This window comes from Balaenoptera musculus, chromosome 1 (assembly GCF_009873245.2).
Source record: "Balaenoptera musculus isolate JJ_BM4_2016_0621 chromosome 1, mBalMus1.pri.v3, whole genome shotgun sequence".
Taxonomy (NCBI): Eukaryota; Metazoa; Chordata; class Mammalia; order Artiodactyla; family Balaenopteridae; genus Balaenoptera; species Balaenoptera musculus.
In genome coordinates this window covers 7521220-7658813 of record NC_045785.1, presented here as the reverse complement: position 1 = coordinate 7658813, position 137594 = coordinate 7521220, and the positions used below count along the sequence as shown (strand labels likewise).

The following is a 137594-nucleotide window of genomic DNA, read 5'->3' as shown; positions in this document are numbered from 1 at the left end:
ATGGGTGAGAATGATAATCACCAAATTCAGAATATAGGTTATCCCAAGAGAGAGAAAAGAAAGGAAGCAGGACACGAGAAGCATCAACTCCATCTGTAATATTTTATTTCTTGGGAAAAAAAAATGATCCGAGGATGGGAATGTTGACAGAGTTGGGTGTGGATACGTGGGTGGGTATCGTTATGTTAGTCTCTATCCTGTACTGCCTGTTACAAAATGCTTCATCATTTAAAAATGATATTTGGGAACTTCCCTGGTGGTCCGGTGGTAAAGAATCTGCCTTCCAATGCAGGGGACGTGGGTTCGATCCCTGACCAGGGAACTAGGATTCCACATGCTGCAGGGCAACTAAGCCCATGCACCACAACTACTGAGCTCGCGCGCCTCAACTAGAGAGTCCGTGTGCTGCAACTAAGACCTGACGCAGCCAAAAATAAATTAAATAAATAAATAATAAATTTTTTTTAAAATAAATAAATAAAAAATAAAAACGATATTTGTCCTAAGGCATCCCAGCTCTGATCCCACCAGTAATCCTCTGCAGTCTGGGTCAGCAGCTGGATCAGAGGGACTGACCAGTGGCAGCTGGACGAAGCATGAAGGGCTGAGTGCGCAGGAGACCATGAGCCATAATCCTCTCTCTGACCTGGTTTTAAGATGCGCTGGTCTCACAGCCTGCTATGTAAAAGGCCACCACGTCTTGGCCAAACAGCTGGGCTTCCTGACTCAGAGTCTGTATTCATTCAAGGCTGCCGCATGGGGAATTCCCTGGGAGGGGGTCCAGTGGTTAGGTCCCCACGTTTCCACTGCAGGGGGCACGGGTTCGATCCCTGGTTGGGGAACTAAGATCCCGCAGGCCACACGGTGTGGCAAAAAACAACAACAGCGGCAACAAAACTGCCACATGCCACCACTTGCACTGACAAAAATGTAGGAAGAGCTCATTTTCATTTCTGGGAGAATTAAGACTGCAGTCCTCTGCAGAATTATCCATGTCCATAAGGCGAATTATTTTCTGGTTATTTTAACCAAGATCAGGTAACACATGTACTTAAGTCTTGGATCATATTGCACATTTAGAAATAGAAACTGCTTATATTTTTGGACATAGGAGGTCGCCATGTTGAAGTAGAAAAGATCTGGGGTGTTTTTGTGTGTGTGTGTGTGTGTGTGTGTGTGTGTGTGTGTGTGTGTGTTTTATTTATTTATTTTTAATATTTATTTATTTACTTGGCTGTGCTGAGTCTTAGTTGCGGTGTGTGGGACCTTTGCTGCAGCAGGTGGGATCTTTAGTTGCAGCATGCATGCAGGATCTAGTTCCCCAATGGGGAATCGAACCGGGACCCCCTGTACTGGGAGCGTGGAGTCCCAGCCGTTGGATCACCAGGGAAGTCCCCAGATCTGTTTTTTTATACAAAGTCCTTGTAAATATTAATTAGTTAACATCTATTTGATATAAGTACGTGTGTACAGATTGTATTAAACACTGTATTAAATAACAACAATTTAGAGCTCAAGATAAATCCATAAGTGCTCTCTTTTTTTCAGTGAATACTTCGATAGAATTCAGTTTGGTTTAACTCATTAATATTAATATACAGTGACACCACTTATGCTGAGGTTATTTGGAATCAGAGAATCAAAACAGGAAAATAGTTTAGAACTGGTTAGTCTACTCCATCAGGAAACCGATGAGCAAAGAAAGCCTTCTAGTTTGCAGAGGACTAATTTTTTTTGATGGTTTCAACTACCCAGAATCCAGAAGGAAGGAAAAGAAAACCAACCAAAATAGATGTTTTAAAACTCAAACATCTTATTCACTGGAAATTTCCTCAGGCCCACGTTCAATACCTCTTTACTTATGTTGCACCACTAATTCTTTTTTTTTTTTAAGGTTTTTTTTCTTGTGGACCATTTTTAAAGTCTTCATTGAATTTGTGACAATACTGTTTCTGTTGTTTATGTTTTGGTTTTTTGGCCACGAGGCATGTGGGATCCTAGCTCCCCAACAAGGGATTGAACCCACACCCCCCTGCATTGGAAGGTGAAGTCTTAACCACTGGACCGCCAGGGAAGTCCCCTGCACCACTAATTCTAACAAGCTCCACTGCCAGAATTTTTAGCTAATGAGATCAGTGGAACAAATTGGAAAGGGGGGATTGCAACACTAGAAGTGAGGCTTGCTACAACAAGGGTTAAAATTTTAAAAGCATGTGTAAGATCTCAAAAAACCTGGCTGTCTCATAACACTTGGATCCAAACGACTTTTAGCTATCTCCAAAAACCAAACTAATACAAAAACTGAATTCTGGTATTGTCTAGAATAGTCAAAATCATACTGCAGGATATAAACACAATTCTGGAAAAGTAATTTCAAAAACATGTCAAGTAGGGCAAAAGTGACACCTTTGAAAATAAGTTTGTAGTCTTCTAGACAGCCCTGAAAAGAAAAAAGTCTCCACCTGGACCACAGTCTCTAAAGTTGTTAAAGGCGGTAGCAAAATCAATTGGTGTCATTTCCCCCCCTTTTTCTCCAATGCTCAATTCATTTAAATATAAAATGAATATCAGTTTAACAAGTAATATATACAACACAGTGCAGGTTAGCACAATTGCTATGATCACCCTGGCCCTGAGGATGACACAGTAAATGCCAAAAAAATCCATGCAGAAGTAATGAATCAAGAACCAGGCACCAATATTTTTGTAGACTAAAAGAAATGGGAAATTTTAATGTGGTGTGTTCTCTTAGTTCCCAATGATTAGTGCAAGATTTTGTTTTAATCACCTGTTGGCTCTTTGCAAAAACAGGCAGCTGTAATCAATATGTCTGGCTTTTCCCCTGGTCCTAACTGGGGATCCATCATTTCAGCCAAATAAGAATCTTCTGCATAGATTCTCCTCTTCTGAATTGCAGTTTACATATAATTTTTCTGTAACAAGCATTTTTACTAACTAGGCACAACCTTGTATCAATTAACTTTGGTCTTAAAGCCATGATTAAAGAAACCAAATTGTTGTTTCTGGCAATTGCTGTGCCAGTGACAGATGGCCCTAGAACACATGGGAAGAAGACGGTGCCTGAAATGGGCTCCCTACAGCTCCAGAGAGACGCCAGCTGCCAGGAGGGACACTCTAGGCAAAACGGAGAGCTGGGAGCATGATGTCCAGGTGAACGGGGCTCAGCAGAGTCATGATGTGTCAGATGACCCCTTCATCGCCATCATTCCCAAATCCCCATTCCAAGGAGACTATCCTGAAGACATAGCTTGGCCCAAAGCTCCAGCTTTCAGACAGTGCCTCACGGGAACTGCACTTTTTTACCCTTGCTTAGAGCACAACCACTTGAGATGAATATATAATTCCTGCTGAGAGAAAGCATCTACTGCAAAGAGGAAGTAGAGAGGGGCTGAGAGCACCTGGCCTTTACAATCCAACTGTTTGGATTCTAATTCTGTCACTTGCTATGTGCCCTTGAGCACATAACCCTTGGTTTCCTCATCTCTAAAATAGGAGTGAAGATAATACCTAATTCACTCTTTACATTGTATGAATCAAATCAGAGTGTGAGTGTAGGGAACTCCCTGGCGGTCCAGTGGTTAGGACTCAGCACCTTCACTGCTGAGGGTCAGGGTTCAATCCCTGGTCAGGGAACTAAATTCCTGCAAGCCGCGCAGCGTGGCCCAAAAAAAAAAAAAGAAAAAGTGTGAGTGTAAAGCATAATGTCCAGTGCACTGTCATATTAATAATTATAAAACCATAGTCACATTGAGTCAAAAACAAGCTCATTGACTCCTTCTCTCTTCCTTTAAGTGAGCTTATTTCTCCTTTCCCTTGTTTCCGTATCTACTGATTACAGTCACAGTATCTAAAATGTTATGATGAAATACACCTGCTTCATCCAAGCTATGGGATCGTGAGCAAGTCAATATCTCTAGACTTCAGTTTTTGATCATTAAGTAAGGCGGTTAGAGTAGATGAGTTCTAAAGAACTTTCAGGTTCTAATACCTTGGCCTTCTGTACTTACTGGATTTTTTCCTTCCTCTCCAGAGAGACCAAGAGTTTAAACAGATGGTAATGATGATGGTGCCAGTGATGATAGCAGTTGGTATTTATTGAGCATTTACTATAAACCAAGAACTGTATTAAGCACTCCACATTATTTCATTTGATCTTCACAACAGTCTATAAAACAGGTACTCTTCTTGTTGCAAATTCACATATAAGGAAACTCAGAGAAGTTGTGGAGACTGGTAAATGGCCTCCCAGTGGTACCAGGTCCCAATCCCTAGAAACTGTAAGTATTACCTTATATGGAAACAGGGTCTTTGTAGATATAAATTTAGTGTTTTGAGGCCAGGAGATTATCCTAGATTATCAAAAATGGGCCCTAAATGCAAGCATGTGTATCCTTATGAGAGGAAGGCAGAGGGAGATTTGATTACACATACAGAAGTGAGGAAAAAAAAAAAAGGGACTTCCCTAGCGGTCCAGTGGTAAAGACTCTGAGCTTCCAACGCAGGGGATGTGGGTTCGATCCCTGGTCAGGGAACTAACTAAGATCCCACATGCCTCGTACGCGGTGCAGCAAAAAAAAAAAAAAAAGTGAGGAAGGCAGTGTGACCACAGAGGTAGAGACTGGAGTGATGCAGTCACAAGCCAAGGAAGCAGTCTCCCCAAGCCGGAAGGGGCAAGAGCCTCCAGAAGCAGCATGGCCTGGCCAGTGCTTTGATTTTTCAGCCCAGTGATACAGATTTCGGAATTCTGGCCTCCAGAAATGTGAGATCATAAAATTCTCTTACTCTAAGCCAACTAGTTTGTGGTAATTTGTTATGGCGGCCACAGAAAACTCATACTGAGATTAAGTAATTTATTCATGGTCATGGTTAATAAGTGGTGATAGAGTCAGGATTCAAACCCATGAACATCTGGCTCCAAACGCTACGCTCTTCAGCACAGCACGGAACACCCCTTATAATATATAAAACAGACAGACAGTGACGAAGTACTAACTATCAAAAAAGGAAGGAGAAGAAAAATTGGAATTCCATCAAAAGCAGGGTAGCATTCTGGTTGATTCAACCAAATCCATTCTCTCTACCGCAAACATCTCAGCTTTAGAAGTGTGACTTTAAAAGTTCATTCTCCCACACACTTTACATCGAAATTAGGTCATTCCTGCATCACAGCCAAGAATGTGTGCACTTCAAGGAGAAGAAACAATTTGTAAAAAGAGAAAAGATGATACATTTAGTTTATAGCTAAAGAGGTTACTTGGCAGCAATTTCAGCCTCTTAGTCCACAGTTGGCAATCAGAGAAGCAGAAGCTGCTTATCTTTTGAAAAGGTTTGTTTCCTTTTTTCTCCTTCAGCTGGGACTCTGTCTTCAATTTTCTCAAGGAAAATGAGTAAGGGCTAAGAACTGGATTTTCTATTCCCCTCTCTTGCTACCTTCCTGACTGTTGGAGTTCCCAGGCAAATCAGCTAATGGGAAAGTTAGGATTGGGGGTTTGAATTTAACCCTAATCTGCAAATGAGCCCACATTTTTCTCTGTAGGAACAAGACCTTCATCTCTTTAACACTCATTAAACTTCTAGTTTATACTCTGAGCCTCTTATAGTCATCAGTGTGTGTCTCCAAATCCACCAACTTGATTCATCTTACCTCCTTTCCCCCCTTTTTTTGGCCATTTAAATGAATATGCACAAAGTTTTGAGATAAGTGGTCAGAATAGCAGGGTGGTCTGCAATGCTCTAAATTAAATGTTGTTCTTGACCCAGATTTATGGGCACAAAGCAGCAAGCGTGCAGAGAACTGATGAGGTCCCCTTGGCTGCCACAGTATTTCTCAATCATCCTAAAGAAGTCAACTGGAAAAGAAAAATGTTTTCGCATTACTAACAGCCTCAGTACATTGTGGTTTGAAAGCATGATAAAGCACAGCCTTTAAGACAAGGCGTCTCTAAGGAAGAAGGTAAGCATTTAGATCTACGCAATTTATATAAACAGCTGACTCTGTACTTAGAGCTCAAAATTAACCCTATTTCTTCATAATGTGCTTTTCTTTATAAGAGCTCAGTCTTTTTTTTTTTTTAAAAGCCATTACATCAGCCATTTCTTTCCATCCATGTAATGTTGAAAGGTAACACACTCATTTCACAAGGACACTGAAAGCTACAGAAATCATCTCCAAAGGCTATCAATCCACCAGTGAAGTGAGCAGAGAGGCCTGCAGACGAGACAAGCTCTGACAACAGCGCATTCTGTGTGTCTGTCTGTCTCTGTCTCTTTCACACACACGCACACACACACCTTGCACTGAAAGAACTTCAACATGTCACGGGGTTGGAGATACCATGTTTTCGTTTTTGTTTTTTAATCACAATCCAGCCTGCCTGTCCGCTTTCTACCTTTCAATTAGTGGCAATTTATCCAACGTGCTTAGATTTCCACAAAACAGCCTAAATAATTTAAACCACCATAAAAAGTGATACATGACACAAGAGGACAGAAGATTTAAAGGAGACAGTCTCCTGGAAAAGAGCTGCACCAACCTTCCTCTTTTCATCCCAGGATCCCCAGGGTTTCAAAACAACTGAAGCAAAGCTCTTGCCCATGTTTCTTTATTTTTTGATACAAAGTACTCCAAAGAGTACCTTACAGGGAGAAATAGGTAAGCCTCAGTGTTTTCAGTTAGCACCTGTGTAGTGGCAGGCAAGTAACATAACCCCTCTGAATCTCAGTTCCTTCATCTGTAGGATGAGATGGATAATCCAGTCGGCCCTCTGTACATGCAGATGTGGAACCCGTGGACAAGGATGGCCGGCTGCACTGCACCATTTTATATAAGGGACTTGAGCATCTGTGGATTTTGGTATCCGTGGGAGTTCTGGAGCCAATCCCCTGCAGATACCGAGGGACAACTGTAGTATCTACCGCAAGGGTTCTTGGGCGAATTAGATGAGGCTGTAATCAACACCACTGAACCCAGCCATGGAGGGGCCTGAATAGAGAGTGAGGAAGAGACTGAGAAACTATATAAAAACTGAGAAATCCGTAAGGAGACACAAGGTAGTTACGCTCTGGGATAGGAGGTGACGGCAGCCTGACCCCCTTCTCCTGTTCCCTTCTCCTCCTCCATGCCCAAAGGACCAGGTGATTATAACCACAGTAAGAGCAGTGCTGGGGAAGAGGTACAAGAAGTTTTCTTTTTTTTTTTTGGCCGCACCATGCGGCTTGCAGGCTCTTGGTTCCCTGACCAGGGACTGAACCCTCGCCCTGGCAGTGAAAGCACTGAGTCCTAACCACTGGACAACCAGGGAATTCCAACAAGAAGCTTTCTTGAAGGGCAGTGTGACCTGTTGGGATGACAAATGGGGACTCATGAGACCTATAATGTAATGCCACCAACTTTACCATCTGAGATGCACCCCCCAACACACACACACACACACACACACACGTACACTCACTCACCAGGAGGGCACAGACTAGGGCCTGAGCTTTAGCCCTGCTCACTACACATTACCATTACCATCCAGGTAACTTATAGTACCCAAAGGAATATGAGCTCATGAGAAAATAACTATACATTTAAGAAGCAAAACAGCTATAACATAAATCAGAGACCATAAACTGAACAACTTATATCAGAGGAAGCAGAATTAATGGACTAAGACACAATAAAAATTTCCAATAAGCATAATAAATATCTTCAAAGAGATAGGCTATTGGTAATAAGTAATGAAATAAGCAGTTATTTAAAAAAACTAATTGGAGATACAGGGTCCAACAGGAAAATGCATACGAAGAAGGAATTAGTGAGTCAGAAGATAAGACTGAGAAACTCCACTAGAAGACTCCAAGAAGGGACTAAGAGGGGAAACATTTAGAAAAATATGTGTATATGTATATACATAGAGAGAGAGAGAAAGAGAAATGGCATCATAAGTTATAATGCTAAATCACTGATTTATACGATATAGTGACTTTGAAAATTGGCATCTCAAATACAGAGAAAAAGTCAGTGAGGAAGTTACTAAAACCAGAAAAAGGTATTATAAGAAAAGAAAAACTATAAACCAATATAAATATTGATTATATTAGATATAGATATAGAATAGATATAGATAGATGTAAAAACTCAACAAAATTTTAGCAAATTGAGTCAAACAATATATGAAAAAAATAATACATGACGTCCTAGTGAGATTTCTCCCAGGATGGCAAGGTTTAACATTCAAAAATTAATCAGTGTAATTCATCACATTAACAGCCTAAAAAAACCCCAAACTATATTAACATCTCAATAGACGCAGAAAATGCATTTGACAAAAATCCAAGATCCAAAAATCAACATCAAATGGACCCTGAAACATATTCAAGAATGTTCATAGCTACATTATTAATAGTAGTTCCAAACTGGAGCTACAAGTGTCCATCAACAGTAAAATGGATAAAAAATATTTTGGTATATTTAAACAATGAAATATATATAGCAATGAAAATGAATGAATCATAGGTAATGCAGCAATACTGACTACACTCATTCTTATGATGTAATATTGATCAAGAAAAGTCAGATTTAAATATATTAAATTAAATATATTAATATAGGGACTTCCCTGGTGGCGCAGTGGTTAAGAATCCACCTGCCAATGCAGGGGACACCGGTTCGATTCCTGGTCCGGGAAGATCCCACATGCCACGGAGCAACTAAGCCCGTGCGCCACAACTACTGAGCGCGCATGCCACAACTACTGAAGTCCACACGCCTAGAGCCCGTACTCCACAACAAGAGAAGCCACAGCAATGAGAAGCCTGTGCACCACAACGAAGAGTAGCCCCTGCTCACCGCAACTACAGAAAGCCCGTGCACAGCAACGAGGACCCAACGCAGCCAAAAATAAATTAATTTTAAAAAATAAAATAAAATGAACAAAACGAAGCAACTGAGTTTCCGTACCTCAGTTTACTCTTGTTTCAGTCTTCCCCTTGTAAGTAAATGGCAACTTCATCTCTCAAGCTGTTCAAGCTAAAATTTTAGGGCCATATTTAATCCCCTTTTTTCTCTCATTCTCACATCCAGGCAATCGACAAATCTTTTGACTGTACCTTCAAAATATGTCCAGAGTCTCCACACTTCACACCTCTGCTGCCACTGCCCTGGTCTAAGCTTCCCATCATTCTTTCCTGAATTGCTGCAATAGCCTTCCACTGGGTGCCCTCATGTCTTTGATTTTACACCTGCCATCCCCTTTTCCATCTGTTTTCCACAGTAGCCAGAGTTGATAACACGAATGAGTGTTGGGTAGTGTCACTCTTCTGCTCACACCTTTCAATACCAATTGCTCTCACTCAAGGTAAAAGCATAGTCTTTGCAATGGCCTATCATGTGTAGCCACCATCTCTCCAGCCCTCTCAATTTCTCTAACCTCATCTCCTACTACTCACAGCCTTGCTCACTTCCCTCCAGTACACTTGCCTCCTTGCCGTTCCTTAAACATACCAAGAGAACTCCAGCCGCAGCTTCTGCATTTGTATGTTTCCATAGTCTGGACCACTCTTCCCACAGATCTTTGCAGGCCTCTCTCCATTACTTTCAAGATTTTTTTCTTTTTGGCTGCGTGGCTCATGGAATCCTAGTTCCCTGACCAGGGATTGGACTTGGTCCCCCTGCAGAGGAAGCGCCGAGTCCTAACCATTGGACTGCCAGGTAATTCCCTGCTTTCAAGATTTTTAAATGATGCTTTTTCAGAGAGACCTTCCCTAACCACCTCCCAAAAGGGTGTCTCATATACTGCTGGTGAGACGGTAAATGGTACATCCCCATATATAGCAAAATTGGAATTTTATATACTCTTTGATCATCTAATTCCATTGCTAGGAATATATCTTAACATATGTTTGCATGCATACAATGATGTATTTACAAGGTAGTTCACTGCTGCACTGCTTGAGGTAACCCAGATTGCAATCAGCCCAAGTGCTATCAATAGATGACTTAGTAATAATAGAATATTTGTGCTGCTGGAAGAAAAAAAAAGGATTCCAAGGTATATTTTACATGGAAAAAAGCAAGAAGCAGACAGTGTATTACTACCATTTCTGTTGAAAAAGAAAACTGGTAACAGCAGTGGGAGGGATATTGGAAGGCTGGACGACTGGGGTGGAAATGAGGAGGCAGGTATTTCTTGTATTTTGAACCATTTGTACATATTTCTTTTTCTTTTTCTTTTTTTTTTTCTGGTTGCTCCACCTGGCTTGCAGGATCTTAGTTTCCAAACCAGGGATTGAACCCGTGCCCTTAGCAGCGAAAGCATGGAGTCCTAACCACTGGACCACCAGGGAATTCCCTGTATGTATTTCTTATTCAGAAGATTAAATTAGGGACTTCCCTGGCGGTCCAGTGTTTAAGACTTTGCCTTCCAATGCAGGGGGTGCAAGTTCGATCCCTAGTTGGGGAGCTGAGATCCCATAAGCCTCTCGGCCAGAAAACCAAACATAAAACAGAAGCAATATTGTAACAAATTCAATAAAGACTTTAAAAATGGTCCACATAAAAAAAAAAACTTAAACAAAAGATTAAATTAAAAAAATGTAAAGTCCTGAAACCACATTCATGGTTTTGAAACTTGAAAAAGCTGGTCATTGCTCAACACTGTGAATACACCAAACACCACTCAATTTTTAAAAAAATTAAATTAATTAATTAATTTATTTGGCTGCATTGGGTCTTCATTGCTGTGCACGGGCTTTCTCTAGTTGTGGCGAGCGGGGGCTACTCTTCCTTGCAGTGCGTGGCTTCTCACTTGTGGTGGCTTCTCTTGTTGCGGAGCACGGGCTCTAGGCACGCAGGCTTCAGTAGTTGTGGCACGCGGGCTCAGTAGTTGTGGCTTGTGGGCTCTAGAGCGCAGGCTCAGTAGTTGTGGCGCACGGGCTTAGTTGCTCCGCGGCATGTGGGATCTTCCCGGAGCAGGGCTCGAACCGGTGTCCCCTGCATTGGCAGGCGGATTCTTCACTGCGCCACCAGGGAAGTCCAACACCACTGAATTTTAAACATTAAGATGGTTAATTGTATCGTATACTAACGCATGTATGTGGAATCTAGAAAAATCGTACAGATGAACCATTTTGTAAGGCAGAAATAGAGACACAGATGTAGAGAACAAACGTATGGACACCAAGGGGGGAAAGCGGGGGGTGGGGGGTGATGAATTGGGAGACTGGGATTGACATATACACACTAATATGTATAAAATAGATAACTAATAAGAACTTGCTGTATAGCACAGGGAACTCCACTGTACAGTAGAAACTAACACAACATTGTAAAACAACTGTACCCCAATTAAAAAAAAAGAAAGATGGTTAATTGTATGTTATGTGAATTTTACCTCCAAAATCCATAAATAAAAATATAGGTAGATACAACAGTACTAAAATTCAGAACTTCCACTCAAAAAAAGAAGATTACAACAAATCTATCAGAGTGATAATAGATTGGCGGAAGATATTCCCAACATCTAAAACTGACTAGGGAGTAAATTCTAGAAAATACAAAAGAATGCCTACAAAACAGCAAGAAAAGGGGCAGGAAAACACAGAATTGTCATTTTACAGAAGGGGGAAAACTGTGTGGTTGATTGCATTTTCTAAGATGGCTCAATGAGATCTCCCATGCACATGCTGTTTTGTTTTGGTTTTTTAAAATATTTATTTATTTTATTTATTTATTTAGCTGCGCCGTATCTTCATTGCGGCATGCAGGCTCTTTTAGTTGTGGCATGCGGGATCTAGTTCCCTGACAAGGGATCAAACCCGGGCCCCCTGCATTGGCAGCGCGGAGTCTTAACCACTGGACCACCAGGGAAGTCCCCCACATGCTGTTTTTAAAATGTGACACTGGAATTCCTCCCATTGAGAGGTGGGGTCTGTGTTCCTTCCCCTTGAACCTGGCCAGGCCTGCGACTGTATATGACTTCCGAGGCTGCTAGGTCATAAAAAACCAACTTCTGCTGGGTCCTCTTGGGGTGCTAGCTCTTAGAACTTGGTATGTGAAGCCAAAAGCCCCAGGGAGGCCATGTGTAGGTGTTCCAGCCAACAGTCCCAGTTGCGTCCCAGCCAACAGCCAGATGTGAATGAGGAAGCCTTTACAATGACTCCAGCCTCAGCCACTATGACTGTAATGGCCTAAGAGTCCCTGAGTGAGAACTGCCTTGTTGAGTTCAGGCCAACCCAGAACCATGATAGATAATCATTAAATAAGAACTAATGTTTTAAGCCATTAAATCTGTTTAGCAGCAAGATTTAGGTCCTGGAAGAGGGTGCGATTGTAACGAAGCCTAAATTACAGGGCATTGGCTTTGGGACTGAATGGCAGGCAGAGGACGTTGAGGAGACTATTAGTGAGGCCTACAGGGCATCTAAGAGGCTTTAAAGCGAAGTGAGTAAATGTTACTGGAAGCTGGAGGAAAGGGAACGCTTTCTATGGAGTGGTGGAAGTTTTGGCAACTCTGTCATCTGTGGTAATGTGAAGAGAAGAAATGTACCTAGTGAACTCAATGACCAAGGTAAGGAAATTTCAAGGCAGGAATAATGAATGTGTCACTTGGCTTCTCATTGCCTACAGAAGAATGGCTTCTGGGCAGAAATAGAGATCACTGTCAGGTAAACATCTAAAGATGAGGTCAAGAACATGACTGTAAAATCCTCTGTTAAGATCTCAGAAAGATTTAAGGGTTTCACAAGAAATTCAAAATAGAGAAGAGTTTCTCATGAAGACATTTGTGGTTGTGGCTTTTGTCTGGAAGAGTAAACCCCAAGAAGATTCATAGAAAACCCCCACAATTTTAAGAGAACTGTTTTGAGGAAAGTACCTCCAGCTTAAATGAAAAGGGACAGAAAAAGTACAACATGAAAAGAGACTCTGGAACCCAATCTCTTCACAAGCAGGAAAGAAACGAGGAAGGGTACTTAGTTGCAATTCAGTTTTCTTGTGGAAAAGAAAGAAAAGATTCGGAGGCAGAAACCAAGAGTCCAGAAGGTGGAAGTGAGAGCCTTGGTGAACAATTCACAGGCTGTAGGATTGATCCCTGAACAAGGAAGTGGCAACACACGCCTAACTGGATTTCCAAATTACTATGGACCAGTGACTCATGCATGTTCCCGGTTGCCAACTTTTTGAACAGGAGCATCTATAATGGTTTTTCTACGGCTGGCCCATCATTATATGTTCTCCATGTGTGGAGATAACTTGTATCTTTAGTTCACATATCTTTGGGTCCAGAGGAATAGCACTTGATGGTACCCAAATAATCAGATCTGAGGAGGCTCATCTATACCTAGGCTTGCTTTGAAGGACAAGACAATGGACTTCAAGCTGATATCATAATGGGATGAAATTTGGGAGTCTTAGAGGAAGGGATGAATTAGGAAGAGTGTAAATTGTTACTAGAGAGGGAATATGGCAGATCTTATTTTGCAAGATGGCCAGAACAACATCTCCCATCCCAGATGCTTTTCTTACAGTGTGATGTTAATGTCTTCCCATCATGAGGTTGGGCTGTATGTTCTTTCCCCTTAAATCCGGGTGGGCTCGTGATTAAGGCAGAAGGGCCCCTATGTTACTTCCAAACCTGAGTTGTAAAAGGCAGCACAACTTCTATTTGGTCTTTGCGGGTGCTTGCTCTTGGGACTTCCAGAATCGTGGGAGATAAAAATCACTGTTATTGTATCAAGCCACTAAATTTGGGGGTATTTGGTTATGCAGCGATAGATAACTGACACAACTGGAATGACAAACAAATATATGAAGAGATCATTCATTCAACAAACATATTGAGAATTTACTCTGTGCTAGGCACTCTTCTAGGTGCTGGGGATACATAACAGACTAAAATCTCTGCCCTCATGGGGCATACATTCTAGTGGGGAGAAACAGAGTGTAATCAAGAAAACAGTAGATATAGACTGTTAGATAATGATGAATGCTAAGGAGAAAATGCAAAGAAAGGTACTAGCAAAGCACAGCAAAAAGTGGGTGAATGAATTGCAATTTTAAAAAAGAGTGAACAGGGACTTCCCTGGTGGTGCAGTGGTTAAGAATCTGCCTGCCAATGCAGGGGACACAGGCTCAAGCCCTGGTCCGGGAAGATCACACATGCTGTGGAGCAACTAAGCCCGTGTGCCACAACTACTGAGCCTGTGCTCTGGAGCCCGCGAGCCACAACTAATGAGCCCGCATGCCACAGCTGCTGAGGCCCATGCACCTGGAGCCCGTGCTCTGCAACGAGAGGCCACCGCAATGAGAAGCCTGCACACCTCAATGAAGAGTAGCCCCCGCTTGCCGCAACTAGAGAAAGCCCACGTGCAGCAACAAAGACCCAACACAGCCAAAAATAAATAAATTCATAAAAAATAAATAAATAAAAAGAGTGAACAAGGAAGGGCTTGAAAAGGTGATTTTTTTTTTTTTTTGGCCACACCGTGCGGCATGTGGGATCTTAGTTCCCCGACAAAGGATCGAACCCTTGCCCGCTGCAGGGGAAGCTTGGAGTCTTAACCACTAGACTGCCAGGGAAGTCCCTGACTTTTGAGTAAAGACCTCAAGCAAATAAGCGAGTGAGTGATCCATGCATTTCTCTGTGGGAAGAAGATTCCTTGTAGAGGGAGCCAAGAGTACCAGGGCCCTAGGAGGGGTGGAGAGCGTGTCTACAGTTTAAGGAGGACAATGAGGCCAGGGTGGCTTAGTGGTTGGCCTTAGGGGAGGTTACAGGATATGAGGTCAAAGGGATAATGTGGTGGGTGGGTACTGCCTTCTAGGCCAGTGTAAGGGCTTCTTTTATTCTGAGGGGATTAGGAAGCCACTGGAGGGTTTTGAGCACAGAAGTGACATAACCTTAGTTAAGTTTTAACAAGACTGTTTCAGCTGCTGTTTTGAGAAAGGACAAGGGACGAACAGGGAGACCAGTTATGACGCTGTTGCAATAATCTAGAACACCGCGAATGATGACTCAGACCAATAACGGCAGTGGACCTGGTGAGAAGCAGTTGAATTCTGGGTATATTTTATAAGCAGAGCTGAGAAATTTGTGGGCAGACTGAATAGGAAAAGAGTAAAACAGAGGAGTAAAGGATGATCCCAAAGTTTTGAACTGACAAAACTGGAAGGATAGAGTTGACATTTACTGTGATGGGGAGACTAAGAGGATCAGGTTTGGGGTGAAATATAAGGAACTTGATTTAGATATGTGAATTCCAAGGGTCTTTTAGACATCTGAGGCGTCCAGTGTCTGCAGTACAGGAGGGAGGTCTGGGCTGGAGATACAAATTTGGGGGTCAACAGTGAGTGTCTGATATTGAAAGCTGTGAGACTGAAGTTATTTAACCATTTAAAATGAGGGTTGAATGGAGAACAGTATGGGGGTTCCTTAAAAAACTAAAAATAGAATTACCATATGACACAGCAATCCCACTACTGGGCATATACACAGAGAAAACCATAATTCAAAAAGACACGTGCACCCCAATGTTCATTGCAGCACTATTTACAATAGCCAGGTCATGCAACCTAAATGCCCATTGACAGAAGAATGGATAAAGATGTGGTACATATATACAATGGAATATTACTCAGCCATAAAAAGGAACGAAATTGGGTCATTTGTGGAGACGTGGATGGACCTAGAGACTGTCATACAGAGTGAAGTAAGTCAGAAAGAGAAAAACAAGTATCATATATTAATGCATATATGTGGAATCTAGAAAAATGGTACAGATGAACCAGTTTGTAGGGCAGAAACAGAGACAAAGATATAGAGAACAAATGTATGGACACCAAGGGGGAAAAGTGGGGGGGAGTGGTGATGGTGGTGGGATGAACTGGGAGATTGGGATTGACATATATACACTAATATGTATATAACAGATAACTAATAAGAACCTGCTGTATAAAAAATTTTTATAAATAAAAAATAAAATAAAATGAGGGTTGAGTCTAGAGTTGACCCCAAGGCCAAAGTGCCTTCTGGAATGCTATGCTGCTTCTCCATATCTCCTTTGCCATTATGAACTTGGACCATTCTGGAATACAGTTGGCCCTCTGTACACGCGGGTTCCACAACCAGATTAAACCAGCCACGGTTTGAAGACTCCAGAAAGTTCCAGAAAGGCAAAACTTGAATTTGTCGCCCGCCATCAACTGTTTACATTGTATTTACAACTATTTACACTGCATTAGATATTATAAGTAATCTAGAGATGATTTAAAGTACATGGGAAGGTTATAAGCAAACATTACACCATTTTATATAAGGAACTTGAGCATCTGCAGATTTTGGTATCTCTTGGGGTCCTGGAACCAACCTCCTGCAGATACTGAGGGACCACTGAACTGCCACACAGCAGGAGTGGTGAAGGGATCAGAGCCTGAAGCCCAGATGGCCTAGATTCATATGCCACTTCCCTATTCCCTTTACACAACTGTTGAGGAGTTAACGAATTAATATATGAGAGTGGCTTGTACAATAGAAAATGCTCATAAAATGCACATTATTTATCAACCAAGGGTGACTTCCTCAGCCCAATGCCAGCTGATCCAAACGTCAAGCTCATACTATGGATGTTTCCTTCAATCAAAAAGTTACCTAGGACTTCCCTGGTGGCGCAGTGGTTAGGAATCTGCCTGCCAGTACAGGGGACACGGGTTCGAGCCCTGGGCTGGGAAGATCCCACATGCTGCGGAGCAGCTAAGCCCGTGCGCCACAACTACTGAGCCTGTGTGCTGCAACTACTGAAGCCTGTGCACCTAGAGCCCGTGCTCTGCAACAAGAGAATCCACCGCAATGAGAAGCCTGCACACCGCAACAAAGAGTAGCCTCCGCTCGCCCCAACTAGAGAAAGCCTGCGCGCATCAATGAAGACCCAAAGCAGCCAAAAATTAAAAAAAAAAAAAAAAAAAAAAAGTTACCTAGTCAGATAGGGCCTATTTATCTCCCCTTAGCACCTCAACACAAACACTGAAATTCACTATTTTATGTACCAAACCCAAAGGTTACAAAATGTGAACAAAATAACGTGCTCGGCTATTTTTTCAAAAGATATTCTTATCAACTCCGTTTAAAAACCCACACAATAGTGAGTCACAAAACGACTAAGAAGCTATTTTAATCATCTTTCTCTTCAGGATCATTTCTCTTCTCCTCTGATTCTCAGATCCTCCTTCCTGTTTGGCCATCTTCCTTGTAGCCAAGACCTACTTTTAAAATATTTTGGAACTTATTTTAATATCCATAATTCACAGAATGAAGGCAGTCACAAGTTTCTATACAATAGCAAGCCTTAGACTCTAAAAATAGAAATAGCAAACATCTTCCCCCTAGAGACAGTACAAGTAGGAGACATGCCCTAGCCGGCAGAAGGTCCTTCAAACCTCCGAATTCTGAATTTTCAAAACGATGAGTACATCTGAAGGGGTAAAGCAGCATCTTATTACATTCATGGGGAAAGAGTGGGGCATGCAAATAACACGACAGAACCTGTGCCTCTGCAGAGTTTGTCTTCTGGATAGAGAGGAAAGAAACAATACACATTCATGAGATGGAGAAACAAAACTGGCAATAGAAGCCAATAAATATCATTAACTGTATAGGCATAAATGTATATAAACTTGGTAAAAAATAAATTAACAATTATCTGCACTGTGGGATTACAGGTGATTTTGGCTTTCTTTCACCTATATTGTCTAAAATTGTTAACAGGAATACATTATATTTTTTGGAAAAAGGAAAAAGTTGATTTAGTCCAAATGTGCTCAAGAGTAGTGGCTAAGGGCGTGGACTCTGGAGCCTGGACACCTGCTCTTCCACTAACTGGCCAGGTGACCTTGGGCAAGTGACCTAACCTCTCCACATCCCACAGCCTGACCTGCTGGAAAAAAACAAAGATGATCGTACCATCTTAGAGAACAAAATCGTAAATGTAAAGGCCTTGGCATAGGTTGGCACACAGTAAATGCTGCAGAAACGCTTGGTCTTATTACATGAGCTGGTAGGTAAGGTTTCATCAACTGCAGTACCTAAGATAATGTTCATGAGATGGGTTGAACTTGAGCAAAAATTTTCAAGGTCAGGGAAAAGATATTTGCGATAGGGTAACCACCTGAGAACCGAAGAGACTGAACATGACAAAGCTCAACCCCTTGAACAAGCAAACAGTGACAGAAGAACCAACTGGAGCATCAAGACTGACACAATAGGAAAGGTTTATTTTAAAAACAGCAACTCCTAATTGGCTGCAGGAAAGATCACGTATCACATGCGAACACATCTGGCTCTTGGTCTTCACCCACCCCTTTGTTTTCCACAAAAAGAAGAGACTCAAAGAAGATTCCTTCTGAATGTGTATCACCATTTATTGTAGTTTGCGTTAGGAACTGAACAGAGGACATTGTCTGTGGAGCGGGGAAGAAAGGAAAAGAAAAAGAAAGTATGTTTTTGTAGACTTAATTTCTTCAAAACACTTTATGGTTTCAAATCCTTTTTTACCCCAAAGGAGATTCAAGAATCCGAGTATGGTAAGTGGGGAGCAGTAATACAAAAAATCTTATGTTTATGTGCGTGTGTGTGGGTGTGTTTTTCTTCGTGTGTGTTTTTACAAGCAGACGTACTTCCACATTTCTTGCACCCCTTTTTTGCTTTGGTAAGGCCAAGCCCCACAGGACACATCATACAAACGACCCCTGCCTTGAACTCACAGACTCAAGGGTTGAGGAATTTATTTACCCTCGCAGATAACTATAAAGGTTTCCAACTGTCACATAGCATTAAAAAAACCCCAACCCCCTCCCAAACCGTAAGATGCGAAATCCTGATACACTTAAACGCGTCCTTTGCTGCAGCTGTTCCTCAGATTCCTAATCGTGGACTTACTACCAGGACCAGAGCAACAGGATTCTCTTCATTTTGTTTAGAATAAAAAAAAATTTTAAGGGACATTTCAAAATAATAAAAAAAAAAAAACTGAAATTCAAATTCTGAAAATATCTTGCCTTTTTTATTAATCATGTCATCTAACACCAATTAAAAAAACAAATATGTGAATATGATATAAAAATACGATCCCAGGATTAACACTTTGTTGCAGGCACAGTTATCTCACAGAATATATGTTTGGAGGGCCAGGGAAAAGAGTTTATTTTTGTTTTTGCTTCTCTTAAAAAAAATCCACAGCAGTGCAAGTAGGATCAGGATGGGGCCGGCGGGGGGCGGGGGGAAGATTCTTAGCAGCAAAATGTCCAAGGTTCTCTAATCACAATCAAAATCAATGGATACTGGATTTAGGAAAAACAAAACAAAACAAAAAAAAAACATTAAGGGGATGCTGCCCAGACCCATTCATCATCGATCACTAAAAGACTTCCGCAGCAAAAGCCCCAAATTGTGACACATGAAGGACGTGCTCTATTACACAAGCAATCATAAAACGTATCCCTCAAGCTTTTGACCACGTCTGTCACTTAAATATATGTACAGGAATTGGGCTCCTCTTCTTATTCATGTCCTTTCGGGTCTCCACTGTTTGGTCACTCTGGGTGGGCTCTTGGTGTATTTTGCCACTTCTGGCCTCCAACACGTGAACAGCATTTGCACCGCCGACGCTGCTCCGGCCTGCCTCGCCGGCCTTGGCTGTTTCTCGCAGAGGGTGGGCAAGGGGGATGGTTTAATGATCATTGTTCTGTTTCTCTCTCATCCAGGCATGAATCTGTTCTTTCAGTTCTGGCACTGAGAAAAGAAAGGAAAGAATTAATACCCCAGATGGGAGGGCTCTTCCTGAGACATGATGCTTGTAGTTCTGTATAAAAGGAAAGAAAAGGCCATTCATTCCCTCACTGAACTGAATTCAGGCTGAAGAAGAAATAGGACATGAAAAGTAAGAACTGGAATTCTGTAGTGAAAAAGAGCAAAGAATGTTTTGTGTCTTGCCCATTAAGTGTCAGAAACCATGCAGTGTCTGGATTTGTTAAATTTCCCCCTTTTGACGACTCTCTGATACACGATTTTGGCCTCACTGCTCAGTACAGGTGTAGGCACTGCAGTTCGAGCCATGCCCTCCTCTACCTGGTTCCAGCATGCTCTCTGTCAGCGTCTGTCGGTTGAAGGGGTCCGTGGGGGAGTTTAGCAAGTGCCGCAGGATGATGGAGCGGTCCATGATGGTGCCAGAGGGCAGCCGCACGGGGTCAGTCATCAGGGTGTCCATCAGAGGGTCTACAGAGACAAAGCAAAGCAAACTCTGATCTAACAATAGAGCCTAAAACTGAAAAAGAAAACAAAGTCCCTCCTATCAGTGAAAAATATAACCATAGAAACAGCAACCAAATGGCCCCTACCAGGCCCCCAAGTTTAGAAGGAAATCAGCATTAGATAAAGGCATATACTTCGCCTTCCGTAGAGGGGAAGCACCATTTTGTCAGCTATTGCTGGGAGGAAAGAATAGACAAAAAAGACAGCAGGACAGACACAGTGGCAGGCCCTCCCGGGCTGTATGGCGAAGATGGCAGGCTAGAATCAACCCTTCCTCTTAGGACTTCTCAGAATTCTTTGAAAACATGAGTTCCCACTTGCAAAGGCAAGGTTGACCATAGAATCTTCAGGGTTGTTATCTGGTTTGAAATCAGGCTAAGGACTTTTTTCTCTTGTAATTTATAATATGAACTAAAGGTAGATAAATAGAATTTCAATTTCTGACCAAGTGTCTCAAAAAGCAATGAGAGGGGCTTCCCTGGTGGCACAGTGGTTAGGAATCTGCCTGCCAATGCAGGGGACACGGGTTCGAGCCCTGGTCTGGGAAGATCCCACATGCCGCGGAGCAACTAAGCCCGTGCACCACAACTACTGAGCCTGTGCTCTACAGCCCGCGAGCCACAACTACTGAGCCCATGTGCCACAACTACTGAAGCCTGCATGCCTAGAGCCTGTGCTCCACAACAAGAGAAGCCACCGCAATGAGAAGCCCATGCACCACAACAAAGAGTAGCCCCCGCTCGCCGTAACTAGAGAAAGCCCACACACAGCAATGAAGACCCAAGGCAGCCAAAAATAAAATAAATAAAATAAATTGAAAAAAAAAAAAAAAAAAAAAAAGCAATGAGAGCACAGAACGTCCTCTTCTAATATTACATGTTTCAAGTTAACTCAAACCAAAGAATTCCACATGAAAAAAGCTGGCCCACTCGCCTCTGAACTCGTCTGGGGCGTCACTGTAGTCGATTTCTGCACGTGCGTTCTTGGCCACGATCTCCTCCACCTTCTCAGCCAGAAGTTTAAACTTCTCTATCGCTATTGTGGATTTGATCCCTGCCTTCCGCATCTTCGAAATAACTTCTTCAAACAATTCTTTGCTGTAGGATCTCTGAAAATGAGGAAAGACACTGTGAGACGTAAATATATTTTAAGTGGAAAAAAGCAAGCTGCAGAAAATACCCAAAGCATCATATGTTTTCTAAAACAGCCCTAAAATTACAATGTACATATATAAATACTTTGACATGGCTATAAATACACAAAGATTGGGCTAATACACGCCAAACTATACAAGGCCTCTGGAAAGGGCTTCAGAATTGAGGCAAATGAGGGGAATTTTAAAAATATTTAATTACTTTTATAGCAAACATGCATTTCTCTTAAAATTTAAATATTAAAAAGAGAAGGAAATATTAAAAAGAGAAGGACTGAACGTCTACTTCTGTCCTTGCCAGGCACTGAGCCCTAGCAGCCTATGAGAGGAGGTGGAAATTTCAGTTCTTTTCCCTAAAGGTAAACATGGTGAAAACAACCCAATATAGTTCATAATCAACAAGCGCGTTCTCCCATTCCCTGTCAATCCTTATTTAAGATCTCTTAGTTCAATGCTGTTAAATGTCAGGGGCTCTACCGATGGGAGCGACAGGGTTTATGCCTGTGAGAGTGGGAGGGCTGGTCTACAGGGCAAGCGCCCACCACAGACCCAGGCAAACCTGGGCTTCAATCCTGGCTTTATCATCTACCTGCTGTGTGGTCTTAGGCAAAGCTCTAACTTTCCTGAGTCCCAGTTTCCTCAGGTGTAAAATGGGGGTAGTAACACCTACCCCACAGGTGCCTAATTCATATAAATCACTGCCATTTCAAAATATCAAAGTATATCGTATTTTGCATTTAGGGCAAAAACAGTGGCCGCTTGTCACTTTAGTGACAGTGATGCAAATGGAGGAGGGGAATGACTAAATCTGAAACTCTGAATGATGGGACCATAATCTGTGACCCGTGATTTCTAAACGAGGATTCACATGAACATCATGGGATGAACTCATCTCAGTACTTGTGTTCCCTTAGAAGGCCGGATTGAAAGTCCTCAATCTTTCTTCTTTTTTTTTTTTTTAATTTAATTAATTAATTTATTTATGGCTGTGTTGGGTCTTCGTTTCTGTGCGAGGGCTTTCTCTAACTGCGGCAAGTGGGGGCCACTCTTCATCGCGGTGCGCGGGCCTCTCACTATCGCGGCCTCTCTTGTTGCAGAGCACAGGCTCCAGACGCGCAGGCTCAGTAGTTGTGGCTCACGGGCCTAGTTGCTCCGCGGCATGTGGGATCTTCCCAGACCAGGGCTCGAACCCGTGTCCCCTGCATTAGCAGGCAGATTCTCAACCACTGCGCCACCAGGGAAGCCCCCTTCTGTCCTTTTTTAACTTCAGTTTGTAAATAAGTGCACATGCTCACTTTCTCTCTCCACACACAGCCACACCCCTATTTAATCCATGCAACTCCGGGGAAAAGAGAGGCGAGGACAAAAAGCCAGCAGGGCGCTTGGGCCTGGCAATAGTCCTTTAAAATAATTTGAAAAGTTCAGAGAGCCTCGGTTATAGTTTTCTGAAACTAAATTACTACATTAGGTCAACAGATACTTTATTTGGTGTCTACTTATTATGAGCCAGGTAAGCTGCAGTCCCCGTCCCTTTGGGAAGAGGCACAGGGCATAAATGGCCAAAGGGTTACGGTGAGATGTTGGAAGGGCAAAAACGCACAGGGTGGGTGCTGCTATCCACACTACTGAGACGATGCACCTTGAACTTCTCTGTGTAAATAAGTAGTCGTTCTTAGCCCATTTACTATTCTCGAAAATATCACCCACTCTATTTCTCAAAAGATGATTGAGTTTTTAACCAACTGACTTCTGCCTGCTGTTAAGTCAACTTCTAAGATAGAACAGTGGAGTGAGCATTATCGGAAGTCAAAGGGTAGGGACTTCCCTGGTGGCGCAGTGGTTAAGAATCCGCCTGCCAATGCAGGGGACACGGGTTTGATCCCTGGTCCGGGAAGATCCCACATGCCGCGGAGCAACTAAGCCCATGTGCCACAACTACTGAGCCTGCGCTCTAGAGCCCGCCAGCCGCAACTACTGAAGCCTGCATGCCTAGAGCCCATGCTCTGCAACAAGAGAAGCCACCGCAATGAGAAACCCGCGCACCACAACAAAGAGTAGCCCCCGCTCGCCACAACTAGAGAAAGCCTGTGAGTAGCAACCAAGACCCAGCACAGCCAAAAAAAAAAAAAAAAAGAAATCAAAGGGTACTCATGATAAGGGGACATGGCACTCGGTTTCAAAGGGCAGCGGTGTCAATGAATCGACCAAATACAGATTACTGAGTTGCTGCTTCAAGTTCAGTGTGGATGGGGTCAGAGAGGAAGCAAAGACGTTGGTTTTTTTTTTGGCTGTGCTGGGTCTTTGTTGCTGTGCGCGGGCTTTCTCTAGTTGTGGCGAGTGGGGGCTATTCTTTTTTGCAGCCAGTGGACTTATTGCGGTGGCTTCCCTCTTGTTGTGGAGCATGGGCTCCAGGTGCGCGGGCTTCAGTAGTTGTGGCGCGTGGGCTCAGCAGTTGCAGCGTGCGAGCTCTAGAGCACACGGGCTCAGTAGTTGCGGCTCGTGGGCTCTAGAATGCGGGCTCAGTAGTTGTGGCGCCTGGGCTTAGTTGCTCCGCGGCATGTGGGATCTTCCCGGACCAGGGCTCGAACCCATGTCCCCTGCATTGGCAGGCAGATTCTTAACCACTGCCCCACCAGGGAAGCCCAGGCTGATTCTTAACTACTGGACCACCAGGGAAGTCCCAAGGTGTTGTTCTTGACCTCAAGGATCTTACAGAATGGCTACAGAAATTAAACATAAAAATATCTGCAAATCATATATCTGATAAAGGTCTAGTATCCAGAATATATAAAGAACTCACACAGAATATATAAATAACAAAACAGAAAGAATCCAATTTAAAAAATGGATAGGTGCTTCCCTGGTGGCGCAGTGGTTAAGAATCAACCTGCCAATGCAGAGGACACGGGTTTGAGCCCTGGTCCAGGAAGATTCGCACATGCTGTGGAGCATCTAATAAGCCCATGCACCACAACTACTGCAGCCCGTGAGCCTAGAGCCCGTGCTCCGCAGCAAGAGAAGCCACCGCAATGAGAAGCCCACACACCGCAACAAAAAGTAGCCCCCGCTCGACGCAACTAAAGAAAGCCCGCGTGCAGCAATGAAGACCTAATGCAGCCAAAAATAAATAAATAAAAAATAAAATAAAATAAAATAAAAAATGGATGAAGGGTATTTCTGTGGTGGTCCAGTGGTTAGGACTCACGCTTTCACTACCGAGGGCCTGGGTTGAATCCCTGGTCAGGGAACTAAAATCCCACAAAGCTGCTTGGTGCAGCCAAAAAAAAAAAAAGGATGAAGGGTCGAACAGACATTTCTTCAAAAAAGATATACAAATGGCCAGCAAGTACATGAAAAGATGTTCAACAGCATTTGTCGTTAGGGAAATGCAAATCAAAACCACAGTGAAATACCACTTTACTCCCACTAGGGTGGCTATTTAAAAATAAAAATACAAAACAGAAAATAGCAAGTGTTGGCGAGGATGTGGAGAAATCAGAACCCTCGTACACTGCTGGTGGGAATGTTAAACATAGAATTACCATATGACTCAGAAATTCTACTCCTAAGTATATCCCAAAGAATTGAAAATAGGTATTCAAACACTTTTACATGAACGTTCACAGGATACTATTTATAACAGCCAAAAGGTGGAAACAATTCAAACGTCCATCAATGGATGAATGAATAAAGAAACCATGGTACAGCCATATAATGAAATGTTAAGCCATAAAAAGGAATCAGGTACTGACACACGCTATAACCTGGGTGAACCTCGGAAGCGTGCTACGTGAAAGAAGCCAGACACAAAAGGTTATACACCGTATGATTCCATTTACATGAAATATTCAGACTAGGCTAATAGATAAATGTAAAAATAGGTAAAATAAAGACAGAAAGCAGTTTAGTGGTTGCCAGGAGCTGGGGGGAGGAGGAAGGGACAGTGACTGCTTAATGGGTATGGGACTTCCTTGTGGGGGTGATAAGAGGTGATGGTTGTACAAGACTGTGAATGTACTAAATGCCACCGAATCACACACTTCAACATGGTTAATTTTATGTTATGTGAATTTCACCTCAAAAAAAAAAAAAAGGAAGGCTGTGGGACTTCCCTGGTGGCGCAGTGGTTAAGAATCCACCTGCCAATGCAGGGGACATGGGTTCGAGCCCTGGTCTGGGAAGATCCCAAATGCTGTGGAGCAACTAAGCCCATGTGCCACAGCTACTGAGTCTGCGCTCTAGAGCCCACGAGCCACAACTACTGAGCCCGTGCCACAACTACTGAAGCCCGCGCGCCTAGAGCCCGTGCTCGGCAACAAGAGAAGCCACCGCAATGAGAAGCCCGCGCACCGCAATGAAGAGTAGCCCCCGCTTGCCGCAACTAGAGAAAGCCCATGTGCAGCAACGAAGACCCAACGCAGCCAAAAAAAAAAAAAAAAAAAAAAAAAAGAACGCTGCATAGGAGAAGTGAGATGTCACATGGGCTCTTTTTTTTTTTTTTTTTTTAATTTTTATGGCTGCGTTGGGTCTTAGTTGCAGCATGAGGGATCTTCGTTGAGGAATGCGGGATCTTTCACTGCAGTGTATGGGCTTCTCTCTAGTTGTGGTGCGCGGGTTCCAGAGCGCAAGGACTCTGTAGTTTGTGGCACGCAGGCTCTCTCATTGAGGCGCGCGAGTTCAGTAGTTGCGGCGCACGAGCTTAGCTGCCCCGTGGCATGTGGGATCTTGGATCCCCAACCAGGGATTGAACCTGCGGCCCCTGCATTGGAAGGCGGATTCTTTACCGCTGGACCGCCAGGGAAATCCCAAGATTATTTTTTTCTTTTTGATGTGGACCATTTTTTAAAAGTCTTTATTGAATTTGTTACAATATTGCTTCTGTTTTATGTTTTGGTTTTTTGGCCAGGAGCCATGTGGGATCTTACTTCCCTTACCAGGGATCGAACCCACAACCCCTGCACTGGAAGGCAAAGTCTTAATCACTGGACCGCCAGGAAGTCCCCATTACATGGGCTCTTTACTACTATTGTTGTTTAATGGAACGTGGTGTTAACAGACAGCGCTCCATGAACAACAGATCTGCCGTCCATCTGCCCGGAAACCACAGGTAGACTTGGCCCTCAGTGCAGCTCACTGTGTCAGGCTAAGACCTCTCTCTCTCCTGGGCTCTCTGGGCTCCAGGGACAACCGTCCCGTCGCACTCCCTCTCTGACGAGGGGCTCTCTCCTCAGGCCTGTGAGTGTAAGGCTCAGGGCTCCTCGCGCTGGGGCCTTCTGTCACCTCTCCCGGGCACCTGTCTTCCGCCCGCTCTCGGTGCACAGGAGAGAAGGCTCTCAGCTTCTTCCCTTGCTCGGCTGCTGTTTTTTTCCTCCTCTGTCTTCCCAGGAAAACAAGACATACCAGACGGAACCAGAGTGAACCAAGAGCACTGCTCCCAAGGGAGAAAACGAAATTCTACCACCTCCCTGGAGCTTTCTAGTCTTCCATCCTTCCGCCCCCAGCCCCACCAGACGCTCTTCTGAAACAATCCAGTGGGCAGGCCCCTCATCAGCTTACAGCCCATATAAATGGAAAGTGTCCAACAATCAAGACAAATGCCACACTGTACAAGGAAGCAAAAAATCCACTTAAAAAGTGTTTTTCTCTCCACTGTGCCACTGGCACTTGTGTGCCTGCTTCACGGGTCTGGAAGAACAGGGCTATTTAGACATTCGAGAAGACCCATGTGCCACTGTGCAGAAACCGCTGTCTGTGACTCAAGCCATGTGCCACCACAGGCCACCACCTGTGCCACCACCACAATCCATAGGCATTACCAGGCAGTGTGGACGTTTTGTTGGTCACCAAGGAAAGGCAGCTGGAAGCACTCGGAAACATTCCTTTGTCACCCACTTGGTTTCCACCGTCTCACTGGGTGTGCTGGGCTCATCCACACCTTTATGTTTATGCAAACTTTATGTTACGTGTTATAACCGCTTGCGACGTGGCAGCCACAGCAAGACCTACCAGGAGAAGAGGGAGCAGGCTAAACGACCCTTCCGAGCCCCTGCAGGGAAAGCGGAAGAGTCCCCGGGGACCCTTCACACCCGACCTCTGGCTGGGCTGCAGAGGCCCAGCTCCAGCCGGCCTGCTGCCCAAGGCAGACGACCTGACCTTGCCTGGGGAGCGTTTCCATTTCCTGTCCCTCTTAAGGCTACCGCTTATCTTCCGTTTCTCAACATGTGCAGCATTATACAGTCATAGGCTAGAGAATCATTTTAGCATCTACCCAAAGTAACTGCAAACACCTAACCTGCTCTTTTACCATGACTTTTTATGGAAAAACTGCTTTAGACATATGTGGTTTTTTCCATTGCAGGTGCTTTGTCAAGACCACCTCTCTTGCTTTATCCAAAAGTACCTAGGTATGAGAATTATGTCTCAATAAAGCTGTTATTGAAAAAAAAAAGTACCTACAATTCCCCTATTTTGACCTTTGGATATGAGATATAAGTAAAGAACCTTCGGGAATGCCCAGTGATGGTTACCCTGAGATGTGAGTTAATACTTGGATAAATAATGTGAACAAAGATGCAGAGACTGAAACAGACATGGCACTTTGGGGGCATTTTAAGTGGAGAGCAGAGAAGCTGAGAACACGGGCTCAGGGCCAGACTGCCAGGTGGGAATCATCAACTGCGCAGCTCTTTAACCTCTGTGTGCCTCCTTGTAAAGCAAGGAATCCAACTAAGCCTAAATCGTAGGATTTCGTGAGGAGTACAAGTGAAAACATGAAAAGTGGCTAAAACTTGACGTGTGGTTAATAAACATCAGTTATTATGACGCTGAAGATGCTGCAGGACAGAGGAACGTGGAGGGAGGGGAAGCCCTTTATGAGATACTGAAAAATTAAAAATCGAGGCTGGGCAGGGGTCGCTTGGACTAAATTGGTAGCTGTGGAAATGAAAACCACAAAATGGATACGATCAGAGGGACACAAGGAATAAAGGAGGGAAGAATGTAAAGATAACATACACGGTTTGAAACCTGGAACCACAGAAATAACGGCAGCACTGAAGCTGTTATTAAATCTCCTTCTTGGGAAGAAGATTTGGATTCCCTGAGAAAACCAGGCTCTTTCTGGGAATGTAACTGATTTGTCGAGTGAGGCCCTTAGCAAGATGGGTACAAACTCAACTGGAGACGGATCTGAGAGCCAAATCTGCTCTTTACGCCCAAAGGAAAACAACTGAGTCACATCCATGTACACCAGACAAGTTCCCCTTGTCACTGTGGCCATTATTTCTATTTACATACTAAAAACTTCTCAAACTACATTTTGAAAAGTATCACCTTCCTTGATTTCAAGTGGGGAAAATCCAAGAGCAGATGGATATGTAATCGCGCAGGGTCTGCCGGGAAATCCACAGGGAAGCAAACTCAAGTCACCCACTTCAGGAGCCTGAACTCCAGGCTCCCTCTGAAACTGTTCCCTTGGGCACTGACCTGGTCGTCAGCAATGGCTTTAGCGAACCGGGCACAGTCCAGCTGCAAGTAAATATCCGTCAGTTGGTCCAACAGCTTCTTTGGTTCAAAGCCATATTTCTCAGGGTTTTCAACTTTCAGGTCACGGCACTTAGGACCACAGAGTTGCTGAAGATTAAAGTTCAGCATTGCAGCCAATCGGGGTCCGAGTTCCTAGGAAATCACAGGATAATAGGACAATTCATGCTGTTGAGACAAGCAAGAAGGATCCAAAACTCCCATTTCAGTGGAGGAACAGGAATTGGCAGGCTCAGTCTTCAAAGAAGCCCTTATATGTGCTATATCATACGCTGAAGAAGGACATTCCATTCAAACTTTTCTTTACTCTCCATTTCTAATCCAGTAATTCTAATACTTCATAGAATGTTGCATGCTGATGGAATATTTATAAATACCAAAAAGGCAACATTTTCGTTAAATTCATGCTTTAATTATAAAAACAAGAATCACTTCGAATTTGTTGAGAAATAGGTAAAAGAGGGAAACTATTCATAATTCCATCATCATCACACGTGTCACTAAAGTTTCTGGAGTATGCTCTTTCAGCCATCATTTTATGCATTATTTTTCTATAAATTTCAAGTCCCTGACAGTTCAGGCAATATGCACCATTCTTATTTATCAGATGCAAAGAGTGAAGAAATATAAAAGAGGTAGAAGATAAAATTTATGTCTTGAATAGTTTTAAATCTAGCCAGTAAGACAAAACAAACTCAAATGAAACAACTAAAAACTAATTATGAAATAATATGCTATAACCCCACAAGATGACACAGTACCTACTACAGGTGGGCACACATTGCTTTAAGCAAACCTGAAATAGGAAAACCTGGCTTATAGAGTATTAAACACCGGCCATATAAAATGAGCTGTGAAAGCTTCTCTTTTTTTTTTTTTTTTTTTTAAATATTTTTAGATTTATTTATTGATCTATTGATTGATTGCTATGTTGGGTCTTCGTTTTCTGTGCGAGGGCTTCCTCTACTTGTGGCAAGCGGGGGCCACTCTTCATCGCGGTGCGCGGGCCTCTCACTATCGCGGCCTCTCTTGTTGCAGAGCACAGGCTCCAGACGCGCAGGCTCAGTAATTGTGGCTCACGGGCCTAGTTGCTCCGCGGCATGTGGGATCCTCCCAGGCCAGGGCTCGAACCCGTGTCCCCTGCATTAGCAGGCAGATTCTCAACCACTGCGCCACCAGGGAAGCCCCAGCTTCTCTTTAAGTAACAAGGTTTTCATTAAATTTCATGACTGGATTTATACAAATTCAACTTAAATTTGGCTTCTAAAGGACCTGCTTTTGCACAAAGTAAAGTACTCCTGTATTTAATTGTTAAGAAACTGTGAGGTAAAGGAGGGATATGAATAGGATATAACTGGTAATTTTTTTTTCCTGAAGTGGGAGAGTTTTGTGTTAACCAGCCAAGAAGGTGAAAACAGTGCAGCAAAGGAAAAGGAAAGATCAAAGCAGGCACAGGCAAAGACTGGGGGCAGAAGACTATGACCCATGTGTATGGAGAGCTCAGATCAAAGAGTAGGTCTTGAAAAACATTAATTTTAATTGACATGAAAATAATAGACTTAGTTTTCAATAATTTCCTTTAAAAAAAATGAAGAATTTAGAACTAAAAATAGGCTTTATGATAATTTAGTCTCAAGTAATTTTTATAGTTTCTGACCTTCTGAACAATCAAAGAGCACTGCCATCGGAGTAGTTGAACATCAAATAAAACATGACTTCGAGCAGGGATTGGCAAACTGCTAGCTGCAAGACATATCTGGCTTGATGCCTCACTTCATGGAGTTTTACTGGAACACAGCAACAGCAAAGCTAGCAGCTGCAATAGAGGCCATGTGGCCTACAACGCCTAAACTATTTACTGTCTGGCCTTTATAGAAAAAGTTTAAAGAAGTCCATTTGCAAACCTTTAAGGGAAGCAAGTATCTGAAGGAGCTTATCTAAATGAGCTGCAGTGTTCTTACGCTTTCAGTGATGCACTGTTTTGCTTCATGCTCTGCTGCTCTTGCACTGAAATCTATTTATGAAGAGACATGAAATGTAAAGGGGACAGAGGAGGGGGCTCATCTCTTGAGTTGCACGTAGGACAGGGTGTGGTGATAATGGTGGAGGTGAGAGTAAACAGGGAAACTGGAGGAAACGTGTAGTAAAATTATATCCCACTGTAAACTTGTCTCCATATGGGCAAGTAACTACCAAATCTCAGGCCCCTTTCTTGCCTTCCTCACTATCCTTGCCCCGGCCCCACCATAAGACTGCTAAACTCTGTGTGTGTGTTTGCGTGCACGTGTGTGTGTGTGCGTGTGTGTGTTGCGGGGGGTTGTTGAAGCGAAGCAGAGATCTTCATTCATGCCCCTCAGTTTCGATTTCAGAAACAGGATCCCGGTCTCATCAATCAAGTCAAGGCCAAACAATCTGGCTACCTTTGACCTATCATAAACCCTAATTATGGCTCTCATTAACCTTTGGCTTCCTGAGTGTAACAAACCTACACCGAAGAGAACCAAAGATCTTATACACTATCAATTATTTCTACTTGATATAGTCTCATTTGCAATTGATGTCACCTTATACTTTTCCTATAAATAAAATACTGGAGTCGACGATGATAAAAATATGTCACACCTTCAACATTAATAATCCAATGTGCTGTCTCAGCAGAAAATGATATAAGTTATCTTGGAAGTGACCTTTTGCAGACTTCAGACTATGGACAGAATGTTGTGTGTATCAATTAGCATAACTGGGAACAAAATCAGTAACAGAATTTCACCGATCGGTGACTGTGGTGCTGAAACACCCAGGATTTCAACAACTACTCTATTTAGTTATAAGTGATAGACTCTGAAAGTGGAATCCAACAGACAAAACAAATACCCCCAAGGTTCTACTCACAGGTCTGAGGAACGGCTTCTGGACCTGCTTGGTGAGGATATGGAACATGTCCACGGTTTCTGTCGCCAGGGCAAGATACGAGCGTGAAACGCGTTCATCCTGAGCGAGCTGGGACTGGCGGGCCTGCTGCTGGTCCTGGGCAACAGTGAACAGATGCCAGACACGTCTCAGTACAGCCAGCAGCTCAGCACGCGCCAAGTGAGAAGGAAAAGCACAGCCAGCTCATGACTGGGGAAGTGCGTGACACAGCCAACAGACTTAGGCAACGATACCACAACCTGTACAGCAAACCTTCCAGATGACTGAGGTTTATTCCTTTCGCCATCAGATGTCTTTAGGGCTTTGAATAAGGGGACCTTGGCACATGACTTAACTTACATGAGACTCAGTTTCCTCAATGATAAAAGAACTCACCATCAACTTCTACGCAGGACGCAGTAAGTGATTCTTATGTCCTGCCTGATACACGTGCTAATAAAGGATATTCACCGTCCTTACTAACAACGTCTGCGTAGTCATCGTTATTTTGAAAACCACAGGCGTGCTGCGCTATCACACTGAGGCCTACAGGTTTCGCCACAACACCAAGGGCCTGTAGATTGCTCAGCTTTTGAATTCTGTCTCTCCACACCCGTTAGGCTGTCAACCTCTACAACTGTCAGCATGCTTGCCTCTGGCGCCATCCTCCTCCCTCTACTCTGCCACAGGCTGGGAAACAAGGTAATAAGGTGTGTTTGACTCATGGGTAAAATAAGGTGGAATCTACTGAAGGCTCTGTGACAGACCAAATGCAGAAACATCAGTACGGGCTTAAATTCCTACATCTGCTCAGAGGCCTGTTTACTTTACCTCGGGGGAGGGGAAACAGCTAGAATAGCTGATGTAGCCGCACGAGGGCCCCCTGGGTAAGTGCCCGGTGGAGATCCTGCACCGGTGCTGGGTGACCTGCCCACCGCCCTTTGGTCAGGAACGAAAGGCTGAAGCAGGGAGGATGGAGGAAGAGCAAGGTGAGAACCACCTCAGTGTGTGTCTGGGTGTCACGTTCATTCATCAATCAGTGTGATCCAGCCCCTTGCACAGGCCAGGCCAACTTTAGGTCCTGGAGATGAAGCACAGAACGTGACCAAGAAGGCTCCCTACCTCATGGAATTTAGACGCCGGTTAGGGAGGTGAGCAGTAAACAGACACCCACCCAAACAGATACAGCATAAATCTGACAATGATGAAGAAAAAATAAAGCAGGGCGGGGAAGGGGGTAGGAAGAGTGTGCGGGGGCTGGGGTGCCAGTCTGGAAAGGGTGGTCAGGGAAGGCCTCTCTGAGGAGGTAACATTTAAGCAGGTATCTGAAGGAAGTGAGTCAGCAAGACCCAGGGGAAAAGCACTCCAGGCACAGGGAACAGCCAAGTGCAAAGGCCCTGCTGTTCGGCGGAAGATCAAGGAGGCGAGTGGGGGCAGGGTAGCGGGTAGCGTGAGCGAAGGGGAAGGGCGGGGCCGAGACTGCAGTGCCCTCCAGGCGAGTGTGAGAATTCCGGAAGCCTGGAAGGGCTCTGAGCAGAGCAGTGATGAGAGGCTGACTGAGATTTTAACACCATCCTGCTGGAATGCACATGAGCAAGGGCGGAGGCTGAAACCAAATGGGGGGCTACTCCAGTAATGCAGGTTAAGAGACGGTAGTGAGCTGGAGGTGGGGGAAGAGAGGTCAGATAACAAACATACTTTAGGACAGAGCCTAGGGGCCTTTGCTGGGAGAGAGAGGAATCAAGGAAGACTCCAGAAGGTGCTGAGCCAGAGCAAGCAGCAGAATGCGGTCGGCACTCTCTGAGACAGGGCAGACTGGAGAGGAGATCTGGGGGACGACATCGAGGGCTCAGTTTTGGACAAGTCAGGTTTGAGATCCTATTAGACCACTGGGCAAGGGCAGGTCAACAGCTGGTTATGTAAGCCTGAATCAGGAGTGAGCCAAGCTGGGGAGGCACATTTTGGAATCGTCAGAATACAGACAGCTAAAGCCTTGGAATAGATGAGATCAGCTAGCAGTGATTTTCAACTGGGGGCATCAGGCCACGTGTGGGAATGTTTCCGGTTGCATGGTGACTCAGGGTAGGAGGGAAACATCACTGGCATTAAATGGGCACGAGCGAGAGATGCTAAAGGTCCTGCAGTGTCCAGGACCGTCTCTCATAACAAAGAATTACTCTTATAGCAAAACTCCAACCAGCGTCCTCACCGAGAAACACACGACCTAGGGAGCAAGTGTGGAGAGAGAAGAGAAGCCTGAGAGCTGCACACCGGGGAGGCAGGAGGCAGGAAGTGACTCCAAAGTCAAGCAGACCTGATTCTGAAGGAGCATTTTTTTAGGGATTATTTATGCCCTTTTCCATCCATTGACCCAGAAGAATCAATAGTATCTGCTCAGTCGCCTCATAAACAAATGCTATTATTATAAGCACCGACTCTGGACGAGGTAATGTGTCACAGACAAGTATCCCAACATCGACAACGTAAGCTGGTCCAACATCAGCATCATGAGTGACATAAAGAGGGCGTTACAGGAGTGGGGAGAAAGGTGAGACTGTGCAGCTCCACTGATGGGGAAGGCCAGCCGTGAGGGAGTATTTGGACAAGACCTCCCTCAAAGAATGAGTAAGATTTTAATACATAAGAGTAGAATGTACAGCATTTTGGACAGAAGTGTCTCAAGGCAAATAAAGCAATAGGAGCTACACATCCTGAACACTTTCTCTGGGCTGGTCATGAACTATGTCCTCACCATCCGTCTCTCCTCACAACTTTCCCACAAGGCAAGAACTATCTCTGATTTACGGGCTAGGAAACAGCGAGGAAGAACTTTTAATGTGTGGCAGTGCCAGTTCTCAAACCCAGGTCCCCTGGACCCCGAAGCTGGGGCTCTTGCAACTAGAGCTGACCTGTTTCCCCGGCACGTTCTGCAAAGGCCGGGGGACTGGACCAGATTCGAGCTGACAGACTGTGACAAGGGGTAAGCATGGGAGGATGTCTTAGAGCCACCCTGGGGAGCCTCAGGCCTGGGGGTGACGCCGCCCCGTGGGAAACGGAGAGCGGCAGGAGGAGGGTTTTGGAGGCACAGGAGCAAAACAGTTTAAGGTGTGTTTAGAAATGCGTATGAGGCTGGTGGGTAGGATGAACGCCATCTAGAGGGTGCCAGTACAGTGCCGAGGGAAAAGATGACGACCACTGCGTTACCTCATGAATGCAATCAGAGGGGCTCAAGGAGCGTGGTGGCATGGACACCGGAGAAATCCAGCATCCACGGACTCTGCGCAAAGCCCCCCAGAAGGTTTAAGTTTGTAGTTGAAGCATGTTGGCTACAGTAAGACGTAAAATTCTCATCAAAGCTGCAGGAATACTTGGAATGAAAACCTTCCCTAAGTGTGCTTCGACATTCTACGTTTAAGAGAGTTTTGACTCCACAGCTTTAGAACAACCTCAGTCCTATCTTCATCTCGAGAATGCTGCTGCGAGTAAAGAAAAAGTGGTCCTCCCTACTTTCTGGAAAGCAGTTCTGATTTTGAACCTAACAAAACCAGGAGCAGAACTAACCAATATATGAAGTCACCAATAGCTGCGAAGGGCCTAATAACTGACCGGGGAATCATCTAAATGGTGGCAATCAATATCAGGAGAGGGCAGTGTGCTGTCACTGGCACAGCAGGAATTTCTCATGGAACCTGGCAAAACAGACCTCTTTTCTGTTTATAACTGGACATAAAAACCAAGATGTACTGAGAGGAAAAACACCCCATCAGAGCCCTCCTGAGTTAGTCACACACACAGAGGTCCAAAGAAGATCATATGAACAAACCAAATTCTTGACTAGCAGAGAGTTCTAGAGATTTATTTCCTAGTTACTTTCCTAAACCTTAACATATTCGAACAATAAAAGCTCTTCTCCAAAACAGCCCTTTAAAGTTAAAAAGGCAGAGAGAGTTTTCAGGACAAAGACTTCTCACCTCATTTCTTAGCTTTAGGTCAAGTGTTTAAGGGTTCTCCTACCCCAAACCTGGGCTCTAACTTCACAGAAGCCCACAGGTGGGATGGTAACAAGTACCGACAAGTCTGTCGGACCTAAGCCTTCAGACCCAGATGCAGCCCCCAAAGCAGGGCTCTGCCCGGGGCCAAGCCTGCTTCCCTGCGACGCTGTCCCAGCACCTGGACCGTGTCCTCACCCGGGGCAGCTGGTCCCACTGTTCTTTGTTCTTCATCTCTTCTTGCACTTCGTGGATCCGCTTCAGAGACTCCAGGCTTTCATCGAGCAAAAATGTCGTGTCGTTTATCAGCATGTTTATATAGCGGACAAACTGCTTCCCGGAACTAAAAAGGCAATTACACGGTACATGGTCACACATTTCCCTGGAGCGGAGGCGCAGCTCCGGTGCTGCAGCCCCACATCTCCTGAGACCTTGTTATTCTTCTACATTAATTGATAAGCTCATTCCACCGATGTGCTACAGCCACCCTGCACGGTTCCCGAGAGCCGAGTCCTGACATTCTAGAGTTCTGCGAGCAAATTCCCTTGGTAGCTCAAATTTGGCAACAGTGGCGGTATTTCCACCCTGGACGATCAGCAAATGCTGATTTTTTTTTTTCCCCCTCCAGAGAGTGGATTTACCAGCACTCCCCGGCTCATTCCCTCAATAATTTTAAGTAGAGAAAACACTCTTCCAGACTAGAAAAGAAAACATGCTTCAACTCCCCAACATACAAGGAAAGCACAAATACCCACATATAAGAGGTAAGAGAACTCCCGATACAGTTCTTCTTTATTACAAAGAAAGACACATTGAGGAAAAATTGGAAGCTGTAATACTGATAAAGTAGGATATTAACATACTTTACAGAAACAGAAGCTTCCAATCTCTGGAACTGTCCTGCATATCCTATTATAATGGAGGGACTTGCTGGTGAGCTGAGATGGCTTGGCCCACCTGTTAAGACTCTGTACCTGCCAGATTAGTAGAGACAAGAGGAGCTACACTTCAGGATCTACTGCTGGGTGACCAGAGGGCAGTGAGCCCATGCCGGGGGTGGGGGGAAGAGAAGTTCCTGTGAACAAGGGCAGAGGCCTGGATTTCAGGAACATGCGAAGTTCAGGATGAACACTCCTAATTAGCACCGTGCAGATCAAGCCGTGGGCCTGCCTGGTCTCCTAAGCTCATGCCAAGCTTCTTTTGTTGGAATGTAATTCTGATGACAAGAGCAGTTCATGGCGATAACTAACTTAAAGAGATTACTCTGCAGAAAGGTGTCTAGCAAATGGCTACTCCACTGGTCATACTTATACTGTTGACTAGTAACTCAGTAAACAAGTGACAGCTAGGCTTGATCAAAGACTGAACATGGGTTGCAAAAGATCCAAGGAGATGGGATAAAATTTCTTCAATAATTCAAGAGTTCAATATTTTCACCTACCTTTCTTTTTTGAAGCACCTTTCTTTTGAAAGTAACTTAGATGGAATTACTAATGTCCAGGTTTAAGTAGTCACCGAAATTTCAGGTTGGTAATGAAAAGCCCTTAATCAAGGTCTAGGGCCTCACTACAAAGAACGTCACTTCAAGTGACAGCCTTACCCTATCTGCTTCTGAATCTGAAGTTCTCCTTACATTTCTAACTCTAAACCTTGATATCATCTTCAAGAGCACCATAAGATCCCACTTCAGGCATTCTGCAAATTCATTTAATACTGTAATCAGGAAACACCAAAAAACACAACACATCATTTCAGAATAGTTATAGATTCTTTCTCTATGTATACCATGACCACAGTATCTTGAAAAATCTAAACTTCAGCAATGTCTGGCAAGCACAGAGATTTAGATAACCCTACTTACATTTAGCAGTACCATCTGGAAAACTTAAGGGAGGCTGAGACCAAGCAAACAGTCAACAAGAACCCAGCTGTGAAAGTTTTTAAGTGGCCACTCTACCTGTGATTTGCAAGACAGCAAGCTGTGACATTAGGGGCCCAATACTCACTTGAACTCCTCCATAAAGGTGCCATGGTGAGCTATATTTTGCCAAAGGCTTTTAAAAATGGTGCTAATATGATAGCGAATGGTGAACTTGTCATAGAACTCGCTGGTGGCTCCGGTATGCTCAACATCTAAAGAAGAAAGACAAGGGACTGAAGCATATGTACTTTCTTTCCTTTCTAAAAGCAGTTATTGCTGCTACAATGTCATTGAGTGAACAATACAAATCTGCAAAATCAGAGATGTGACAAAATTTTGTCTATATCTCACATGGAAGGCAGAAGAGAAATTATGAGGTGGTTTTGAAGACTAAAGTTTCATAACGAAGGTCTGGCAATGACACAATAACAAAAGGAACTGGGCTGGGAAAATAGCTTGTCAACGCCCATGACCAGAATCTGAATTCTCATAACTCCCCCAATTTTCTTACTAATTTATAGAAATTCCATAGAACTTTAAATGAGTATCCCTGAGCAGGAAAAAAATTGGGTTAAGTTTTATTAAGGGCCACATACCTACTAAATGTGACTATTATTTTAAGTACTTTTGTATAATTGATGTTTTAAAAGTAGAGAAAAGCATAGTAAATATCTATGTACTCATCATTCATTTACCAATTACCATCATCCATGTATCTTTTTACATGGAACAAAGATCAAACTTAGTTATCCAAAAGACAAACAGCTTTAAGCACGAGAAATTCCTGAATTCATGACAAATCTTAAAAAGAGGGAAAACTGTCAGGTAAAGACAGTAAGACTCAAGGAAAAGATAAAAGGCACCCTATAAATGCTGGTGGGGATGAACAGACAATTTGACAAAATGTATCACAAGCCATCAGTATGCCCATCTTTCTGACCCACCAATTCTATTCAAGAAAACACATGTTCAAAGACTGATCTCCAAGGATACTCATTAAAGTACTATTTATATGAAAAAAATATAAATAATCCAAGTGCCCAACAGAGAACACAAAAAGGTATTTGTGATATATTAAGTGAAAACCACAGGCTACCAAACAAAATATACAGTTTGGGTCCAATCATATTAAAAAATACACACACACTCACACACATGATATACAAATTGACTGGAAAGATACCGAGCAAAATGTTAACAGATTCTCTCTGAGTGCAGAGATTGTCAATGATTTTTATTTCCTTTTTGCTATTTTCTATATTTGCCAATGAACACTTTCTTGGGATTAAAAAGGAAAATAGTTATTTCAAGATAAAAGGAATAAGCTAAGACCTATGGTACAAAGATCTAAAAGCACTTATGTATATTCATTAGGTCAATCAACCTTTCTTTAAGCTGAACTAAGTGTCATTTTATTAACTGTATAAAAGTGTGAACTAAAGCGTGGAGGGCTGATTTAGCAGAGTCCACAGGAGAAGAACACCGGGGGCTGACAAAGAGCCTCGTCAATGCTCTAAATGGCTCATAACACCTGCACTGTATCCTGAACATAGCAGAGGCTAAGTAATGACCGTTAACTTACTACCCATCAATATACATCTCTCCCAACATTAAAAAAAAATTCATTCCTAATGTTCCCTCAAAACTGCATCAGCCCAAGTTCTAATTCTCAAGTCCTAGTTCTAAGAGGCCTGCAATGAACTCTCCCTGGTAGTTGCTCCCCCGTCATGAGTCTTCTTGCTTGATTCACTAGGCTGCCCGGGCCTCAGGGCCTTTACACTTGCTGTCCTCACTGCCTGCACGCTGTGGCTGAGATCTGCTTATGGTTCCCTCTCGGGTCTCATTTTCAACATTACTCCAAAGTCATCTCCTCAGAGACCTCCCCTGACTATGCTTCTTAAAGCAGCACCAGGCCTTCGTCTCACACTCACTCTCTGGAATTACCTCATTTATGGGTTCAGTGTCTGTCTCCCAGCTAGGGTGCCTGACTGGTGAGGGCGGGGATTTGGGGTCCTCACCGCTAGGCCCTGGCAGCAACACCAAAGCTGACCCGCAGTAGGAGCTCCGTACGTATTTGTTGAATTAGTGATCGAATCTACTTGGGCTAACGCTGGCTTTGCTGATTCAGATCAGCGTGGGGAAGAGAACAGTCTTGAAGGTAAGTCTTGGTTATCAGTGTTCTTCCTGGTTCTGAGTAGCCAAGTTTTGAGAGCTGGTCCTTAAGGCTCTGACTGCTGTGGTACAAATAAAATACTCTTATTTTTGAAACTCAGTTTTATTTTTGGAACAAACATTTGATCTTAAGTATCGTCTAAGCTAGAACACCCTCTCTGGGGTGTAAAAGAGAGCCTGTTCCAGAGATCAATCTCTAATTCATGCCTGAGAGTCAGCCGTGCTCAGGAGCCGGGACCTCAGTCAGCAGGACTTAACATGGATTTGATGGACACGTGGGGAGTGTCCACCACGCCCGCGGCAGGGCTCCCTTGGCGCAGGGCCCGCGGTAGCTGGAGGAGCACCTGTGCTAGTGCCCAGCTGCTGAGGCTGCCGCCGCTCACTGGCTGTTTCCCTTCAGCAAGCTTCTTGACCTTTCTAAGCTGCAGTTTCCTCATTCGTACAATGGAGATATTTATAGCACCCATCTTGAGGACTGCTGTGCGGATTAAGTGAAAGGATTAGCAAATGTTCAATAAGCAGGGGCTATTATTAGCATGGGTATCATCTAATACCCATGGACCACCACAGAGGTGGTCCAGGGCCAGAGGGCACACTGCTTGGTGGCAAGGGGGAAAGGAGAAACAACACCCGCCCACCAGCTCCTGGAATTTTGCCGGTGGGGGGCCCCCCAGGCCCAGCACTGGTCTCACAGGCAAGAGGCCCAGCCCTGTTCTTTATCCCAAAGCCACAGTGACAGGCCCAGGGCACTATCTGAGTACAAAACGCACTTAGCTAAATTTTTTGTTTTTTAATACCAACAATGCATGTTTACTGTAGAATAATTAAGATGTTCAGATAATTAAAAAAAAAAAACCAAAAAACTACCCACAATTCTACCATTCATAAATAACCAATTCACTGTTAATATTTTGGCGTATATTCTCCCATACTTTTTTCTGTAATATATGTATGTGTACCAAAACGTGGTCATACTTGACATATTTTTCCACTACATGGCATTTTCTTTACTTTTTATTACTTAACCACGTACTGTAAATAACACACTATTTTTCATGGTTCACATAGACCCACCGTATGGATAAACTATAATTTACTTAACTGATCCACAACTGGCAGGAATTTAGGTTGTTTTTAATACTCTCACTGTACTGCATTATAAATACTAACACAGTGAATGTTGTTATAAACATTTATAGACATTTATATTTATTCCCACAGAATCGATTACTAGGAATGAAGTTTACATGTAAGAGGGTGTACTCATTATTTAGCTGCTGTCTCTCAGCCCCAAATCCACCCTTTTTTTTTTTTTTTAAAAAAGACATTTATTTATTTATTTCTTTGGTCACGCCGGGCTTAGTTGCAGCACTGGGCTCCTTAGTTGCGGCATGTGAACTCTTAGGTGCGGCATGCACGTGGGATCTAGTTCCCTGACCAGGGATCGAACCCAGGCTCCTGCATTGGGAGGACGGAGCCTTAACCACTGGGCCACCAGGGAGGTCCCCCCAAATCCACCCTTTACACTTGGCTTTGTGATACTGACGCTGGGACTCCAAGTTTCCCTTTGCCAGCTGGCCTCCTGTTAGGCGCCAACAGGGGGCGCTGCAGGGGAGCTGGAAAACTGAAGAAGGGACTTGGACCTCTGCTGGCTTGCTGCTCCCATCATGGACTCTCCAGCCCAGCAGCAGCAGCTGGCTCGTTTCCAGCTTTGTTCCACACTCGCAGGACCAGGAATCCCACATGCCCTCAGAGACACCAGCACCAGCTGGCCAGCATGCTTCCTCAGGCCTGGGTCCCAGTTCTGTCCAAGCACTCATTTGAGGCACTAGAATCCCATAACCCCAGCCTTTTCCCTTGGTTCCCCAGCCCTAGGGACAGATGATGGCCTCTCCCTGCACCGACAATCTGTACTACCCCAGTGTTCCTTATTTGCCTTTTCTGTCTTCCACTACCTATTTCACCAGTTCCTTATGTTAAATTCTATTAAACTAACTGGCAGGTTATCCTAACTGGGCCTTGACTGATATGGAAGATAGAAGGCTTTGGTGTGGACTGCCAATTTGCCTTCCAGAAAGGCTTTACCAACTTACATTCTCAGAGAGTTTCATAGCACTAATTCTACACACGAGCTACAGAGGAGATGAAATAGACTTTTGCAGGTTCGTTTATTTCCCTACAACCATATTAGCACTAGGTATTCCCATTTTAAAAATAAATTTAATAGGTGAAAAGATGTACCTCATCATTATTTTAAGAAATGCAGAATTACCTTCAATTCAGCTAAGCCTGACAGATGCAAGGGACCATACAAGGTCCCGTCCTGTACACGGGTGATGCACCACTTGTACCTGAATGGCCCATGGTCCTCTCCTACCAGGGCTAAGAGGTAAGAGGAGGACAGGAGAGCCAAGTGGGGGCCTTTTACCCAGGAGTGTTCTCTGCTGCTGCCAAGGTGAGCATGTTAACAAAACTTCAAGAGGCCCGCATACTTGTTTAGGTTTAAAAGGATACAGGCAGGCTTGGGGAAGGAGAGAAACTCCCAGTAGGTGACATAAGATAATAGTGACAAAGGGGAAAGGAGGTAGACAGGTTCTTGAGCCTGAGAAGCACACAGAGAGAGATGCCAGCACCAGCCCAAAATGAGCAGGAACAGGTCTTGGTCTACAGGGAAGGGATGGTTGTCACTGAACACAGAGGAATCCCCAAACCGCTGCTGCCGCCGTGAACAGCAATGGACTGTGCTCTGGGAGGCTGGTGTTTCTTCCAAGAGCATGGTGAGTACATTCTGCTAAATGGGCGCCCAGAACGTGCTAGGTTCCATAGAGGATAAGAAGACAGACAGGGGCTTCCCTGATGGCGCAGTGGTTAAGAATCCACCTGCCAATGCAGGGGACACAGGTTCGAGCCCTGGTCCGGGAAGATCCCACATGCCACGGAGCAACTAAGCCCATGTGCCACAACTACTGAGCCTGCGTTCTAGAGCCCGTGAGCCACAACTACTGAGCCCACAAGCCACAACTACTGAGCCCGCATGCCACAACTACTGAAGGCCGTGCACCTAGAGCCTGTGCTCCGCAACAAGAGAAGCCACCACCATGAGAAGCCCACGCACTGCAATGAAGAGTAGCCCCCGCTCGCCGCAACTAGAGAAAGCCCGTGTGCAGCAACGAGCACCCAACACAGCCAATAAATAAATAAATAAATAAATAAATAAATAAATAAATAAAAAGAAGACAGACAACACACTTCCTTTCCTGAGAAATATACAAACTGGAGGGGAAATGTTCCATTTGTACAATCCTGTGCCTTTGGTAGAGAACAGGTGAATGGTCCCCTAAGTAACAGGCTTTATGAATACACATTTGCAGTTCAAAAGCCAAATTAAAAATGAAAATTTGGAATACAATTCAACCAGAAGAGGAAGACCTCCTTGCAGAGTGTCTGATACATTCTCAGTCTTGCTCACCAGTGTCACCCAGCACCTAGAACAGTGCCTGGCAAATAGTAGGCACTGGATGAATGTACAGAATTAGTCAATGAGTGAAGACTCTCAGAGATCCTGATTCTGTTGGTTTTTGAGTGGGGTCTTCAAGAATAAGCATTTTTAACAAGCTCCCAGTTTTACCCAGTTTTGAAACTCTGGGTTACAGGACAGTGTTGCAAAACTAATGTTGTAAGTTAAAAGCTAAAATGACCCAGGTAGTTTCAGATAAAAACACCAACTTGATCTCAGTGTTACCCATCTGACTTTCAATGGATCCCACTGAATCATCAGGGACTAGTATGTAGAGTGGTCAGTGTAATATTTCCACAACTCAGGGGAAAAATAACCAACAGTTTATGCTCTGCTGGCAGTGTATAAGTGGGTCATACTTAGAAGCCGATGTCAGAATATTAGGTAACAGGTTTGGAACAACTTCATCCACTGGCTTTAGATGACCTTGCCCACCTGTACACAACAGGAACCTACCTGTATAAAACTTCATCAGGGAAGGGACCAACAGCTTGGTGGAGAGAGGATGGTTCTCAATCATTTCAAAAAACTTCTGGGTCCGTGGCTGAACAGCAGGGTTAGTCATAAACATGACTTCTACGAGTTTGGCCACCAGATACGGATTTCGGATGTAGTTCTGGTTACACAACATCACAACGAGGAACATCACAATATCCTGAGTACAGGGCTCATAAAGCACCTGAGGAGAGTATCTGAAGAGAGGTGAGAGGAACAGCTAGTAAAGCTCTGAGAAAACACGGGTGGATGCTGGTGTCATTAGGCAAGGAAGGGGACGAATAGGTCTAGCAGCCAGGACACGGAGTTCCCCTTAACTTGCTGAGTTTAAGGTGACTATTCCCATTACAAATAGGTAGATTTAAAACCCATTGCGTCTATTGGCCATAGCATGTTATATTATCTTATGTTTTAGAAAATAAACCAAAGGTATGATTAAATCGTAGGTGAATTTTACAAAAGATCTTCATGACCAAAAAGACTTTAAAAAATATTTTGATGGAGTTGTTTTCATTTTTTCAAAGTTCAAACATTGGTTATAAACTCAACCTATTTCTTTGTAAACATTCTCTAATTTTACAATTGAGAAAAATTTTGCTACAAAATATAGAGGTGGGTATTTCTGGCTTTTGAATGTTCACTCAGATATTTATAAACGGTTTCCTCCTTGTTTCTCAGACACACAATTCGACTCACTTTTCACAGAGCACATTATTACCAGCACTGTTAATCCTCCTCTGTCTTGAGTTATTATTGGAATTGGCTGGATGCCACAGCCGGATTTATTTTTCCAGTCTCCAGGCAGCATTCGGTTAAAGCAATGGCATAAGATGGAGGTTCATAATATAATGTACATATTAAATATAAACACATATTAGAACTATGTAATACGTGAATGGGACTTACTGTACAATAAAAAATAAAAATTCAGCAACATCTTCTACATAAAACTCAGGCAATGCTGCAAATACCTTGGGGACATCTGAACTTAAAGGCAGTGTGACACTGTCAAAGAGAAAAAGTACAGGTTACAAAATGAAATCATGACACATCAAACTACAAGGAATATTACACTACCATTACAAGTAAGTGTTTCATCTGGAAAAAGCTCTCATTCTATAATACAACTATGTAAAAAGTGCACAGGCAAAGAAACTACAACCAGAAATGAACAGGGAATAATGAAGACAGGGATAGGCTAGGGTGGACGTGAAACGTTTTTGTTTTTCCTTTTCTTGATTTCTTGATTTTTATTTATTGCATTAAGCTTAATGCAATAAATGTGAAGGAAATAAAAGGGTCATGTTTGGTCATCTTATGGAACTCAAACTGTTTGAGACAACAGAGCTACACATGTACTTTAAATACTATTGGGTCGGCCAAAAAGTGCCTCTGGTTTTAAAGTAAAAATAAAAGACACATTTTTCATTTTCACCAAGAACTTTATTGAACAACGTCTTCACCCTTTTGATCCACTACCTTCTGCCATTTTTCAGGCAACTTCATAATTCCATCTTCCCAAAACTTTTTATCTCTTTGAGCAAAGAACTGTTCCAGGTGCCTTTTACAGTCTTCCAGGGAATTGAAGTTTTTTCCATTAAGAGAATTTTGTAAAGACCGAAATAAATTCAAATCCAAAGGTGCAATGTCTGATGAATATGGTGGATGAATCAGAACTTCCCAGCCAAGCTGTAACAGTTTTTGCCTGGTCATCAAAGAAACATGCAGGGCTTCCCTGGTGGCGCAGTGGTTGAGAATCCGACTGCCAATGCAGGGAACACGGGTTCGAGCCCTGGTCTGGGAAGATCCCACATGCCGCGGAGAAACTAGGCCCGTGAGCCACAATTACTGAGCCTGCGCGTCTGGAGCCTGTGCTCCGCAGCGGGAGAGGCCGCGATAACGAGAGGCCCGCGCACCGCGATGAAGAGTGGCCCCACTTGCTGCAACTAAAGAGAAAGCCCTCGCACAGAGACGAAGACCCAACACAGCCATAAATTAATTAATTAATTAAATAAAATAAGTATAAAAAAAAAAAAGAAACATGTGGCCTTGTGTTATCCTGATGGAAGATGATGTGTTTTCTGTTGACTAATTCTGGACACTTTTTATCGAGTGCTGCTTTCAGTTGGTCTAATTGGGAGCAGTACTTGTTGGAATTAATCGTTTGGTTTTCCAGAAGGAGCTCATGACAGAGGACTCCCTTCCAATCCCATCACGTACACAACATCACCTTCTTTGAATGAAGACTGGCCTTCGGTGTGGCTGTTGGTGGTTCATTTTGCTTGTCCCACGATCTCTTCCGTTCCACATTATTGCACAGTATCCACTTTTCATCACCCATCACAATTTGTTTTAAAAACAGAACATTTTCATTACATTTAAGTAGAGAATGGCATTCGGAAGTACGGTCAAGAAGGTTTTTTTCGCTTAACTTATGTGGAATCCAAACATCAAAGCAATTAACATAACCCAGTTGGTGCAAATGATTTCCAACACTTGATTTGGATATTTTGAGTATGTCGGCTATCTCCCACGTGGTATAACATTGATTGTTCTCAGTTAATCGTTCTCAGTTAATGTCTTGATTTGATCTCCATCAACTTCAACTGGTCTACCCGACTGTGGCGTGTCATCCAGTGAGAAATCTCCAGCACGAAACTTCGCAAACCACTTCTGACAACATTTGATCAGTCGCAGCACCTTCTCCATACACTGCACAAATCTTTTTTTGCGTTTCAGCTGCGTTTTTACCTTTCTTGAAATAGTAAAGCATAATATGCTGAAAATGTGACTTTTTTCCTTCCATCTTCAATATTAAAATGGCTACACAAAAATTCACCAATTTTGATGTTTTTAAATGCACGCTGATATGACAGCTGTCACATACAACCTAACAAAATTGTTTCGAATGAAGTTAAGGAAAACTAAGTGCTACTAGAGCCATCTTATGGAAAAAACTGAACGAACCTTTTGGCCAACCCAAGATTTTCCACTCCTGCAGGGGGCTTGGGCCAACCTCACCAACATCGGTGATCCTGAGATTTCATAATAACCATAAAATAATAACAAATAAAACAATAATGGCTGCCTGGAGGAGCTGTCCAGGTGATGATAAAGAGATCAAGAATGTTCTCAGCTCATTCTCTGAATTGGCTAGGGATCTGCCTGGACCCAGTGTCTAGGGGGACCTAATATCCTGTTAACTCCAGCGTTTAGCTTCCAATTTCCTTTTCTATCAATCAAAGATTTTATAGCCAATGTTCCAAGAATATAAAATGGGAAACAGTCTCTTCAGCAAGTGGTGCTGGGAAAGTTGGAGAGCTGCATGTAAATCAATGAAATTAGAACACACCCTCACTCCATGCACAAAAATAAACACAAAATGTCTTAAAGACCTAAACATAAGACATGACACCATAAAATCCTAGAAGAGAGCATAGGCAAAGCATTCTCTGATATAAATCATACCAATGTTTTCTTAGGTCAGTCTCCCAAGGCAATAGAAATAAAAACAAAAATAAACAAATGGGACCTAATCAAATTTACAAGCTTTTGCACAGCAAAGGAAACCATAAAAAAAGACAAATGAAAAGACAACCTATGGAATGGGAGAAAAGTATCTGCAAATGATGCGACAGACAAGGGCTTAATCTCCAAAATATACAAACTCATACAACTCAACAACAAAAAAAATCAAACAACACAATTGACCAATGGGCAGAAGACCTTAATAGACACTTCTCCAAAGAAGACATACAGATGGCCAGTAGGCACATGAAAAGATGTTCATCACTGCTAATTATTAGAGAAATGCAAATCAAAACTACAATGAGGTATCACCTCACACAGGTCAGAATGGCCATCATTAAAAAGTCTACAAATAACAAATGCTGGAGAGGGTGTAAAAAAAGGGGAACTCCCCTATGCTGTTTGTGGGAATGTAAGTTGGTGCAGCCACTGTGGAGAACAGTATGAAGATTCCTCAAAAAACTAAAAATAGAATCACCATATGATCCAGCAATCCCACTCCTGGGCATATACCTGGACAAAACTATAACTCAAAAAGATACATGCACCCCTATGTTCACAGCAGCACTATTCACAATAGCCAAGTCATGGAAACAACCTAAATGTTCATTGACAGATGAATGGATAAAGAAGATGTGGTACATATATACACAATGGAATACTACTTAGCCATAAAAAAGAACGAAATAATGCCATTTGCAGCAACATGGATGCAACTAGAGATTATCATGCTAAGTGAAGGAAGTCAGAAAGAGAAAGACAAATACCATATGGTATCACTCATATGTGGAATCTAAAATATGGCACAAATGAATCTATCTACAAAACAGAAACAGACTCACAGGCATAGACAACAGACTAGCGGTTGCCAAGGGGTAGGGGGGTGGGGGAAGGAAGGATTGGGAGTGTGGGATTAGCAGATGTAAACTATTATATATAGGATGGATAAACAACAAGGTCCTACTGTATAAACACAGGGAACTATATTCACTATCCTGTGATAAACCATAATGGAAAAGAATATTATAAAAAAAAAGAATGTCTATATATGAGTAACTGAGTCACTTTGCTGTACAGCAGAGACTGGCACAACACTGTAAATCAACTCTACTTCAATTTAAAAAAATAAATAAAAGCGAGGCTTCCCTGGTGGTGCAGTGGATAAGAATTCAACTGCCAATGCAGGGGACACGGGTTCAAGCTCTGGTCCAGGACGATCCCACATGCCACGGAGCAATTAAGCCCGTGAGCCACAACTACTGAAGCCCGCGCGCCTAGAGCCCGTGCTCCGCAACAAGAGAAGCCACTGCAATGAGAAGCCCGCGCACCACAACAAAGAGTAGCCCCCGCTCGCCGCAACTAGAGAAAGCCCGGGTGCAGCAACGCAGACCCAATGCAGCCATATATAAATAAATAAGTAAATAAAAATAAATAAATAAATAAAAGCAAAAACAAAAAAACCCCAGAACAAAAAAAAACCCCGAAGATTTTTTTTTTAAAGAGATTGGAGTTTGTTTATTTATTTATTTATTTATTTATTCATTTATTTTTGGCTGTGTTGGGTCTTTGTTTCTGTGCGAGGGCTTTCTCTAGTTGCGGCAAGTGGGGGCCACTCTTCATCGCGGTGCACGGGCCTCTCACTATTGTGGCCTCTCTTGTTGCGGAGCACAGGCTCCAGACGTGCAGGCTCAGTAGTCGTGGCGCACGGGCCTAGTTGCTCCGCGGCATGTGGGATCCTCCCAGACCAGGGCTTAAACCCGTGTCCCCTGCATTGGCAGGCAGATTCTCAACCACTGCGCCACCAGGGAAGCCCCACCCCCGAAGATTTTATAGCCAGTTTTTAAAAAGCACTATGTCAAAATTAATTTAATAGGTGTTGACAGTCCCTTATTACTGTAACTAATTCTAAGGAAAATACTTACTTACTTATTTACTTTTTTCCCCAGGCTGCGCCATGCGGCATGTGGGGATCTTAGTTTCCCAACCAGGCGTCGAACCCACGCCCCCTGCATTGGGAGTGTGGAGCCTTAACCACTGGACTGCTAGGCGAGTCCCCGAAAATATTTATTAATATTACTACTTTCTATGTAAGTACAACGTGGAAATGAATTCTTAATAACGTAAGGGTCTTGGTTTCAGGTATCGGCTTTGAGGAACAATAAAGACAGCACAGCCTGGTGCGTGGAGCCGGGGTGAAGAGGGCGGAGCACACTCACGCGGGATACGCAGGGTCCAGGATGCGGAGCAGCAGCTGAATGAGAAGGCCGTAGAAATGCAGACATCTTCTCAGGAAGCCCTCGTCAAGCAGACCAGCGTCAGCACAGGCCTTGCATCGTACCAGTTTCTGCGGAAGCAGGTATGTCCCCGCCCATAGATTAGTTGGCGGCTAAGTACCTGCAGTGTGATTGGGCAGGGAATGGGCAAGGAGATGGGAAACCTAGCCTCTAGGGCTTCAAGAGCTTCATTGCTAACTGCCTATAAGATGCTGGTCATGTCTCAAGAGCTTTCTCTGTTCTAAGAGAAAGAAAAGGCATGCCATGCGAAATCACTGGGCACAGAACCTAGCACACAGCTAGTGCTGAAAAAGGTTAGGTTGTCACTGTCATATTCAAATAACCTGATGGGGGAGGCCCTTTGGAAGTCAGGGATGGTTACTGAGAAGAGCCAGACAAATCCGCATCTCAATTCCAGGTCAGCACTGAAAAGCTGCTCTTGGGCAAAATGCTTGCCCACCAAGGATATAATACTCCCCTCAGAGTATCGCTGTGAGTTTAAACACACACGTGAGCACACATTGCATATAAACAGTTTATAGGCTTCTTGAAACCTATCTCTGGAGTGCTTAGGGGGTCTATAGACCCCAGAAAAGAGCCCCCAGCTTTTTCTGCATCTCAAAGAGGTCTACTGTATAGGTAAGTAAAACTGAAATCTTAACTTGTACCAGAAATCTAAGTCAGGTAAAAGGTCTACACATCATCCTACTAATCAACAAAAAACACGACCAGCTAACATTCAGCTTTGTAATTTGAACATAAAAATGCATAAATGAAAAATGCATAAATTTGCTGTCTGTGCTTCCCTTGCACAACCTTAGCTAGCACTTGTTTTCAGCTATGTCTCATAAGCAGAAATCTTCTCGTCTGCAGTTAGGTTCTATACGATGGATCATTTTCAATTAAACAAAGAATGAGGGGCAAAGGAAAGAGATCTTTCCACTAAAACAAATCCACTTTGTCAAACATCATGAAAATGCGTGGCTGGACAAACTGGAGTTGTGTGTGTTTTGAGGTGCGGGGGTGAGGGTCAGCAGATGGGGAGGATCTTGCACAAGGCAAGGAAAGGGAGGTGATGTTCAACTGAGGATGATAAAATCCATTAAGAATTCATATTGTCATTGGCATAGGCGTAGGCATTTTCTGTCCTGATATTTAAATATACACAGAAACTATCCACAAGTTTTTAAATGTACCATTTTTATCTTGGGGGGAAGAGAATAATGAGAAAAACTGAGGACATTAAACTGCTCATTCAAGGCGCATATTCTGGTGGGAAAATTACTATTATGAGGCTGGTCTATCATTATCCCAATTAATGATACAAACCTTAAGCTGAGTTTTGCAGCGCTTCAGCATTTCACGGTGTCTAGCTGCCAGTGGGGAGTCTTTCCATTGGCTTTCATTGTTTTTCAAATCTTCCACAGTTCTGAAAGTAAAGACTAACAGTCAAATGAAAGAAGACACACAGATCCATCACCCACCTTATCTATTCATTTTCCCCATGTCACTGACTCTCAGACACATGTCCCCTCTCTCCCCCCATGTCAGCATCACCAAACTCAGTGGCAAGTTATGGCTAAACTGGCAGCCTTTTTCTTTCTTACTGGTTCCCAACATAACGATGTCTTAAAGTGGATGGCATTTTAGATTTGACGAAATACAGTAATCATTACTTTTGGAAGGAAATACATTGTTCCCAGTTTTTCTGTGAGTGAGAAAATGCAAGGTTACTATGCCTACTCAATTACCCAAAACAAAAGGCTACTTTACTAAGGGCACTTTTCCTTCTGCTTGGAATGCTCTTCTCTGAGGTTACCTTTGCGACTTGCTCCTTCACTCCCTTCAGGTATCTCCTCAAATATCACCTGTCAGACAGGTAAAGCCTTCCCTGATCATGTAATATGCTGCATATTTTAAAGACTGGTTCACTTAACACTATGTCAACCCTTTCTATCTATCAAAACATTGTGTAGGAAACTAGGGGGCAATAAATTCTTTAAAAGTACACTTCCTAGCGACTTCCCTGGTGGTGCAGCGGTTAAGAATCCGCCTACCAATGCAGGGGACATGGGTTCGAGCCCTGGTCCAGGAAGATCCCACATGCCGTGGAGCAGCTAAGCCCGTGTGCCACAACTACTGAGTCTGCTCTCTAGAGCCCGCGAGCCACAACTACTGAGCCTGCGTGCCACAGCTACTGAAGCCCACGCACCTAGAGCCCCTGCTCCGCAACAAGAGAAGCCACCGCAGTGAGAAGCCCGCGCACCACAACGAAGAGTAGCCCCCGCTCGCCGCAACTAGAGAAAGCCCGTGCGCAGCAACGAAGACCCAACACAGCCAATAAATAAATAAATTAAATAATTAAACAAAAACAAAAACTACATTTCCTAGATTCCCTTGCTGCCAGCATTTCTGCACATGACCTAGCTTCCACCAAGAGGTGAGCCCTCACTGAAGGCAGAAGTGAATATAGTGAAGTGACAGCCACATGGTTCTTCTGGAAGCACAGCGTGGAGGGGTTTTGCTTGAGGCACTAGCAGAGGCTGAACCCTGAAGCAGCTCCTTCCTGCCAGGCCAGGTTCGAAGAAGAGCTCTGGGAGTCCTCTTTTCCAGGCGTGCCAATGATTCAATAAACCAAATAGTAGCCTTTAATTATCCTCTTTCTGCTTACCTCAGATAAAGTGGATTCCTCTGTCTACAATTGGAACGTGAATAATGGTAGACAGAATAATGCTCCGCCCCACCCCCATACAGGAAGATGTCACAGCTTAATCCCCAGAACCTGTGAATATGTTACCTTACATGGCAAAAGGAAAATTGCAGATGTGATTAAGAGCATGGAGCCCAAGACGGGCCCATATGTCTGGGTGGGCCCAGTGTCATCTCAGGGTCCTTCTAAGAGAAAGAGGGAGTCAGAGTAAGAGAAAGAGTTGTGACAAGTGAAGCAGAGGTCAGAGAGAGGGAGAGCTGAAGATGAGATGCTGCTGATTTTGAAAAGAGAGGAAGGGGGCCGTGAACCAAGGAATGCAGGGGGTCTCCAGCAGCTGGAACAGGCAAAGAAAGAGATTCTTCCCTAGAGCCTCAGAAGGAATGCAGCCTTGATTTTAGGACTTCTGACCACCAGAACCCTAAGGTAATAATTTTTGCTATTTTAACTCACCAAGGTCGTGGTAATCTGTTGCAGCAGCAAAAGGAAACTAACATAATGACTATATGCTTATTGGCAAGAAGAGGTTACAGGTAACAGGCCCTCCAGAAAAATGGGCCTTTGGGATTAGTTCTTCAACTGGGCTGGTGTGAAAGTGGTGAAGGGGACTTCCAGTGGTCCAGTGGGTAAGACTCCACGTTCCCAGTGCATGGGGCCTGGGTTCGATCCCTGGTTGGGGAACTAGATCCCGCATGCCGCAACTAAGATCCCGTGTGCCGCAACTAAGACCCGGTGCAGCCAAAATAAATAAATAAATAAATAAATAAATAAATAAATAAATAAATAAATAAAATATTAAAAAAAAAAAAGAAAGCGGTGAAGATTCAGTTAGCATGTGAGGGCATAAAACTGGTAGCCCAGGTTCTCAGTGGAAAAACAGCTGCATAAACGATCACCAGTGACCTCCTGGAGTGAAGAGATGGTGTGGCTACTTGTAACTATGCTGGAGAGCTCACAGAAGAAAATGACAGGTTCCAGATTTTAAAATCTCGCTTCAAGAACAAGCCAATGAGTCAGGGAGTTTCTAAGACGACCATAAAGAAGCAGAGTCTGGTCCTATAAAGCACCAAATTATAACATAGACTGAATCCATAACCTCACTGGATCTCTTATCTGAATGTCAGAGCAAAGACTGGGACTCCAAGAATTCAAATGGAGGAGTTCGGGAGAACCTAAGTACCCAAATCCCTAAATGCCCTGAGCCTCGTCTGACAGCAGAAGTAGCTCCTGCAGTGATTGTAGCTGAGGTGGTCAGATTGCAGGATGATGCCAATTTCCCTTAGGTCCCAACCCATCATATGTCATTGCTTCCAGAACCGTAACTGGAGTGAGATCAATCACTGCCCTTATGGACCAATTACAAAGCCTCATGCAGGAAAAGCACACATTTGAAGAAAAAAGAAAGACCAAGATTTGCTAATATGTTATATTAGCTTCCTACTGCTGCTGTAACAAATCATCACAAACTTACTGGCTTGCAGCAACACAATTATAGTCTTAGAGTTCCGGAGGTCAGAAATCTAAAACGGGTCAGCAGGGGGTGCATTCCTTCTGGAGGCTCTAGGGAGAGTGTTTCCTTGCCCTTTCCACTTTCTAAAGGGAGCCCGCATTCCTTGGCTTGTGGACCCACATCACTCTGATGTCTGCTTCTGTCATCACATTTCCTTTCTCACTCTGACCTTCTTGCCTCCCTCTTTTTTTTTTTTTTTAATTAATTTGTTTCTTTATTTATTTATGGCTGTGTTGGGTCTTCGTTTCTGTGCGAGGGCTTTCTCTAGTTGTGGCAAGCAGGAGCCACTCTTTATCACGGTGCGCGGGCCTCTCACCATCGCAGCCTCTCTTGTCGCGGAGCACAGGCTCCAGACGCGCAGGCTCAGTAATTGTGACTCATGGGCTTAGTTGCTCCGCGGCATGTGGGATCTTCCCAGACCAGGGCTCGAACCCGTGTCCCCTGCATTAGCAGGCAGACTCTCAACCACTGCGCCACCAGGGAAACCCTTGCCTCCCTCTTAAAAGGACCCTTGTGATACATTGGGTCCACCCAGATAATCTAGGAAAACCTCTCCATCTCAAGGTCCTACAATTAATCACATCTGCGAAGTCTCTTTTACCATGTAAGGTAACACATTCACAAGCTCTGGGGACTAGGACATGAACATCTTTGCCACACCATTGTTCTACCTACTACATCTGTAGTGAAGAAATGTGGCAGTATGTGTGGAACAGACTCTGAAGATGCTTGATCACCAAGAGAGGAACATGCTAACATACTCCTAAGTGGGGATAAGTTCACTGACATGAATACAACGACCAGAGCCTCTGGATTCAACCTTATGCTGAGTATCTGGGAGGGGCTCTAACTGTGTGCCCACCTGGTTGACTAAAACCTAGAATTGAAGTTGTTAGGAATTCCTTGATATAAATTCACAGGAAGGAATCCAAAATATAAGAAGCTGGGAATATTAATATAGATTTACCATATATGACTAGCTCAGAAAACCACCCTCTCAAAACACACACATACCCCAACTGTGTCCTGGAAGATACTTTTTTTTTTTTTTTAAATCTGACTTCAGCCAGATGTACTTTTATTTATTTAATTAGTTTTTTTATTTTTAAATTTTATTTATTTTATTTATTTATTTTTGGCTGAGTTGGGTCTTCATTGCTGCGCGCGGGCTTTCTCTAGTTGCGGCGAGCGGGGGCTACTCTTTGTTGTGGTGTGTGGGCTTCTCATTGCGGTGGCTTCTCTTGTTGTGGAGCACGGGCTCTAGGCGCCCGGGCTCAGTAGTTGTGGCTCGCAGGCTGTAGAGCGCAGGCGCGGTAGTTGTGGCACACGGGCTTAGTTGCCACGGACTACGGGCTTAGTTGCTCCGCAGCATGTGGGATCTTCCTGGACCAGGGCTTGAACCCGTGTCCCCTGCATTGGCGGGCAGATTCTTAACCACTGCGCCACCAGGGAAGCCCTGGAAGATATTTCTTGTATCACAGCACTGAAAAATACACAGGTGATGGGAACACCAACATCTCTGAAAGGCACCAACCCTCACTGCAGGCTGGGAGTGAAGATGGCAGATGGTGCCATTGAAATGCACCCTCTGAAGTCAGTGGAAATGATGGGACCACAGGACGGCATCCATTCCAGGATGAAGGAACAGACAAATCAGAGTCGGAAATTTTTATAAGCCTCTCAATAACTGATATTATAAGCTGATAAAATCAGCAGACATAAGGAAAATTTGAACAAAAGATAAACAAACTTAATCGATATATGTGAAATACTGCAATAAGCAACAAAGAAAGCAGATTCTTTTCTTTTCTTCTTCTTTTTTTTTTTGGCTGCGTGGCTCGTGGGATTTTAGTTCCCTGACTAGGGATTGAACGGAGGTCCTCGGCAGTGAGAGTGCAGAGTCCTAAACACTGGACTGCCAGGGAATTCCTGTGCATTCATTTCTGCTATGGAACATTTACTAATTTAAATGTTAGCTACAAGGCAAATCACAATAAAGTTCAAAGAACATAAATCGGAATATGTCGTCTGACAATGGAATTTAGCTAGAAATCAGTAACAAAAGATAAATGAACAAATCCCTCCAAGAATCTGGAATTTAAGCACCCCATCTTTATATAATCCACAAGTCAAGTAAGAAATAATAAAAATTAGGGCTTCCCTGGTGGCGCAGTGGTTGAGAATCTGCCTGCCAATGTAGGGGACACGGGTTCGAGCCCTGGTCTGGGAAGATCCCACATGCCGCGGAGCAACTAGGCCCGTGAGCCACAACTACTGAGCCTGCGTGTCTGGAGCCTGTGCTCCACAACAAGAGAGGCCGCGATAGTGAGAGGCCCGCGCACCGCGATGAAGAGTGGCCCCCGCTTGCCGCAACTAGAGAAAGCCCTCGCACAGAAACAAAGACCCAACACAGCCATAAACAAACAAACAAATAAATAAATAATTTTTAAAAAAAAGAAATAATAAAAATTAGAATATATTTTGAACTGAACAATAAAATATGACATACCAAAAGGTGCTCAAGATCACTATCAAGGAAATGCACATCAAAACCACAATGAGATATCACCTCATACCTGTTAGAATGGCCACTATCAAAAAGATAAGAAATAAGTGTTGGTAAGAACGTAGAGAAAAGGGAACCCCTGTGCACTGTTGGTGGGAATGTAACCTGGTACAACCACTATGGAAAACAGTATGGATGTTCCTCAAAAAATTAAAATTAGAACTACCGTATGATCCAGCAATTCCACTTCTGGGTATTTAGCTCACGAAAACAAAAATGAAAAGATATATGCACCCCCATGTTCATTGCAACATTATTTACAATAGCCAAGATAGAGAAACAATCTAAGTGTCCACCAACAGATGAATGGAAAAAGAAATGTCACACACACACAGACACACACACACACAGAGGAATATTATTTGGCCATAAAAAAGAATGAAATTTTGCCACTGGTAACAACATGGATGGACCTTGAGGGCATTATGCTAAGTGAAATAAGTCGGACAGAGAAAAATACCATATAATCTCACTTATGTATGGAATCCTAAAAAAACAAACAAAAACCCAAAATACCAAGTTCAAAGACACAGAGAACAAGACTGGTGGCTGCCAGAGGTGGGGGAGTGGGGTGGACAAAATAGGTCAAGGGAGTCAAAAGGTACACAAACTACCAGTTATAAAATAAATAAATAAGTCATGGGGATGTAATATACAACATGGTGACTATAGTTAATAATACTGTACTGTGTATTTGAAAGTTGCTGAGAGAGATCTTAAAAGTTCTCATCACAAGAAAAAAATGTTACTATGTATGGTGACAGATGTTAATTAGACTTACTGTGGTGATCATTTTGCAATATATGCAAACATCAAATCATTATGTTGTACACCTGAAACCAACATAATGTTATATGTCTATTATACCTCAGTAAAAAAGATGACCTACTAAAAATGCAGCTAAAGCCATACTTAGAGGGAAACTAAACAGCCTTAAATGCATATATAAGAAAGGGCTGAAAATGAATGATTTAAATATCAACCTCAAAAAGCAATAGAAACATCAACAAAAAGCAAATTAAACTAAAAGGAAATAATAAAGGCCCTACAGACACAAAAGTGATAAAAAGAGGATACTATGAACAACTTTATACCGAAAAGTTTTGAAACTTTACATACCATGGGAAAACTGGCACAAGATGAAATGAAAATCTAAACAGGCCTATATCTGTTAACAATAAAATACATAATTTAAAAAACTTCCCACATAGAAAACTCTAAGCCCAGACAACTTCATCAATGTTTCCAAACATTTAAGGAAGAAATAAAATAATTCTTACACAATAAACTCCTCAAAAAATATAAAAAGAGGGAACACTCCACAACTCATTCTATGTGGCAAGAATAATGTTGATAACAAAATCTGAGAAGGCCTTAACAAGAAATGAAAATCATAGGTCAATCTTTCTTTTGAATATAGACTCAAAACTCCTAAACAGAATATTAGCAAACTGAATATCCAATGAGATTTAAAAGCAATAATATAGAGTTGAGTTTATTTCAAGAATATAAGGGAACTTCCCTGGTGGTCCAGTGGTAAAGAATCCACCTTCCAATGCAGGGGACGCGGGTTCGATCCCTGGTCAGGGAACTATGATCCCACGTGCCACGGGGCAACTAAGCCTGTGTGACACAACTACTGAGCCTGCATGCCTGAACTAGAGAGCCCACACACTCTGGAGCCTGCGCGCCACAACTACAGAGAGAAAACCTGCACACCACAACTAGAGGGAAGCCCAGGAACTGCAACAAAATATCCTGCATGCCTCAACAAAGATCCCGCGTGCCGCAACTAAGACCCAACGCAGCCAAGAATAAAATAAATACAAAAATAGTATTAAAAAAAAAGAATGTAAGATTGGTTTGATATCAGAAAGCCAATGGATGTAATTCAACTATATTAATAGAATAAAGGGGAAAAAAAAATCTGATCTCCTCAACAAAGATGGAAAAAGATTTTAATAAAATTCAACTCCTGTTGAGAACAAAAAACTTGTAGAAAATAATCACCTAAAAGGGAATTTCCTGGGCTTCCCTGGTGGCGCAGTGGTTGAGAGTCTGCCTGCCAATGCAGGGGACACGGGTTCGAGCCCTGGTCTGGGAAGATCCCACATGCCGCGGAGCAGCTGGGCCCGTGAGCCACAACTACTGAGCCTGCGCGTCTGGAGCCTGTGCTCCGCAACAAGAGAGGCCGCGATAGTGAGAGGCCTGCGCACTGCGATGAAGAGTGGCCCCCGCTTGCCGCAACTAGAGAAAGCCCTCGCACAGAAACGAAGACCCAACACAGCCAAAAATAAATTACAAAAAAAAAAAAAAAAAAAAAAAGGGAATTTCCTTAATCTGATAATAGAGGATGTCTAAAAAACTACCCCCCATTAACTGGAATAAGAAAGAAATTTTAATAAAGTTATCAATACTTCTACTCAAGACTGCAGTAGAAATTGTAGCCAGGGCAGTAAGGCATGAAAAAGAAAATTATGAGAAAGAAAGAAAACTGTCATCATTTACAGACAACATGATTACATGTAGAAAAAACAATATTAAGAAATCTACCAGGCAATTATTAGAATTATATTATTAAGTGATTGATTCTATTTTAATTCAAGGCAGATATAGATATGACACACTTTCTATCATACCCAGACTACACCACTCCTGGACCAAATGGTGTAAATGGCTACTCCATTATTATTCCAGATGACTTGTTCAAAAAAATGTTTGCCTCCTATTCCTGTGACCTTTGTTTGCAGGTGCTGGTACATGGGGAGAAATGCTTAGATTAAGAAAAACAACAATGGTGCTAATGAATAGGAAACTGAGGCTACTATCTGGCCCTTTTAGACTTCTTATGCCACAGGACAATGTGCAAAAAAAGTGAATTACATGTTGGTGGGAGTAAATGATCTTGTTTATTAAGGGAAACCAGAGTTACTGTTTCACAGTCCAGGGAAAGAGGGGTATGTCTGGAACCCAAGAAATCCTTTAAAGTGCCTCCTGATAATATGGTGCCCAGTGGAAAAAGTTAATGTAAGTCTCAACCACATACCAAGGGTTGAGAACTCTAGAAATCAAAGTTTGGGTCACTTCACCATGCAAAGAACTCTGGCCAATCAAGGAACATGGATGTAGTAGCAGAGGCAGATGGTATACTGTACCACATGTACCTCTCACATTCAAATCTACTGGTCACAAGGGAAATGCCTGCTTGTGAGAACAAGTGGTGACTCAGGCAACCTCAGGACATGGCATCATGCACATACCTGTTGAGCTCCCGGATGGCCCGGAGCCTGCGGATGTAGCGTCGGCAACCCGGCAGAATTGAGAGATGGTGGGCGTGCAGGGTAAGAAAGAAGCATTCCGTAGGGAATTTCGGCTCAGAAAATGGAGGTTGATCTCCATCTAGGAAAAAGAACAAAATCCCTGAAATAAAATCTATCACATGACTATATCAGAGGAAAAGCACAATTAAGAAGACAAAATTACACTTGAATTTTCAAGAAGTTTAAGGACACTTTTAAAAAATTAGACTTAATGGGACTTCCCTGGTGGTGCAGTGGTTAAGAATCCGCCTGCCAAGGCAGGGGACACGGGTTCGATCCCTGGTCCAGGAAGATCCCACGTGCCGCGGAGCAACTAAGCTCGTGTGCCACAACTACTGAGCCTGTGCTCCAGAGACCGCAAGCCACAACTACTGAGCCCATGTGCCACAACTACTGAAGCCTGCGCGCCTAGAGCCCGTGCTCCGCAACAAGAGAAGCCACTGCACTGAGAAGCCCGCGCACTGCAACGAAGAGTAGCCCCCGCTCGTCGCAACTAAAGAAAGCCCGTGCGCGGCAGTGAAGACCCAAAGCAGCCAAAATAAATAAATAAACAAACAAACAAACAAACAAACTTATAAAAAAAAAATTAGGCTTAGGTAATGTTATAAGAAAAACAGAATTCCTCTGAGCTCCATTTATGATCAGGTACTCTGCCCCATCTAATTAAATGTTTATACAGATGTACACCAACAATCTTCAGTGATGTGTCTTCCTGGTGTATTTTATAGAATCATTTCTATTATTCAAACATCATTGTTAAACCTCAAAATGGTATTAGATTATGTAAATAAGCTACAGATTCCATAGCCATTTCCCTACTGTTGGACATAATTGTTGTTTCTAATTTTTCTCTATTAGAAACAGTGCTGGGAGGATCTATGTACAACAAGTTACTCCCTCACCCCCTCTCCCTTGCCAGCTTTGGGAGCATATTCTGGGAAGTGGAATTATTGAGAAAGACAGTATTACAGTTTTTTGTTATGAATCACCAGAATTCACTTTAATTGATAAAATGCCATCTATTTATTTACAAACTTATATTTTATCTTATCACTCTGTTTTTGAATAACTTATAGTTACAGAATATTAACTTGAATTTCTTTCAATTTGTATCTAATTCCTATAAATACGTATATTTTTCCCTATAAGTATATTTTATTTGACATATACTGCTTATATTTTTTTCCCCCTAACAAAAGATAACTGTTTCTTGGTAGAATTTACTTTTGGTCTTACACATTTATAACAGTTCTGCATTTTGAATATGATTTTATCAATTATGTGACACATATTTTCTCCCATTCTTTTATTTTACATATTCATTTTGTCTCCCTCTATAAAAAGTATGTTTATATATTAAGATATATATATATTGTCTCTGATGATATTCTCCATTTCTTAAATCATTAAAAATTTCTCTTTTATGGCTGGGTCAAATCCTCTGTTCAGCTTTTTCGTGCCAGGGAAGGATGGAATCTCTACATTACTCCATGAATAATTTTATAATGTTTAAAACTAAATGTCATATGGTTTTTATGTTTGTCATTAAGTAACATGTTTTTAAAAATTTTTTAAATTGAAGTATAGTTGCTTTAATAACATGCTTTATAATATAGAGAAAAAGATCCATAATCTTAACACCTTCAAAATATTCGTATTTTTATTCCATCAATTCATCAAGATCTATGAGAGATTTCATGAGAATTTTAATTGGCATATATAAAATTTACATAATAACTAAGTCATTGCTATCATTTCTATCGTATACACATATATATTTAAACCCAGAACAGTACATTTCCTCCCATTTGTTCTACGTATCTATTTGATGTTGGCTAATCAACTTTTTTACTGTATTAATTTTTATTGCATATCTCTAGCTCATAAATGTACTTTCTAGAGAGGTAATAACAATTTGTGAGGAGTCATTAGCATCCAAACAAAATAATTTTTTTTTTTTTTCCTAGACTCTGTAAACTCTAACTTCTCACCTGGGGCAGCTGAGAACCACCCCTCCACATAAGCTGGATGTGGCTCACTTGGGTGAATGAATAGCATTCCCAGTACTGACAGATTCTTAGGGATTATACCAAAACAAAGAAATGGAAAAGCAGAAAGTCATTTTTTTTCCTTCACTCAGTAATCACTTTCAAACCGAGTATTTTGCAACATAAAATATGTACCCATTTCTCTTGCATTTCTACTTTTCTGTTTTCCTGATCACCGGTCTCTCAGATACATTTTATTCATCACAAGCTTCCCTTTGCCTGTGTCTTTCCTTCTCTTCTGTCTTCTCCATCTATACTCCTTTGCATTCTCTCCCTCTGCCCCTCTGGACCTCTCTGTCACGACTGTGTTTAGCCAGGAAAGCAGCTGTGGTCAAGCAGGGTAGGCTCTCTTCTTCCTCTCTCCTACAGGCCCTCCCTCTGGAAGGGGCCTTCTTCAGAAAGCATCTTCCCTAGCTCCAGCCGTCCTCTGGGCAGCCTGTTCTTTAGGGGACCCCCTTGACCTTCTCCACAAACCCTCTAAGTACCCCCAACCCTGGCTGGCCTGACCCCAGGAGCCCAAATCCTAATTCTGGAGTTTGCTGGCTTATCAGAAATCAGGTCACCTGAGAGAAACAGAAATTCCCTAAAGAATTAGATTGCTTCCCTCACTACTGACAAGAAAGAAAAAGTGGAACCGAACTAAACACCTGGAAGGATGGACACAGATCAGGGAGCGTGGTGGAGCAGAGAGAGCCCTGGGCTCGGCTCAGCACGCCTGAGCAGCAGTTGCAACTTGCTGATTGACAGGCTAGGTGAGCTGGGCACCTTCTGGAGCCTCAGTCTCCTTATATTTAACGAGTAAGACAGCAGAGTTGCTATTAAGATGTTTATTAAAGTTCTCTTCCTGATAATCCCATAACAGTCTGATGTAGCAGCTTTAGGGGGAGAGGAGTCAATGAAAACTGGCACTGATGATGGAGAACAGGAACAAGGGCAAGAGGGAGCCCCAGGGATGGGGGTGGGACGCTGGGAGGTGACAGACAGGGACGCTGTAGCTGGTGTCAGATTCCAACTGTGGGATGATGCTGAGTCCAGATGGATCCTTCTGTTAGAATGCGTATCTATTCTACTTCTTGTAATTAAAAGAAAATAGAAGAACCGCTTCCCCGGTGGTCCAGTGGTTACAACTCCACGCTTCCAATGCAGGGGGCATGGGTTCGATCCCTGGTCTGGGAATTAAGATCCCAGGTGCCACGCGGCGCAGCCAAAAAAAAATAATAAAAGAAGGGCAGCTTTTAACGACCTAACAATGAACATGTCACTCACAAAGTTCAGTCAGCCAGTCATTCACGTCCTCCATCGTTGCATTCACTCTCGTCTCATCGCTGGGAAGAGTAATCCGACACCTCGGGTGGAATATGTACGTGGGGTCGACCGTCTCTAACTTGATCTTTGTGCTTAGCTGCTGCAGCACCCAAAGGAAATTCAGCATCAATCCGTCTGTAGATACCAACCTATCATCCGTCTGTGAAAGAGAAAAGTATTTAAAATCATAATCTGAACAGAAATTTTGGCACAAGTGTACAAGAAAGGAGAGCAAACTTTCATCCTGAAGTCAGCGAGGGGACACCTAGAGCATCACCATCGTCACTCTACTGGCAGGTGCAATTCGTTGAGTGTTAACCGTACGTGAAGGGTTTTCTCTCACTGCATCTCCACAATAGCCCTTAGAATTGAATGATAATGTTATTCACATTTTACAGACGAGGAAACTAAGGCTCAGAGAATTTAAGTGATTTGCCTAAGATCCTCAAAATCAGTAAGCAGAAACGCAATAAATACTATTTCCTTTCCCTTCTTTATTTCCCCTCAAAAGCATCGGAACAACTCGTTTCACTGTTACCACTTGACTAACAGCTTCTCTGGCTGACAGCGATAGCATAATCCTGCTTTAAGAATTCCCTGGGGAGGGAGGGAGGAGATATGGGAACGTGTGTATATGTGTAGCTGATTCACTTTGTTATAAAGCAGAAACTAACACACCACTGTGAAGCAATTATACTTCAATAAAGATGTTTAAAAAAAAAAAAAAAAAAAAAGAATTCCCTGGAGGTCCAGTGGTTGGGACGCCGTGCTTTCACTGCCCAGGGCCTGGGTTCGATCCCTGGTTGGGGATCCTGTAAGCCGTGTGGCACAGCCAAAAAAAAAAAAAGACCACAGTTCTAATAAAGATAGTTAACATCGGTGGGGTGCTCACCACGTACTGGGCATGATTCTCACAGCTTTACAAACACTAAGTCCACGAGTCAGGTACTATTATTATCCCCACTTGGCAACGAGGAAATGGAGGCATAAAGAAGCAACTGTCTAGGTCCCACTGCTGGCAAACAGTGGAACCCCAGTTGGAAATCCAGGCAGTCTAATACCAGATCCATGCTCTTCTCTGCTTTTTCTTCTGAGTTGAAATGTCACATCGTTCATTAATAATATAGCAAGGGAGCTTCCCTGCTGGCGCAGTGGTTGAGAATCCGCCTGCCAATGCAGGGGACACGGGTTTGAGTCCTGGTCCAGGAAGATCCCACATGCCGCGGAGCAACTAAGCCCGTGTGCCACGACTACTGAGCCTGCGCTCTGGAGCCCGTGCTCCGCAACAAGAGAGGCCACCGCAATGAGAAGCCCACGAACCGCAACGAAGAGCAGCCCCCGCTCGCTGCAACTAGAGAAAAGCCTGCGCACAGTGACGAAGACCCAACGCAGCCAAAAATAAATAAATAAATAAATTTATTATTAATAATAATAATACAGTAAGGATGCCCTTTTAACTTCTCCATGCCGGTAAAGTGGTCCCAGCCACCAGCCTCCCTCATCAGGAACACTGCACCTTGTACCTGGTCTCCTCGGGTTGGCCCCTGTACCCCCTCCTCCCATTAGCCCATCCTCAACACAGCAGACTTGGTGATTTCCTTCCCGAAAACCCTCCAGTGGCTCCTCATGACACTTCTTACAACATCAGCTCAGCCTGAAGGAGCCTCTGCCCACCCCTCCAGCCCATGACCCCCTGGTTTCCTCCCTGTTCACTATCCTCCAGCCACGAAAGCCTGCACGTGGGGCTCATTCCAAAGCTGGTTCATTCCCACCTTCGTGCTTCACACGTATCTAGAAAGCTCTTTTCTCAGCCTTGTGATGGCTGGCTCTTTCTTATCAGCCAGGTCTCTGATCAAACGTCTCCTCCTTGGACACTCCCATGCTTTCCTTCTGGTGCCTCCACGGTTACTTTCAAGTCCTCTACCTTGCTTCACTGGCTTCATCGATTCTAGAATTATACATTTACATGTCTACTCATCTACCCTATGGAACATAAGCTCCACAAAGGCAGGAAGCTTGTCTATCTTGTTCAACACTGTATCTCCATTTCCTAGGACAATGTCTGGTAGGTTCTGAATAAATATGAGTTAGATGAATGAATTTAATGAATAAGTAAAAGCAGTCTTCAGGAATCCTACCTGCATCTGTGCTTTCTTCATATTGGCATTGACGACAGCTGCCATGTAACCAAGAGCAGCCTCACGGGTTTCTCCGTTTAACAAAATACTATGCAGAATCTTGAAAAGCTCTTGCTGAAATTTATTTTATAAGGGAAGAAAAAAATTAAAGCTTTAAAAAATTATTCCTTTTTGACTTTACAAAAAGCTAAACTCCTTCCCACTTTTTCTCCTCTCCCACGTCCACTCATTTTAGAAGAACCTGACTACAAGGATAGAAGAAAAGTCCGTATTCAACTGTATCAAGATGATCAGCATGAAAGCAGAATGTGGAGTGGAAGAGGGGAGTAGTTATGGTTTTAATAAAATAGCCTTTGCTATTTCCTTTCCAGGATAGGGGCCAAATTACCTTAATCACACTACAATGAGCCTCTAATTGTGCTGCTTTTAACTTTCAGAACTGAAAACACATTCATCCTCTGGATTCATTTTCTCAACACCTACCCTTCCCAGCTCCAAGTAATGCTGCAGTGATTGGCTCACCACACGAGTGTTTTCCAGGGTAATGGCAGGCCCTGAGAAATATTTTTCAACCACTTTTGCCTGGAAAGAGAAAGCAAAAATTCAATCAACGTATAATGTACATTTGGGGAAGAATCTGAACATAAGAGCGGCGAAGTGCAAAGGGCCGCTGTACTTACATCATCTTCTGCAAAGACTGAGAAGCTAAAGAAAGCCCCCAAATACGAGAGTCTCTGCAGCTCCCGCCCGGAGCCAGGGCTTAAGGATTTAGGCAACCACAAAGGCAAAGAAGCAACCTAGGCAAAAAACAGAAGAGGCGAGTCAAGCTGCTAAATCAGCAAGGGAGGTAAAAACGAGACAAGAAGAATTCTCAGCAGCCGACCTGTGCAGCTGGCTCTTAACCAGCAGCAAAGTGCCTGACACTTAACATCCAAAAGCACAAGGTCACAAATACGCTAGGATCCCTGTCCGCTTTTTCTCATTTCAGATGGAGGAAAGCCCTCCAGCTCCTCTACATTTTTACAAGATATACTTTTAATTTCTATGTTTCATGATAGTATTTGATATCATGCAAATGAACTATTCCTATACTACCAAAGGACTCAAGGAAACGTTTCCAACAGGACCTGTTATGCTAGCTGTACAATACTTATCCCCCGAAAATCACAAAAGAAAGTGAATTAATGTCATCCCGGAAATAATGTAGGTGACGACAATGTAACAGTTGAGAGCCACCCAACATGTATTACTCACATCTGCATCTCAACGTCCTCCAAGAGACATTTTTCAGATACTGTTACTTAAGGAATATCTTCTGTGTTACATGTTCACTGAAAATGTGCAAGTCCATTAGGGTGGCACTTACCAAATTGCACACAGGGTGTGTCTTTCCAAACTTGGTTTCACAGAGCTCACCTAAAGCCTAGAAACGAGATCAGAAAGGGTCATTTAAATGTATTTCATCCTAAACTGACCACCATGTGTAACAGCAAGACATAGCTTTAATGCTGCTATAAATACGTATGCATTCCCAACAAAGCACTAATAGCTTCACTGCTTTTCTGATGAATAAACTAGTACATGTGCATTGTAAAAAAACTTCAGATAAAACAGAAATATAAAATGAAACTAAAAGTCACTCATAAACTTTCCCCTCAGAGATAACCTCTATTGATATTTTGGCTAAGAGCTTTCTAGACATATTTTTGTACATATACACAACAGAGGTAAATGAGTGTATTCTTACAATAAATGATTTTTTCATTTAACATCTTTCTGTACCAAAAAGATATGGTTCATAAACTTTAGATGGCTAGTCTTGCCAGTATTAAACAGGACTATAAATAATTAAAATTTAATAAGCGACCAAATTCAAAATATATTTTAAAGTATCCCTTGGTTTCAAGATCCCTGGTTTTTTGAGAACCTCAATGTTTTCCTTTGGAGCTCCAATCGTTCTCAAGTTAAGACAATCAGGAAATATAGTTCTTAGGCACATAAACAGAGTTTACCATGGCCATGGTAATACAGTCAAACACTACTTTAACAGTGAATTGAATTTCCTCTGTGATTTGGATGTTGCTATGGGAGTTGCTAAAACAGCTGCTGGAAGCTTTTGAGTCCATGCATTTAGGCACTGACACATCTGAGAAGCCGCTGAGGCTCAGAGAGCCACTGAGAAGGAAACATTCTCCCTGCTCAGCACCAGGGCTCCCAAACTCAGCTGCACCTTACGATCACCTGGGCAGCCTCTGAAAGCCCAATGCCAGGCCACGCCCTCACCACACCCTCAACGAATTAAGTCACAGCGTTGGAGAGCCAGGCAGAGGTACTTTCTAAAGATCCCCAGGTGATTCCAAGGTATGGCAAAGTTGGGATCCACTGACCTAGAGGATAATCATGCTTCTTTCTGATTTTAGCTCCAACGGTCTTCCTCTTCCTGCCTTAAATTATTGCCCTTTCTCTCACTGCACTCCCTTTGCTGCACAAGCATCAATAATGGTACAAAATAAAACTATTGTCTATCATAATGGAGGCCTTTGTCTTTTGACCCAGAAGAACACTTTGTTGATATCTGACACTAAAAGCTCCTTACTGAATCATCAAGCTAATTCAAACCACAAGAGAAAAGCCAACAATTCCAGGAGGGAATATTTATATAATACAGTGATAATTAAGGTACACTAAGAGATTTCATCACTGAACTCAAATAATCAGATTTTTCCACATCCTTTTATGTGCCAAAGACAGAACAATGCACAGGATTAATAGAATTTCATTAGGAACCGGATAACATGTGCCCTAGGAAGAACCCTCACATAAATTCATTCAAAATTATTTTTAAAACTAAGCCTTCCTGCTTCACCTTCTATTTACCTGGCTTTAATGTTTTAATGTTTAAAAAATTAATTAATGTTTTAATGTTTAACTTTAATATTTAGCCTTTTAGCTCAGTTTTGATTTTCTGAAACAGATAAATACACCTCTGTGTTTGCACTGATTGTAATTATCTGACTGTATCGTTGTGGTCTTGATTTTTGCCTTGAGGAGAGGCACCTTATCTCATGAGCTCCTGGGTCCTCTGTGTATGTCACACTCGAGGCGCTCAGGAAGCAATGAATTAATGGTAAGATGGAATCAAGTTAGCAGAATGAGTAAAAGGAACATGGGCAGCAAAACATATCAATTTAACCAAGGCTTCAATTTACACAAGGTCGTATTTATACACAGTCAACTAATTTCATGTTTTGATATTTTTCCTTCATACTTTCAGAATGAAAAATATTCAGTAATACTTCAAAGTATTTTTCTCCCAAAATTTTAAAGAAGCAAGGTCAGAGAAGAAAACAGCCTCTTATTTTCTTTCTGGTTCCAATATTTTCACAACTCTGAAGACCCTTGGTGAGAATCTAGCCAAAAGTTCTGTCCACAATTTATGCTTCCTCTAAGTGCCTGGAGGAGCTGAGCAAATTTGTGTTTTCCAAGTAAAGCCTGAAGTGAAGTTTACAGCCTCAGGAAATGGGGAAGATGAACAAGAGAAGCACTGTGCAATTTTCTGTGCAAAGTCACTACATAAAGACAAGATTGTATTCCTTTTCTTAATCTAACTCTGCCTTCTTTATTTGCATTTGTCACAGTTCTTTTTTTTTGTTTTTTTTAATTAACAAGATTTCACCCCAAATATGGTATGCTCATTGCTAGGACAATCAAGAAGGAGACCACCAATGATTATTGTTTTCATAAGCTACAGAGTAAGGCAAAGTACATTTTAATGACTGCATCACTGACTCCTGTCTAGGGCTCGGATGGTGAAATATGTACCGCGCTGCTAACTGTCTTCACTGATGCATCTCACTGCACACCAAACACTCTGCATGGCCAACACAATGATTTCATGTTTTAAGTTTGAAAACAAGGTTGATCATGGACCTGAAAGAAAAGTGTATGTTAAAATCATCTGGAAGAAAAACATCTACTGAATGTGTTACAAGGAAAAGAACAAAGTTTTACCATGAGGGGGTATTTAAAGTAGTCACTATCGAGGGAGCACTCTTTGGCAGCAAGAGCCAGGCCTTGTAAAATGGGGATAAAGATCTACAAGAAAAAAAAAAAATCAGAAATATAAGTTAAAGAAAATTTAAGAACAGGAAGCATGTCAAATAAGGTGCCAAATCTCCAAGTCCAGGCATTTGCACTGCTTGCCCAAGGAAAAGCTGTTTTGCACACACAGGAGCCTAGAATCCAGCCACAGGGTGTTGCTTTGTCCTTTCACAAGGCTGACCGTAAAGTAAGGCAGCTGAATTCTCCAGAAGTAATAGGTTTTGGTGAAGCCTAAAACTCTGACAAGACTCCACGTGATTCAACAGAAACTCACAAATGTGGAGCCTGCTGTAGGACTGTCCAGGGCTCCTTGCTCTAATCAAATAAATTAATCTAACCTGCACATCACAGCAACGAATATGTTTCTGGTTACCAAGCACCTATAATCTGTAAAGAAACTGGACTAAATGTTCCAATATCTGCTCAATTCTATCAGCATTTTAAGAAATTTTTTGTTTCCACCCCTACACCTACATTTAATTCTTTCCATCTTTCCTTGTTTACTTCGAAGAGAACAAAAAAAAACAGACCAATAATGGATATTATTTTTATCTTAACTTAATGATGTAGCACAAAGAGATGGCTGGTAAATGTTGAAACTGAAAAAGAAAACTTCATCAGGATGCCTTACCTCCATATATGGTGTGATTAATACAACAACCTGATGTCACAGCCTAAGGGCACTCAAATTTACGCTTACCAGCTCACCATTAATATCAGGGCACAGGAACACTGCCGAATCTGCTCAGCACAGCTCATGTTTAAATTTCACAGTGCACTCACCGAGCAGCACATTTAGGGAGTGGGTTGGGATTCAAGACTAATAACATTAAGCTGAAAATGTTGTAAACAACAGCTGACAGTCTGAACGCCAACAAGTTGCAAAAGCACGTTCTAAAAAGCTACTAGAAAACCTGAAAAATTCTCTTTCCTACTAATTTCATCCCATTGTATGCAGCGCCTTTGTCATTTAAGGAGCACAGTATTAAAAAGGTGCCCTGCATGACAAAGTGTATTGGAGTGTCTTGAGATATCAACACAGCTCTTGAAGAGATCCTTCTAGTTCTCGCGACTCAAGCAATCAGGGTAGAAGTAATGTGCTTTCGTAAGCTAGCTAAAAATGGAGAGGAAATGCTTAGGTGTAGGGGTGGGAAATGCCCAAACTGCAATTGAGGGAAAAACAGTAGTTCCAGAATCACCAAAAAATAAATTTCACAATTGATCATCTAGAAAAATCTCTTAGGCATTTTTTTCAGGAACGCTATAAAGTAAAACTTCTTTAGAGTTATCCTCTTTTGCAAGTAGGGTTTAAATTATAATAAGCAGACAAAATATTACTAAACATAATACTTTTCAAATATCAAACATTATACTGTTTGTGTGACTTACGTTTTTAAAATAATTTTATTTTCAAATACCTCCCAGCACTGATAAAATTGCTCCAAGTGTTCATCTCCAATTCTAAATTCTAGCTACTATTTATTGCTGTTTATTTTCTATGAACATCTCAAACTTTAATTGAAGGAAGACTGAAATTTCAGTCGAAAGATTTAATAATTCAAATCTGCCACATTCTTAAGACAAAAGGTAAAATGCTGTTTTTCAGTTCAGCAACTCCACTGTACTCATCATTTCTCTTGAGGAAACATGGTGACACGTAAGAAAAGACAGGGGATCAGAATTCTGTGATTAAAAATAAACAGATCTGTTGTGGTTGCACAACACTGTGAATGTACTAATGCCACTGAATTATAAAATGGTTAATTTTATATTATGTTAATTTCATCTCAATTTTAAAAACACATAGAGGTCATTTCATAGCCTCTATGTAAGTTTCTTTATGAATAAAATAGGCATAACATACTTCTTTAGCTGATCACCAGGCTTTTATACAGGTAAAGCTACTCTGGTTCTTCAAGTGATATCTTTTTGAGTAGAAGTATTCTACTTTATGTATACTACATATATAATATAGTGTATCACTTAAACCTTCCAAGACAGTTGTATATTTTCATCAGAGTTCACTTAATTTTCTGGAGAAGAAAAGCTCACTATAATGCCTAAAATATTCCTATAAGTCAGTAAGACCATCATCTAAGATGAGCAGTTGATAAATTCCAAATACAGAATACATAGCACTGACTGGGATTTTCACTCCTGGATGCTTCTTTTACTAGTATTTTGAAAACTGCTGAAAACACACTTCCTGAGAATTCAAAGGCCTCAATATGAATAGTTAAAAATAATATTAGGTATAAAAACAGATTAGGGATTTCCCTGGTGGCGCAGTGGTTAAGAATCCGCCTGCCAATGCAGGGGACTCGGGTTCGAGCCCTGGTCCAGGAAGATCCCACATGCCGCGCAGCAACTAAGCCCATGCGCCACAACTACTGAGCCTGCGCTCTAGAGCCCGTGAGCCACAACTACTGAGCCTGCGTGCTGCAACTATTGAAGCCCGTGTGCTGCAACTACTGAAGCCCGCATGCCTGGAGCCTGTGCTCCGCAACAAGAGAAGCCACTGCAATGAGAAGCCTGCGCACCGCAATGAAGAGTAGCCCGTTCGCCAAAACTAGATAAAGTCCGTGCGTAGCAACGAAGACACAAAGCAGCCAGAAATAAACAAACAAACAAACAGAGTTTTTAAAAAAACAGATTAAAAGGAATCATCATTTGTAGCTAGTGCCTCTATTATTCTTTCTAGAAACAAAAAAAGAGATTATCATTCAACAAATTGTAAGAAAATGTCATAAGCATCCTTTCATCATGGGAAACAGCTGTGTTAAAGTTGCTGTGGCAAAGTGCTTACTTTACAACACAGGCAGTAAAGTAAGCAGTAATCAAAATTCATGCCAAGGTTTTACCTTGGAAGAAATCTTCAAGATTAACTTTTTTAGTTGTTATTATTATTATTAAGCTTTATTATTAAATATTACATATCTGCATTTTCACTTGCCTTTACACAATGGGATATCAAAAATGTATGGATACTTAACGAATGAAGTAATCAGTAAGATTTGAGACTTCATTCCCGGTCTAGTGGCGAGAAGACAATGGTTTTATGTGACGTGCAAACTGCCGCTGAGCTAAGTTGGTCTTTGATTTATTAATCTCCTTTTTGTAAACTCAGAACTAATTTTCAACACTACTTATCTGGCAGATGTATATCACGTCTTATGCTATCTCTTGGTAGTGTGTTAAAAGCTTCTTAAAATCAAAGACAGGGCCTTATATTTCTTCTACTCTCCCAAAGCACTTAGCACAGACCATGTTTAAAATACCTGATGCTTGACTGATTAGTGGAAATGTACACATGATTTGAACGATGCAGCTGTCAATCTGATTTCCTCAAGAAAGGAACCTCGGGTGGCTCTCTCCGAGCAAATTACATGTGCACGTTCAAATTCAGGAACCAAAGTTTTCAATATATCGTGTCTTTAGAAATCTACCTCGGCAGAGAAGCTCCTAATCCAGAAGTTTCAGTAGCAAACGCACAAAACCTTACCTGCTTGAACACTTCTTCATCCTGGTGAGTGGTTCTCACCAGTTCTTGAATGAAGCCGTATGGAAGATTCCTACACAGCATGTACGGCACCAGGAAGGATGGCTGCTGCAGGGACCTGCGGACCCACGAAAGTCAAGGGCTCTGATGAATCGACTTGTCACCGTGTAACAGCAGAACATACAGAATGTCATGAGGCTGACAATCACAGGTCAAGCTTCCAATTTCCCAAATAATCCACACAACAGTCAATCATTTTAGGCAAAAGATCACCCTTCTCATCGTTAAGATAATCACTTTTGGGGCTTTTCAGTGAGAAACTATAGAAAGTTTTAAAGAATCCATCTTTTCCTCCATACAGCCCTTGAAAAATAAAGCATTAGAAAAACCAAAGTATTATATATGTCTCTTTTACTTATTTATTTATGCCTCATCCAATGGGGGAAAAAAAGATTAGCAGTGGCTGAAGACTTTTTTAAGCTCTTATTAATTTTAACCATGGAACAGTGTTTAAGTTTTAGTACATGTGCATCATTTTCCTTTTTTTTTTTCCTGACAAATTTAAAAATGGTTATGGTAAGATCATCCAGAATGAATAAATCTTGAACTTTGTCATTTTTCCTTTAGATTTTTTTTCATAAGAGAAATGAAATACAGAAATACTCTTTTATTAAACTTGAAACCTTTATGGGACCCTCTGAACAAAAATTAATAATGTAGTACACTTTGGGTGATTCCCATATTACCTATTCCACCACTATTCTTTATTATTGAATAACAGAAATTGATTATATGATACATGGAAAGTGATGATCTGCACATTTTTTTCAAGTATCTATACTGCTTTCAAGCAGCTGCTTTTAAACTGCATTACTAATTTCTTGCCCTGATGTCAACATATTTCAACCACAGTCTATCTCAATAAAGCACACAGAGTGTTTTATTTTCATAGTATTTTAGAGAAAGAAAGGGACCTCAGAAACCATCTAGTCAACCACTCATTTCATGGGTGAGGAAGTGAGTTATCCAACGCGATGCAGAATGGCTGGGCAGCCTGATGGAGAGGGCTTTCTCCCTGCTAACAGCAAGCACATATTGGTTTTTCATACCTTGGTTGTGTGAGGGACCCTTGTAGTACTAACGCAGTATGGGATATGCACTGTGAGCGGATGTTGCTCAGAAGCTGGCTGACTGCTGGCTGGCTGCACATCTGCAAAGAAAGGTAGAGGTTAGGTCTACAAAGACAAACAAAATAATCCCATACAGTTGAAAACTGACACGAGTCAGAAGAGATCAATCTGCAGGAAATGGCATCCTTTTCTCTTCCTTTACTGATGATGAACAAACTAGAGTAACTGTATCATCCAAGTATACTGCCTCCGTTAAAATCTACAATTAGAGAAGAGAGAAGCTGAAGCTTCAGGTGACCACGTGGGGATTTCAGAGATATGCCCACGCTCTTTGCTTTTGCTAAGGTTAAACGCAGCAAACCCCAAGAGGCCCTTCACAAATATGAAACTAACAGATTGACAACTGGATTAGTTTCCAATGGAAAACCAGAACTAGAAAATGAAATTGGGGTGGGGGGGGATAAATTGGGAGATGGGGATTGACATATACACACTACTATATATAAAATAGATAACTAATAAGGACCTACTGTATAGCACAGGGAACTCTACTTAGTACTCTGCAACGGCCTATATGGGAAAAGAATCTTAAAAAAAAAAGAGTGGGTATTTGTATATGTATAACTGATTCACTTTGCTGTGTACCTGAAACTAACACAACATTGTAAATCAACTATACTCCAATAAAAATTAAAAAAAAAAAAAAAAAGAAAATGAAATAGGAATGAAATGAGATAATAATAAAGTAAAGTAACTCAGCATGAAATAGAAGAAAAAGTGTAGCTTGCTGAGTTCAAATCCAGTTTTGCAATTTATTATTTATGTGATGCTGGACAATTACAGGTATCCCCCGCTTTTTGAAAGTTCACTTCACGCCACTTGGCTTTTAGGAAAGACCAAGGTTAGTATGTACTTGATCTCTCTGAGGTTCATTTGCTTATTAACACAATGGAAAAAAATAATACTTATACCACACAGGACTACACTGGACTAATGAACAACTGTGAGAAGGAGACCTAGCCAAGTGTCTGGCAGTCTAGGCGCTCCATAAACGTTGGTTATTATGATTACGACAGACTAGGAGAGAAATCCTCAGGGCCGTGTAAGTCGCTGGTGGCAGTGGCACTTGGCCCTGTCACTTCTTCCCTCCACTAGGATGTGAGTTCCATGAGGACTGGGATCCTCGTCTGTCCGGTTCACTGATCCACCCCCAGCTTCTAACACAGCACCTGACCCATAGTAGATGCTCAATAACCACTTTACTGATTGAATAAGTGAATGAATGCTCATTAGGGGGTCAAAAACCAATTATTTATCCACCACATAACCAGATTTTTGTGGGGGTTTTAAAATGAGTCCATTTCATGTTACCTTCGGTGCTTTTTTTTCCTCTATTCCAACTCGGTCAAAACACTCGATGAGGTAGTTCAGCATATCTGTCTCTTTGCACGTCTCAATGGTGAAATGGTCGCTGTAGGAATCCCAAGTACTTGCCCCACCAGAGGCTCCCAAGCTTTGGAGAAAAGAAGAATGGATGATTTTTATCTGTTCTCAATAAATCACGTTTGATAGAGTTCGCACTTCTGCAGAAAGCCCGTTAGGGTCCCCGCGCCCAGAACAAAGCACAGACACCCATGCAGCCGAGGCTGGAGCGGACTGCTTGTTTCACCTGCTCCAAGTCCAACAATAGCAATTTTTAGTAAACGTTTTATTGACCTAAGAAGAAAGTCTGTCCAGAAACTCAACATCTTATCTTCTTGGGAACAGCACCTTACAAAACCAGGAGGACTAAGAATTGCTACTGAGCGCTGGGCATTTGAAGGGATACCACACGTACGTAAATCCAACTGGCCAGCTGCAATTAGGCAGGCTTGGAGGTTAAAGCCGGCCTATGCTATTACATAATCGAAGTCTTTAGGAGTGAAGTTACAAGGGACTAACAAAATACCCCTCTTCCTAACTTCTAGCACAGATCTTAAAAGCCTTCATCCAGCATTAGGCAACAGGACCAGGGCTTAGGAAAACCGTCCAGTTAGAAGAAGACATGAAAAATACGTTACAAACACAAATTTTCCAAAATGTTTGGCAAAAGGGACAAAGTAGTATAGTGAAAACAAAACAAAAACCTTGCACTAGGAGTATCCAAACTTGCATTCTATTCCCATCCCTACTGCTTACTTGTTACCTGAACCCAGAACTTCATCTCATCTGCAGTGAGGGTTCAATAAAATCATGTGGAGGTGCTTTGTAAAATATAAGCAGGATACAACATGAGGCACTGTTATTATTAGTAACAACTATTCCCTGAGACCATTATCACAAGGGTTAGGTGTTAGGAAATCAAAGTTTAGAATAACAACCATCAATAGGTCAAATACCAAATCTGATGTTTAACTCACAAATGTGATAGACATAAAAGATACAAAAAGATTAATCATGGCATAGGAAGAGGTCAGGAATTTTGAAATGAAGACAAATGAAAAAATATAAACTTAGCAAAAAAAAAAAAAATTTACATGTGAAAGATGATAAAGGTGGGGAAGAATATCAGGAACTTGAGATACCCATCCCTACTTCAGCCTGGGGCAGATAGGAGCTAGAAACTAAAAGAAGAATTAAGATATTAATGATATGTTATGCAGATAGATGCATGGATACACATAAGTAATTTTGGAATATATACATAACTGACCTTAGAATTTTAGAAGAATATATATAATTGACCTTGGAATCAAAGTATGATATTAGAGTATTTCAATTTAAAAAGATGAAAACAATGCCAAGGCTTTAAATCCAAGGCTCTCAGGCCAGAGTCTCGTAAATCTGAATTCTTACAACTTACTTACTACCTAGGTCTGAGAGAAGGGAGGGGAGGAGGGGAGGCCGAGAAGCAGTCAAGAGCACAAGGCAGCCAACGCCCTCCTGACTGGGCAGGTAACGGAGCCACCCACAAAGTGCCTCACCAGAGACAAAGATGGGCAGCCCAGGGTGGGAAACCTCAAAAAACCAAAAACAATCCTTGTGTCTTCACACCACTTAAATTTTGGGCTACATTTCATGGTACGGTAAGATCTGTTATCTGTTAATTGGCCTGACAACAGAAAGATGAGGACTGTAATAAAGCAAAGGAAAAAAAAAAAACAACGTAAGAACAAAACAGAAAAACCCACCCATAAATATAAGAAGTGTGGTGAATCCCCAGAAGGAGAAAGGGGAAAAAGATATTTGGCTTTACCTGCCACGATCTCGCTCTCAAGCTATCTGCTATCCCTCCCTCTTCCATCTGAGTTTAGTGACTCAGGGACTATATTCACTGCACTTCCCAAAGATGAAATTTGCTAACACAGGCTTATAACCATACACGGTTAAGGTTAAATTCCCTTTGAGAAGCTCTCACAGATGACAATGAAAATAGATCGTCCTCATGTTTAAGATGAAGCATTTAAGCTATACATTTCCTTGATAATAAGCCCCATCTTTCTCACACTGTTACACCTCTGAAATGGAAAGCATCTGATATCTGACGCCAATAGGTCCTTGCCAGTTGCAAGGAGGCAGTCTGATGCTGTACCTGTGGACGACTGTGGGAAGTCCACGCGCCTAGCTGGTGGTTGCTGATGCACTGACGCTGGGCTCCGTTCTCAGCCAAAACGCCCCCTTTCATCTTAACTCAGATCTGAACACCTCAAAGTCAGCCGAAATGCCCTCACGAACATTTCGCAAAGGCATGAAAAGTGACAGGGTGTGTACGAGACTGCCAGGCCAGGCAATGAGAGACACCCAGAATGTGTAAGAGAAGTTTCAAAGATAAAAGACGTTGATGTATGTTGTGATCATCTGTCAGGCACCAAACAACACTTCCAAGTGACTTTCAAGAGAAGAGAAAGAAAGAAAAAAAAGAAACGTAAGTTTAACTGAACAGAGAACGTAGAATAAACCCTAGTGTTTGTCAATATGCTTCCAAATTATAAGATCAGTCCTAAGGGTGCCGAAGTAGATCATGAGCACAGGCATGCAAAGCGGCCAGTGTCACCAGGGCTGTGCATGATTGTCAGTGGTCAAAACTGGTTTATAAGGATCTCTAGGTTTGAACTCAAAGAGCTGAACTCAAATTTTGAATGTGATACTGAAGGAGCAAGGGGTGTATAGTTTATATGCATTAAATTTATGCTATCAATGGACATTTTAAAATGTTTTAAAATAGTATTTCATTTTTTTCCTAAAGAAGTTGCTACGAAATTCATGATGCTTTTACAACTGTAACATATGGAATATGACATTGGAAATATATCATGTTTAAGTCCTAAGAGTATCTATAAAATTATACCTCCCTTGGGAGAATATGTGAACCATTTTCTGATAACTACATCAACAATCCAACTGAATAATGTAATTACTTCACATATTGGAAATACAGCTGAATCCTTCTGAAAACACAATGAAAATATTTCTGGGGATTTATACATGCATCACATCTGTGCAAACTGAGTCCCATTTTAAATGTACCAAGAAAACTTGTTTCTTAAAAGGATTCCATCGCAGTTTCTTTTCTTCTATCATGGGAATAATCACCCTATTTGATTACTTTTTTAGATGCAGACTTTGGAATGGTATATTTTCTCGATGCAAGGCAAAGGCAGAGCTGGGCAGGGTCAAGCCATGTAAATTCCCTGAACAAATGTCTGCACTGTTGAAGGTCCTGGGGGTCATACCCTGAACCAAACAGATCAAGACCTTGTTATATGGCAACTACATTAGAGAGAGGAGACAATTAAAAAAAAATAATAGTATAGAAGTGCTGTAAGTGCTATGAAGGAAAAGAAAGGCAGAGTATGGGTGACAGAGAGGGGCAGGAAGAGTGTGTGTGTGTGTGTGTGTGTGTGTGTGTGTGTGTGTGTGTGTGTGTGTGTGTGTGTGTGTGTGTGTGTGTACATGTGGGATGCACGGTCTTGCAGGCCAGGGTGAGAGGCTTTGGGTCTTACTCTGTGGGAGAAGGGAAATCACTGGAGGGTTTGGGGGACAGACATGGTAGAAAGATTTCCTTTCGACCACCTCCGTTGCTTCATCTCCAAATAGTGATGGTCAGCAGAAATAAGAGGCGAAATGTCAATGTTTTCCACTATTTGCTAGTTTTCTCTTTCTCTATTCACATAGGCTCATGACTTTCAAGATTTGATCTCCTTCACTGAAATATCTAAGCAGTGAAAAGAAGAACCCAATAAACGAAAGAAAAATTTCTTTCTAGTCATCCACTTCCTAGGAAACAATCAGAAAACGTTTCCTCAGAATAATTCCTTTGTTATCTTTATTACAAAGATAACCCTCACTTCACTCATTTCCATTCCTGCAGGAAGTAGTTCCTTATAATTCTTATAGCTTTTTTCACAGAGCACTACGAAACATTCTAGAAGGAATGTTTTTGCCTTTCTTAAATTAACCCTTATTATCACCACTATAAATAATTAACATAGGAATGTATGTCCTAACTACTTCACAAAAGATGTACAACCCATCGATTCCACTGGGCAAGCACAAAGGGAGACAGAAACAAGCCCCCTTGACTGCTGCTTCTACGGCATTGATCTTACCAGGCGAGAAGTGGGTGTTAAAAGTGCTTACTTCAAAGTAAATAAAATTCTGAGAAGATCAATTAGAAAAGGGGAAAGAAAAAACTCTTCACTGACTGTTCAAATTAATAAGATTTTTCCGCTACTTCTTCTTGGTTCTGACACTACGTGCATTCTCAAGTTCCTCTCTATTTGTTCAATCAGTTATATATGAATACGCCCTGTCCTTCTATATTCTTTTTGATATCTATTCAGAATCTATAATTTCTAAAACCTGGACAGATCAGATTTCATCTTAACAGCCAGCAAAGGACCTGCCAACCGACTGGAGTGGAATTTTGTAATTAAGGAGTAAAATGTTGGCACTTTCTTGCCAAGGAACTGAGTAGATGTGTAAACTCCGGGCAGCGAAACAAGTGGTAAGGAATGAGAACAACACAAGTCCCACTGGGCAAAGATGGAGAAGCCAGAGGCAGCTGGGTATGGTGGGAGGCATGTGAGTTCTGGACTCAGGCTATGCCTGTCCTAGTTGTGTGACGAACCTCCCTGTACCCACGTTTCCTCGCAGTAACTAGGGGCGCTGCTGTGAAGATTAGATAATGTAGGCTGAGTGCTGACACAGTACCTGGCAGGTGATGCTCATAACGATTCGCAGCTATGAGTACATAATCGCTAAGATTTATTTCTCCTTATCGAGTCTAGATCTGAGACAAGGTCGGGATGTTAGAAGTCTAGAGCGGGGTCAGTGAAAGCAGCATACAATTCTGGTATCTCTGTTAGAGGAAGCTGGAATTAAACAGGCCAGGGAGAGACAGCGTTTCTCCCACAGATAGCTTACAGTAAAACAGATAATGAAGCACTTTTATCACGTACAGAAATTGATTCCTGACAAGGATGTCTGCTGCATTACTATAGTCATGGATTAGGACTTTATCTACATGAAAAAGACACTTCTATCTTTGGGAAATTTACTTGAGAAACAGTGATACAACGTTCAACCTGATACAAATATCGACCTTCCTGAATCAATATTCGACATTGCACCAACACTCCTCTCTCTCTTTATATACCCTCTAATGATTCTTCTGAACACCGACAAATTGAATGCAGTGTACCTCGCTCCTACGGCTGTCTCTATTTATAGCCTGGAGCTATTTTTGAACACTGCTGGGCACAAGTATCAACTCAGTCCAGAGGAAACTTCAATTTAAGAGCAAAATTGTAAGACAATGAGTGGGAGGGTTAGAAAGAAGGTGCTATTATATTTTCTTGCTCAAAGTCACCTAGAAGACCCAAGCGGTCTTTTTCACTCGGGTTTCAGGGGTGAACATTCAGCAACATCATGAGCTATGCTTTTAGCCTCTGCTGCCATTCCACGGGCCATCTAAACAAATACGGTCTGGCTTTACCAAGGCCAAGGAGGTGAATGATTAGCAAAATTTAAGATTAGAAGTGAAAGCAGCGGGACTTCCCTGGTGGCGCAGTGGTTAAGAATCCGCCTGCCAATGCAGGAGACACGGGTTCGAGCCCTGGTCCGGGAAGATCCCCCATGCTGCAGAGCAACTAAGCTCGTGTGCCACAACTACTGAGCCTGTGCTCTAGAGCCCGTGAGCCACAACTACTGAGCCTGCGTGCCACAACTACTGAAGCCTGCACGCCTAGAGCCCATGCTCCGCAACAAGAGAAGCTACCGCAATGAGAAGTCCGTGAGCGGCAATGAAGAGTAGCCCCCGCTCGCCGCAACTAGAGAAAGCCCGCACGCAGCAATGAAGACCCAACACAGCCAACAATAAATAAATAAATAAAATTTAAAAAATTTATTAAAAGAAAAAAAAAAAAAAAAAAAAAAAGAAGAAGTGAAAGCAGCATCACAGTTATACCAGACAGTATGACCCCATATGCTCTTCAACGGATTGCCCGGAGTGAGCTGGAGAGGGACACACACACACACACACACACACACAGACACAAGTTCCAGCCCCTCTGCCATTCCTAAATAGCAGCAATCCATGCAACTGTACATAGGAGAACATGCCTCCCAGAGGAGATGTTGTTCACACCTGGCAGCTCATAAGAATACTCTTCCAACAGATAAATGGAGGGCCTCTCATTTTACATCCTACGGTGGGCGAACTTAATGATGACTGATCTTTAATCTTTAATCTTAATGATGACTGATCCTGTTCATGTTCTTGACAAATGATTACATGTCAGTTTTTCTCCAAACCTGCCAGGCAACAACTATGAAATTTTTTCTGTGTACCACTTCACCCCATGAGAAGGTCCTAATGCTTTAGTACATGCAAAGTTTCTCACATCTTGACTCTCCAGGCCACCTGGAGTCATGTGACCCTATCCTGTTTGGATTCAAAGCACACCTCTAATTAGGACTTATAAAAGTTAGTTCCTAAGCACCTAGGCACATGCAGGGGTAAGACTCCATTCCTCTGATACCTGGACCCAAACTGGACACAAGAAAACTCATCACCACCACCACCACCTTCATCATCACCATCATCATCATCTTCTTCTCCATCTTCATCACTACTGTCCCCAGAAAGTGCGAGGAAGAGGAAGGAGAAAGGACTGTCGTACATACTACCGTAACAAAAGCAAAAAAAGTCATCAGGGAACAAAGGAAAACAGAGAGGAGGAAAGCTTTTACAGCTGCTGGCCTTTTAATGAAATCTTACGCTACAAGTTTTGTCTACTGACATGCAGAAAAATAATTCACCTAAATTATATAAAGGCATAGGAACACTTGAGGGGTGGAGGGCGCGAATTAATGGAGTCATGATACTACTTCTTTCTAAGGGGCTGAAAACAAAGTGTCAAGGCATAACCACTTGCCAGAGGTAAGGGATCTGCTCCCTCAACCCCTTGGTCTGACTGTATTTCGACTATGATTAGCAACAGTACGAAAAGTGGAAAAGTGGTCCTGTGAGCCCCAACTCTCAAATACAAGCTGCCCACAGTCTCTGAAATTCATTTGTCATGAGGCGTGACATGTGCACTCGATTTCAAAAACAAAGTGACTTCTTTTTATTTTGTACAGGAAGGAGGAAGAGTGAGGGAGAAGAAGGGAAGAAAGGGTCTCACCATCAAGCAACCTATACTCTCTGATGTGACTGAGGCCTGGCTGGGCGTGGACTCGGGGCACGAGCCTACCGAACCAGTGAGACACGCGGGTTAATGACCCCAAACAGAGAAACACAGGTAGCTGAGGTCAGTGCCACACGACAGTTCTTCCAAACCGTGTTAATCTCCTCTCCCTGCACTGCAAACACGCACCCGACTCTCCTGCTGCATAGATACCTAGGAGAGCTCCTTAGGGAGGAGGGCCGTCTGCTCACAGCACCCACACCGGGTGAGGAGGACAGTAAAGGTGGCCCCGCGCCGGTGGGTCTCTGTCGGGAGGAGCTGGCGGGCACGGCTTGAGGGCTACTAGCTGGCATGGGCAGGCCTGGGGAGCTGGACAGGACGGAGCTGCCCGAGGACCGCGGGGCAGGAGAAGATGATGACCCCCAGGGGTGGGTGACAGTGTAGGGCCGGTACCGCGGAGACGAGGGCTGGCTTCCCGCAGGTGTCCCCGCAGCTGCGCCGTGAGGACTGAGGGAAGCGGGAGGAGCGGACGCCTGGCTGGCTGCCCGGGAGGGGGGGGCCAGAGGCAGACTCATCATTGGCACAGAGCTCCAGACACTCGTGCTGGGAGCTGGGCTAGTCTCATAGAGGCTAAACGAGTTGAGAAAGGGAGGAAAGGAGAGAAAATTGAAGAAAAGCTTGAGATAAATAACTAAAATGGAAAATATCATGTTTTTAAAGAATAGTATAATTTCACTTCATACCTCTAAGCGTTCAAGTATACAGATCTTTTAGAGACCCATCTAAATAACTGTAATCAGACTGCCGTACTGATTTAGAGGCTATACTTATAATATGAGAAAGCCTTCTTTCCAAAGAATAATACACTATACACAGCCATTTGTTCCTAAAATTTAATTTACCAATAGCCTAACCATGGAAAGCCAAAGAGACCCATCTGGAAGAGACAGTATCTCCTCAATGAGTCAATCCATCCCCCAAACACAATACATGTCATAACCTGCATGACAGGCCCCCAAATGAACATTCCCTTCTCTTACATACTTCCTGGCTATTTTACCACCAATGAGATGTGCAAAAAGAACCACACCGACCTAGATAAAGAGCTGGCACCGAAGGAACCCACGCTGCAGAACATGGGGCTTGTTCCTGGATTGGAGCCGGTATTTAGCATGAGATTTCTGTCTGGTGACCGAGCTGCCGCTGCAATTGGCTGGGATGTGGCTGTCAGACTGGCAAATGGGTTTTCATCTCTAGTCTGAGTGGACATCATTAGCACTTCCATTAAAATCTGGCCAATCAAGTCCTTAAAATCAGAGAACACTGTTGGAAAGGCAGAATAAAGAAGAGGTTACACATGGTTCTTCAAACACACGGTCCTTGAATAAGCCAAAGTGAACCAGAGAAGTTCGATGTGGTATCTTGGGTTGGATTCTGGAACAGTAGAAGGACATCAGTAGAAAACCTGGTGAAATCCAAATAAGGTCTGGAGTTTAGTTAACAGTAATATCTTAGTTCTGACAAATATACTATGGTTATGTAAGATGTTAACATTAGGGAAAACTGAGTGAAGTGTATATAGGAACTCCCTGCACTATCTCTAGAACTTTCTGTAAATCTAAAATTATTCCAAAACAGAAAGCTTATTAGAAAAAAAGCAAAAAAGAACTGGAGCCCAGTTGATGAGAGTCACTGCTGATATATATTAACTATAAAAAGAAGCTACTCCCAACTACAGTGGTTAGTTTATTACACTACAAATGCAACTGGGTTAATATTTCTTCACCTATATATGTTTATATACAGTTAAACTATTAAGTACAAAGTATTTTAGGAAGGGTCTGATATTTAGTCGCCACCTGCCTTTCTGGAGCAGACTCTGTCTTCTAGCTTCCTTCTTATTCTTTGCAGCTCCCAACTGCTTTACTGTAGGCCTTTAGATATATTTTAAATATTACTAAATAAATAAAACGTCTAACCCATGTAAATCTTATCTGATTTGTTATTAAAAATTACCACTTATATATGTACTGGACAGATTTGAGAATCTTAACAGTTACAATAATTACAAGTGGCAGGGTTCTGAAACTCATGGTTGCTAAGCTCATCTCTATAACCAGAGTTAAGAAGATCTCAGTGAAGTCAGAAGTAAACTATCCATCCACCAGGAACACAGAGAACTCATGTGTGTGTGTGTGTGTGTGTGTGTGTGTGCGTGTGTGCGTGTGTGTATGTGTGTGTGTTTGTCATGGAAGACAGGCAGCAGAGAAAAGGAAATGCAATCTCCTTGATGTTCATTCACTCATTTAAAATATATCTACTGAGGGATTATTAAGTGCAGGCACTGGGAATACATCAGTGAGCAAAAGAGACAAAAATTCCTGCCAGCAGGGAGGTTATATACTAGTGATACGTAGAAGAACACTCCGGCGCACTTCCCCTCCCTCTTCTGTTCTCGAAATGACTGCTGTAGAGAAAAGTGAGTGTGCCCTGTAATGCTGGTATCTTGCTAAGAGATATTTTATTACTTTGCTGTAAGTGTGGTTTAGTGTAGCCTCTTAAAATAGAACCCTGTAAACACTGCAAAATATCAACATGTGCTATCTTGCTAAGCAGTTTAATCAAGCAGATTTACTCCACTGTCTCCATATGACCCGGGAGGCACTTACAGCAGGTATAGGTCATCCAGAGCGCCTTTCTCAGGATCCCCGGAGACTACCCAGTATATTCCTGCCCAGAGTATAAGAGGCGCTAATGCTCTCTCTAAGCACCTTCTTATTGCAAAGGAAAAAACTTCAACCCTGGGACAGTAGAGACCATTAACTTATTTATACAGTTTTCTTTTAGAGAAATCATAAAAGTAAAAAAAACAATTTATCAATAAGATAAGTGGAAAGTAGCCAAAGAGCAGTGTCCTCATCAAGAAGTATCCCTGTAATCAAACATACAACTGCAAAGCAAGACAATGAACATGGATAGGAGGGAAAGACAAAAGATTTTCATTCTGGTTTTCTATTAAGGGCTCTGAAATAAGACAGCTGAGCTTGATTCCTACCTTCTTTTGGGTTCTGCTTAAATTGTGCAGAAAGAGAAGAAAGAAAGATGACATCTCTGTCCCGGTCCTTCCAGGAGACACGGAAGATCTTACAGACCAGCTGTAAGGCCTGTTCTTCAGACACTTCAGAACCTGATGAAGGCTCCTTGTGAGGAAGAAGATTTGAGGGTTAATTTCAAGTAGTAGAAGGTGTGAGTTAGACTTTAATAGAAATACCTAATTCTGATTTAATTTATTTACAAATGAGGATATTTTAGAAATGCATAAAACTATTCACCCACTGATTTAGGGAAAAATAAACTTGCTACTATGACTTCAAGGTTACAACATGTAGGTCTCATGAGCTTACAACACAAGTCTATGGGGGGGGAGTATAAAACAGCAGGATTGTTACCAGGAATTGCCAAGGAAGACAGTGATAAAGGATGTACATATATCCCATTTATTTACTTTTCTGAATGCTAAAAGACCAGGTTGACATTCTAGGTACACAACCAATTTTTCTCTAGAAATTTTTCCAGAATTCAATGTTTTTCACTACTTTCCATTACAGAAAGTATCATATATGAAAGAACTTTGTAAACATTCAAAACCTATACAAAATAAAGCACTGCACCACTAGGAGGCTACAGTCCAACTTCTAATAATGTTGCCGAACACCAATAATTTACTGAACAGAAACTGATGCAATTATCTCTACCAGTTCTACACCATGACACACACCAAAAACCCAAAAAATCCTTTTTTCTAAATATAGGGAACTAAATCTCAGATGATAACAAAATATAAAAGCCTCCTGTTTCCTCACATTCTTGCTTCAATTCCCAGTCATTTCCCTCAGAATACAACCAAAGATGTGATGACCTACTTGCTTAAGCAATTAAAGACCGACAGAAAAAATTCAAATTAGCTCTAAATTAATTGCTAACATTTACTGATAAAAACATGGACCTGAAACAAAGATAACTGAAGGATTTTTATCAGATAAAAGGACTGAGTTATACTTCCATTAATAAGGGTGATCAAGGTGACCCACTTTTCCTGAAAAAAGAAAAAGAAAAAAAAGAAAAAAACCCAATCACCTTAAATAGGATCTGCTGGTTTGGGGTGGCATTCTCTCATAGACTTTACAGATACAAGACATGAAGCAGTGCTTATTTATATTACCTGTAACTAAAAACAGAAGCAAGGGCTTCATCTCTTACCAACCTTATCGCTGAGGCTCCTTTTTTCTCTTCGGTCATTTTCATCAACTTCCATATTTTCAATACCCGAATCCACATCCACCTGGGACATGCTTTAAGTATAAAAGACAATCAGTCTTTTACCTTTGATAAATCCACCCAATGTCATAGCTGCTGGTTGAGGAAAAGTTTTTGTTTTTTGGGGTTTTTTTTTTTTGGCCATGCCGCATGGCTTAACGGACCTTAGTTCCCCGACAAGGGATTGAACCCAGGCCCTCAGCACTGAAAGCACCAAGTCCTAACCATGGGATCGCCAGGATATTCCCTGGGGAAAAGTTTTAAAATATCAACCAAAATCAGTCAGGAAAGCAAAATAATAAAGGTTCATCTTTTTTCTCATTAATTTTTAAGAGCTCTTCATATATTAGGATATAAACATTCTATCATTCTTGTTGAAAATATTTTTCCCAAGTTGTCATTTCCTTAGGCTCACTTTCAAAAGTAATGATAATATTGTTGGAAATATTTTCCTCAAGTTGTTATTGTCTTAGGCTCACTTTCAAAAACAAAAATGAAGAGCAGATTTTCTATATATACTATTTCTAAATGATATACAATCAATCAGAGCCTGATTACAAAATCTGGCGAAGAACATATATTATTTCCCCCACATTAAATAACTGTCCCAGCACCATTTATTGAAAAGACCATCCTTTTCAACACCAATATGAAATCACCTACGTCACATGTCCAACTGTCATATGTGTGTGGGTCTCCTGGATACTCACTGCTGTGCTATTAGACAATCTGTCTGTCCCTGAGCCAATACCACTGTATTGTACTTACTACGACTTCACAATAAACCTTGCTATCTATCTGCTAGGTCAATGCCTCTACCTTGTTCTTCTACTTCAAGAGAGTCTTGGCCATTCTTGGCCCTTTACTCTTCCACACATACTTAAGAATCAGCTTGACAGGTTCCTTAAAAATCCTGTTGGGATTTTGACTAGAATTTCACTGACTCTAGAGATCAAATTGGGAAGAAAAGACAACATTATGTTACTGATCTATCCATGGACAAGGTACCTCTCTCCAAGTATTTAAGGTCTTCTTTCAATAAACTCTGATAATTTTCTCCCTAAGTCTTTCACTTCTTTTGCTAAATTTATCCTTAAGCACTATATATATATATATATATATATATTTTTTTTTTTTTTTTTTTTTTGGGCTGTGTTGGGTCTTTGCTGCTGCGTGCGGGCTTTCTCTAGTTGTGACAAGGGGGGGCTACTCTTCGTTGTGGTGCGCGGCCTTCTCATTGCGGTGGCTTCTCTTGTTGTGGAGCATGGGCTCTAGGCACGCGGGCTTGCTTCAGTAGTTGTGTCTCACGGGCTCTAGAGCCCAGGCTCAGTAGTTGTGGCGCACGGGCTTAGTTGTTCCGCAGCATGTGGGATCTTCCCAGACCAGGGCTCGAACCCGTGTCCCTTGCATCGGGAGGCGGATTCTTAACCACTGCACCGCCAGGGAAGCCCGGCACCAAATATTTTTAAATAAAATTGTGAATGGGCCTTTTTAAAAATTAAGTTTTCTAATTTGCTGCGAGTACATAGTAATGTAACTGACATTAGACACAGACCTCTTATAAGCTACTTGTTTACTTATACACTGGGCTTATAAGGCAATCATTTTATCTCCAAATAATAACTGTTTTGTTTCTTTCACTCCAATCCTAACTTGCTTTACTGCAGTGGGTAGGATCCCATGTTGAATAGAAGCAGAAACAGCACTCATCCTTGTTTTTATTCCTGATTTTAAAGAGAATGCTTCTAATTTCTTACCACTGAGTATGAGAGCTGCTGTGGTTTTTTGGTAGATGTCCTTTATATTATTGAGAACAAGAGGCTATGCTGTGGTAACACATACACTCTGCAATCTTAGAGGTTTCCCACTATAAGGGTTTGTTTCTTGCTTACGCAAAGTTTGATGAGTGAAGCAACCTTACTCCATCTTTAATCTACGCCGTCTGCAATATACAGCCTCCAAGGTCACTGGAGCAAGAGAAGAGAGGGATGGAGGAGGAACATCGGCTCAACTGCCTTCACCTAAAAGTGATACATGTCACTTCCATTCACAAGTCTACTGGACAGAAATAGTTAATTGGCCCCAATCTAATGGCAAAGGAGACTGGAAATGCAGGGGACCCTGTGGAATATTTGGTGAACTCTGTCTCTGCCCTACAATTTAAGGATGCAACTTTCTGTCTCCTGTTTGCTAAGATTTTTACCATGAATCAATGTTGAATTGTATCAAACCTTTGCAACTTCCAAGATTATATGGCTTTTCTATTTAATATATATAATGTGGTGAATAATATTTATAGATTTTCTAATGTTAAAGCACCTTTGCATTCTTAAGATAAACCCAAGTTGGTCATGTTATATTATTTTTTTTAACTAATCTTTTAGTTGAAATATACAGAAATGTGCATACATGATGTGTTTGGCTGAACAGTTTCACAAAGGAAAGATACTAATGTAACCGGCACCCAGATCAAGCAACAGAACATTACCAGCACCCCAAAAGACCCCCTCATGACCCTTGCAATCACTACTACGCTAGCCCACAGTAACTGCTATCCTGGCATCTAGCCCGATTGAGGTTTTGTCTTCTTTTTATGTGTTGCAGTATTTGATTTGCCAATATCTTCAGACTTTTGCAAATATGTTCATAAGTATGATTACCATGTAATTAATTTTCTTCTTTTACATTATTCTTGTCTGGTTTTGTACATTAAGGTCATATTAGCCTCGTAAACTGATTTGGTGAGTTTAACAATTACCTGAAAAATGTGTGTAAAGTTGGAATGCTGGAATTACCTATAAAATCATATGAGAAACGTGTTTTCTTTGGAAAATTTTAAAATACTGATTCAATTTATTTCACGTTTTTTTGATTATTCAGGTTCTCTCTTTTTTCTTGAGTCAATTTTGGGAGAATGTGTTTTTCTAGGAATTTGATTTTCATCCAAATTTTCAAATTTATGTGCATCCTGCATATTTACATTTTTCACAGAATTCTCTTTTTCAGTAACAAGTACTACTGAGTGCCCATTCTATGCAGGCATTGTTCCAGGTGTCTGAGATGCCAACAAACAAAGAGACAAAAAAATCCCTGCATCATGGAGCTTCCATTCTAGTTAAAGGGAGAAAGATAATAAACAATAAACAAAGCATATAGTATATGATAAATGCTATGGAAAAATTAAAGAAAAAAGAGCAGGGAAAAGGCAATTGAGAGGGCAGGGCTTTCCCCCTTTTAAATGGGGTGACCTCACTGAAATGCTATCTGGGCAAAAATATGAAGGTGGTTAGCCATGCACATATCCAGAGGAAAAGTATTCCAAGAAAAGGGGTTTTATTCCCAATATTTATTTATATTCTTTTTCCATTTTTCATTTTTAATATATTATATATAGCTTTATATTCTCTTTAAGAAGCACATTAGCTGCAACACACAAATGATGATATGTAATATTTGTTATTGTTCAGTTCTAGATACCAAATTTCCATTATGATTTCTTCTTTGACTTGTATTTAGAAGCATGATCTGTTTTTAAATTTTCCAAATTCATGATGGGTTTTTAAAAGATTTTTTTACCTTATATAATTATCTAAGCTAATGTCAGAAAACATGATCTGTATGATTCTGACTCCTGAAACCTTTGGGTCAATGGGTATTATTAGAAAAGAATGTGTATTCTCCAACTGCAGAGTGCAAAGTTCTGTATCTTTCAATTAGATCAAACTTGTTAGCTGTGTTGTTTAATTTGTCCATATGCTTACTGATGTTTATTCTCTTTGCTCTATTGATGGCTGAAGAAGACATGTTAAAAACCTCCCATTATGATTATGTCTGTGTCAATTTCCTCTAGTTCTATCAAGATTTGCCTTATTTCATGTTGCTATTATATTACTAAGTGCATATACTTTGGAGACTGTTATATCCTACTGGTAAACTAAACACTTATCACTGTACAGTGCTTATTTCTAGTAATACTTTGTGACAAAGTCTAATTTATTAATATACTTTCCCCTGTTTTCTTTTGTTTAGTATTTGCCCAGTATATTTTTTCCCTTTCTTTTATTTTCAAACTTTCTCTAACCTAATGTTTCAGGTATGCCTTCAGTAAACAAGAATAAAGCTGTGTTCTATTTTGTTTTTAATCCAACCTGACGTTTCACTGTGATTTACTGTGATTACTGACGTATTTTCATTTCTTTTAACCATCTTATATTGTGCTGTTTGCCTCTTTTTTAAAATCTGTGTTTCTTTCTTCCCTTTCTTTGAATTGACTTAAATCCCCTCCCTACCCACCCCAATTCCATATTTTCCCTTTGCTGGTTTGAAAATAAACTCTTTCTATTCTTTCAGTGGTTACCCTTGAAACTTTATCAAGTATTCTTAACTCAAAATCTAAAAGTTGGCCACCAGCTTTACCCCTCTCCCAAGTATACAATCACTCCCCTTCTGGCTTACCTGCTGTCGCTGTTCAGTATGTTAGATCTACCTGATGATTTACTTCTCTCCCCCTATACTATTTCATAAACTGTTATTACTGTCTTACACCATCAGTGTTTAGGGTTACCACATATTTAATATTTTCTTGACTCATCTTTCCTTCTTGCATCTCAGACATTATAGTCCTGAGATCATTTTCCTTCGTCTTAAAGTGCATCTGTTAAAAGTTGGGGTCTTCTGGTGGCAGACTATCAGGTTGTTCTAGTTTGTTTTTTAAATCTATAAATGTCTTTATTTCACCCCTGCTCTTAAAAGATAGTTCCACAAGAGCACATAATTCCCAGCTGACAGTTACTTTCTCTCAGCACGTAACGCTATTTCCACCATCCTCTGGCCTCCATCACTGAGACATCTATCTAACTATTGTTCTTTTGCAGATAATCTCTCATTTCTCTCTGGCTGCTTTAAACGTCTTTGTCTTTGGTGTTCTGCAATTTTACTATAAAATGTCTAGATATGAATTTCTCTTTGTTTAATCTGCTCGTGAGTTGTTGGGCTTCCTGAATCTGAGGATTCATAACATTTATCAACTCCAGAAAAATCCTCCACCATTTATCTTTTTGATAATGGCTTCCAAACCAGCAGAGGAAAAAACATGGAATAAGGAGAGGGGTGGGGAATCTCCCAGTCTGCCTATTCTCTCCTTTTGACATTTCTATTAGATATATATTGGATCTGTGTCCTCTGTATTTCTAAATACCCTTCATATTTTTAGTTCTTTTTCTCTTTGTGGTGCACTCTGGGTAAGTTCTTCAGCTCTATCATTCCATTTGTTAATTTCTCTTTAGTTATTTTAATCCACTGTTTATTATTGTCTTTTCATTTCTAGAAATTCTATTTGGTTCTTTTTCAAATGTGCTTGGTTGTTTTTATAGTTATTTACACCTTATTCATGTTTTCAATACCCTTTTAAATTTATTTAAACATACAAATTTTACATTCTGTATTTGATAATTCCAAAACCCAAAAACCTCTAGGTGAATAATTCTGTTTTTATTGATTCTACAGACTCTTACTCATGGTGGCTTTTTTCTAGCGTGCTTTAATTTTTGACCATGAGTTCATATTTCTTGGAAATTTTTCTAAGGACATTCTCTAAAGACTTGGATGACTTATGTTTATATCTGCTAGATGCCTAAAGACACTAAAGAGTCCATTGTATATGACAGTTCTTAGCCTGAGGTTTTTCAGACTACCACAATAGTGTAAATTTAGGTTCTAAACCCATGTGAAAGTTACCCACTGGCCAAGAAATTGCAGAGTTGACTTGATTTTTAAAAATTCATCCACTCAGAGCAAAGGTAATAAGAACGTAATTGTTTCTACGCTATGGGGTTGATTTTTTCCTACTTGATCTTCTTCCTGGGAGCGTAGTCCTTTCTGAATTCTTGCCTAATGCGGGGTAATCTCTGACCTGGTTCCTCACCCCAACCCACCAAGTGCACGACACCCCAGGACCCTAACACACACAGACAATGGTATCTGTCTGGCCCACTGACATAAACAGAGGGGGCTGCTTGAGGGCAAAGGAGCCAGGCCCTGGAGGTCTGGCTGCCCAAGGAGTAATCAACCCTTCAGCGACTCTGTTATCCAGTCACAGTACACCTTCAACACCGGAAGGCTCTGCTCCAAGACACCCTGATCCTCACGGAGCTCCGAGAATATGGGGCTTACCTGCCTATACCCTTCCAAACTTTTAAAATTTCACCAAGCAGCAAATCTTTGCAGAGATTTTTAGGGGCCGACCTATGCTTGCCAACTTTGCATTTACAAAATAAAGACATTAAAAAAAATTTTTTTTTACCACCTATACCATTATTTCATAAAAGACATTCCAACACCAAAAATAAAAAAAGGTATACAGAACATTTCAGAATAAAACAAAGACCTTTCAATTTACCATATTTAGCTCTGATTTGCTAAGGACTGGCATGGATCTCTGGGCTGGCATTTGAGACCACTGGACTAGAGATTAAAATGAATGGATCTTTCCCTTTCCATCAACAAAGCAGCTTACTGGAAAACTGGCTTACTTTACCTTTTTTCACAAGAGACTCCATCGATATCCATGCTCTGGGAACGTGAGAGAGACTGAGATTGTGTTTCAAGGCTATTGGAGGGCGAGCTGCTGAGAGAACTGACTCCTTCACTGCTCTGGCTTCGATGGGCTACTCCTAACCAGAAGAGACATGCAAGGTGAAGTCTCATGTGAGATAACGTCAAAGCTATTTGTAACGGCAACAGTAAACACACAGAATCGGCATTCACACAATCATGACAGTTGGCAACTGAGGAATTTCTATCAGAATATTACACTGAAGGTTGAAGGAACATTAAAATCATAGGAATGTTAGCAAGAAATCATAATTTATCAACAGATATCACATGAGGTCAGTTACAGAGCTACGTCTGACACCTAAAACTAATTCATCACCTTCTCTTTCACTAATTCAAACTATGGTCCCTGAGTACAAATCAGCTTCTAAGACAGTCCAGAAATATCCTTGAAATGTACCAAAAATAAGATACCTTAGTGAATGGATAGAGAGACAGATAGATGGAGAGATGTGTGATAAAACAAATACAGTAAAATGTTAATGGTAGAATCTAGGTGATGGGTATATAAGCATTCACTGCAAAATTCTTTCTACTTCGCTGTATGCTTAAAATTTTCATAATAAGATGTCGAATAGATCCATCTAAGCCATGACCTTAAATACAGATCAATCCATTTATTAACTGAAGATCTTATCTTGTGATAGTTTGGGGAAAACAAAAATCCTGACATCATCCTTGCCCTCACAGAGCCCACAGTGTAGTGAACCACCACCAGGCACACAGGAACACAGTGTTTCTAGTAATGTCTTCAAAACCATCTTTTTCACGGAATTTTAAAAATTACTTTAACTCTATGAATATCTTTCTTCAAAAAAAAAAAAAAAAAGTTTACCCAGGCATTTTCAAGTACTTAAAAAATATATACCTATGTTGCTGAAAAGAAAATGGCTCATACATTTTAAAAAGCAAAACAAAACAACTTGAGTCATCACTTGTAGCTGAAACAACTATCAAGTGGATGAAACTTTAACCCTCCCAGCATCCCAAGAAAGTCCACTTGCCACCCTTTCAATTCTCTCTTCATTGAAGACTTTATCCATGCCTGATAGCAGGTTTTAACATGGACCTGTTTTTTTGTTTGTTTGTTTGTTTTTTTAATTTTTAATTTTTTTTGGCTGTGTTGGGTCTTTGTTGCTGCGTGCGGGCTTTCTCTAGTTGCTGCGAGCAGGGGCTACTCTTCGTTGCGGTGCGTGGGCTCCTCATTGCTGTGGCTTCTCTTGTTGCAGAGCACGGGCCCTTGAGTGTGTGGGTTTCAGTAGTTGCAGCACGCAGGCTTAGTAGTTGTGGTGCGCGGGTTCTAGGGCACATGGGCTTCAGTAGTTGTGGCACGGGATCCGTAGTTGTGGCTCACTGGCTCTAGAGAGCAGGCTCAGTAGTTGTGGCACACGGGCTTAGTTGCTCCACGGCATGTGGGATCTTCCCAGACCAGGGATTGAACCTGTGACCCTAGCATTGGTAGGCGGATTCTTAACCACTGCACCACCAGGGAAGTCCCAGACCTGTTTATTAAAACTTTTGCAGGACTCAGGAGGGAAAGAGAAACTAAATTTTTACTATTCTTAAGTAGATTCAAGTAAAATACTAAAAGCATCTGAGAATTTTGATGTAGTAGTAAGAATTTTGAAATAAGCTTAGAGAAAACAGTAAAATTTTAAATCATTAATTCTAGTGTAACCCAAAATAAGTCCTCAATAAATATTTATTGAAGGAGTAAATAACAGAGCATCAACAATGTCCTGAAGAGAATATCATTTTACCTACCACACTGAAAGGACTGACAACTTTTTAATAAAATAATAAAGTTCAACAATTTTTATGGGATATCAATTTAGCAGCTTTTAAATCTCCACCTTATAAAAACCAGTTCTAAAATTAAATTGATAATTACAATAAGTTGTTTAAGTAACTATACTTGTAACATAGGGTGCTATGCTATACTATGTATACAATAACCCTATAGTAATAGAGTGCCAGAGTATATCATATAATATACTATATTTGCAATATTTTTATAAGACAGCAAGAATATCATCTGAGTTCTTTTTTTCCTCAACCCTCCATATGATCTTCACAAGGCTCAAGTGGGGCAATTCTCCCCAGAATTTATTATGTCTACCAGTGTTCCCCAATCTCTACACACCATCTAGAATCTAGCAGGGACCCCACTTCTTTCTTTTTATTTATTTATTTGGCTGTGTTGGGTCTTCGTTGATGCACGTGGGCTTTCTCTAGTTGCAACGAGCGGGGGCTACTCCTTCGTTGCGGTGCGTGGGCCTCTCATTGCAGCGGCTTCTCCCGTTGCAGAGTGCGGGCTCTAGGCGTGCGGGCCTCAGCAGTTGTGGCACGCAGGCTCAGCAGTTGTGGCGCACGGGCTTAGTTGCTCCACAGCATGTAGGATCTTCCCGGACCAGGGCTCGAACCCATGTCCTCTGCATTAGCAGGCAGACTCCCAGCCACTGTGTCACCAGGGAAGCCCCCCACTTCTTTCTTAAACTTAAAAAAACAGAGGGTCTCTTTGACTTTATCTAGAATCGATATAAATTAAATACTGTAACTAAAATCAAATCAAAACAACAGTACAAAATATCACTTTGGGGACTCCGTCGGTGGCAAAGTGGTTAAGAATCCACCTGCCAATGCAGAGGACACAGATTCGAGCCCTGGTCCGGGAAGATCCCACATGCTGCGAAGCAACTAAGCCCATGTGCCACAACTACTGAAGCCCGCGCTCCTGGAGCCCATGCTCCGCAACAAGAGAAGCCACCGCAATAAGAAGCCCGCGCACCACAACAAAGTGTAGCCGCTCGCCGCAACTAGAGAAAGCCCGAGCACAGCAACGAAGACCCCACGCAGCCAATAAATAAACAAATTAAATTAAAAAAAAAAAAAAAGAAAAAGCTGGGACTAGATGGGAGAAACAACTTGTAGGACTCACTACAGCTTCCCAACCCTTGCTTTAGTTACTTGTAACTGAAAGCATCTCAATTAAGAAGGCCGCCAGGTGACTGCCAAGTCACTCCCGGATGAGGACCTCCTTCCCATGGGTGGCAGCCCACCCAGTATTTGTCTCTGTTAGAAAGCACATCATTCTGGAACAGAAGTCATCCCTTCATGCTCAGTGGATAATGAAGCTACCCACTGGCCCTATTTTTACCATCTAGGACCAAAGGAGGCAAGCATAAGCCGTCCTCCTCCTCATGATGTTTCACATTGTTTTCATGGAAAGCTATCACAACCTCCTGAGATTTCTTTTGTTTGAACTACATGTGCCTATGTTGTTTTGGTCATTTGCTCTTGCAATCCACTTACTGATTCAATGGATCTTTATTCGGTGCCTACCATGTGGCATGCACTGTTAAGGCACTGGCCACGCAGCAGTGAATAAAACGGACACAAGTCCCTGTCCCGCAGAGCTTATACTCTAGCAGAGGAAGCAGAGAAAACAGGATATACAAGTAATATACATGCTATGTCAGCTGGTGACAGGAGCTCGAAGAAAAAGTGTCTATGTCAGATAGAGGTTGCACTTTTAGACAAGGCGGCCAGAGAAAGCCTTTTTGAGAAAGTGACACTTGGATAAACAACTGAAGAGCTGAACGAAAAAGCCATGTGGATTTTAGGGTAGAAGCATTCTGGGCGAAGAAATAGCAAATACAAAGGCCCCCCACTAGGTACCATGCCTGGCATGTTCCAGGAACAGAGGGGAAGCCAGTATGGCTGAAGCAGAGGGAGCGAGGAGGGCAGTGAGGGAGGAGGGCAGGGCCAGGGCAGGGCCAGGTCACATGTGGCCCCGGGTCCAGGTGAGGATTCTGACTTTCATTCTGAGCGAGGCCGGGAGCCAACAGAAAATGATGTGACCTGTCTTACGAGGGGTTCGTTTTCTATTTTGTTTTGTTTAAACTTGTTTATTTAATAGATCCCTGAAAATCTGTTTATCCAACCTGCCAAGAGCATGGCTAATAACATCTACCTATTTATGATGATGAATAATGATGATTATATGAGAAACATAATCGGGACTGAACAGCATAGAGGGGCGCTGCCAAGAGCTAACCATCCAGGGCCGCCCGAGTCTGTTGGTTTGTGACGGTAACTATCCTACTTGCTGTAAAAAATAACGCTGCTCTCATACAATATGCTGTACTTATGCTTTAGTGGGATCCAGTATGGCTCTACACTGAGAACAGACTGAGGTGAAGCGAGGGTAGGCATGGAGGGACCAGTCTGGAGCCCACTCCAGGAATCCAGGCAAGATATGCTAGTGCCTTGAACCTGGAGAGGTGGTGAGATGAGAAGCGATGGTGAGAATGGCGTCTGGTTCTAAATTTTGCCGATAGACCTCGAGCTGGGGTCGGCAAGCTTCAGTCCACAGGCCACACTTACCTATTTTTGTAAACAGAGTTTTATTGGAACACAGCAATGATCATTAGTTTACGTATTGCCTCTGGCTGCTTCTGTGCTACGGGGCAGAGAAGAATATTTGTGACAGAGACGGCACAGCCTGCAGAGCCAAAAATATTTACTATCTGGCCCTTTAGAGAAAGAGTGTGCTGACCCCCGATCTAGAATATGAGGTAAAAAGAAGAGAGAATGTTGTCATTTATTGAGAAGGGGTCCTAGGAAAAGATAAGATGTAAGGAAATATCAGGAACTCGATTTTGGACGTGTTACCTGTGAGATGTGTATTAGATGATGTATGAGTCTGAGGTTCAAAGAACAGGCCTGAGCTGGAGACATAAACTTAGGCATCATCAGATTAGAAATATTAATTAAACCCAGGAAGCTGGATAAAATCAGTAAGAGAATAAGTATAGATGGAGAGGACAAGAGATTAACTGAGTCCTGGAACCCTGTCACTTCGAAGCCAGGGAAATGAAAAAGACTCACACAAAGAGCTAAGAAGGAACAGATGGAGACAGGATGAACCCCAGGAGCGTGAAGCTCTGGGGCCGAACGGAAAAAGCACTTCAAGGAGAATAAGGCCAAAGCCATGTCGAGTGGGGCTGACAAGTCAGATCAGACAGTGACTCAGAGCAGACCACGGGAGGCCTCACCTGATGGGATTGGACTCAGCAGAGGTACAAGGACAGAAGGAGGAGACTGAGGACAGGCAACTCTTTCCAGAAGTTCTGTTGGGAAGGGGTGCAGAGATGTGGGGTGGAAGCCGGCAAGGTATATGAGATCGAGAGAGTTCCTTTCTATTTACGCCCAAGAGGGGAGAAGGAACAGCATGTACAATGGCTGTTAAAAGAAAAAATAAGGGCTTCCCTGGTGGCGCAGTGGTTGAGAATCTGCCTGCCAATGCAGGGGACACGGGTTCGAGCCCTGGTCTGGGAAGATCCCACATGCCGCGGAGCAACTGGGCCCGTGAGCCACAACTACTGAGCCTGTGCGTCTGGAGCCTGTGCTCCGCAACAAGAGAGGCCACGACAGTGAGAGGCCCGCGCACCGCGATGAAGAGTGGCCCCCGCTTGCTGCAACTGGAGAAAGCCCTCACGCAGAAACGAAGACCCAACACAGCCATAAATAAATAAATAAATAAATAAAATTTAAAAAAAAAAAAAAAGAAAAGAAAAAATAAAAGGTTTCCACTTGAGATGGAAAACCAGATGAAGCAGGAGAGAGACAGGCAGTGCTGGAGCAACGGCTCTGGGTAGGTGAGAGGAGATGGGACCCGCGGTGCAGCCTGCAGTTAGGGCAGGGACAGTTCAAGCCTAACAAGAACTGGCCACACATTCGAGTAGGTGGGTGGAGGCATGATCGAAGCTTAAGGAGGTAAGTTCCCTTCTGCCTGCATCTGTTTTCTCCACGAAATAGGCAGGCAGGCCACCAGCTGAGAGTGTACATGGAGAATGAGGTGTTACAGATTGGAAGAGAAGGTATGAAATAGACTGTGGGAGAGTGAACCAGGAAATACGGTATAACTACCTGCTCGTATTAAGGGTCCACTTGAGTTTGTGATCATGAGTCTGAGATGAGACAGCTAGTATGGTTTTTCTCTAGCCTTATTCCACAGCAAGAGACCAAGAATAGGAGGGGAATGGGATTTAAAACGAGGATCATGGTTTAACCAAGTGAGTAAGACAAAGCGAGAGAGGCCAGAGAGGGAGTGACAGTAGTGACTGATGATGGAATTTCCACAGGGTGAGGGAGGGAAGTGAGAATACGAGGGGAGGAAAAAGCAAAGAAAGTGATGGGTCAATGGACTGTAGCCCCGAGGGAACCCTCAGGACTTGGGCACAGAGGGGTGAGCTAGAAAGCTGAAGGTGGTGATCAGAAAATCACTGAGATTGAAAGATCTAGAATCTGACCATGGCAGTGAGTGGGTGGAGTCAGGTGGAAGAAAAGGTCGCTGAAGGAGAGGAGCTCAAGAAACGGAGAGGTCAGAGTGCTGGAAGCATCATCTGTGTGGCTACTGACATCATCATGAATTAAGACAGAAATGGTATTGGAGAGACAGACAGTGGACAGAACTGTGGGTGGCGGGTCAGAGGATAAGCCACAACAAGCTAGAGGAGTGGGGAATACCGTTTGGTGACACAAGGTTGAAACCGATGTGTTTTTAGGGTGGAGGAAGAATGGTCTAGAAGAAGAAATGAGAACATGACAGAGGAAGAGCACAAATCCAGCAAGAGCCCCAAGGGGAAGGGATGTTCACAGAGCAGAATTCTGCTGGTGACGGAGCAGGAGGATTTCAGAATTTGAGGAGGTGGGGAGGTGGGGTGGGAAAGGTGCATGTAACACACCAGGTAATGATTAGAGCCTGTGAGATGAGGGATGAGGACGTGGGAGACCAGGTGGCTGACATGAGCGGGGATAAGGGGCATGCCGAGATTATTCCTGGTGGTCCCAAAGAGACGCCGTGCTGTGGCTGGGAGGGTGGAGGAGCTTGCCAGGAGCAGGCAGAGTTCTGGGTCTCCTGCCTGACCTTTGCTGATGCAGTGAAATTTTAAGCCCCTCCCCATGCCACTAGCTCTTCCCTGGACAACTTCCAGCATTCCGGGTGGGGTCTGATCACGGTGAGACAAGCAGCCCTGCTGGTAGCACAGCTTCCAAGGAAAAGAAGAAAACACAATTGGAATCCTGAACCCACCTCGTTAGAAGACCATCACGCCTTCTCCAAGCAGTGTACACAGGAAACGTTTCAGGCACAGGCGTAGTTTACTACTAACCGGTGTTTTGGCCTGAACCTCTCTCACTTTTATAATTAACAGATTTTTTTTTTTAAACATCTTTATTGGAGTATAATTGTTTTACAGTGGTGTGTTGATTTCTGCTTTATAACAAAGTGAATCAGTTATACATATGTGGGAGGGAGGGAGATGCAAGAGGGAAGAGATATGGGAACATATGTATAATTAACAGATTTATGTAGACGCATTTATATTTGCATGGGGAGAAGCCTACAATGATGCCTAACAAGAGTTACAGTAACAAACTCTGCAGATACTTTAAATTGACAAGTTATCCTAGACCATGAAGACAGATTATTCCGAGGTGACAAAGGGAGAGTGCATGAAATGACTGCAGAGCTGACAATCATATATTTCATTATTAGGTGATATGATGATCAACGCAGGTCTCTTCGCATCTGCATTTCCCTAATTAAAATCTTAATTATTGAAATAATTATAATGGTAATAATGATTATGTTTGATAGAAAAGTTCACTTAGTGAAAAGACAGATATTTTCAAACATACAGTATGAGTCAATATCAGCATTTCCCACCAAAGATAGTCCTGGATATCAACTATGAGCTCATTAATTATAAAGAAATAAACCTTTACGATAGTTAAACAATTGTCAATGAGACAGATAGAAAACATCACATCAGGGGAACTTTTATACCCTGAAATTTTAGAGAGTTCTATAGCAATGCAGAATGAAGACAAGGAAATCCATAATCAGAGGCTTGTCATTTTGACCATTAGTTCAATCTTGCATTTTCAGATTATTTTATCTTAAAAAAAAAGCATCAACCAAACTCATGAAATCAACAGAACCAAATTTAGTCTTAATCTCCTTGCCATCAGAGATAAAGACCTGATCCTGTTTGAAAAAAAAGATGTAAGTTATAGAAAGGAAAACAAGTAGCTTCAACAGATCACTATCAAAATGAACAGACATTAACAAAACACACTCTAATGATCTTAATCTTTACTGCTTGCAGGATTTTAAAAAGTTGCTGTTCAATTCAGCAATTGTTCAATTCATTTTACCCTGTTGTTCAATTCATTGTATGTTGTTGTGGAAACGTCACAACTGTAAGGGAAATAGCAAGCTTACAGTTGTGGGAACTATAAATGTGTCCAGGTGTGAAGGTAAGGCTTACCTGATGCACCTATGGGGGAGGTAGCTGGGGTCATGTTGTGGACATTGAGACCAAGACTCTGGGACGGGCCTGGGGCTGATGCTGCTATAGGAGGCCCCGGAGGGTTCTCCCTCTGGGGAGAGGTGAGCGGGGTGGTTGGCTGGGAGGTCTGTCCACCAGCAAGTCGTGCGAGGCGCCTCCGTCGGATCTACAATGAGAGCAAAAGGGCATTTGATAACTAAACAGCAGAAACACAATTCTGCCAAAGAATAACAACATTAACGTTATCAATAAGCATACCAGAGCTGAACAACTAAATATGCCTTGAGAAAAAAGTACTCATTCGAGACAAGTGATAACTCTGTGTACCAGTATTTTCATAAGCTACCACCTCACATTTTAGAAACTGAATCTTTTTTTTTTTTTTTTTTTTTTTTTGGCCACACCACACAGCTTGTGGGATCTTAGCTCCCTGATCAAGGACTGAACCCAGGCCCTCGGCAGTGAGAGCTCAGAGTCCTAACCACTGGACCACCAGGGAAGTCCCTAAAACCTGCATCTTAATCACCTTACCACCTCTGTTTATTGAATCTTCTTGAGTGACACTGTGAATTTATAATAAAATTTATAATAAGCATACAACACTTTTGAACACACTAAAGCTTGTTGTTATTGTAATAAAACTACATAAATTTGGTCATATTAAGTAGGTAGGATATGAAATAAATTTAAGTCACTAAAACAGTGAAAGTAACAAAAGTTATACTAGGACAAATTTTACTCTCACTTTCAAGAACAAAATGATAAGATTTTTCTTACTTAATTCAATAAAGATATAATCAACAACTTCTTCCTTATAATGACATCTCAGAGTTATCAAGTGATTACAAATATGTACCACAAAATCCCAGTGGATCACAGAAATGTTTTCCCCACATTTTGACAGTCCTTAATTCATAACCAGGCAATAAACTCTGAGCACCTGCCCTCCCAGGCAGTGGGCATACGTAAAAATTACGATAAGGCTTCTGGCCCTAAGTAGGCATCAAAGAAGCAAACCAACTAGGCGGCTCACACTCTTTCCATTACGAGTAAGTTAAATGAAAAAGTTAAATTACGACAAATGCTAACTGGGACGGACCTCGTCTGAACTAAGAATCTATCTGTCATTCTAACATTGTTGGAAATCTGCTCCTTCTATTGTTCAGACAACAAGAACATCCTGATTCTTGACCCCAAAGTTCAGAAGCCCCTCCCTGTCCCCCTGCTGTAAATACATCTATCGATGAATTTATACAAAATCCTGAAGTTGTTTGGTCACAAAAAAAAACTTGTATAAATTATTTACTGTTGTGATTAGATCTACACAAAGTTGTCTTTTCACTGTCTGTGTTTTGTTAACGTGAAATTAAATTGTAGTTATAAGTAAAAGTTGGCTGCCTAGGGAACAATAATTGTATATTCAGTTTAACAGAAATAAAAGAATATGTGTCTTTAAAAAAAAAAAACACCTCACTGAAAGAAGCTAACGAAGTCGTTCTCTCAGGAACACTTCACTGGGGGGTGGGGGGAGAGGGGGACGGACCAGAAACACCACCCCCAACCTGTTTCCAACGCAATTACCAAGCCAGAGACCCAGGGTCTGTGTTCCCAGCTTCTCTGCTGCCCTTCACCTCCTCAAACGCAGACAATTTACCACCAAGTCCTGTTTCTTCCGCTGGAGTCCACCCTCCCTGCTCAGCCCCTCTGCCACCACCCTCTCCAGGCCACCACCCTCTCTCACCAGGACCTCTGCAAAAGCTTCCTAATGGATATGCCTGGGTCCACTCTGGCCTGGTGAGGCCCCATCCGCCTTTCTTTAAACACTTTCAAAGCTTTAGACTTCTGAAATGCAAATCAAAACCACAATGAGCTAATACCTCACACCCATTAGGATGGCTACTATCAAAAAAACAAACAAAAACCCATAAAATAACAACTATTAGCAAGGGTGTAGAGAAACTGGAACCCTTGTACACTGTTGGTGGGAATGTAAAATGGTGCAGCCACTATGGAAAACAGTATGGCAGTTCCTTAAGAAATTAAACATAGAATTACCATTTGATCCAGTAATTCCATTCATAGGTATATACCCAAAAGACCTGAAAGCAGGGACTCGAACATGTATTTGTTTACCCATGTTCACAGTAAAATTATTTCCAAAAGCCAAAAGGTGGAAGCAAGCCAGATGTCTATCAATAGATAAATGGATAAATAAAATGTGCTCTAAACATAAATGGAGTATCATTCAACCTTAAAAAGGAAATTCTGACTGCAACACGATGAGCCCCGAGCACTTTATGCTAAGTGAAATAAGGTAGTCACAAAAAGACAAATACTGTATGATTCCACTTACACGAGGCACCTAGACTAGTCAAATCCATAGAGGCAGAAAGTAGAATGGTGGTTGCCAAGAGCTACGGAGATGTTTTTTTTAATCTAAGTATAGAATAAAATCTTAAATAGTAAGAAAGCATGTATCACCTAGATTCCTCTGCAACCCATTCTCCACACAGCAATCACAGTAATTCTTTAAAAACACAAATCACGAGGCTTCCCTGGTGGCGCAGTGGTGAAGAATCCGCCTGGCAATGCAGGCAACACGCGTTCGAGCCCTGGCCCGGGAAGATCCCACATGCCACGGAGCAACTAAGCCCATGCGCCACAACTACTGAGCCTGCGCTCTAGAGCCCACGAGCCACAACTACCAAGCCCATGCGCCACAACTACTGAGCCTGCGCTCTAGAGCCCACGAGCCACAACTACCAAGCCCATGTGCCACAACTACTGAAGCCTGCGCGCCTACAGCCTGTGCTCCACAACAAGAGAAGCCACCACAATGAGAAGCCCGTGCACTGCAAGGAAGAGTAGCCCCCGCTCACCGAAAACTAGAGAAAGCTGCGCACAGCAATGAAGACCCAACACAGCCAAAAATAAATTAAAAAAAAAAAAAAAGTCAGACATGAAGAAGCAAAGACTGCATGATTCCATTTTGATAAATTTCAAAAAACAAGAAAAACTAAACTGTAACATTAGTCAGGATAGTGGTTACCTTTGGCAGGGGGTGCGGGGGTACAGGGAGAATGGCTGGGGGAGGCGTGAGCGGGCGTCTCCGGCACCGGTAATGGTCTTTTGTCTTTTTTAATGAGATGCTCGTTTCACAGGTGTGTCCACTCTGTGACAATTCATTGGGTTGTACACTTACAACTATGGGTAGCGAGTTCATGGGTGTTCATCATATTACTCTTCATAACTTATGTGTTAAATATAGTCTTTTACATGTTTCAAACAGGATATAATTTTAAAAAATAAATCCTACTTATCCCTCAAGGCCCACTGGAAATGCTACAGTCTTTGTGAGGATTCTCCATTTTTTTTAATTTAGTGTAAGTTAAAATACCTTACACAAACACTGTGCTTACTACCTGATACTGAAATTAAGGCAGTATTTTCATTTTTAAATGTATTTGTGTATACACACCAGTACAACAGAAGAGACTTTAAATTTTCAAGGAAACCAGCATTTGGGGATTTGCTAGAAGTTAAGTTTCATTAATTTAGAGGCAGCTAAACTTAAGAGCCCGTGCTTGACTTGAAATTCAAATGCAACCTTTACTACTAACTCACTGCCTAGGTAGGCTCAAGACAAGTCACCTGACCTCTCGGGGCTTCCAGTTCCGAATCTGTACAATGGGGATAAACAGTGCCTTCCTCAGAGAATTGTGAGAAAACTACCACTTTGCCCTGTTCTCTAATTCATTTTATGCTCACGGCTCTTACCTGACCTACTACATATGTGATGTTTCTTTTTTTTTTTTTTAATTAATTAATTTATTTATTTTTAGCTGCATTGGGTCTTTGTTGCTGTGCGTTGCTGGGCTTTCTCTAGTTGCGGCGAGCGGGGGCTACTCTTCGTTGTGGTGCGCAGGCTTCTCATTGCGGTGGTTTCTCTTTTTGCGGAGCACGGGCTCTAGGCACGTGGGCTTCAGTAGTTGTGACACGCGGGCTCAGTAGCTGTGGCTCGCGGGCTCTAGAGCGCAGGCTCAGTAGTCGTGGCACATGGGCTTAGTTGCTCCGCGGCACGTGGGATCTTCCCGGACCAGGGCTCGAACCCGTGCCCCCTGCATTGGCAGGCGGATTCTTAACCAGTGCGCCACCAGGGAAGCCCTGTGATGTTTCTTTGTGTGTTGCGTGTTCACCATCCCCCTACTCTAAGTTTCTTCAGGCCCGGGCTTTTCTCAGTTTTTTCTCTGATGGCTCATCCGTGCCTAGAAGAGTGCCTGGCACATAGTAGGTGCTCTTTAAATATTTGCTGAATGAATTAAAGAATAAATGCAAACTATCAGAAAATGCATTGCACATAAAATTTACTGTTTAGGGAATGATAATATTACCTTTGAAAAAGCACACACATTGCTTTTGAAAAAAATATGAAGCCACTTCAAATCTGGGTGCCAAGTTAAGCCTGAGATGTTACATTCAGATGTCCTCCTCAGTGATATAAACATAGAATAAATGTCCTGACTCACTGCAATACGGGCTTGAAGGAAATTTTCCAAGAAGAAAGATTTCCACCGTGCTGGTACTCCCCAATCCCTCCCCACCACCACTCCACAAACACAGGTTTAAAAAAAAAGAAGAATCAAGACTTTGTGAAATATACTGTGGACCAGGAAGAGAGATGGAGGAGTGGAGTAAGGAAAGAGACAGGTCCACGCATAACATGAGCTGGTAGGAGGAGACTGGCAGAACCTGTCCTGACCCCCCATCTTAAAAACCTGCTGGGAAGGGAAGAAACAGCCATGGATGGGGCAGTGCTCTGGGCGGCCCCGCTGCAATGCTCTCAGTAGAAGACAGTGCCCTTCAGTGGACTGACCACTTTCCACCATGGTGGTGGCTTTGAACCAGCTTAGCAGCCTGAGGACGCTGGGAATTTCTGGACTGGAGAATCCCAAGAGAATGGCTTTGAGCAATCGCAGGTATGAAGGCTTACCTAATTAATTTGACTAAGAGACGTGACCTCACTTTCATCACAAGCAGAACGTATGAGACACAAACTAAAAATAGTCCCGACACACCAAAATATTATTAAACGTTTTTCTCTTTGCCTACTCTATACATAAGCAGGTAAGACTGGTAGAATGTCTTTTAAGTTAAGCGGAAGTCCTTTTTAAAAGAACTGTCTTCCTAGATGTCACAGAGAGAAAAAAACCAAGAGCATAAAAAAGGAACTTCCAATTCCTCAACTTACGTCCTAACCACAACTCAAACCCAAACATACTGATCATGAAATCTCATTCCTAGAGTTTTTCTTGTCTTGACTGTTTCAGTTCTTATTTCACAAACGACATTAAAATAGGGGTTTCCCGGGAATTCCCTGACGGTCCAGTGGTTAGGACTCAGTGCTTTCACTGCTGTGGGGGCCTGGGTTCCACTGCAGGGGGCACGGGTTCAATCCTTGGTCGGGGAACTAAGATCCTGCAAGCCACGTGGCGCAGCCGAAAAAATAATAATAGAATTTTAAAAGGATAAAAAATAAATAAAACAGAGGTTTCCCTGGAACTGTTTTATCTTGATGCAGCATTTCCTACCCTCAAGTTTCTGACTAACTAAAAATAAATTCAAAACAGCCTCTGTTCAAAACAGCTAGGGCCATTGTGGTGACATGAGGCAGAAGCTAAGACAGGATGGGCCAAATTGCTCCTCCTATTTTTAGCGTTTGTGTGGGGAAAAATAAATCCAAAAGACCTTGTTTTAAATTTAGTAAACAGTCATTCTACAAAAGCATTTTACTTTTCCAAATTATTAAATTCTAAAATATTAAATTCCAACATAAAGAAAAACACTTTCAAATATTTACTCTTTGGGATGGTGTCCTTCTAGAGATATCTCCTGTTTTGATTATCATTGTAGGTTTTATTTTCTTTTTTAATAGCTGGTCACATCTAAAAGTTATAAAATGCTATGACAATTTCACAATATGCCTATATCTAAGCCCAACAATATATCTCAAAGTAAATACATTCAAATCTGAACACCGCAGCTCTGTGATCTAAAATTCACAAGTTTCCTTTTTAAAATTCACAATTTTAAATTAATTTTCACTTAAAGCTCCAAAAGTCTTGTCACTTAAATCCCCCCCACTTAAAAAGAATATATTAAACTCAGTCTATCACTGTCACCCTATATACATGAGGCCAAAAATATGAAAAAATGCTTTTTCTTTAAATCCTAACATTATAGCAAGAAGTGACTTAAGAATTTAAGTCAAAGATTTCAACTGAACACAAGTAAATGTCTCCTTACTTCTCAATACAATCCTATCATCTCCTCTCCTGCAAAGAGGAAGTGAATATGGCACTCAGATAATAAAGTTTTCTAGGTTAGTCACTGACAATGATTGATACTTTGGGAGGCTGCTGCAAACTCTAAGACAAAAGAATAATTAACATTAACATCATTAACATGAACCAAACCCTTATCATGTGTCACATGCTGGTTCTAAGAGCTTCACGTATATAAACTTAGTTAATAATCCAAAGAGACGGTACATTTATTTTCCCATTTTACAGATGAGAAAGCTGAACTCAGAGAGGCTAAGTGACTTGCTCAAGGTCACACAGCTAGAAAGCCAAAGAGTAGCCAGTCTAACTCCAGAGGGTACACTCTTACCCAAACCCCATTGATCTTTTACAGAAGAAAACCCCCTCTGAAGCTGCAGCGTCTTGCAGATGGAGGCAGCCTTACCTCCCTGATGACACGGTGCTTGTCCATTATCAGTTACGAATAAAGGAATGTATGCATAGAATGTTGGTGTTTCAGATACTGTATTTATATTCTAACAACATTAGAATATTAGTAAACTCCCTCTTTGATGACTGTGTATTCTGAAACAAAGAATACTTCCATTCTCTGGTTTAAAATAGAGTATTGATAAATGAAACAGGAAAAAAATGACACTTTATGAACATAATCTTGCCCCCCAAATTCAGTCCTTTGTTGGTTTTTTTGTCTACTTTGCACTAGCCACGGTAGCAGGCACTAAAAGTAAGACAACACTGGGGTCATAAGTTCTATCCTTAAGGATTTCCAGATCCACTGGAGAAAGACATACAAGAAAATCAAAAATTATGATACAGCAAAATAAGGTCTGCACAAGATATAATGAGAGTAGAAAAGACACAAAGGAGAAGGATGCAACTCTTCTCTTTTTTTAATAAATTAATTTTATGTATTTATTTTTGGCTGCATTGGGTCTTCTTTGCTGTGCGCGGGCTTTCTCTAGTTGCAGCGAGCGGGGGCTACTCTTTGTTGCGGTGCACGGGCTTCTCACTGCGGGGGCTTCTCTTGTGGAGCACGGGCTCTAGGCACGCGGGCTTCAGTAGTTGTGGAACGTGCGCTCAGTAGCTGTGGCTCGCAGGCTCTAGAGCGCAGGCTCAGTAGTTGTGGCACACGGGCTTAGTTGCTCCGCGGCATGTGGGATCTTCCCGGACCAGGGCTTGAACCCGTGTCCCCTGCATTGGCAGGTGGATTCTTTTTTTTTTTTTTTTTTAATAAATTTATTTATTTATTTATTTATTTATGGCTGTGTTGGATCTTCGTTTCTGTGCGAGGGCTTTCTCTAGTTGCGGCAAGCGGGGGCCACTCTTCATTGTGGTGCGCGGGCCTCTCACTATCGCGGCCTCTCTTGTTGCGGAGCACAGGCTCCAGACGCGCAGGCTCAGTAACTGTGGCTCACGGGCCTAGTCGCTCCGCGGCATGTGGGATCTTCCCAGACCAGGGCTCGAACCCGTGTTCCCTGCATTGGCAGGCAGATTCTCAACCACTGCGCCACCAGAGAAGCCCGGCAGGCGGATTCTTAACCCCTGCGCCACCTGGGAAGTCCCCTCTTCTCCTTTGATAATGGATGTTTGGGGCATCCATTATCACTTCATAGGGAGGTTACACATACACACATACATATATAATACATACATACATACGGAGCTTAGTCATGCCGTATCTTTTAAAGAAAACAATGTGTTTCCTATTCATTTCGATATCTCCTGCTCTTAAAAGGTATATTTTTATGTTATATGTATTTTACCACAGTATTTTTTTTAATTGAATTGAAAAAGCAGGTTGCAAAAGGGCACAAACACACACTGTGATTCCATTTGGGTATACTTACATTACAATAGGTATTAGTGCAAATGAAAATGGCAATGATTCATAATAAATTTCTATTTTTGCCCATCTTCCTTCTCCTTTCACACAATTTCTGACGAAGAGAATGAAACTATTATTATGTCCTACTATGTCTATAAAATCTGAAAACATTCAGATGCAAGTGCTGCTCTGCTCCAAATCGTCCTCACTCCAAGGACCCAGGATGACAAAGTAGCCTCTACAGGGAACACTCCCACTTGTCAAGGCAAACGGAGAGGGGCGTGCACACTGGGTACAGGCCCAGAAGGGACCTATTCATTTCTGCTCACATCTCATTGGCCCAAACAAGTCACATGGCCACGCCTACAGCCAGCGGGGCTGAGAAGCATAACCTTCCGCCAGGAAGGGGCAGGGGATATCTTGACAGTAAAACAGTCTAGTGCAGCAGAGGCTCTTTTTTCTTCAGCAACACACTGCCCAGGTGTTAGGGGTCACTTCCTGTACTGCTGCCTCTTTCTCCCTAGCACATTCCTCTCTAAGACAACTGCCCAGCATCCCCTCCTCAGGTCTTTGCTCAAATGCTACCTTCTCAGTGAGGCCTTCCCTGGCCACCTCCTGTCCCCCATCTCTGCTTTATGGTTCTCTGTACTTTCAAACAGTTCAGTCAAAACCAACATGTAGGTTTACGTACGTATGTTTACCTGCACATACACACACACACACTTACATACTAAGTGAATACGGAAAAAGGCAACGCTAACACACGATGATTCCATCCAGGTGACTCGATCAATCTTTCTGCAGATTTGAACATTTTCAGAATAAAAACTTGAGAGAAAACATTACACCTACCAGCCCACCCGGCTTGGCTTTTCTCTAGCTGTGTTCAGCTGCACACAGTAGGCATGAAGTTGGAGCAGCCAGGGTTGCCCATGAGTATGAGACAGTGAGACAGAGGGAAGGTAATGCACAGTGTGTACAAGGGGCGATTACAATGAAGCACGAACCCAAGACAAAGGAAGCCCTGGCAGCGTTCGGATTCCAGGTTCCAGTTCCTTCCCGTGACCCAGCTATCTTTCTGTCCCTGGGTTCAGAAGGAGGACCCCTGTTATCCTTAAAATAAATCCCATTTTTTGCTTAAGCTGGATAAGCTGCTGTATTACTTACTGTGTACATGTTTATAAATACTCAATTCCCCAAAGACATGATCAATAGTTCGTGCACAGAATAACACCTGGCTTTTTTCACTATTAGGTTTTCAGGACTCAAAATCACTTTCGCTAACTATAGTAAGTCATTTCTGAATCAGCCCAAAGAGTAATTTTGAAAATCAAGCAACATACAAATTTTACAACATAACAAACACGCTGTGCATATTACCTGACTAGAGTTTCTTCCTCAGCACAGGCAGGACTCAGCAAGCAAAGGGACACAGAGGAGCACTGGCAAAGGTGGGGAGGCTTTGTGAGAACACACAGTGTTTAGGGAATTCTGGGTTGCTTGTTAAGGATGCATGTGAATGGCCAAAGCAAGACACAAGGCAGGAAAGACAGGCTGGGGCAAGCCCATGGTGAGCTCTGAATACCATCTGAAGACTGAAGTTTTTCAGGACGGCAAGGAAGAGATTTTGAAGGAGTGACTGGGTCAGATTTATCTTTTAAAACACATCACTCTAGTTACCATGCGGAGAATGGACTCAGGCAGGACAAATCAAGCCTGGGCAAGGGGGACGCTGCAAGGGACAGTTCCAGGGATATTTAATGTGTATAATCAACAGAATTCAGTCATTATTTTGGAAGTGAGATGTGAGGAAGGGTGGAGAGTCTAGATTTCGGGCCAGGATACCTAAGTGGATGGTAAAATTCCTAAAACTGAGAATACAGAGGGAGGAGTTTTTAAGAAGAGAAGATGAGTTATGATTAGACTACTGGGTATCAGATGCCTGTAAGAATATCCAAACAGAAATGCCCTATAGGCAGCTGACATTTGTTTTATTTATGGTTATCATTTCCTTGTTCTAACAAGGATTGAAAAATGATTAACAAAAAAACACATTAAAATACATTTTTAATTTAACTTAACCAAATTAAGTTAAAATCAAATATTGATAGATGAGGAAACTAGGACAGAAATAAGATGATGACAGAAAGAATCAGATAAAGCCAGAAGGGAGATTAGTACACATTACGCATGTAGTTTACCAACACAGTGAGTGACAACACACATCACATATTCAGTATTGGCAGACGCTAATGCCAAAATATGATTCAGAGAAAGCAATCAATTTTAGAGTGGCCCAAATGAGGAAGGAGGGCCTTGCCTCACCTTTGTGGCGTGGCTTGATTTTAGGATCGACTTTAGAGTACTAAGGGCAGGGATTCAAAACCTGAGGGTCACGAGGATCTCCAGTTTTCATAAGATTTGTAAAGAGGTCCCTGACTCAAAACAGATTAAAAATCACTCTCTCAGGGAATGAATGGGCTGCGTATCCTTCACTCGATCCCCCATAAACATGTGCCCTCAACAGAACTCCTGGTGAGCACTGAGCTGAAGCAAGTTTTAGTGGCCCTCCAGTGATACCCCAAAGCAGAGCCATGTGTAGAAGTGTAGCTGCTGAGAAGACACGCACCCTCACTGTCCGCCAGGCTGGGGCAGCTGGGAGATTTGGGTCCAGATCGCAAGCAGGAGATATGAACTTGCAGGGCATCAGTACCACTATTTACATAGTAGATAACTCTAGGTACCAGAGCAGAAATTTGCTATCTAGTTCACATCCATCTCCTGAGGACTGCAGAATCGAGCATGGACCACAGGAGCACTAAATAAGTACCTGGAGAATAAATAAGTGAAGGCCCAGTAAAAGGGTATTCATTCGTGCAGGCATTCATGCATTCAACAGATATACCTTGAAGGTAGGGAATGAAGGGATTCGAGAGTAGAATCCTGAGAAACATCATCATTTAAGGTATACAGGAAAGAGCGGTCTGTGATGGAGACAGAAAAGAAAGAAAGAAATCAAGAAAAGCTGTATCCCCATGATATCCAAAGGAAGAGACTTTGAAAAAAAGAAGTAGTCACCATGGTCAAAATCCAAAGAGAGGTTAAATAACACATTCTGAAAAGTGCCAAGGGATTTGTCAATCAGGTGGTCTTAGCAAGAGCACTCTAAGTGGAAAGATGAAGGAAAAAGCCTCCCCAAAAAGCACAGGGAAGGAGGGGGGACTGAAAAATGAGTGGGGATAGGAGATCTACCCTTGTAAGAGCCTAGTCTGTGAAAGTAGAGCCAAGGGATCAAGTGACAGCAAGAGGGGAATGCAGGACTAGAGGTGGCACCTTGTTTTTCGAACCAGAGTGAACTGGACATTTTTTTAATCAAAACTTGTAATGTTCAAGAGGGAGGACGCCACCAGATAGAGCAGAGGTACAAAGGTAGGAAACAGCAGAGTATGCGAAGTATATACACACTGAGAAAATCCGGGAAGGTAATCTCCCCCCCCACCCAAATTAACAATGGTTCTCTCTGGATAACAGGTTTACAGGTAATTCTTGCTTTTCCCTTTATTCCTGATTATGGAAGTCTTCGACAATGAATCATGCAGAATTCAGTGAATCCATACTACTGAATTTATAATTAGAAAAAAATAATTTTAAACGAAGAGGGTAGGTTAGAAAATTTTCTAAAATCAATTTCCAAAAATCTATGACTCTAAAGGGACAAAAAAAAAATCATTATGTTAGAAGATTTAGTTATGGGGGGAAAATACCTAACCTAGAAAAAAATAGTGGAAGAAAGTATATACACCAAAATGTAAACTAACAGGTATCCCTGGATGGTGAGACTCTGAACAAAGATTTTGCTTCTACCGTCTGTTTCCTATTTTTATTTTTGCCTCATAATACAATGAACCTAAAGTACATTTAATTGTAGAATTTGCAGTTCTCTACCCTTCCTTTAATAGCAAGTCATAAAAGGGAGGTATCAGAAGAAAGGAACAGACAGCTGGTCGCATTCCTGTGACTGTGCACCGTGAGTTGTAACACATGAATTTAACAGTTCAACGAGCCCAGATCCCATACTCCAAATAAAGGACCAAGCCCTCCAATCAGCTGAAACCTGCCACAGGACACACAGAGCACAGTAGAGAGAGACAAGAGTAGACCAGCAATGTCACCTCTGCAATCTGTTTTCCAATCATTTTCTGCTTCACTTTCCAGATTACCCAGCCAACTCAAGAAATGTTTACTCAAAGCTACAAGAAGCCTGCTTTCTCTGCTGCATTTCCTCTCCAAAGGATAAGATGACCATGTTCACGACTGACTCCCAAATCAAAACCTTAAAGCATCAGTGCTTTTCCCAAACACTCCTCCCCAGCCCGAACGTGTCGCATACAGCAGGGGGCCATGGATGCCAGCAGGGCACTCCAGGTGCTCCTGTCTAATTTTAACAGAGCCCCTTTCACTCTCGGAAGAGTCCTGGTTTGGACACGACCATTTTGTGGTCACTCGCTATCCGTCTGGCTGTCCTGCGTTCGGTGTCCCGGGGCCAGTGCCCCGTCTATTCCAGCGCCTGTCTTTACCCACATCCACTCAGCTGCCTGCCAGGCTCCCCTTCCCTTCCCTGCGAAAGGAATGCAGACAAGGTAAGTTATCTGACTTCCTCCATGAGTACTTTTCTAGTTGAGTAAATCTCTCAAAAATAAAGCACAGGGCTTCCCTGGTGGCGCAGTGGTTGAGAATCTGCCTGCTAATGCAGGGTACACGGGTTCGAGCCCTGGTCTGGGAGGATCCCACATGCCGCGGAGCGACTGGGCCCGTGAACCACAACTACTGAGCCTGCGCGTCTGGAGCCTGTGCTCCGCAACAAGAGAGGCCCCGATAGTGAGAGGCCCGCGCACCACGATGAAGAGTGGCCCCCGCTCTCCGCAACTAGAGAAAGCCCTCGCACAGAAACGAAGACCCAACACAGCCAAAAAATAAATTAAAAAAATAAATAAATAAATAAAAATAAAGCACAAAATTCTTACAGAGGCCAAGTTCCAGCAGTCACTGGCAAAATACACAATTTTCAAACTAACTGTCTTTTGAACTCTACTACCCTGGCTGCTTTACCATAGGACACTCACACCTACGTAACTAGCCTAACCCCACAGTCTGGCTCATGACAAAGAAATGATTTTATTGTCATTAGAAAAGAGACTATAAACTGTTTTGTCTCAGGGAGAAAAAAGGTTTGACCCTTAGTAATTCTCCAATGCCAGGCAGTGATTACATGGTTTTTCATTACATGGAGTTTTATAAAGTCCAACAAAAATGACTGATGTCAATATTTTCTGCATCTGATCAATAGTATGGGGAACCCTGGGTATGTGTTAGATATGTGCCTCAGCACGTTCCGCCAGAGGCCGAGGGCTAAGAACCAAAGGCATAACCTGCCTGATTATCCAACGTACTTTCTTGAGTCACCCTGTAACACTGAAAATATTAATTAATAGTATTACTTCAAATTAAAATAATTAACGGCTTATAACAATACTTATTCTAGACTCTTCATCAACATTTGATATTAGAGCAATTTTTTTTAAAAAGCATTCCGCTTGAAAGTAAAACACGGGGGAAAAAAATGAGAAAGTAAAACGAGAGACCGAGCGCAGTGGGTGAGCGATTTGCTGCTCCAGGCCCCGTCTTCACAGCCTTCAAAGGGACGAGCTCTCCTGGGGCCAGCTCTGGGTCAAAATCCCAGCTGTACCCACTTCCGGCCGTGTTACCTCTCTGGGTCTTGGTTTCCCCATTTGGAAGCAGGTGATGATATAAATATCACTCACCTTGCAAGACAGTCATCAGAGATAAAGGTAACGCAACGCATTACCTGGGCTGGTCTCTCTTTATGGGCGTATGGCCTACCTCCCCGCAGCGCCGCACAAGGAGAGCAGGGACCTGACCTACCGTGCTCACCGCCACAGCCCAAGCAACGACAGCAACGCCTACAGCAGAGACCACTCGGTAGATATCTTCTGAACAAACCAAGCGCCCACCTGACACACAGTAAACAGTCATTGTTTTTTTGTAGCTTCAGCCTTCAAGTTTCTGCCATCCTTTTGTTCTGTCCACCTCCCTTTTAGGCTCAGACGCCGTTTTCCTTTGGCTCAGGGCTCTGTTTCACCCAAACGGTATGAATAAACAGCACAGCTACATCAGATCTGTGAAAAACATCGGATCTATTAGCTGACTATGAAACTAGGAGAAACCACTAGAATCAAGAGCCTAACATTATACGGCAGAGAAACATCCTGAGGGTAGGATCATTTTAACTAGATGTGATTTTTTAAAAATGATTCTTACAGGGCTTCCCTGGTGGCCCTTAGATAGACGAGATGAGCCTATAGACCAAATAGCAGCTACTTCTGACGCTCTCTCACAGAATGGTCCCTGGTCACTTAAGAATGATCGAGTGAAACAGGCAATATTAAACATTTTAAAGAATTTCCTGAAGCCCAGCTATGTGGAAAGAGTTTTTTAAATTGACTCACAAAATAATTATTGCTGAAACAAAAGTGTAAATTCTTCTGGGGCAGGGTTCGTGCGTTTTCTCTAATCTCTACCAAAGTTCTACATTCACACCAACTCTGAACACTCCAAAGCCAATATTCTAGCACATCTATATAGCAGGGTTGGGGAAAGCGGGCTCTTTCAGAGGGAGAAAACACTGACTTCTGGCCATTTCCTGTCCATCATATTCTTGATATGAATAAAGGTTTCCTTCCTAACATGGATCATTAATGTTTAAGTTCCTCCTACAGGTTAAGCATCATCCCAGATGCCACTCAGCCCTTTTTAAAAACAGAAATGGCAATACTTTCATATAACCATCTCGTTCCAGTACGGGTCAATGTGCTTTGTTACCTGTCCACATTAACATCAAGAAAGACAAAGAGGGACTTCCCTGGTGGCGCAGCGGTTGAGGATCCACCTGCCAACGCAGGGGACGCGGGTTTGAGCCCTGGTCCAGGAAGATCCCACATGCCATGGAGCAACTAAGCCCGTGCACCACAACTACTGAGCCTGCGCTCTAGAGCCCACTCTAAAGCCACAACTACTGAGCCTGCGTGCCGCAACTACCAAAGCCCGCGTGCCTAGAGCCCGTGCTCCGCAACAAGAGAAGCCAACACAATGAGAAGCCCGCGCACCGCAACAAAGAGTGGCCCCCGCTCGCCACAACTAGAGAAAGCCCACACACAGCAACGAAGACCCAACGCAGCCAAAAATAAATAAATAAATAAACAAATTTACTTTAAAAAAACTTACCATTAAAAAAAAAAAAGACTAAGAGGTGTCTAATGGGACACTTTCACAAGCATATTTTCCACTTGGCATTCACTAAAATTCTCCCACTCACAAGCCATTCTAATCATAACACCTCAAGGCAAAAGACTGCTTTATCCACATTTCCCTAGACCAGAAACCACCAAACTATTTGAGTGTGAGGACATTTATACAAAGTAAAAAAGAACAAACACACAAAAGCCCTTGCAGATGACCAACCCATCTGCCCCAAGTTGGCCTTGAAGGAAAAAAAAATTGGGCACTCCTGTGATGAAACTCCACGGAAATGATGCCTAGTCTGTATTTATCATAACTAAAAGGTTAACTAACATAAAAGTGGAAAGCTAATTAATTAATTAATGTTCACCAAACATAAACATATATATGCTGTCATACAGTAGCATCCTAAAACAAAAATGTCGTAAATGACACTCTAAACATCTACTCTACGTAACTGATGTTCAAAGCTCAAAGGGGCTATACATTTTTTTCTCTGCGTAGATTGAATGTTAACATTTTTTAACTGGCCCACAAAATAATTATTGCTGAAACCAAAGTGTAAATTCCTCTGGCATATCTATATACAGTAAGGTAAAAGACTTTTGCTATTGCTTTTTAGCATTTAAAATTTCTCCTTCATCATGCCTCAAAAATTTTTTTAAATTAACTAATTAATTAAAAAAAAATAAAAGGGACTTCCCTGGCGGCCCAGTGGTTAAGACTCCGCACTTGCACTGCAGGGGACACGGGTTCGATCCCTGGTTGGGGAACTAAAATCCCACATGCGCACGGCGTGGCAAAAAAAAAAAAAACTTTACTACCTGCTTTTTTCTAAATGTTCATATCCCTCGACAGCCTAAACAGGATAATTTTATGGGTAAATTAAATCACACATAAAAAGTTCTACTCAGTAGATTATAAAGGTTGCTACATATTTTTTAATTTTCCACCAATTTTCATTTCCCTCTCAGAAATAAGTTTTTCCCACCAGGACATTCATATATACAGAATTTTTCCATCTCTAACATTAAATATACTTTATTATTATTTTTTTTAAACATTTTTTAAAATTAATTAATTAATTTATTTATTTATTTATTTTTAATTTATTTATTAATTGAGTGATTTTTGGCTGTGTTGGGTCTTCGTTTCTGTGCGAGGGCTTTCTCTAGTTGCGGCAAGCGGGGGCCACTCCTCATCGCGATGCGCGGGCCTCTCACTATCGCGGCCTCTCTTGTTGCGGAGCACAGGCTCCAGACGCGCAGGCTCAGTAGTTGTGGCTCACGGGCCCAGTCGCTCCGCGGCATGTGGGATCCTCCCAGACCAGGGCGCGAACCCGTGTCCCCTGCATTAGCAGGCAGATTCCCAACCACTGCGCCACCAGGGAAGCCCTACTTTATTATTTTTGAAAATGAGAAATCTGTATATGATTATTTTGGGTCAATCATAATACCTGATTGGCCAGCACAAAGAAGTATTTACAGATAAGCACTAATAATATAGAAAACTAGCTGTTGGATAACACTTTTTAATTTAAAAAATTTTTAATTTTAAAACACATGAGTTATAGTTTTAAATGCAACAATTCATAATTCATGAAAACAAGCATTTATACTATAAAAATATGACCAATGTATTTGATAAAATACAAAAGAGGTTTCATTGAGATTGGAGAAATAAGGTATGCAACATGAAAAAGATAATATGGAAGTAAATGCCTCTATGTAAAAATATTGATTAAAAAAAAAAGTGAATCTATTTCATGAAGTTAAATGAGTTATCCAAAGATTCAATATTGTGTATAAGTAGAAACTTGTTAAAAATTTCAAGAAATTCTATTAATGACATGGCATTAGAGTCAGACATATATCAATATTTTTTCCATTAAAACCTGAACATCGGTCTTTGATGAGCTTTCATACGGTTTTCTATAACCTTGGTTCTAACCAAACGCTCCCCAGACATACACCCACCTGTACAGAGAAAGTCAGTGACAAAGCAGGACCAGCTACAGAATCTGTGGGGCCTGGTGCCTAATAAAAATGCAGGGCCTCTTGCTCAAATGTATTAAAAATTTCAAGACAGCAACAGCAGAGCATTCGACCAAGTGTGGGGCACTTCTGACTGCAGGTCACATGTCCGCGAAGCCAGCCCTGGTGACAAGTATAGACAGAGGTCTGACCAAAGACCCTGACCTAATATGACCCTAGAAGAGTGCCTGGCGGATGACAGATGTGCATGATGATTTGTTTGGAAACCCAAGGAGTTCAGCTCCCAAAAAGACCCATAAAAGCAAAGGGCCACCTCATCTAGGCAGAAAATTTAACTAATTACCATGACACTATTACACATCTAGAATCTATACCAAACACTGACAGGGAACAAAGAAACAATGTGCACTGAATACATTTCACAATGTTTAATTAGAAAGTTAATTAAGTCAAGGCCAGACATTCTCAATACTAGGACCCAAAAGAGACCTCTTTGCCCAGCCTGACTACCGTTTTCAAATGATGCTAAAGATACGGCAACTGGTAAGCAGTTCACACAGTGTCATCCCATTCAGAGATTCCCCTTCCCCAGCCCTGCAGGAGGGGACAGTCCCTTCAGAAGACAAAACACATCATCTGACTTGAGCAGACTGAATCACCCCGTGTTTTGGTTTTTGGTCCTGATATGCAGCGTGTTTCTCCTGGGACTCCTCAGGTCTCCTGTCTGCACAGTTCCCTTCCTTTCAAACTTCCTCGCTCCTCCTTCACCCCCTTAGTACATGCAGGCCACCTGATCACTCCAGATTTTAGGAAAAAGGAGCAGGAGGTGTGACAAGTGATAACACTGTGGCTTCACACAAAAGATGGCAGCTGGGTGAGAGGAGACTTTAGGAAGTTTAAGGGGCTGGGGGAGAGGATTCCAACCCAACCTTTCACACAAGCCTCAGCCTATTTGCTACCTTAACAAGTGAGAGACCTCCTTTTACGCTCTCAGCATTGTTACCTGCAAAGGGCTCGTTAGGTGCTATATGAGCACCAACTAAAATTCTAACCATGTAAAACTTAACCCTACTCTGGAAAAGAGAGCTAATATGTACCAGGAAGGGACATACGAGAGCTAATATGTCCCTACATACTCTGCCAGGGCACTGCACTCAGCACTTTATGTATCACTGCAATTAATATGAAGAACAATGCCACGGATAGGTATGCAGACCCTCATTTTACAAGTGAGGAAACCGAGGCTCAGAAAGTACTCTGCCCTGGGTCATCCGATTGGTTGGTCCACCTAAAACCCAGGTTCATCTGACTCTGAATTACAGCTCTGACAATAAGGTTTCTCTCCAGTGCCTACCTTAACCTAACTGATGTAATTTTATGTAGCAACAGCAAAAACAAAACAAAACACTATTGCAGCACAAGAACTGGGAGTCACGGAAAGACACCTTGCAGTCAATTCGTGAACTCCGCAAATATTTACCACGGGGCACCCTGTGTCAAGCCCCGTGCTAAGAGATGGATAAAAAACAGTGAAAACAAGAATTATCAGGGCTTATGCTGCAGTAGGAGATACGCCAAACGAATAGACAATTCCAACCAGTGTGATTAATATCAGGATAGGAGGAGCGATTTTAATGAAACACCTTTTCTGTTCTTCCTATTTCTCCTCAACTCCTCCTTCAGCTTCTGCTGACTCTTATGGTTTAGGAGCGTCTGGGGTTACACAGTTGGCTGTGCTCGATAATCACATGGCAAAACCTTTCAGACCCACAAACACCCACCAATATCAGAGATTTTTTCACCATCTCCAATTTTTCTTCAGTGCTTCTAAAGATTTTACAATCAATTTCAAAAGAGTGAACGTAACAGAGTTTGCCCAGAGTAAGAAATAATTGAAACATTTATCCTCACCACAGATTTTTCTAAATGTCAAAAATTCTGATCATCTTTACAGACTAACTCAAATCCTCCCAGAGCCCTTCCCAGATTTTCCCAGTCAGAATTCACTGCTCCATCAACTGTACTCCTTTACTTAAATATCTATTTCAGCCCTTGGACTCTAGTTGGAGTTGGCTGTGTTCCTGTCTCCCCATTGCAGTATGAGCTCGCTGAAGGTGAAGACCAGGTCTTACTCATATTTGAGATGGTATCTCCACACATGTACCCCTCAATACCCAGAAGAGAGTAAACATCCCACATATATTTGCTGAAACTACACAAAATTAATATTTTATCATATACCTATTTGCCACTCTTTCTTAAATGTTTTAAAGATTAACTGTAGTATGATTCAGTGTGCCCAGATTATGGTTCAAAATTTACACTTGTAACTATTCAGGCCCCAAACACCCTGCTAGGAATAATATACAAATCTACCTCCACACCTTTACTTCCTACCTCAGGAAAGAGAGGAACAGAGTAAAGACTGAATAAATATTTACTGAATGAATAAAGGAATTAGTGATCATAATAGGAAATGGTAAAAGATAAAATTTAAAAGGATATGTTCTGGGACTTCCCTGGTGGCACAGTGGTTAAGAATCCGCCTGCCAATGTGGGGGACACAGGTTCAAGCCCTGGTCCGGGAAGATCCCACATGCCGCGGAGCAACTAAGTCCGGGCGCCACAACTACTGAGCCTGCGCTCTAGAGCCCGTGAGCCACAACTACTGAGCCCACACGCCTAGAGCCCATGCTCCACAACAAGAGAAGCCACTGCAATGAGAAGCCCACGCACTGAAACGAAGAGTAGCCCCCGCTTGCCGCAACTAGAGAAAGCCCGCATGCAGCAACAAAGACCCAACGCAGCCATAAATAAATAAATAAATAGATAGATAGATAGACAGATAGATAGATAGATATGTTCGCCAAGTATCTTCTTCCCACTTTTTAAACCCATGGCTTCACAGTCTATGGATGGCTCCCCAGTATACCCCTGGAGTTGATACCTCACTCCTGAGCTATGTACTCTCCCATCCCGTTCTATCTTATTCTGTCTTGAACCTATTCAGCAATGAAATTGGTCTTGTCAAGGTCACTAATGACCTCCACGTTGCCAAATCCCATCGTTGAGTCTTGGTCTTCCTTTAATTTACTTTACTGGCATTCAACAGAGCTGAACACGCCCCTCCGTCATGAAACACTTTCTTCTCCTGGACACCAGAACTCCAGGCTCTCTTGTCTTTCCTTCTATCTCAGTGGCTATCCCTTGTCAGTTCTTTTCTGGGTCCTCTTTTTTTTTTATTATTAATTTATTTTATTTTTATTTATTTTATTTTTGGCTGTGTTGGGTCTTTGTTGCTGCGCCCGGGCTTTCTCTAGTTATGGCGAGCAGGGGCTTCTCATTGGGGTGGCTTCTCTTATTGCGGAGCACAGGCTCTAGGCACATGGGCTTCAGTAGTTGTGGCACACAGGCTCAGTAGTTGTGGCTCGCGGGCTCTACAGCGCAGGCTTAGTAGCTGTGGTGCATGGGCTTAGTTGCTCCGCGGCATGTGGGATCTTCCCGGACCAGGGCTCGAACCCGTGTCCCCTGCATTGGCAGGCGGATTCTTAACCACTGCGCCACCAGGGAAGCCCTCTGGGTCTTCTTTACCTCCCTGTCTCTAAATGCTGGAGAGGCTCAAGGCTCAGTCCTCTGACCTCCACTCTTCTCTCTAGGCTCACTCCCTAGGTCATCTGTCCATTCTCGTGATTTTAAATATACTGACAACGTCCTGATTGGTATCCCCAACCCCAGCCTTCTTCCTTAACTGCAAGCCCAACATATATCCAACAACCTACTTAACATCTCCAAGTGGACAAATAATAAGCAATATAACAAGAATATGATCAAAACAGATAGCTTAATTTCTCCCTCTAATCTCCTCTTTCAGTGTTCCCCACCTCAGTACAGGACAACTCCATTTTTCAAGCTGTGTAGGCTAAAACTCTTGGCATCACTGTGGTAGAGGCAGCTAGTTGTCTCCTCCTCCTATACATTCAGCCAGCCTTGCACTTGGTTATGGCCACGTGACTAAGTTCTGACCAGGGAGATGTAAGCAATGATGTGTGACACCTCTGATCATGCCCTTGACGGACAGGAACATGTCCTCCCCTTTGGTCCCTGAGGACTGGAATGCAGATGTGCGTGTAGGCACTGGAGCAGCCATCTTGGACTACAAGGTAGATGCCTCATACAGAGGGTAACAGAGCACTAAACAGAACTGGCTCCCTAGTAATCATGGAATTATTAAACCGGCTCTCAACCACCTACCCAGATTTTTACTTAAAAGAAAAATAAGCTTCTATCTTATTTAAACCATTTTTATTTTGGATCTCTCTGCTGCAGCAATCAAACCAATATCTTAACTAATATATAGAATTTGGAACCTGGAAGTAATCAACCTAAACAGAATATAAATACGTGGCAGTGGCTTAGGGCTCAGTACGGGCACAGATATTGCAGGATGGAAGGCTGGTAGCCCTTGTTACGCCACAATAAAACGTTTGGTAAAACCTGTGACACCTCAGAAAATAGCCTGCATGCCTACACGGCCTACAATTCTAGGGGAACTGGTTGAACAATTCGGAATTTGGGTGCCTATTGGCTTCTTGCCACTTTAAGCAAGAAGTTCCGCAAGAATGAGACAGACTCAAGCTGCAGTTTGCCAATTTGCCTGCAGAGATAAAAGGGAAAACAGGTCTGCCTAAGGCACGTCCACAGTGTAGTCTAAGTTTGCTCAGAGTCTGGTAATTTGGGGATCAAGTAGGGTTGAAAAAGCCAACTCCTTCAGTCTCCTGAAAGAAACAAGCTGAAGACACTGTTCGGCCCCAGGAAGGGGATATTCTCCAATGACCTGGCCCCAAAGGACTGTGTCAGGAACTCCCACCACTGCCAAGGCAGGGAGACCCCCTACCACAGCCTGGCAGGAGCTGACAATGGCTGTGGACCAATGCGGGATCTGTACTCCCCATTCTTCCCTTTTCGAAATGGTAGTTATTTCCATGATTCTATCCTACTCCACCAGAGCACATGGTGGGGCGGGGGCGTGGGGAGGGGAAAGCAGCTGATAACTTGCATTTTAATCTAAAGGTTCCTGAATGGTATATCACCCAGAGATTCTGGACTCAACTGAATGTTGCCTCTTTAGGAAAGCAGAGCGTGTGTTTTAGGTTTCGGAAGAAGGGTTTGAACAGAATGGCCTTGACTGTACTCCCCTTCTAACGTGAGAAAACTTTTAGCTAAGCATACGGCTACCCAGTAAGAACTGCAGTCCTCAGCTTCCCAGCAAGGAGCCGTGGCCACGTGACTTAGGTTCTGGCCAATGGGAGGTGAGCAGAAGTGAGTGATCTGTGCAACTTCCAAGCTGTGCCATTAAAGAGGAGCGTGACTCCTCCTTCCCCTCTCCTCTCGTTCCTCTGGCTACAGTGCAAACAGACGTGGACCAAAAGATGGATGCCATATGTTAGGAGAGTTGGTACAACAGGACAGAAGGCGCCTGGGCCCCTAATGAGCGCAGAGCTGCCACAGCAGCCCCAGCCTCCTACCCAGACTTCTATTTAGAGAGAAATAAACATCTATCTGGTTTAAGCAGCTATTTCGTGTCACGCTATTTCAACTGTTACAACGGTCTACTCGATGACATCCCAGCTCAGATGGCCATTCTTGACTCCACATCCATCCCATCACCCAATCCTATTGGCTCTACCCACAAAATATCTGACCATCCTCTATCTGACCTTTTCTCACCTTCGCCACCACAAACCCTGGTCCTGGGACTCCTGCACTGGCCTCCTAACCTTTCTCTCCATTTTCACTCTTTCCCCCTTTATCTATTCTCTTCACAGCAGCCAGTGATTCTTTTAAAACATAAATCAGGGACTTCCCTGGTGGTCCAGTGGTTAAGACTCCACGCTCCGAATGCAGGGGGGCCGGGTTCGATGCCTGGTGAGGGAAGTAGATCCCACATGCCACAACTAAGACCCGGCACAGCCAAAAAAACTAATTAATTAATAAATTTTTTAAAAAACCACATAAATCAGAATGTAAGCCCCACGAAGGCAAGGATTTCTGCCTGTATTGTTCATTCATATATCCTCATGATCTAAAACAAAGCTGGGCATATACCGTATGTCATCAAATACAAAATGTCACTGACTGTAAACTGCACCGTTGTTTTTTGCACCATCAAGAAAAAAAACTACTGTCCATTAAACCACAACAAAATACCTTAACAACAGACCAGGCCAGAGTAGTAATCAGTTACACCAGCCTCTCATTGCTTTGAAATTTCTTTCTGAGAAGGTGGAGTGTCTCTGACCTTCCACTGCATTGCCTGGGTGTAAAAGACAGTCCTTCTAACTGTATGTTCAATTTCAAAATGTGACACAGCTTCAGAGACTTGTGGATTTCTGCCTTTCTACGGCTCCCTAATGCACTTGGTTGCTGCTTTGCAATAAAATATGAAATTGTGGTCATTCTTTCACCAACATTTTCTTTGTTTTCTTTACTAATATCAAATTGAGACCCCACTGCTGTTTCCATTTCTCTCTGCATACAAAGTAACATATGCTTTCACTGCTAAGCAAAGTGTAATTTGGGGGGAGGCATTTAAAATGGCAACTATATTTATCATGCACAGCATTTAATTGAAGGTGCAACAACATGAACAGGTATAACCAGGTTTACACATAAACAGGAAATGACAACTTTCACAACTGCCACGTGGTCAACCGTGATTACACCAAGAAGCATCCCAATTTCAAAGATGTGAAAATGTGAAGTATAAAAAAAAAAGGGTGGGGCACCTCAGAATTGACTGAAACCCAGTTACAAGAACTCAGTAAATGTTTGCTGAGTGAATGGAAGACTTCATCTCCGGCCACTGTACCCTTGCTTAGCCGGCTCCAAACACACTGGGCCTCCTTGCTGCTCCTAGCGCAGATCGGGGATACGCCCCTGGTTCCTGGTGTTCCCTGTTACTGAAAACACTCTTCCCCCCAGATGGCTCCCTGTCATCCTTTAAATTTCCTTCCAGAAGTCCTCCTAAAACTGCACACACTCCTCGCATTGCTCTCCATCCCTTTATAGCCTATTTTATTTTTCTCCGTGGTACTGTCACCAAATGACATCTTATGTGTATGTATTTGTTGATCACGTCTCCTCCCACTAGAATGGAGCTCCATGCAAGCAAGGCTCGTGCGGTGTCTGACATGCAGCAAGTAAACAGCAAGTACCACTGAATGAGCTGCTACAGGAAGCTCTCTCCACCTGGACACACCACAAGTACCTTCTGAGAAAATGCATTCTGTGCCAAGCACAGGCCTGAAGGCCCAAGGACCCCTTGTCAAAAGTCTTTCTTTTTCCCCTAAAAGAGTAGAGGGCTATTTGATGAGCTCCACTCTTAGCAATAACGAGGGCTTCCGCTTCCCACCTCAAAAGGGACAATAAAAATGCCGTAACCATTACATCTGGCTCACATTATTCCTATTTTGGAGGTAGTTTAGCAAAGGGATTAAGAACTCTGGGATCAGACTGTGGATTAGAATCCAGGTTCTACCACTTCCTCGTTGTGCACCTTTTGGCAAGTTAATTTCTATCAGCCTCAACTTTTTTTTTTTTTTAATTTTATTTATTTATTTATTTATTTATTTATTTATTTATTTATTTATTATTATTTTTTGGCTGCGTTGGGTCTTCGTTTCTGTGCGAGGGCTTTCTCTAGTTGTGGCAAGCGGGGGCCACTCTTCATCGCGGTGCACGGGCCTCTCACTGTCGCGGCCTCTCTTGTTGCAGAGCACAGGCTCCAGACGCGCAGGCTCAGTAGTTGTGGCTCACGGGCCTAGTTGCTCCGCAGCATGTGGGATCTTCCCAGACCAGGGCTCGAACCCGTGTCCCCTGCATTGGCAGGCAGATTCTCAACCACTGCGCCACCAGGGAAGCCCCAGCCTCAACTTTTTAATCTGTAAAATGGGGCTATTAATACCAACCTTGCTGAGCAAGTTAAGTGCTTAGCACATATTAAGAGCTTCATAAATATCAGCCATTATCATTATCATTCTCTGTTTCTTGGCTAAAATGAACAAAAAGGAGTGGAGAAGGGACCTGGGAGGCAACATCCCACTCTCCTTCCAGGCTTGAGGAAGGAGAATCCTGGGTATCAAGTGAGTGTTAGCAATGATCTACTTGAAAAAAGTGAGCTTAGGTCCTGAGGCCTGTTACAAAGAAAGAAAAGATCAGAGATGGAGATGTTAAGAGCAGAAAGGCCAGGGTTGGCATCTCTATGTCAGCTCATCTTTCAGTGGTCCAAAGGAACTAATCTGCTTTCCCCAAAATCTGCTCCTTGTCTGGAATTCCTTCTCTCTCCTCCAATCCATCCTTCTCCCAAACTAGAAACCAAGGAGTGGTCTTTTTCTTTCCTCCCCTACCTCCACATCCTTCACATCAAACTTATCATCAGAAGTGGGTTAACTTAGATCCTCAATATTTCTGATGTCTGCTCTCCTCCGTTCCCATTGCCAAGGCCTGGCTTCAGACTCCACTGCCTTGTTCCCCATAGCAACAGCAGCCACCTTCTTCCTATCCACCTTCGACACCCTTGCCAGTTATCCTTCTAATCCCTTAAAATCCCTCAAAGGCTTCTGATAGTCTTACTGAGAAAGTTCAAACTCCTAAGCATTTCTGAAAACCAGTCTGAGACCTGGTGCCTGTCTGCCTGCGGCCACTCCCCCAGACAAATCCTGTCTCCAGTCCCACTACTTCTTATGGTTTCCTGGGCTCCCCAGTTTCACAGCCGGTTTCAAGAGCCCTTCGCCTGACAACTACTGCTCAGCATAAGCATCGTTTTTTCTTGAAAGTTTTCCCTAAGACGCTAAGCCACCGGGGCTCCCTGCTTGTTTTTCTTACTGTCTTGTGTGTAGGTCCACAACAGCTCTTAGCACCCTGTATTGTAATTGCTGGACTCCTAGCTATCTCTATCTCTACCCATCCCCTAACCCCAGTTAAATAATTTCTTTAAGAAAAAGACTGTGTTTCTCCTAACCTACCTAACACATTGCTGGAGATGCACAGCATCTTTTTTTTTTTTTTTAACATCTTTATTGGAGTTTAATTGCTTTACAATGGTGTGTTAGTTTCTGCTGTATAACAAAGTGAATCAGCTATACATATACATACATCCCCATATCTCCTCCCTCTTGCGTCTCCCTCCCACCCTCCCTATCCCACCCCTCTAGGTGGTCACAAAGTACCAGCATCTTTTTAAAAAATGTTTGCTGAGTGAATGATTTTGGAGGGGTGTGATGAGAGTCAGCACCAAAAAGACTATAAACTTGATCACATCATGAATGAATTCATAAAAAACAACACTTTTACAGAAAAACTATGCAGATCAAGCATGTTAGTAGGATATTTATATAGAAGCTGTGGTGAATTTATTGCCAGTTGTTGGGCAGTAAAATACGGTAAAAAGAGCTTTTAGATCAGGAACCCTGGGTTTGAATTCCAATTCTGCCACTTCTAAGCCAGGGCACTATGGACTTAACCTAATTCTCAGTTGCTTCACCTATAAAACAAGGAAAATTTAAGGAACTGCTGGACTGCGCTGTTTTATCAAATGAGACAATGGTTGTAAAATGCCTGGCACAGAGCAGGGTTCTAAGACTGTTAATAAATGTCGGTCCCTTTCCACTGAAAAAACACTGCTAAAATGTCCAAGGTCATATATTCTGCATTTGGGAAGGAAGACAACTCACATATTCTGCATTTGGGAAAGACAACTTCTAAAACCTTGACCACACCCTGAATCCCAGCCAGCCCTCTTAAAGATGAACTAGGTCATACAGATTTTGCAAAAAAAAAAGAAAATCATTTCAATGAAAACACATCATCACCACAGTTGAAAACCAGTTTAAAATACCTGCCCTACTCAGAGCATCATTTTGGTATAAAAAAAACAACACATGAGCAGGGTACAGAATGAATGTAATGTAAATAATGACGCCTTGAAATGCAGGTTCCTGAAGAGAATAAACTTAGTCATGGATCTGCTCTATACCGCAAAGGACTCATTGTAATGTGCTATATAAACAGCAATGAAGTTAAAGAAATACTCTACTTAGAAAGCACAAGAGAAGAAAAGTACAAGAATTCAAGGTGATCTATAAGAGGGACCAAAAAGTACCCATAATGTAAAATCTTCTAAAGCTACTACCCTGGTTATAGCAGCCTCTATTTTTCATGGACTGCACTCTCATATATTTTCATTTTGCTAAAATATGAAACTCTGTCTTACCTAATTTCCTAATTTAGATTGAAAGATCAATGTCTTGACTGTTTACACCCTGAGATGCATGTTTGAGTTATAAATATAAATGTATTATTTTCTAACCAAATAAATGCCAACTACCGTATCTGTGACACAAGTTTCCACCAACGGAGTAACAATAAGGCAAAACTTTTGGAAATGTCTCTGTTGAGAACTGTTCACCTAATCCCAGAATTAAAGGAAATGGATTAAAAAAAACTTAAGCTTTTTCCCCATAAAATATTTGTTTTAGATTATGCTGAGAGTAAAATTACCAGTTATTGAACTGTCCCTTTGTGTTCAGGCCAACTAATTTGTTGAACATAATCTTATATTGATCTTTTATTAGTGAATTTAATTTTTCACATTTATTTTAATATTTTGTTGACCTTGAAAAATGTCTATCTCCTCCACAATGATTACACTTGTTCCATATATGGTTAAAAAAAAAAAAAAAAAAAGTTAGTACCTTCCTCAAGGACTGGATAAAGTGAAGAGCTACAGTTCGGATTATACAGTTCCTTAACTGGTCTGTATGCTTTAATGGTTTTCTTAGTGAAAACTCAAGTATGTAAAAACTTCTAAACCAGGAACAATTTAGAGAATGTCAAGAAAAAAAGTAATTTCTGGAGGTAAAAGACTTACTAAAAAACTCTTTGCCTTAAGAGAAATTGATCCACTAGCATTAATGTTAAAGAAAAAAGGGGGTGCACTTTAAAAAAACTACACAAAACAAAGTGCCTCTACGAGGATCTCTTGATAGTTCCTACCTGAATGAAAGAAATTGTTCAATATTCTTCTAATTTAAGATTACACTACTGATGTATTTAGAAAACAAAGTCAGTAACAAAGAATGGGCAATCCTGACTTTCCAAAAAGCCAGGTATCAAAACCAACAAAATTATTTGCTTCCTTTCCTATGTGACCCTTAACCCACCACCTGCCTGCCTCTTCTCTGGAGAATTTTAGTCCCTAGGTAAATATATTGACTACTCTGCAGCTAAAACTGAAGCATGGAAGTTTTACAGTACAACCAACCTGATGGATGACTACTTTCACAATACTGCAGGGAAGTTTTACATCAACTGTGGAAGAAATGGTAGGTGGAAGAGAGTGAGGCCAGCAGGGGTCCTGAAAGGGAAGCTCCCAATTTGTAAAAAAAAAAAGAAGGGCAAAGTCAACAGAGTCACAGGAAAATCCTTGTACCCTACATGCCACTTTTTATTACTATTATTAAATAATCTTGAAAACATCAAGAAGGGGATCTGTAAGACTCCTTTCAGAAATGATAGGGGGAATTTTCAAAGTCATTTGCTTCCATTTGCTTCCTGTTCAGTGTCTGTTACAGCAAAACACAAGTTTGAAAGGGCCAAAAACTAGAAAAAAGGCATAATGAAAGAGAAGTATGCCAGAAGCCATTAGTGGTCTGTTAAGTTGCTAGAATTTAACTGTAATTCACGAAGCTATGGAGAAGATACATCTTTTGTTAAATATCAAAGAATCTGTCTGTAGACCACCCCCAAACACATATGTAATGTTTAATTAACTTATACAATGAAATGCCACACATACTTGGGATTTCAAATCCTTTAAAAACATACACCTATACATTCTGATTCCTCCCAAAATTATTCTTCAGATCTCTGCAGTTAGGCGCGCGCGCGCACACGCACATGCGCGAGCACGAGCGCGCGCGCGCGCGTAGACACACACACACACACACACACACACACACACACACACACACAAACTTGATGTAAATCTAGCCCTTCTTGCTTAAATACCCTGAAGAAAAGAATGAAAGCCTCAGTATGCTCTCCTCTTCTTTAGACCCTAAAAGAAGACTCGAAAAGAGACAAATGGAGTTCAGGATGGAAAAAGAAGGCAAAGGAATACAAGAGAATACAACCGGAGACCCTCTCAGGGACTCATTTAATTCTTAGAAAATGTCATCTCCATTCCTGCCCAAAGGCCAGGCACCACTGGCGCAATATCAACCCTATCCAAAGCGCCAAAGAGTTGCCAACTAATCTCCCAAGGTGTCCCCCAACCTCCTCACCTCGTCAGCGCTCAGCTCCTCCATCGCTTTCCTCTTAATGGTGAAAGGCGTTAAGGAGAGATCTTCTGTTCTTTGAGACCAGGGCGGGAGGAGAGTGGAAGGTGTCTATCGGGCTGTCTGGTCCCCCGAATGGGGGAGGTTTCAGAACTGCATAGTCAGAGGTTAAAAAATAAGAACACGAGGGGCAGTGAAATGCCTTGGCGTCGGTCACTGCAATTGCCCCAGAGACTCCTACAGCTGCTTACGCCACGACCAGCCTCCTTTGACCGCCACTGCTGCTGCTACAGGGTTATCGTAAGGCGCCACTTTTTACCCTCTGCTTCCCAGGTTACCCAGACTAGGGAGCTCGGTCTCCAGCTCTCCTCGTGCCCGGAGCCTACTGTGTCTTCGTGGTGGTGGCGCGGCAGCTGCGCTTCCTCCAGCAGATCGTGCTCTCCTTCCAGCCCTTTCCCCCTGGCGGGAAGTGTTCAACTGCAGAGTGGGTGCCCCGAGGCAAGGCGACCCCAGAGCCGCCCAGGCAGAGCCCAGCACTGAGGAGGGAAGCTCCTCCCCTCCCAAAGCAGGCCGGCCACGCCCCGCCTCCACGCCGGAGCCTGGGCAAGGGGGAGGGGGAGGACCGGACTCGCGATGCTCTGGCTGGAAGAGTAAATCCTCCTACCCCTCCACCCCTACTCTTACCCCCTCGCCCCACCAAGTATTATTCATCAAAACAACAGGGCGGCCATCTTTGAAAGGGATCACGTGACCCCGTCAGACAGGCGGGGCTTCTGGCCCCAGGACGAGACAGCCAATGGGCCGCGGGCGTCGCGCCGCCGATTTCCTCTCTCCTGCGTCTCCTCCCGCCTCCGCCCCACCCTCTCCCCGGCAGCCGCGCGGGGCGGGGGGAGGGGCGAGCGGGGCCGCGGGCGGGCCGGCCGAGCGCGGGGGGCGGGGCGGAGAGGTGCCATGGCGACGGCGCGGGGGGGGCGGTGCGCGGACCCGGCCCAGGTAGGTTCCCGGGAGGGCCACGCGGGCGGGCGATGGCGGAGGCCGCGGGGCACGGCGCCTGCAGACAACGGGAAGATTGGCCAGAAGGGGACTCCCGCCCAGCGACCCGGGCCCACAGCGCCTCCGTTGTTCCCAGGCTTTTCTCTTTAGCGGCTCACAAACGCCTCTCGACTCTCCACGATGCCGCCCAAACGAACTAAAAGAAACGGAAAACGTCTCCTTTCTGGGATGAGCGTTCTCTACCAGCCTGACCGCTCACATTCTGCAAAACCTTTTTACGTAGACTCTTCCTCCTCCGCAAGGAAAGCCCATTTGGAAGAAAACTTTAACACAAGTAGAACTTCATTTCATTTCACTTTGTTCTTTTAGAGAGATCATTTCTGATTTTTTTTTTTTAAGTGTGTTCCAAATTTGAAAGTATAAATGGGTTTGAGACCCAGAAAACTTTGAAGTGCATACACAAACACAAGGAACACTTGTGGAGCCAAGGAAAAGAAACCATCGTCCTCACCTGGACAAGAACACAAAAAAATTTTTAATTGAAATGTGTGTAATCAAAACATATTAGTTTTAACGTGTACAGTATAATGATTTGACATACGTATATATTGGGAAATGATTACCACAATATGTTAACACCCATCACCACACATACTTGGTTTTTTTTTTTTTGGAATGAGCACTTTAAAGAGTTATTCGCTTAGCAACTTTCAAATATATGATACAGTATTGTTGATTGTAGTCCCAATGGTGTACATTACACCCACAAGACTTCTTACAACTGAGTTTGTACCTTTTGACCACCTTCACCATTTTGCCCACGCACTATCCCCCTCTGGCAACCACCAATCTGTTCTCTGAAGAATGCAAATATTTTATAATATACAAGTCTAAACAGTGGTCAACGTTTAACAGTGTCATGAAATTCCAGATTTTGCCACCTACGAAGAATGTAATGTATGGGATGGTTTACTTAACCATAATATTACAGACTGCATTCCAGAATTAAAAGTCACAATTTTTTTTCCTGCTACTTACTTAAAATAGTAACCTGACAACCAGATATGTAAGGAATTTGTAAGTAAAATTAGACCACTGCTGGCTTTACATATTATCTGCTCTCCAGGAAAGGAATTCTGTGTAAGCCAGAATTTAGATGCCTGGTGACACTGATATCAGTACATTTACTTTTTTTTTTTTTTTTAAATAAATTTATTTATTTATTTTTGGCTGTGTTGGGTCTTCGTTTCTGTGCAAGGGCTTTCTCCAGTTGCAGAGAGCGGGGGCCACTCTTCATCGCGGTGCGCGGGCCTCTCACTGTCGCGGCCTCTCCCGTTGCGGAGCACAGGCTCCAGACGCGCAGGCTCAGTAGTTGTGGCTCACGGGCTTAGTTGCTCCGCGGCATGTGGGATCTTCCCAAGCCAGGGCTCGAACCCGTGTCCCCTGCGTTGGCAGGCAGACCCTCAACCACTGCGCCACCAGGGAAGCCCCCATTTACTTTTTTAAACGTGGTCATTGCCATATAATTCGTATTCCATACAATTCATCCATTTAAAGTGTACGATGGTTGTAGAATATTCACAGTTATCAACCATCATCACTAATTCCAGAACATTTCATCACCCCAGAAAGAAACCCTGTACCTGTTAACAGTCACTCCCCATTCTCCCCTCCTCTCCCTCTGGGCAACCACTAATCTACTTTCTGTCTCTACCAATGGAATCCTACTCTATGGGGCTTTTTGTGTCCAGCTGCTTTTATTTAGCATATGTTTTCAAGGTTTATCCATGTTGTAGTATATATCAGTACTTCATTTCTTTAATGCCGAATAATATTCCATTGTATGGATATACCACATTTTGTTTATTCATTCATCAGTTAATGGACATTTGGGTTGTTTCCACCATTTGGTTATTATGAATAATGCTGCTATCAATATTTATGTGTAAGTTTTTGTGTGGACATTTGTTTTAATTTCTCTTGGATATATACCTAGGAGGAGAATTTCTGGGTTGTATGTTTAACTTTTCAAGCAACTGAAAAACTGTTTTCCAAAGCGCTGCACCATTGTACATTCCACCAGCAACGTATGAGGGTTCCATTTTCTCCAATCCTCACCAACATTTGTTGGTATCTCTTTTTTAGAATAGTCACACTAGTAGATGTGAAGTGGTATCTCACTGCAGTTTTGTGTTTTCATTCCTCTGAGGGCTAACAATATTGAGCATCTTTTCATGTATTTATTAGTTATTTGTATATCTTTGGACAAATATCTGTCCAAATCCTTTGTTCATTTTTTAATTGGTTATTTGTCTTTTTATTGTTGAGTTGTAAGAGTTCTGTATATACTCTGGATATTAGTCCCTTAACAAACATGTAATTTATAAATATCTTTCCCATTCTGTGGGTTGTCATTTCACTTTCTTGATAATATCATTTGCAGCACAAATTTTTTTATTTTGATGTAGTCCAGTTTATTTTTTTCTTTTGTCATTTGTGCTTTTGATGTAATACATTCACTTTTACAAGGCATATTGAATCATTTATTATTTCTCTTAGTCAGTTTGTGCTGCTATAACAGAATACCATAGACTGAGTGGCTTATAAGCAACAGAAATTTATTTCTTAGTTCTGGAGGCTCAAAGTCTGAGGTCAGGGTGCCAGCATGGTCAAATCTGGTGAACTCCCTCTTCCAGGTGGCTTGTACTAGCTTCTCCTGGTATCCTCACATGACTGTGAACAGAGAGCAAGCAAGCTCTCTAGAAACTCTCATAAGGGCACTGATCTCATCCATGAGTGCCTCACCCTTATGACCTCATCTATTCCTAATTATCTCTGCAAAGTAATACCATCACATGGGGGAGGGTGTCAACACATGAATTTGCGGGGGACACAAACATTCCATCCGTAACAATATTCAAATATTATAGGAAATATCCTTCCCATTTTGTGGCTGGAGAAAGCAAAACGGTGAATATTAAATGGCCTGCCCCAAGTCAAATGGGAAAATGATTAGAAGTCTTGCTTCCCTGAATTCTTTCCCTATCACAGAAATATCTCTGTCTATATATCACAAGAACACAATATCTAGAACAAAATGGGTATTCGAAAAATGTAAGATAAAGTACTGATTGTATGCTTGTTTGCTGAGTAGTGATATTGTGAAAATGCCACAGTATTTTATTCACCATAGATTCCATGTCCAATCTAGCTTTAACCTTTTATGATTTATGACATTTGGATTTTCTGACATAGAATTCACTTTTAAAGCTGTCTCACTATTTTAAGACTAAGAAATACAGGGATTTTTTACCATTTGCGTGACAACTCCACTCCCTTTCTTTTTCTTCAACTCCAAAGTACTCTTTCTGCAAATATAATGAATTTTGTAAAATCACAAAAATTAGAAGTGAACTCTCTTTAGCCATGTACTGTATTTCCCAGGGTCTCTTACAGGATGAATCCCTCTAATATGTTTTTTAGTGCCTTTTACAGTTGTGTTTTAAACTGCCCAAGTGCTGGAGTTCCTACCACTTCCCTTAGGGGAAGCTTTCCCACAAAACCGTAAATAGGAGTATCTATCTCAGAGGTGTTCATGATACTTATCTCACTGTTTTGCTCAGTTTCTTCCATCTTCCATCTTCTAAAGGGGGCATTATATTACCCCCTTTAGATCATGCAAAATAATCTGTCTGCCTCATTTGGGAACTACCAAGCATCAAGGCCCAAGACAAATTAGTTCTCAGAATTACCTAGAAGTTAGCAAAAGTACCTTTTAATGCTAGTAACAGATAAAGGAGGAGAACAAACTGAAACATGTGACTGAAAATAAAAGTATACTTTGGGGGCTTCCCTGGTGGCGCAGTGGTTGAGAATCTGCCTGCTAATGCAGGGGACACGGGTTCGAGCCCTGGTCTGGGAAGATCCCACATGCCACGGAGCAGCTGGGCCCGTGAGCCACAACTACTGAGCATGCGCATCTGGAGCCTGTGCCCCGCAACGGGAGGGGCCGCGATAGTGAGAGGCCTGCGCACCGCGATGAAGAGCGGTCCCCGCACCGCGATGAACAGTGGTCCCCACTTGCCGCAACTAGAGAAAGCCCTCGCACGAACCGAAGACCCAGCACAGCCAAAAATAAATAAATAAATAAATAAAGTAGCTATAAAAGACTTTAAAAAAAAAAAAAAAAAAGTATACTTTGGGCAGATTTTGTTATTTTATAAGGGGAAAGGGGTTTTTGTGGGTTTTTTTCACTTGAAAGTAAAAATAGGGGGCTTCCCTGGCGGCGCAGTGGTTAGGAATCTGCCTGCCAATGCAGGGGACACGGGTTCGTGCCCCGGTCCAGGAAGATCCCACATGCCACGGAGCGGCTAGGCCCGTGAGCCACAACTACTGAGCCTGCGCGTCTGGAGCTTGTGCTCCGCAACGGGAGAGGCCATGACAGTGAGAGGCCCGCACACCGCGATGAAGAGTGGCCCCCGCTTGCCACAACTAAAGAAAGCCCTTGCACAGAAACGAAGACCCAACACAGCCAAAAATAAATAAATAATTAATTAATTTAAAAAAAAAAAAAAAAGAAAGTAAAAATAGGGACTTCCCTGTTGGCACAGTGGTTAAGAATCTGCCTGCCAATGCAGGGGACATGGGTTCGAGCCCTGGTCCGGGAAGATCCCAAATGCCACAGAACAACTAAGCCCGTGCGCCACAACTACTGAGCCTGCGCTCTAGAGC

General features: G+C 42.4%; 1 protein-coding gene across 4 annotated transcripts; it reads right to left on the bottom strand.

The window, feature by feature from the left end:
• Nucleotides 1–18398: 18398 nt before the first annotated feature.
• On the bottom strand, nt 18399–132615 carry UBE4B (ubiquitination factor E4B). Of its 4 annotated transcripts, XM_036857130.1 has the most exons (29): nt 131877–132589; nt 102059–102245; nt 93646–93781; nt 87058–87145; nt 85849–85993; nt 83888–84116; nt 83007–83423; nt 82146–82289; nt 75496–75637; nt 74104–74204; nt 72998–73112; nt 69406–69489; nt 66761–66817; nt 66075–66191; nt 65878–65976; nt 65395–65508; nt 63218–63416; nt 59844–59982; nt 51130–51229; nt 49744–49871; nt 44906–45004; nt 43961–44196; nt 37901–38027; nt 36093–36237; nt 31888–32022; nt 28939–29130; nt 21234–21408; nt 20118–20264; nt 19035–19781 (listed from the first exon to the last, which is right to left on the bottom strand). In XM_036857130.1, the coding sequence occupies exons 1-29, from the start codon at nt 131898–131900 to the stop codon at nt 19720–19722; spliced, it is 4083 nt and encodes a 1360-aa protein (XP_036713025.1). In that variant the 5' UTR covers nt 131901–132589; the 3' UTR covers nt 19035–19719. The 4 variants fall into 4 exon arrangements, with proteins under 4 accessions (XP_036713044.1, XP_036713025.1, XP_036713039.1 ...); XM_036857144.1 differs by lacking the exons at nt 82146–82289; nt 83007–83423 and adding an exon at nt 116168–116421 and having other exon boundaries at nt 131877–132587; XM_036857138.1 differs by lacking the exon at nt 131877–132589 and having other exon boundaries at nt 87054–87145; nt 102059–102195.
• Between the last annotated feature and the right edge of the window lie 4979 nt (nt 132616–137594).

Bases quoted from the DNA above. Each gene is read 5' to 3' on its own strand.
- UBE4B (XM_036857130.1), bottom strand. From the start codon at position 131,900: ATGGAGGAGCTGAGCGCTGACGAG. The intron at 74,205-75,495 runs GTAACATGAAAT...CTTTCTTTGCAG, and splicing joins AGGAAAAAAAAGCACCGAAG to ATGTGCAGCCAGCCAGCAGT. The intron at 65,509-65,877 runs GTAGGTGTTGAG...AATAAATTTCAG, and splicing joins ATTACTTGGAGCTGGGAAGG to CAAGAGCTTTTCAAGATTCT.